General features: G+C 28.6%; 1 protein-coding gene across 12 annotated transcripts; it reads right to left on the bottom strand.

The window, feature by feature from the left end:
* Nucleotides 1-16,903: 16,903 nt before the first annotated feature.
* Nucleotides 16,904-84,201, bottom strand: LOC114125413 (plasma membrane calcium-transporting ATPase 3). 12 transcript variants are annotated; one of them, XM_027989044.2, is made up of 17 exons: nucleotides 83,854-84,201; nucleotides 52,776-53,034; nucleotides 46,152-46,445; nucleotides 45,863-46,054; nucleotides 45,554-45,783; nucleotides 45,341-45,476; nucleotides 45,141-45,275; nucleotides 44,461-44,688; nucleotides 44,197-44,399; nucleotides 43,370-44,125; nucleotides 43,123-43,302; nucleotides 42,866-43,060; nucleotides 41,560-41,766; nucleotides 40,356-40,918; nucleotides 39,342-39,480; nucleotides 33,633-33,701; nucleotides 16,904-20,431 (listed from the first exon to the last, which is right to left on the bottom strand). In XM_027989044.2, exons 3-17 carry the CDS (start codon nucleotides 46,306-46,308, stop codon nucleotides 20,165-20,167), a joined length of 3,657 nt encoding a protein of 1,218 aa, XP_027844845.1. In that variant the 5' UTR covers nucleotides 46,309-46,445; nucleotides 52,776-53,034; nucleotides 83,854-84,201; the 3' UTR covers nucleotides 16,904-20,164. The 12 variants fall into 12 exon arrangements, with proteins under 12 accessions (XP_027844845.1, XP_027844843.1, XP_027844846.1 ...); XM_027989042.2 differs by lacking the exon at nucleotides 83,854-84,201 and adding an exon at nucleotides 71,817-71,982; XM_027989045.2 differs by lacking the exon at nucleotides 83,854-84,201 and adding an exon at nucleotides 70,623-71,033.
* Between the last annotated feature and the right edge of the window lie 44,652 nt (nucleotides 84,202-128,853).

Here is a 128,853-nt window from a genome sequence, read left to right as displayed (position 1 = left end):
ATCACGATACGTACTACGTAGGTATGATAAAATAAGAGCAGTATTACAAATGTTTACAATAATAAATTATAATTTTGTGTATTTTGGTTATTTACTTCGTATTTAATTGGTTTATATTTTTTATTATACAGAATTATTGTATGAAAAATATTTTACGATATAATATATTAATATTATATACAATGCCTATTTATATTTTATCGTAATACATTTAGGTACTACTTTCTTTTACTAATGAGGTATCGGATATGCATGCGTACAATTTATAGTATAACAATGTATTATTGTATTTATAGTGTTATGAAAGTGACAGTTAAATTCAACCAAAGCTTTAAGCAAGTGCAACGTTAAGTTTGACATTGGTCTTTGTAAACACAACAATAAAAGCCTTGTTGTTGTCCGCCAAAAAATATATGAAACCTTTTACACTTTTTATAGTATTTTTTTTTCTTTCATACAGCGATGTTTATAATATAAATAACCTAAATCGTACTGAGTCAAAGAACCATAAAAAAAACCAATTAAATATAATATAAGCACAATATGATATACATATTATTTTACCTTATTACCTATACTATAGTACCTATTTAAGGCTGGATTTTACGGGGAATATGGGCACTTGTCCTATGCAGCTATGTCACACATACAAATGCATTTATTATATAAGTAAATGTATTATGGATACTCAATGTGTAATTAAGGAAAACAAATATTGTATATTATTTAAAAAAAATAAAGTTGGTCAGGTTAGGTCACGCAATTCCTGTATCAATAAAATTATTGCCGTTGTAAAGTTACGAGTTGTGTATACGTTTAACCATTCTACATTTTTGTGTATATTTGTGGACTATAAATTGCACTTTACAGTTCCAAATTTCTGTAATTAATATCACAGATTTGACTATTCGTTATTTTATTATAATCAGCCAATAGGACACGTTTGTAATTTTAACTTTAAAGCACCAAAATATTAATTATTTATTTGTTTTATCTTAAAGTTAAAATCCTAGCCTGTATCTTTCTACTCATAAATGCAACTGAAAAAATGATTCATGCCTATATATTTGATACTAGATACTTGAAATTACACAGTCATACACTGTTATTTTATGTTTCCCATCATTGCCCGTTACTGTTTCATGAAAAGTTATCCATAATAGTATAATGTAAATATCCGATCAAAAATATTTCGTAGTAGAATAATACAATTTAAAATATGGGCTTCTATTTCATGGATTGGATAAAATAATATAGAGGCATTTTTTGAACCTAAAAACAACTTACAAATTCTTGCTTGATTTTTTTTTCAATTTTTAATTTAAATAAATCAAATACTTATTAAATAATCTTATACATACTTTATGATTTATTTATCACTTACTCGTACGCAACGATTGACAATATATGTGTAGGAGAGTGAAAGTTTTACAAATGTAAACAAAATTATTATTTTAAATTAACATATATATAGAATTTACATGGATACACTGGAAACATAGATATTCAACTCACGAAAAGTACCTACAATTACATTATGCGAATGTGACATCTATATACGGTGTACATTGTATTTAAAATCAAATAATAACTGGCGAGTAGTTCATTTTTAACTCCAATTAAGAACTAAAAAAAATATACTGTAATTATTATTTTAAAGTTTTATAATAACATGTTGCCTAAATTTTGTATTAAAATAAACTTTAAAAACTCACTAGCTAAAAAAATTTTAAATGACAATAATAAATGTATAGCTTTCATCTAAAACTTATTTTTTTTTCTATATAGGAATTTGGTGGTCTTTTATTTCCTTAACTATTTATGCAGGTACTTGTTAATTTCAAAAATTATTATCTGTAGTGATAGAATGATAAGTAGGTACATATATATATATATTATATATATAATAATAACCGATCATCAAAAAAAAAACAAATTGTCTGTATATAAATATAATTTATTAATATAACAGTTTTAACATAACATTATATTGTTATAAAAAATATTGTTTATAATACTGAAGTTAATAACAATATTAGTTTAATAAATTAAAACGCGATACGCGAGATTATTGTTTGTACTGGTTATTTATATTGCTATTAAATTTCAGAAATAATTAACCTTATTTCAAAACTTATCATTTACACGTCCAGTGTTTCAAAAATAATTTTATAAAATATACTTTTTAAAATTGTATTATTATATTATTTTATTTTAAAACTGTATGTAAATAACTAGAAAAATAAATTAAAAATATATAGGTAATATGGTAAAAAAATTACATGTTAACTGTATCCAAAACTATTTTAGAAATTAAGATAAATTGTTTATATTCCTTCTCAAAAATTCTCAAATGTAAGATAATAAAAATAATAATATTATGGTAATATTTATTGAGCTACAAATTCATAATAATTTTTTGTCTAAGGGGGGGCTAGGTTAGGTAGGTACCCAATTGGGTTAGGCCCCAATATGGGCGCCCATGGTTACTATACTTACTTGTTATAAGTATTTTTATAATAAATTATATAATTGTTGTTTAAATTTGCACTTATACAAAGGTATTATTGAGCATAATAAGAATTGTATTTTCCTAATTCCTGTATACACACGTATTTGACCAAATCAATAATGTATTATTATATTAGGTAATTAGATTTCAATTCTAAGAAATCGATAAAGCTCGCTTTGTCATGTAGTACAAGTTTCAAATATATTTAGTTAAATTTATGAGGCCAAATAACATTTTCAGAAACAAAATTATGATCAATAATTTTTGATTTATAACAAAGTATCATAAATAAATCGTTATTTATTACTTATTTTCTAAAATGTTTTTATCTTGTGCAAAATGTATATAAAAAATACATTTCACCATCATAATTTGATTACTTTACTAAATAAACTATACATTTTTAATCAGATTTCAGAGTCAAGTATAATATATATATATATATATATATATATATATATGTATATAAATATTAAAAAAATTTGCAGGTAATCCGAGTTCTATAATATTTTAGTGTATTATAACAATAATAAGTTAGACGATATCCATTCACTTATGAGCTGCGGTTGGATTAATTTTTTTCACGGTCCTATTGATCTTTGGATATTTCTATTTTTTTTACCGATTACCAAATTGTCTTATCACTAATTAGTACGTGCAGCGCAAATACATCACACTAATAAAAGTAATAAACTATACTTGGGCAATTAATGGGTGCAGCTATGTGAGATAGGTAAGGTACCTAATAACCGAAAAGGCGCATGTAATGTCACATGTTATTTCGGTTTTGTTTAGCGTGTTGCAATCTCTTTAATTATAAATATTATATTATATAATATTATATATAGCTATAGAGTATAGATAGTATAGATTTAAACCTAGCAATTGAGTTTCGTGGTTTATTTTCGCATTTGTATATACAGGCAGTATGTTCTATCTAACTTGTTTCGTTACAATAAATTACGATCGTCATAGGCAGCGGATTCACTCGTTTACTGTACACGCGATATTGCGTAGAAGGTATAATATCTCTTACCATGCATTTTACAATTTTACAGCATAGTCTCGTGTGTAGACTAATAAAGTTCGCGTTGTGTAATATGTAAAGAGAGTGACATAGCAAAAAAAAATATTTCGTGGTCACCACGTTGTTAAGTAGAAATATGTTTCAATCTTTAACGTATTGAGGGTGGCTTTTGGTAACATAAATAATATAACTAGTAATTTGGGTAGTTGAAGATGGAAAATTGTCAATGTTTTATTTAATAATTTGAAAAAAAAGAATTAAAAGTGTAACGGAAACATTTACGGTAGTATCAGTTTTTGATTTTGTTTTTGTTATTATTGTAATTCAAAAAAAAATAATCGTAGACGTTTTAAATTTTCAGCAATAATAACATATTAATCATTTTTTGGAAACGATATTAAAATTATTTATGTCTTTGATGAGTTATTTGAGACATGGACAATTAAAATATTGATTTTTTTTTATTTATGTACAACATTTTTGTTTATTATTAACAAATTTTGAAGTTGTATTGTAAAGTTCTCTATAAGTTGTTTTTGTAGTAACTTACAGTAATTTAAAAATAACAATCATAAATGTGCAATCAAGATTTTTTTACTAGCTTTTTTTTTTCTATACACAATGAAACGTTCGAAATATTTAAATTTATTTTAAGCAATTTATTCACATTTTCATATGTATTGGATATAATTACATATTGGTACTTATCGACCTTTCACTTAGTTGTGATGTTTTTGGTTAAAAATTAGTTCAAACCTTTATTGAATTAATAAATCAAATGAACGTAATTAAAACAGTCTTTAAAGATATAACTATGTAAACCCATCCATCTTTGTTCTAAATCGTTTTTCTTTTACAATAATAATTAATCAATGAATTATAATTTAAAACTTCCATATAGTGACTTACTCATTGACGTGGTACGCTTGAAACGTGTTATACGATAAAAACGAGTTCTTCGTATCCTTCCAATAATGCAATAATAATATTTTTTAATGTCTAATTTGAGGTAGCTAACTATAATGATCTAACCTTAATAACGATGAATAACCAAATATAGGATACCTAGGTATATATACATTGTATGATATATATAATATTATGTACATTAAAAAGATTTATTTGAATTTAAATTCTATCGTTAATAATTAATAACCAACCACTAACAATTCTAGTAAAGTTAATAATACATTTTTTTACTGAATTAAGTTGCATACAGAGAACAATTTTTTAAAAGTTTAAAGTTAATATTAAATTATTTTTTTTTAATTCAGCTGAAATAAGAGTTATATAGAAACAACGAATATATAGAATCGTTTTTATTAAACGACAGATAACAATATTTTTTTAAGTATGCAATAAAAATATTGTTCTTTTGAGAATTGTACCTAATACCTAGGTAATTATTGTTTATTTTAATGGAAACAAAAATAAATTAAATTAAATTATTAATTTTCCATCATTATAGTATAAGTACTATACGTAATATCCATTATCAATAATACAATTATTGTATTTATTATTTGGTTATTTATAATTAAATGTAATTTGGATTTCATTAAGACTATAACTCTCGATATTTATTAATAAAAATCAATTAGATTAAAAGTTGAGTTGATATAAATTAAATTTTAAAAAGTTTAAACCACTGAACTTTAAATTTTTAACTTTTTTATACCCAGGCTTCGCAACAAACAAGAAAACAAGATAAATAGTTATTGCGGTAATTTATTTAAATTATTCAAATAAAGATTTATCAGTATTTATCATGAGTTTTATCTTTGACCTATATATTTATTTTAAGTGTTTGATAGAAAACATAGGTAATAATTACAAAATTGGATTACGTTGTATGCGCATTTTTAATGATTTTATAAAGACGATTTTTAAAAAATTTAAATTATAGTTAGATTCACTATTGGTTATTAAAAATTAACTATGAAATTATATATATATTTATAATTTTTTTTTTATGATTTACTAAACCACTATTTAATAATATATATATATTATATATGTATAGAATAACAATATTTTAGTTGTAATATAATATTATAATTTATGACTTATAAATGATAAACTATATAAACTGAATTACCTGTATACAGTTTTGAAACAAATTTAATTCATCTAATTATAATTATAAGTGAAACAATTATTTACATATTTTTTTGATTACTTCATACGGTTGTTAAGTTTGCAATTAACATGTAATTTTATATTGTAGAAAATAAAACGTTTGTTTCCGGAACAATGTTTGGTTTAAAACCTTGTTTTGTTCCTAAATAAAATATTGAACATAATTTGTTATCTTATATGCCATATTATATCTATCATATAATTATAATAGTAAGTTATAATCTGTAATCAATGGCAACCATTTAAATAAATAAAATAATTATACATTTTCCAGATTCAAAATTAAATCGTATAACAACAGCTATAAAAGATGAAAAAATAAGCAGCAAACATATTCAGAGTCATAAAAAATCTATTGATGCAACTTTTAAGACGATTCAATAATTTGCTAGTATATGGAAGACAAAGAAATAAACATAGGTTCTTATCATGTATAGATTAGTAGATTTTCGTATACCTATACAAAGCGTTTTTATTTTTTATTACTTCATTAACTTACATGCGCTTGTAGTAAATTAATTATTTAAAATTCATCTACGTTATCGGACAATTATTTAACGCTAAACATCACAATTAAGTTTTCTTCTTTTATCACATACATGTTTTTTTATAAATATGTGATAACCGATCAATATTAAGTTTGTACGTGTTGAATTTTTATATTCAAATGAATTCCTCTTAATTTATTATTGCATCAATAAATAAAATAAAAAATATGTAATAAGATTAAATTATACTAATAAATTAAAGTTAAAAGTTAAGGTACTACTTAGTTATATTTAAATACAGATAAATTAGGATGTATGCACGAATATGAATGTAATACTTCAAAGTATTTTGTAAACGTAAATGCTCGGTTAAGACGTCAAGTAGGTTTATAGATTGAAGATAAAATTAATTTATTGAAATAATTAATTTCTCAACCGATATTATATGCACAAAAAGACCTGACGTATATTATGAATTATGATGAATGATGATATAACATGTGCTTGTTCTCGAAAAATTCTTAGCGATCGATCGGCCTTCGTGTACAGGCAATTTGATTGAATAATATATAGAACTATTATATTATGTAATAGGTAACAATATTTATTAATTATTTAGGTGTGCACAACGGCACATATAGTATTATGGTTGATTGATCTATATATTTTATGATTGCGACGTACAAATAGAAGATTATTATATGGGTAGGTACTCATGTGTGCATGCATATAAATACGGCAATTAATATAAAAAAAATAGCTCATAAATGATAATAATTAATTTCATTCGATCATTTATACACTATTTTGTTATTGTTTTTATCACATTCCATTCAAGAAAAGTTACTTTTACTATACGCCTGTGCTTTTATTTTTTATACGATCCGATCCGTATGGAATATAATAATGATTGTTCTATTATAAATGTTTGCAGAGTTGCAACACAATTTATAATTTACAACATATTCAGGTAGAGAATTTACCACGGGTATCTCTCCCTCGCACAGCGCTATAACTTATAAATCATAAATGTATATCGCGTGTGTGGTTTTAAGGGGACAACGCGCGTCAGTCGCCAAGGTCAGTTATTTGTTTCTCACAAGTGTTACATTTCAAAAACAAGTTCAAATCTATCAGCGTAAATAATTGGAAAGTGATTCGAGTCTCGAGATCTAAAACACCTAGGTATTACGAAAATGAAATTTCGAGGGCATCTAATACATAATATATACAATATACATATTATATTAGATTATTATTTTTTAAATAATTATTGAATTAAATATAAACAGTAATCTATAATAATCTAAATTAAAATTTTGTACTTTTACTATCTGTATTACCCGACTTCACCTGAGTTAAAATTTATCTTCCTGTCATTTTCAATTTGGTTTTGGTTGAAATATAAAATACAAAAAAAATTCCAATGATAAATTTTATTATTTTCCACTTTTTGAATCTGGACATATTGTTGTTGTACTTATTCCATTAAACAGATTTAACAAATTAAGAAAGCAAACCATAACAATAATCATTGTAATTGTGTTCACAAGAAAAAGTTATTAATATTTATTTTTATAAAAATAAATATATATTTAAAAAAAAAAAAAAAAAATTTAATCTTTAAATACTTTCTGAGTCTTTCTTGTATTGGACAATTTCCAATACCTTTTAAGTTTACAGGGAAAATTAAAGAAACATTCATTTTTACATATATAAATAAGCTAGGGTCTATTAAAAAATTAATATAAATACATGACATTAAGTTTTAACATAGGAATCAGCTATACCTAAATTTTTTCAATAATATAAAATAAATATATCTCTGGGTTGGCCATCAACAAATTATTTTAGATTCTAACCGGAATAACATAAAATGATTAATTATTGAATATTTGATTTATTTTCTATATATGTAATATGTATACCTACCATAAATCATAATTAATCGATAAAATGCTTCGATTTGAAACTTTGAAGGTGGTTTTGGCAGGAAAATTGGATTAAGTTTATACCCAATAAAAGTTAAATTAAAAAAATCTTAGTGTTTTTAAAAATAATAAGGTAATACAAAAAATAAAATAAAACTAAAAAAAAAGGTAATTTTCACACAAATCCAGTTTTTGAGAAAATCAATTTTATTTTTTAGCGTAACCCAAAAACGATCAACTGAGTGTAAGTACCTACTTGAATTTTTCCTTAAAATTTAACATGATGAATTTCTATACAGAGTATAATTTAAAAAATATTTTAACTATTTTTGATTTATTTATAGAAATTGGAAATTTGAATTTTTTTCAATTAATTGTGATAAAAAATATTCATTGGGTAAAAATGATTGAAAATTTAATACAACGTCTCTCATTAGTAGTTCATTAATTTATTAAAATACATCGAAAATTTATAGTCGTAATATTTTATAAGCGTCTAAATTTAGAATTCCGATGAAATTTATAAAATATCAAAAAATGTCTAATATTTACAATACAAATTATTTTGTAATTAGAAATTCTTAAATTTTTTTTTTATTTCTATGGATAAAAATCTATTACAAATTGTTTAAAATCTACACTAAGAAATAATTGTTATCAAAAAAATGAAATAAATTTTCTTAAAATGATTTTTGATGGTATTAAAAACATTAATAATAATAATAATAATAATAATAATAATAATAATAATAATAATAATAATAATAATAATAATAATATAATAATAATAATAATAATAATAATAATTACAATAATCGTAAATATTTGGAATTTTCACCAATTGTTTGTAAAATCATTTTCTTTACAAAATAAAATTTTTAAAATATATTGAATTTTTTTGTGTTATTTATAGACACCAGAAATAATAATTTTGTTTTAGTTTTATGTCAATAAATTTTGATAAAAATATTTTTTAATAGCCAAACATCTTGAATATTTAGTACAAAATCAAACATAGGTTTTAAAAATATTAGAGTATAAAATATGTACAATATTTTATAAGCATTTGAAGTTCAAATTTTGAAAATAATTCATCAAATCATGGAAATTTGCAATTGTTTTGTAGTTATACATAGTGTATAACTTGTACAGCTTTAAACTTTGATAACTAAATATTGAAAAATTAAATTTTTATTAAGTACCATAATGAATTTCATTTCCGGTTGCAAAACATTTTAAATTCTATACTTGAATAAATATGAACAAAAAATTATATTATATAGGTACTATTTGTATTATGATATTAAATGTACATACGAAAATTTCAACAAAAGTTTTATGTTATTATCATTAATACAAATGATCCGTGGAAATATTATTATAAACCGACAATTTGTGTGTAAATTATATTCTGTTAATAAGACATTTCGTCTGTAACCCGTTGTCTTACTATGTTATACAAAATCATTACTTTAAAATTATTAAAATTAACCAACATTTAATCAACTAACAAAATGTATGAACCTTTAAAATCATTCGATTGTAGGACAGGAGCATATTCGAGTTGCGTGCAAAACTTTAAAGCCCGGGTTTCCTACAACCAGTGCTGAAGAATGACGTCCCACTATTTAATTAAAAAAAAGTAATATAACATGAATTTTGTCCAGAGTTGTATTTTAATGTTTTTTTTTTTTTTGTTAATTGGCTTATAATTTTAACTTATGATTTAAATTTAATATCAAATTAATTATGTATTTATAATAATAAAAGTTAATATTACAAAATAATTATTGAATATAAGTCATGAGATTTAACCTTCCTATACTCGTACATATAGATGATAATATACACTGAAAGATACATCGGCCATCGAATCAATTGCTTATTTCACGATTGACATTATATTCAAGTATCATAAATATTCAAAAAGAAATCTAAATTTTTATTGCTAGTGCAAGGGTAATCTTATCATTAACAGTATATCTTTATCGTTTTCAAATAACTGTGTTGACATTATTGTCAATCAGTTGAAATTATTTACATTATGCGTAAAAAAGTTATAAAATGGATGCGTGTTTCTAAACGTTTAAAAATTATCATTAAATAATAAAGTTTTGGAGTGTATTTCTTACACGTAGTAAAATAAGTCCACATCCAATTATGGTCACCTTGAAGGTCTTATACCCGGACCCGTATTTTGATATGTATTTTTGGAATAAAAAGACAATATATATACGCATATTTTACTACATAGTTGTTACATAAAATCAATTGCTTTCTAAAATAAATTAATTCGTTGTATAACAACAGTTGAACGTCATAATATAGAACATACCTATTTAGTATTTAGTGTCAAGTATAGGTATATATTATATTTATAGGTATTTTAATATTACTGCAGGTTTTATAAAGCTAAAAATAAAAAAACGGTGTTCTTTAGTAAACATAGGAATAGTTTACAATTAAATAATGAGAAAATATACATAAACATTAATAGGTAATAAACTAATATACATATAGTCATTACTCATTATAGTTGGATGAAAGTATATATTATTGGAAAAAATTGTTTTGCTCCATTTCGGCATATTGTTTATTACTTATTATAAGCTTCGTGTTTCATCATAATAAATTATATTCGAGTTGTATAATACTATGAATCACAACATAACATAATAATACGGAATGGACGAATACGTTACACGTACCTATCTATTTATGTTATGTTTTCGACAACTGATGTGTACAAGTCTGTGATTGTGACCGCAGACAATATACCTATACGATAGCGTTCGTCTGTCGGCTTTTCGAAACTGGTTACAGATACCGGTCCATTTAATTTATATTTTGTACCCACCGGCTGAAATTTTTTTGAAATTATTAATTGAACTAGAAAATACAGCTCTATATGATTATATGATTACATAGGTGTAACGATTATGTTTCTTATTGGTAAAAACTAAATGGAATCAATAAAAAATCCAATGCTAAATCGTTTAAAATGGTATATTAGAACGAAATGCGTAACAATAAACTATTATGCAAATGTAAATTTTAAGAGGACGTACACATCCACATGACCACATTGCCACATTGGTTGTCATCGTTTTACAAGTGCGTAGTATAGCACATATTTACGTTCAGAAGTTCATTTTAGCTTCGATAGCTTGTGAAATTCGACCTATTATAAAACTTAATGGTAAAAATTTACGGGTTTTTTACATTCGAGTTTTAAGCTAGTTATATTAAAATACGTAAAAATTGATTGAAAATTGAATAATTGTAAAATAACTTGGCTCTAGTTAAAATCGTTTTATTAACTTATGTACTTTTGCGTAAGTATAATATTAAAAAAGCTATTAAAAAGTTGGTAACTTAGTAGAGCGTATAGTGACAATAGTGACAATAGACGAAACTAAAGAGTACAGAGACTTAGAATCTTATCTATGGAGTGACGCATTTAACATAAGACTCGCTATTTTAGAAAATATTTATAGAATGTTTACTTGTTATAAAATAACATTTTTAGGAATTTTTTTGAGTTTTTACGCTTATGAAAGAAAATGAAAATACATAGGTACATTTTAAATTTCTTACTCTGAAGCATAATATTTTTCATAGTATTTTTATCTATAAAAATCATATTAAACCCTACAATTGAAGAAACCTGAGAAATAGAATTAAAATGTTTAATTTCAATAATTTTTATGTAAAATATTTTTATTGACGTCCCATTATGCTTTATAAATGTGGCTGAATCCAAATTCAGTCTTGTGATTAAAATTCAAAATAAGCTAGGATACCTAAGTATGATATTTTTTATTATGTGGTTGAAACATAAAATTATTTTTATTGTTGCTAGATTTAAGTATTATATCTATAATCTATATATATATATATATACATGTATTAATAAAGTCATATTACGCTATATACCTGATTATAAAAAAATTGCTGTAAATGGTATTCAAATAAATTAGGTACTTAGTACCTACGTTATTTTTTAAAAGAACGCCACCAGCTGTAGCACATGTCTCATCTGTTTTTCAAACGTACAATACATGGAGAACTTTCATCCGGCTATTACAATTTTATATTGTTTAATTTTAATATTAGAGTGAGTTTACCAAACAAAAAATAAAAATAATAATACCAATCAAATATTGTATTTAAGTTAATAATCTATTTTTGACATCATCGATATATATTTTTTTTTTATCTATACATATATTTTAATTTTAAATCAAATTTTGAACATTTTTAAATTGTAATATTTCACTAACTATATACTATACCTATAAACTATAACTCACTTTAAAATTAAAACATCGAAAAAAAACAGATTATGTTATTGCCTTTAAATGTAATAAAAAGTCAATTCATTCTAGTATTTAAACTAACGACACTGCAGCTGTGTAAAACTTTGCAAGACTTAACACATGCGAATGTTGGTGTTCTTTTTACGATATTAATTTGGTAAACTACGTGTGTTTGTTTGACAAAATTAACAACAAGAATTGTTAGATTTTTTTGTAGTCATTCAATTTTTTTTCTTTAGGTAGATGTAAAAAGAAAAAGTACCCATTAGAATTGATTTTTTTTTTGTTTTGTACATTAATTTACGATATTGACGCACTGCTATTGAAAGTGTATGACATTACGACACGCGCTACAACGGTAATATTTCTTAATCCCAAAATGTATATGCGTGCTGCAATATATACAGGGTGATTCATTAAATACATTATGCTCGCCCTTAATTTTTAATTTAATAAGTAATATTCAATTTAATCAAGTTTTGGTTTTTTGAATTTTTAAGTATACTAAAGAAGCATATTTTCAATTATTTAGATTTTTTATACCACTTAGGGGAGTATCCTAGGATAATACAAAGTTATTTTTTATTAAAGCGAGAACCAACTTTTTTTATTGTAATAAAGTATTTTTTTTTTTTAAAAAAAAAAGATAGGTAGTGTATTCAAATCAAAATTAAAATTAAAACGATGGGTTTTTGAGTTTTTAATTTTGCGTCCTAAGGTTCAAAAATAATAAGCTTTGATGATTTTAAAATTAAAGTACTTACTCATCTAATTGAAATATTAATTTATTAACATTTTATATTTTGTAAAAATCGTCTTGAATAAAATAAACACCAGATTAAATACAACAATTATTATTATTAAACTATTAAATAGTTTTGTAGAACATTAATAAATAGTATTACATTTATAATATATTCTTATACATTTTAATAACTCAGAAACTACTCTCTTGAGTTTTTATTTAAATAGAAAGGTATTTTAAAATTTTTAAAATAGTTATTAAATAGTTATTCGTGACTTATAGTAAAAAAAGTCGGTTCTTATTTGAAAAAAAAATGTGTATCGTTACCAGATACTTTATGGAGTAAACTAAAGTATTTTAAAACAAAAGTCCTTAAATCACTCTGTATATTATATTGATGCTGAACGATAACGAACTATAATAATAATTAAACGGCGATACTTATAACAAAAGTAATGTTTTTTTTTTCAATGACGTAAAAAACAATACTACTTTACCGAATAATTTCAGCCGACATGATATAATGTCGCGTGTAGTAATAAACTTTTTGATACATATAATATACCTGTATATTACATTTATATTGGTCTATTAGTAGACTGTGTATGATATTCCACTATAATGTGCTGCGATCGTATAAGGACTTTAGAAGGTTATACGCAGTCGTTAAAAGGTCAATATATAGCTCGAGCAATTTATTAGCACCATGATATTAGGTATACGAGTGTATTAAACATAGGTACTTGCGAAACGACCGCCAAGGAGGTATTCAAAACGGACCGGCTGAAAGGGCGGATAAAATAGGAGGTCGGTTTTTCGAGAGGAGGCCGCGTTATTCCGCCTGCACACATAAAATGTGTACACATCATAATATGCAACTTATAGCACGGTTGCCGAACAATCAGGCGCTCCATTAATAATATGCACGCCGCGGGTATAATTCATTACCGACGTCGTCGGTCACACGAAGGACAACGCGCTAAATCGTTTCAAAAATATAATCTACACATCGCAATACGCTCGATTTTATAAGGGGTTTTGAATAGGCAATTTTAATGATAAGACTGAAAAAATTAAAACTTAACAATATTGAATTAAAACTATTTTTGGCACCAAATCAATATAATTTCTGGTTTAATGTTTAATTAACTGAATTCGATCGTGTCTGTGTTTTCTAATTTTCTATCAAAATAAACCTATATATTATGGCAATAATTGTACCAAGACATCAGAAAACATTTAAATTCACCGTGATGTTAACTTGTAAATGACTTTTCTACTTTTTTTGAAATTAAACTTTTAAATCCTTCCGAAGTAGATTTTTAAGTTTTGATTAGGTATTAAGAATCTTAAAATGGTAATAATAATGAAATAGATAAAATAATTTAAGACTTAAAAGTGTAAGAAAGTTGTTTTAAATATTTTCAAAATTTTTATCGGATAAATTGGTCAGTTTAATACGATTGAAAAAAAGATTACATTTTTTACTAAAAACAAATTAATAATAATAATAACAAATTAATGTACGTTAGTGCATAATCATCATTTGGATACAATACGTATAGGAAAACCCTCAATTTCTTTTACACACAAGTCATTACAGTCATAGATTAAATATTAAAATATAATATTATTAGTATATTTAATCTATGTTAAAATATATAATAATCATTTGCTACTCTTAAATTTATATGACCCGCTCACATAAAATATAGCCTATTCTTATTAAACTCTTTAGATGGCTGATATCGTAGATATTATATTAAATAGTATAACTAATGTTTTTACACATCTTAGAACTTTATCTTTTAACTTATTTTTTTTTTTTTTTTTTTATAGAATGTTGTTATGATATTTTGACGAAGTAAAATGAATCTAATTATTTCAAATTTTAGTAAGTTTGATTATTAATACATTTATTCATAAGTTTAAATTTTTAAGAATAATTATGACTTTATTACTTCAGATTTTCAAAGAGTATACGTTTGGTCAGAAGGTTTCAATCATAATATATAAAAATATCTTTAGGCTTTTGTTTCAATAAACAAAAGAGGAAAAACCTTCTTTTTTACACGTTATTTGTATAGTCAAAATTCATCTCGTGTAAAAAAACAAAGAGAAGAAACTTAGCCCGCCCTCTGCTTCACCACATTGCAATAATTTTTTCTAATATCTTCTGACTATACATGAGTGAATTGTTCAATTATCAAATTATTTAAAGTTAAGAATATTATCTGTTTGTATTTTGGTTTCATTATAGTATTTTAATTTTTATGCAAATTACGAAAAAAGTATGTAAAATGTAATATTTTAAAAACGCTTATACCTACACAGTGGAATAAAAAATTATTATATAAATTATAATAGTATTTAAAATATTATTGCGTATAATAAAATGCATAATATTATGACATTTATGTACATATAAGTTTAAGCCCTCTAAATTTAAATTAAAATTATATATTTATAAAAATAATTTTGATGGTACATTTTATTAAATTGTCAAATATTATACTTTAAATATTGAACTTATAATTTATATATTTTTTTGATCTTGAAGGATATTATACAAGCAACTTCAAATGCATAAAAAAAAAATTGTACTATGTTTATTTATTTAAATAATTTTACATAGATACAAGAACAATGTATAAGAGATCTTGTATTAAATTTTCAAACAAATTCACCCAGTGAATAATTATTTGTCATTTATAAAAAAAAAAAAAAAACTAAAAAAATGAAAAATTTCAAATGTCTATAAATAGTTCAAAATACTTGGAAAACTATTTATATTTGGTGAGTATTGCATATAATAAGCATCTAAGGTTAATTTATTCGTGTTTGAATTCCAAAAAAAAAATAAAAACAAAATACGATGGAAAAGAAAAATGTTAAAATTTAATATTGTTCAATGTACCTACACTTTACACATTTGAATTTCAAACGGTCTCAGGCTTTAGTGGCTAAATCCTGACGTGATTCATAACAATTGTAATTACAAAATACAAGCATTACAAATTTACAACGCATCACTACCGTTAGTAAGTTAGTTCCTACATCAATTCAGAGCACTAACAGTGTGACTTGATCAATTCTTCCGCCTTACACGTTCACGGGAGAGCCGAGAGGTGAGACTGCAGGGGACCAAGCTGGCTCTATTTATGTATGTACGACGGACGCAAAGGCTACAACTAATCTAGGTAACGTCTTTCGACTAACCAAATTCCACAATGACCACCATCAATCATTAAGAGTTATAGAACGTGTAATTAATAATAGTATTTTTATCTAATAAAATTCACATATTATTATATTGTATTTACACCCAATTTTGCATTTAATGTTCAATTTAACGAACGAAGTCAACAATGCGATATATTATTATGATTTACACGTAAGCCGTTGTAATGTAGTACTATAATTTATAACATTATTAAGTTTGTAATCGTGTACGATGATAATCGGTAAAATAATAAATAACAACAATTGTGATCATTTTATAACGTAATGCTGCATATATATTGTCGATCGAATGCTTTTTTAAACTTCTATGAAGTGTCACTAGGTATATAATTTAATAATTATATATTGTATATGTATCTATTATATAATATGCATATATACACACATATTATTAATATGTATATTATTATAATATCGTACATTGCTACGCATATGTACGTTAAAATTTCTACACTGCTAACATTTTGAATTGTTTTATCGCCAGAAAAAAAAAATTAAATACAAAATTTAAATTGCATTTTATTTTGACATTTTGACATCCATTTGGGCCGTCTACAAAGTACATATTATATATTTTGGCGCACTTAAATATATATACTTATTATAGCTTCCAACGAGTACGTTGCTACTGCATAATAATAAATATTTACTTATATATAATATACGATATTAAATTAATTAATTAATTATTAAAACCATACGTGTAATTAATATTGTATTTAAGTATAATAAGGCGAACGCAATACTCCAGAATGTTCCAGCAGTATAATAGTATTATCATGGATATGCGAAAACAAAAAAAAAACAAAATTAATAGTAATTAAACTACGGTTATAACAATACATAAGGTAATATTAAGTATATATATAATATATGTATATTGTGTATATATATATATAGTTACGGACCCGAAACAATTAACATGGCACCAACAACGGTAAAACGTTGACGTTGTGTGTGTATATATTGTATATTATATAATATCGGTATACCTAGATCTGTTCAACACAGTAGCCGATGGCTGGTAAGTTCTAACAATTGCGTTATAATTTTGTTAATAGCCCGAGACTCAAACGCGACACGATCGACAGTCGTCGGTTTAAATATTTTTGGTAAATCTATCAAAATCAAGCAGTGCAAAACACAGTATAATAATATGATGGATATTATCGTAGAAATGGTAATAATAATTCCAGCATTTTTTTCAAACGGTTTTTCTCAATTTATGAATCCGTAAATCGAAAATTAATGACTTGCCAACTCGGATGACATTGTCATTGTTTAAGTATATTACTTTCATTTTCTCACCCGGTTACTCCATGCTCCCCCCAAACCCAACCACTAATGTCGATAATTTATTATTTGTTATAGGGAAGCGATGGCGAATAAACTGAATTCGAATGTGTATATTATAATATAATATAATAGTCATGCATAAATAAAAAAGTCTTCTCATCGACCGTAAAATACGTAACAACAGGACGGGACAGCTACACTTTAAGATGTATCCATAATCAATAATCATATATGATTATCTGAATCGATACGTTCTAGGGCTATCTCCTCCCATCCCCATAACAAACACGAAGATGAAATTATTTCGTTTTGGCGACCTTGGAAACGCAAAAAAAAATTAGCGGGAAGATGAGAAAAATTAGATCGGACCGTCGACGGCACACAAGTAAAATATATCTATTATATATATCTATTTATACGTTATATATCTAAATATTAATATAATATAATATAATATGAGAACCACGTGGGTAAAAGTTGAGCCGATTAATTTCAATACTTACTACTTAACACTATACATATACGCTATATACACACACAACTATACATATATATATATATATATATATATTTATGACGAGACACCTATAACATTATATATTATTATAATATTAGAGTACATTATGTAATGTTATTGTGTATACACGCCTATACATTAAATTTACATTATCATTCTGGAGTATTTTTTTAAATTTTTTTATTATTATTAATACGAAAAGCGTCGTATGGCTCGTTTCCGACTCCGTGTTGCTAATAAAATAAACTACACGTGAAATAACAATAATATATCATATCAAAAGTATTAATATATACATATTACGCTTAACGAAAACATAGGTATAATAATATTTTAATCGAATATTAATTAAAATGATTTTGAAAAAAAAATAAAGTAAAAACTATATTATTATATATATGTACACAAAACAAATAATATTACGTTAAGTATATAAAAAAAAAATTAAATTAAAACTACAAAACTAATTTTTTTAAACTTTTTTTTATGTTTGATCGAAACACGTCTAAAATATTATTGTTTTATTTTTATTATTACCAACGAAATAAATTTATTGATAGGTATAATATAATATTATGTATACAAGTTTTCGGTATTATATAAGTATATGCGATAAATTTGCGTATTAACAGTATAATATAGTAGTAGGTTTATTTATGGATTTAAGAGAACACATTCCGAGAGTTCCTACAATGCGTTGACAATAAAAAATGTTTAGTATTTATGATAAATGCAACGTCGGCGGCAGTATAATATATATATATAGCATTTATATTATATAAATCGTATTCCGAAGTCAGTTATTATTGATATCATTATTACTGTTATTATTATTATTATTAATTTTTTTTTTTAACGATGCTTAGGTAATGCTATTTACGAAAATTAGCGAAAGGAACACACACAACACACTTATCGTAATATATATTATCATATAGAGTAGAATTTAGTCAAGAAGGGTGCGGAGAAAAAAGAGTAAAATATTAAAATTACATCACCGTATACGGCATTTGGTTCATTTTTTGTAATATTTTGTACTTTGGGATGTACACACGGGAGAGCTCAAAAACGCTTGACAATAATAATAGAATAAACAGAATTAATAATAACGATGAACGGACAAGTCGGAATGGTTAAAATAATTGGTTTGATTAAATTAAATTGTTTATTATTCACGCTCACGATAAAAGCTAACCCTCCCACGCCGGTCCAATATTTTAACGACGCGCGGCAAATATAATATATAACGTGACAATAATAATAATATAATACGTGTATATAATAATAAATGTACGTAGTACGTTCAATATTTCAATAATATTATAAACTATTGTTGTTTGTATAAGGCACGTAACGAGTTTTTAGTTGAAATTAAAATATTAGCAATACGTATTATTTCATAATGAATATACATTATACAGCACGCATATTACTATACTATCGTATTATATAAATATAGGTGACGTGAATATTAAACAACGTTGATGTTTGTTGGCGTACTCGGTTCGGGGGGGAGGGGGATTCGCTTTTTTTTGTCTATTGCTATTATTATTTGTAATATTTGGGAGTGAAACGAAAAAAATTTATGGTGAGTTGGTCTACCGCGCGCGACAGGACGAGGAAGGCTAGTCAATCATAAAATTATTTAGATAAAAATAAAAAATAATGATAACGAGAGTTAATTGTTGAACGGTAAATACACATATACACGTATATACATATATATGATATTATGTACCGAATTTTGAATAATGAAAAACGAATAACTCACTACATGAAACGATAAAAAGCTCGTGTGTGATTTGGTACGAAAGGGGGGTAAACGAACGAATCGATATATAACGTTTATATATAAAGTATAAATGTCGTATTTTTCGCACGACGAAAAGAAAATGTAAAATAATAATAATAATAATGATAATAATAATAATTAGTAATAAAAATGATTTACACGGCCGTTTCCGTGTGGCTGTGTGACGACAGACGTTCGACGTCGATGTGGGGCACGCTGATCGCGTTGTCGCTGTCGGCGTATTCGATGGATCCACCTGTGCCGGTGCCGCCGCCTCCGCCGCCGGTGTTGGACGACGAACCGCCGCCGCCTGTCGCCGCGGACAGTCTCTTGCTGAAGCACGGTTGTTTGCGCAAAACTTCGGCCAGCGACTCGCCGTAACGTGCGTCCAGACCCTGCCGGAAAGCGTTAACCACTCGTATCTGTGGAAATTGTCGGAAAAAACAGCATTTATATAAATATATATATCTATGTACTATACTATATGTAATAATTTGTATTACATATGTACGGTTTTTTTTTTTTTTTTTTAATAATAACGATGGTTAGAAAATAAAAAAAAAAAAACTATATAATTTTTTTAAAAAGATGATCGCAAGCGTCGTTATTCACATACTTGCGCATTATATCGATATCAAAACAGAACAGTGCTTTAGTTTTTTGAAAGCGATTTGTAGCGTGGAATTTTGAGTTTTTAATTTTTTTTTTTTTTTTTATTGCACGCATGAACCCCGAAGAGAGGAGAGGTATTGAATATGTATTTTTAATAAAATGAAAGTTAATTAATTATGCGCGGTTAAACAGAATAACGACGCACGCGTGTGCGTAAGTATTAATTATATGATTAATGTTTAAAAGAACAAAAATTCTAAAAAAAAAACAAAACAAAAAAAAAACAAACAAACTATAAAAATTGACCGAGCTCTATTATAATGGCATATAATGTAATATATATGGTACGAGTATATATGATACATTATACAAATGCGCCTACGCAGGTACACAAAAAATTAATTAATCAGCGCGTGCTCATATATGTATAATATATAGGCACGAATAATAAAATGTCACGGTGATTAGATGATGTACACACAGTATCTACAGGGCGCATAGTTGTGGTCCCCCGAAGATAGGACCGGATATGAAATTAAAACAGCAAAAAGCGGTGACCGGTCGAAACGGGGGACCATTTACGTCGCTTTTAAAAAAAGTACGACAGCCGGCCGGTTCCCGTCGTCGAGAGAACGTACGCCCTGTACACACTCGGAGCACCGGTGACAATATTTAACGTATTATATTAAAATATACACATACTATATATCGTACCCACTATGTACATTATATTACGTAGCGAGGCCGTGATGAATGATAATAATATTTGCACATTCGCGACGATAATATAATATCATAATATGTACCCTATATAATATTATAATAATAATAATACGACTGGAATGATGCAGGCGTGTGCGTAATACGCAAAAACATATAATATAATGTTAACAAAATATATTATGTTAACCATCATCACTACATTTAATACAAAAACAGTAATCGTTATAATAATAATATATTAAGTACGTTATATAGGTATATTAATGATGATGATTATGATGATGTATGATAGATGGATAACAAACGATTACGTAATAATGTTAGTTGTAATAAAAAATAAACCAAAACTCAATAACAGCATCAGCGGCGGCGGCGGCGTCGGCGTCGGCAGCGGCAGTACGTACGAGTATGTTAAATTGTATATTATAATAATATTACGATATAATACTACTATAATATCGTGGCGATGATATTGCATATGTAATGCGTGTTATGAGAGTAAATATAAAAAAATCAAATAGTATAACACGAACAATGACAATGACTAGTTGCGGGCTATGTTGTGAGCCGATTAGAAAAACTTTTGCTGTGATTACACTCGTATATGAGTATTGGTATGTACATGGCGTACATGGATATACAAGTAATGTAATGTCGTACGTGTTGTAAGTGTGTATACGATGATGACAATTATCGAATAATAGAGCAGTTAGTGTGTGTATAGTGTGTATGTGTGACATATATATGTACATCGTGACCTATTGATGATGATGATGATGATGATGGAAAACTTTGGCGAAAACCGGCACTAAAATTAGCTGCAAATGATGCTCCCGGGGTGTGACGGTGGGGGTTTCTTCCACTACACGTAATTTTTTCATGAATTTTTTTCGCCCTTAACCCGTATAGCCACAACAGTTTTTTCAACAGAACGTTACTACCGACTTATATCTGCTCTGCCGGGAGGAATACAATATCGTTCGTGTTACCCCCTCCTCCCATTACACGACGATAGGTGTGTATATATCTTATATTCGCGCGTAGACGATACTCTACGTACACTGTTACATCATTAAAATATGCATATTATTATACGATCGAAGGGTACGTGAACCATAGGTATTGTTATACCTGACGAATTATACTGACGGGGAGCTGGACGTGTGATTACTGATTAGCATGCAAAAACGGTATTAGATGTGTAGGGTGTAGTATCTGTAGGATTCGACAATATTAAAATAACTTCATACCCCAGATACGCGCATCAAGCGTCGTGTAATGTTGTACATCACGACACGACACAACGCCTTAATGCAAAATGCGGCGACGACTTTAATCTCCCTCGAGGCTACTACGTAAGTATATATACTATATTATATAATACATGATATACTCGGATAAGTGTTATTCATGCAACAAAAGCAATAAGTTCAAAGCGACAGCTACACACACCATATAATAATATTATATTAAGTACGGGTAACACAATGATTAACGGTTATCAACAGTATATAGTAAAATATAATATTAAGTAGTTGTACACATATGATCCTATATATGTATATAATATATAGTAGCAGTGATATACAGTAATGATAGTAGTAGTGCGAATGGATGGTATATATATATATATATATGTATATAAAGGTTTTGATAATAGTGTTTCTATAAATAAGGAGTAAAACCAATTATACGCGCGCATGTGTGAATTCATTATCTCTGTATAATATTATTCACAGGTGGGCGGCGGCAGTGGTGGATGGGGTTGGAAACTTTCGGACCCCGGCCACACGCAAAACGATAATATTCTAAAATAATATACCGTCACATTAAAGGCGTATTGACATTGCGTGAGTGTACGAGGAAACGAATATACCTTAGGTTATAACAGAGATTGTATTGTGAGGGGGTTAGGGAGGGATAGGGTGTTCCGAACGCGTATTACCTGTGTACGCGTTCATAATCGAGAAACCATACTAAACACCAGCGTCTATGAAAAATAAATTAATCATACACGCCGTGCGCCATGAATACAAAAAAATATACATGTATATATTATAATGTCGTAAAATAGTATTATTTTGTACGCCCGACGAGCGGGCCCTATGATGAACGATGACATATCGTCGTGTTCGATGACAGGTCATAGATCAGAGGAGGGCGCAATGATATACATCATATTATTATATAAACATTAAAAGTGAATTCCGCGATGGGTTTTATATTCGTCGTGGGTGATTTAAGAATGCGGTGTTTGTACCTACTGGCAACAGCGCAGTCGTTTAAAATAAAATAAAAAAATTATTTGTTTCTATATAATTATACATACTATAATTATTTTAATATAGTAATCGCAATAATTTTTATAATAAAAATATGAGTCTTGTAAATGTGTGACGTGTGTAAATTAAATTTTTAAAAAAAAGGTATTGAACATCGGCAACAACACTATACAAAATAAACACCGTCGTCAACATTATTAAATATTATCCTACTTCATAGGTATTATAGGTAACAATATTCTCAACAACAACAATGATTCTATTATAACACTAAAAACTATATAAATATAATATATTAAATGTAATATATCCGTATACGTACAACTATGTTATAAATTAGTAATACTAAATAACAATATCAGTAACGATTCTAAAAAAAAAAAATAAATAAATAAACAATAATGAAAAATGCTTTCATTATTTATGAGATAATGACGTGTCGTATGACTGACTGATGACGATGAGCAAAAATCTTATTTAAACTTTGAAAATATACGATACGCGTACTTGGCGTATACTTGTACAAGTCAAAAATACACGCATAATAATACCTGCCTTACTATAATACTAACCTAGAATATTGAATACACATAATAATAATATTATATATTATATCCTAATCGTATCATATTATTTAACAAAATTAAAAAGTATAATGTATTCAATAAACATATTATAGCATCTACGCGCATTAAATATAATATATAATATATGTATACATATATATATATATTATTATAATATACGAGAATAATGATTGTAATGACGTTACATGTAACAATTAAAATAAATTCGACGACGACAAAATAATAAGAAAAAAAATATCATCGGCGAGAACACGTGACACTATATTATAATAATATTGTATATTATACTATATTGTACAAATATAAATGTCGTATTCTTTGCTGATTTATTGCACACTCGACTCCACTATAATACACGCGCAAAAACTAATCTCGTCTTTAAGTCTAATAATAATAATGATAGTAATAATAATATTATATGTATTACACGGTACAACAGTTATAATAAATAATGTAATAATACATATTGTCGCCGAGGAAAGATTTTTACCTACTACAAAACTAGATAAATAATAGTAGTAATAATAATAATAATAATAATAACCTTAATTAAACTGTAATAATCATATTAATATGTTAAAATTAGACGATCACACCTATTTTATTGTTATACTGTAGTAAAAAAAGCAGCAGCCACAGCACGGACGTGTGTACATGGGGCGTTAGCTACTGCGGGACACACACACATGCGGGCGCGCGCTCGCGGTTTTATCGGTATGTATCGGAATCCTGAGGTGACGTCGAGCGCGTGTGTCAAGTCGGCAGTTGTCTTGTTCAAACTTGTATTTTATTATTCTTCACGGCCACCTTTGAACAAAATCAATAATCGCCACAAAAAAAAAAAAAAATTGGATTTGTGTAAATTATTATTGAAAGTGAACAATAGAAAAAGTGTTATGCATAGTATTATTGTATTATTGATATATAGTAATCAACAACACTATGCAGTTAAAACGGGAGGAAAGAGCAACTGCAGCGGAGACTCAGTTTAGAGCAGCATCACCACCATACGTTTTATTTTGTGTCGTGCATACACGAGAATGCAATGAATCCAAGTAATATATTAAATTTTTTGTTATAGAGCATCGTAAAAATATTTTGATATGTTAATCGACGAAATCGTATTACAATAAACGTAAATACACTAAACTGTATCATCAAATACAGGCGCATGTAACACGTATAACCATAATAATATTATGCTACCGTCATAAGACATTATATAACATAATATTATGTATAGAACGTGGTGCAACCGCACACTGCATTATGACGTGTATGCGTGTATGGTATCTGTATACTGCAGTGATTTGTAGTACGGGAGTATTGATGAAATAATGTCATTTTATACAAGACACGATGACGTGTCGAAATGAACTTATAATGGATTTAAAAATAAGAGTATTATCGAGTGTCCATGATTGTAATAAAATAATGCATGTATACAATTAATATTATAAAATAATAATAAAATAATGGATTATATATAGTTAAAAATATTTAACAAATACAATATTCACATACTACACGTTACACATGCGCACACATACCACACTCGCCCATCACTACGCTCGTCCTCACAGTATACTATATTATATTATACCTACTGCTATTCTTTTTTCAAACCATTTTGGTTACGTATAAAACGTATAAGTTCGACAGAGGAATTTAAAAAGTCAAAAACAGTTTCTTTTGGTAATGATTAATAATTAATAAGGTATAAATTATGTAGAAGAAGAAATAAAAACAACGACAAATCGCCTAGTATATAATATATTATACACATACATAGTATGTACAGTGTACACGTATAGCGACAGTGGAAATTAAGTAAAGAATATTAACAAATATAATATATATAGTAAATGTAAAATTAAAGGCATCAGTAGCAGCAGCAACACCGAAAAATCAGAGCAACAAAAATGATTAAAAATAATATGGTAATATAAAATATCACCACACAGAATTTATGATCAATATTATGTTTGAAAGGTACTTAAAAAAATAATACGGTCAAATACAATGAAGTTACGAAGATATTAAGAAGAAATATATTATCAATATAGACAACTGAGCATAAAAATTTGTTTATGACAAACTATTATAAATATATGTATATATATCAGTATAAAACAACTCTATATAATATATACTACTATTATGATGATTATTATATCATCAGTTATATGACAATAAATTACTTATTAAAAAATAAATTGCCGAAACCAATCACACCAAATACAACGAAAGATATAGATCGTAAATTATACGCTTAATAAAAAAAACAAACAAAGCTTTTCACGCAATATTATACTACTCTGTACATTTGATAGGATTTGTTATTAAATTATTATATAAACATATAATAATAACTATAACGCATCAACGGAGATTTAATAAGTTAATATTTTATTAGTATTTAATGTTATTATATAATATTATACGAACAATTCTTATATTGTATTGTAATATAATATTGGTAATAATCGGATATATTACGTTTTTTTAGACCAAATAATTTATTGAACGGATCAATATAAGTAATGGAAGCCGAACGACAGGTATAACAACAACGGGATTTGTAATAAAAATCGTTTGATTTAAAGTAAAAAAAAAAAAAATACGACTACGGTATATAGAAAAAGCGGGGATGGGAAGAAAACAAATTACGGTATGGAAAAAATATATCAAATGAGCTCTACCAACAAGTATATTATTATTATATAGCCATAATATTACTTTTAAAGAAAAAACACGAAAGTTTAAATACATAATATACTACAGTAAAATATATTCTAGTGCTGCTGCGGCGGCGGTTGGATAGTGTGTATAAATGAATAATATATATAATATATATTTTATGTATAAATATAATATATTATATAATGATGATTGATGATGATGATGATGATGATATAATAGTAATATATGCATGCACGAAAATACGAGAAAACAAAAATTAAGACAACACAATAAGTATTTCTTATGTTTCATGATTTTGTTTAAAAAAACAACTAAATAATTGTTTTGTACAGAACAATTTAAAAGGTATACCTATTTTATTTTACAATTATTATCGTGCAGTAATGTTCCGTAATATAATATACCTAATATGATCGATGCGCGCGTGTGTTATTTTAGTAATTAATCTCCGATCAATTAAAACCCTCGAAGTCTATAATATTATATAGTAGTAGGTAATATGATCAAAATTTGTTTTTACTCTGACTTATACACAATAACCTAAAAAAAAATCATGAAATAAATTGAGTTGTTTCTCGGATTTAATATATAGGTAAGTAACTGTATTATAATCATTTACTAGCAGATTACGTTAATTTATTAAAATAATTATAAGTTTTAGGGGCACAATATTTAAGTGTAGTTAAGTACCTACCTAAAACGATCTTTAAGCGCCACTCCAGTAATGAATTGTTGGAGTAGCGTACTCAAACTTAAAAATTTAAACCAGAATGCGAGCGTATGACACGCATTCGTTTGAAACAGGCCTTAAAAGGATTGGATTTTTAATATTTTGTCTGTGTTGCAGCGAAAAAATCTGGTCATTTATAATATACACACATATATGTGTTAATATTTAAATCAAAATAAACAATGCGTGTCATGTAGACACGCATATTAAACGAATTAATAATAATTATTATAATAATAAGTAACCTGAAACACGCACACAAACAAAATATGTCTAAACAGTATATTAATTATTATGTTAAAAAAAACACTAATTATAATTAACCGCCGTCTCACGCGCTCACATACACGACACACACATTATACAACACAACGATGATGTTAATAAATAAACGTAATTATAGAATATTTTGTTCTATTGTTGTTTTCCTTGCATATACATATAAAACAAAAATATTAGTTTATGCAAATTTTTAAGTCTATTAACAAACTAAACCAAGAATTTAATGTGGTAACTATTTAATTTGCACGGCCTATTGGCTACAAAATAAGTCCACGATAAAGTTTGAAGAATAAAAATATTAAAGATAGATTATTAAATTACTTTTTACCATTTTCAAGTATTACATTATTACAAGTAAGTGAGCTGCTGTAAACTAGATAGAAACAAAACACATTTAACATACTTGGGAGTGTATACGTGTAATATAGTTGCTGTTTTTAATACATGCGATGGACATTTCCTTCGACACTCATTGCAGTTGACGCTGCTCTTGCAGTTTTAAATTATCTGTATTATCCGTGTGTGACATACTTCATTTCGTCTGTATCCACGTGTTGCCGATATACCAATAAATTGTTGGTGTATGTGTATAATTGTATAAATATATTGTAAAATCAAATGGTGTATAAATTTAAAATAATATCATTTAAATAAACTTAACGATAATAATATCGCTGTGCACTTTTATTTTTTTTTTCAATATAAAACAGAAACATAGTTTCATTAATTATTCACGGAATCCACCTATAATATAATAATCAACTATATTATATAATAGCAAGCGTTTATCTACACTATATAATTATAATTAATTTAAAAATCGGTATAAGTAAACACTAAATAAAGAAGAGTACTATATAATGCTCTGCAGTGGTGACTAGATCGACAAACAATAAAAACTATTCAATAATATAATATAATGTAATAATAATAATAATAAATAATTAATAATAATAAGTATAATAAATACTATCATTTGAAGACAAGTAATAGTAAATTGTACATAAAATCTAAACAGCCATTTATTCCCCTTCCTCACCATCATTACTCATTATAATCATTGTTATAATTAATAATATTTGTTGGCAGCGAGAACATATTATAATCTCTTAATTTTTAAAACATTTGTTATTAATATAATTAATAAAGCGTTAGTTAAGTATATATTAATTGTTTTATTACTAAAATAATAGTTAAATGGATTTGAGCCCACGTTAGTTACAACTTACACCAATTAAATATTTTTAACATCTAGAAGTAGTTGGAACGTTCATTAAATCGAATTTTGCGGAAAATGTCAATTACAGATTAGTATGTTTTAGGTATTATATTATACGCACAATAGAATAAAAATATCGAATAGCAATATCTATTGTGTATGATTTTGTTAGGTACCTATTATTTAAATAGTGGCACTAAATTGGTCAAATGGTTCACGATTATCATTAAATCTATCAATAGGGAACGAACGGTCTGATTATTAGAATATCGGAACAGAAATATTGCCAAGATGTATCCTTATATACGAATCGTCTAATATAATAATACTTCGTTACGTTATTCGAACAAGTGAACGATCATTTCAGCCGCAGAATAATTCCAAAAATTCATAATATTATACCTACAATAATATATTCGCACAAGCAATATATGTATTAAGTGCACATCGATGTGCGTACAGTCTTAAAGTCCCGGTTAAGGATCGAGGACGACTTTAAATCTAATGCGATTGGACCCGAGACTTTCGAAATAAATTTACGGTAAGTACCTCTAAATTTTTATACTTGATTCGATCGTTATTATATCGAAACAAGGTAAACGTGCAAGTGGTTAAGTACTAAGCTTAGGTTGCGGAGCAGGTGGTCTCAGATTTTGTCGATATTTTCATCTCCCGGTGAGATAGTTGTATACGCGAATTATGTTCAAATATTTCGTTAATATTCGCCTCATCACGCTGGCAAATATGATATTGCGATCACGAAATATGTCTATTAAAACGGTAATGAGGTCTAATGTTTTTTTGTTGCTGCCGATTGTCATATTATTTAATGGTGTGTTGTATTTAACGACAGTTTGGAAATTTCAAGAATAAAAAAAATTAATCCAACGCATCTTTGCGTGTAAAAAGATGAAGAATAAGAAGAGCAATCGAAAGAATTTTACCGATTTTTTCCTGACGACGTTGCAGCAAAATCACTACTAAAATTAAACACGTCGTCAAAGAAGGGTAGTTAAAGTTTGCTGTGATACTATCAACGCAATAACGATGATGACATAATAATATTAATAATAACCATACATAACTACTATTACAAGTATAACAAGAACAAGAACAAGAAGAACAACAAAAACCACCAACAGCGGCGGCTTTAGACCGAGTGAAAAAAATATTAACAATAATCAATAAATGTAAAGTATAATAATAATAATAATAATAATAATAATGATAATAATAATAATAATAATAATATTATCGCGTTTGAGTTTCAAGAGAGATGTTTCGCGTCTATTATTATGTATTATAAAATTAATTATAATAATAATTTTACATTTAAATAATAATAATAATAATAATAATAATAATAATATCGCGGTATTTATCGATTAACGTGTGTGTGGTGCCTTGTGTCCGAGACGAACAACAACAACCGGTCAAACCATTTGACCTTGCCACATTCTCTGAAAAGAAATACGTGTGCGTTACAATATTTTAAATCCAACGTAATCGAAAAAAAAATTAAGTGCAAACCAAAAGAAAAAATCAATATATATAATATATATATAAAAAAAAAAATTATCCACACACATTATTCGCATTACTCATCGCATAAGCTGCAGTAAAATTTGTTTTCCACCGAAAAACAAATAGTCCCTCGAGGAAACCTCAAAATCGAGCAGCCAAATGTTAAACAATACGTATATTGATCATCTCGATTACAATAATTATTATATGAAAGCATGATATCACGCGTGTAATCTTAAAAAAAAAATTCACACCCATACATCATACAAACACACGCAAAACATACACACACGACACACACACGCAAAACTTACACACACATAAATACCGAACAAAAATCAAAATCCAAACAACGTTATTATTATTATTATTATTATTATTATTAAACGTATACCTAATTAATAATAGGTATATAATAGTATGTATTATTATTATTATCATTATTATTACTATTAACGACGTGGCTGATTCCTTAGACGGAATATTACAAAATAAATTATTGTGTTAAGTAATTTGGAGTAGATATAAGATTAAGCGGCGACACCAGCGATAATAATTACAAAATATAATCATTATACATTATACTATATATATATTAGATTTACTAATATATACCCTTACCTCGAGTGCGGGTGGCGTTTGTTGCAATGCCCCTTAAATACAGCGGCATCTGGATTTTTTTTTTATCAACTATTATATTTATATCGTAACCCAGAATATTGTACTAAACAATAATATGTGTAAATTTATTTTATATATTATTATCATTACATATTGAAATATAAAACCATTATAATTATATGTGTATAACGCAAAACGACGACGAAAAACGTCGTTCAATTCCTATCACATTACCATCAATAAGTATATATATATATATATATCATCACACACGCGCGCGTACGCGCTTTCGCGTTATATATACCTGAACACTACTACTATATATATTTTGATTTAATAATAATAATAATAATAACGAAAATAATTGTAAATTATTTTGTTGAGTAATAAATATATATGTATTATATAGGTAATAATATGTCAAGAAGATATTAAAAGGCAGTAAACGCACACGCATACACACATACACACACGCACACACAACAATTTCCGCACACACACTTTAACGTAACGGCGATCGACAATGTATGAAAATTCCGTTTAGCACGAAAGAAATTATTAACGATTCATTGTCTCCGACGTAAAGTGCACGTGGGAAAATAAGAATTTAGTATACATAGAGTATTAAAAATAAAAAAGCCGAGCAAGCCACTTATCAAGTACAATAATGATAACAACCGATACCAAAAGCTGTATAAAGATAAAACAAAAACAACACACCGTGCAAAAATAAAATAAAATTTCAAAAATAAATCTAAAGGGAATCAAGGATCGGGTCAGCAGTAGCAGCAGCATTAGTATATAATATAGTCATTATTGTTAAACATAATAATGATATATATTGTATATATGTATTACATTTTCTCGACTACTACTAATGCCACTACTATTATTAATAATACTACTACTACTATTACTACTACTACCACTACTACTATTACTTATTTGAATGGTAGTTATTATTAACATATTAAATTGTACTCAAATATATCAGAGATAGGACATTATCAGTACATTTTTAAATTCTTGAATATTTAAAACAAAACTATATGGTTACACATGCCAATCCACGCTCCTGATTTTTGGTTCTCCTATCGTCTGTCATGCGCTCAACAATATGAACTTAACACAATATTGTTATTTAACTTTTAAGCGAATTACTTGAAATGAAATAGTCGAATGGTCATTGACTATATAGCAAGTGGATTTATGCACACGCGCGTTAATCCTTGCCAAATCCACGTTCAGTTTTGATTTTAAAATGATACATTTTATATTTCACGCATAGACGATATTTTTAGTAAGAACAAATCAGTGTGTGTGGCATTAGCTAGTAAAGATTTCAGAGAAAAATTTTGATATTGAAAATTAATTTTAAATTATTTTAAATTTTTAATGAACGCTCGAATAGTCCCATCACAAATAATATCATGAATACAATTGAATTTTATTTTAAGTATTTTTTAAAATTAATTTTAACACCAAAGGTTAACCAATTGACCCGTCTACTATGGAGTGAGAACACGACCAAGATTGCACACAAAAATACCAGACAAAATATAAATCAACTCTTTTTCACGCACGCGCACACAAACATACACACACAGGAGCACTCGCACGCCAGCCTTATAATACTTAAGTTAATGTAATAATATTGACAGGAACATATTAATTATTAAATCGTTAAATTATTAGATTATTAAACATGCATCAACTCCGAACTCCCCGAACTTCGTACACTATCTTTAATATTTGATTAGTACGCGGGTGATATTATAATTACTACTTTATTCGTGACAATTATACAGATGTGAATATGAATTAGTACATCCATCTACTTTTACATTTTTATATATAAACAGCCATTTGGCACAAAAACCAGTGTAATGAACCATCTTGATCTTGTGTATAATATATAGTATACATTTTTAAAAATGTATAATAATATCATATTATAGGTACCGTGATCATTAATAACCCTTATAAAATACGAAATTGCAATTATCTGGTAGGTAGTTAGTAAATATAAACATAATAGGTTTTTATAGTAACGGCTATACAACAAATGTGTAAAGTTTTGACTTGTATATTCACCCTGTACAATCATGGCCGCGTTACTCTTAGTTTAAATATTTCAACAACAAAATCGACGAAGACAAATGTGCCAACCATGGCGTAAAACATTATTCGTAATGGTAATAGTGGTGGTAGTAGTAGTATTAGTAGTAATAGTAGCATTAGTAGAAAAAGTAATAGCAGACCAAAATGTAGTAATAACAAACAAACCAAATGAAAACAAGAAAATAAAACAAAATCAGTTTAAGGAAGAAAGCGGCTTACAGCTTGGTCAGTGGAGCTCTTGCTGTATGGGACCGGAATCAAACGTTCTTGCAATTCACCGCCTATCACCTTTAACGTTTAATATTAATTGTATTAGATTAACGAATAATTTTCATCAAAACCACGTTAAATATGTTTTTCTACCATTGCATTAATAATGTTTACATTATCATAGTAATTATATATTATTATAATTAAACTGACTATTTTCCTGTTAGGAATAAAAACATGATATTAAATGTTTCAATTTGATCCATAACAATAACAATTTCATTCTCTGCATATTACACATACCATCACAATGCTATATGATCCATGTTAAAACTGGCAGTATAAATTAAAAAATATGTTATTATAGACTATACTAAGGATGAATTAAATGTATGTAGCATATAGGTTGAAAAAAATGCGATAGAAAGAATGAAGATAACCACCAAGTGCGCGTGTACGCATATCAAACCAAATAAATATTACCGCCGCATCACCAATAAAAAAAAAATTAAATTAAAAAAGCCCTATTTTCAAAAACATCGTATACAGACAATACACAGAGATCAAAAACCCAAAGCAGCCACCAGTTTGACATTGTCGTCAGCATTAAACTACAACCTAAAGATTAAGCTGGTTATGAAATTATTTTGTATTTTGTATGTGCAAACCGTTTGTTATCTCGTAGACATTATATGAGCAATCCATTTTTCATCCAATATCCGTACACCATAGTTTAAAAAACAAAATCTATATCCCACAAGAGAGATATGCAATAGTCGACGCGGTAGATGTACAAAAATTAAAAAATACCGAAGAAGTATATAATATAATGATTATTGTGACATACAGTACGTGACATGATAAGCGTGTCCCTTTTCAAATCATTCGAATCACGCCCAAACAAGCCATACGTTTTGAGCTATTATTGGCGTTATATTTCCCTTGCGAAGCTACACCGCTTATTTCGCAATATTGAAATAATTTTGACACCTCACGTCGAGGTCCAAATAGAAATAATTATCATATAATATAATATATTATATAGTATTGGTGTGCAAGTATTAACGTATAATGCCCGGTATTCGGCAAGAGCAAAACAACAACAACAACAAGTAACAACAACAATAATAATAATAATATAAGTATCATAATCACGAATGTGCGCTAAAGTTTGTGATTATAAGTAAGTATACATTATATATAGTGTGTAAATAGATAATAAATAAGGTATAGACATACGGAGACAGAGAAATAAGAGTGACAGAGTGAAAGAGAGTGAGTGAGCGAGAGAGCCAGACATCAAACAATATATAATATATAATAATACATTAAACGATAGCTATTAGCGCAGGCGAATTTACCTAAATAAATATACGGCACATTATTAAATAATAATAATAAAAACAAAATAATAACATGAGTATAAGAATAATAGTAATAATATAAATATAATATAATATGTAAATAATATTATGTATGATATGAGTATATAATCTTGTCTTTGCAACCTACTCACATATTATTATATTGACATGATGTGAATGAATTTATTGTTAATTGTGTTAGTAAAACCCGATTGCCGTTTTTTGTTAGTAGCATGATATTATTAAATGTGTGAAATAAAAATAATGTATGTTAGCGTTAATGTATCACTAAATAGGCATCGTGGATCGTCAACGTTAGAAAGCAGTCGCATATTTGATGATTAGATAACACGGATTTAGTATTGCCTTTTCGTAAAAAACAATCTAACGTCGAGTTGCATAAAAAAATCACTAAAAATTTAGTGAATCAATGGTAAGTTAATGGTACTTTAAAAAAAAACATTAAATTGTGTATATAACTTAATAGTAGCCATAACAACACAATAAATACGTATTTTATGTTTTAATTTGACAATTCAAGCACTGAAATATAATCAAACGACAGCTTAGAATAGTATTACATCGATCGACGTTTTCTCGCGATGCCCATTTAGTATTATAATATATACAACACGATTTAAGCACAGTCCGCGCACGGAATAAGCCTTAAACGATGCTCAGCCGACACCACGTACAAATTCCCGAGTTAACCGGTAGACCCATAGTCTACAGGGAGGCACGCGCAAAGGCAGAGTGTGTGTGTGTGAGAGAGAGAGAGAGAGAGAGAGAATGTGAGAGAGATATTGAGAGAATATAATATAATTAATATATATATATATATATATATATATATATATAGGTTTAATAACCACCGAGTATGTTTATAAAAAAAATGTTCTATCCAGAAAAATAACGAAAACAAAAAATACCCAAGCTCGAAAATTCATATAATTTGTACGTAAGTATAATAATAATAATAATAATAATAAGTCGATAAAAAAATGTGACGTTAGTAAAATAAAAATAAATATATTAATATATATGTATTATGTAGTTAAATAAAAAATAACGATGACAATAATAATTATCGTTATATAATGTATACACATATATATTATATTTATAGTATTATATGTAAATAAATAAATTATTATGAAATTGCTCGTTTGTTTGTTTGTTGTTTTTTTTTTTTTTTTTGATATTTATTTTCCTATTCAAACGTGACGTTCACACACGTCCGTTATAGGACAATTATTCGTTATTATGTATATTATTTTTGTTTTTTGTTTTATCCCTCACTGAGTGGTGTCTTGTTGTTAGTAGGAGGGGCAGCTTGGTGGTGGTGGTTGTGTTCCTCGTCTATGTACGTGATGTTGTCGGACAGAGGACGGCCCCGTGAGCTGGTAGTGGTGCGGAAACTATGTATGGAACGCCGTTCTTCCAGGTCTTCTAGTGTGGACTTGAAAGCCCGAATGACACGCAGCTGCAAACACACAAACACAACACGCGTGTCATGCGAAGTGTGTTTTTATCTTGTTTTAGGTGATGTGTACAACAACTTTTTTTTTATTTTTTCAATAAATTATTAATTACGATATATATGTTATATTATGTATATACTTTTTTATTATTATTATTATTCAATCCATATAATTAAAGATATTGTTTGATATGGTCGGGGTTTAGAAGTGGTGAGGAAACTGGTCAACAACAGAATTATTGGAAAATCGTGAACATGGAATATGTGTTATCACGTTTATACCTACTACCGAACTCATTGATTATGATTCGTAAATTATGATGAAAATAATAAAACCATTTATACACTCGCCTAATCGTTGAAGTATAAATTCTTTTATCAGTTATTTTAAAAACTCAAAATTTACTTCGCGCAGTGACTTTTAACTATCTACCACTTAAAATTAAAAGATAAAAATATACCTATGTTATTAACTCCAGAAACGTGTAGTATACCAAACATATTGTTAGTAATTAAAACGCGGACTATCTACTTATTAGATATCTATGTAAATTCTACTAGAACCTACAAAAAATAATAAAATGGGCAATAATGATAATGAAAATATGTTATATACAGTGAGTGCCGTTTCAAGTGATCACTAAGTTGTAAATCCATTGTCGGAATTGAAAAAATAAAAACCTTGGTCAAATAATATATTTTAAAATAACCATTAATTAGAATCACTATGGACCAAATACATGAATCAGATATGTATGGCTTTTAAAATAGAGAATTTTTATTGTGATCATATAATATAATTATTAATTATGTGACGTGCCAAACGAATGTCACACATTTTCAGTTACTCCATAAATAAAAGAAGGACCATTATTTAATTTCATCTTAAGATAAAAGTAATAAATGGATGTTTTAATCTTAAGCCAAAATGAAAAAAAAATAATAATAATGAGTAAACGAGTAATAAATTACTCAATTTAAATCAACTAAATAAAAAGGATAATTTAAAAAATATGTTTTTTGATACCTAAAAGGTTAATAGGATCAAAATGACAAGCACTTATATAATCACAAAAAACGGAACTTACTGTATACATACATAATGTATCTAATATAATGAATCGTTTTAGTGAAAGCAAAAAAACAAATGAAACTAGCACATAAAATATATACACTTATTAATAATATGTATATTACATGTACCTACTATTATGTAGTACCTAGAGTATTCGATTATTATCCGGAAAAAAAAAATAATAACAGAACTAGTATTTTACAACACATTAGTTATTAGGTTTTCCCGAATAACATGTAAGGAACTATATTTTTTGTAGATTTTATCTGGCTCGCTCGCTCGGCTATTGATGGGCAGGAGAGTTACATGCGTTTTCAACCGACCGAGATAAAATTTGTTATTTATACACTTATGTTTTCGTGTAATACCGAAATAATTAAATCTATAAAATAAAATAGTTTATTTAAACGATATAGATCGCATGAATATAAGAATTACTAGAATAAGTATAATGTAGGACGTAGGTACTACCGATGGAAACCACTAGAAGCATAAAAATGGACCCATCACTAATATTATACATTGGACGTAAAGACACATATATATTATGTACTTAATATGTACAAAAATCTACCCTAATGAATTAAAATAAGTCTTTGTCAATACAATGATGTGCACAATGTTTAAGTAAGATATACTTACAATATCCCCCGCAGCGTATAAGAGGAAGGTATTTACGAAAATACAACAATATAATGCTGTACAATCGTCACAGATAATATTATATTGGGACGAACATAATATATTACCTATATTCACAGGGCGTGTGATAAAATTAAATTTAAATAATATGGTAACAAGATACCTAGCTACGCAATCTTACTTACATCTGTTATACTATTCCGTGGTTAATTATTACAGTCCACAATAAGAATTCTACAAAACATAATAGGAAAAAAATATCGACAATTTTCAATACTGTACACGGATATCATTGATGTCGTTTTTAATTCATAATTATTCCTTTTTTTGTTTGTTTGATTATATTTGTATATATTGTTGTATAATATAACGTATTATACACATTTATTAGAAATATATGATAACTGATGAGTATAAATATTAGTATAAAATAATTTCATAGACCCAAGGTAGGACTAAAATTACTTTTAATACCCTTTCATACTGTCCTAATTTATAATTCGTTAATAGTTTAAAATATGACGTGTGTCGTATAAAACGCGATAACGAAAACGCATCATAAAAATATGTATAATAATATATAGGTATACACATACAATAATGTTACATTTTGGTAACGATATGTATGAATCACGATTTTTAGTAATTAAAATAAAATAAAAACAAAACTATAAAATTGAATGTAATAATATACTAGCTAAGAGAGAAAAGAGAAAAATGGCGAAATTGATAGTAAGACAAAGTGTATAGTAACAATATAATACGACTGAAAGAACGATGTATGTAAAAATAACTTGCACACAAATTTTAGAAAAACGAACAACAAACGACAAAAGAAAAAAAATGTCGTATTCATGAAGAATATATCGTATTATATTTAAATATATAATACGGTCGCACTGCAAGAAGATATATACGCGAAATAACTATTAAAGATACGACGATAAGACATTAATTAAAAATAAATTATATGTAACGTATATATCGATTGGCAAGAAGAAATAAAATAATCTATAAAAACAAAAATTAAGGACAATTTAAAGTAATAAGAATGGACATTGACAACAAGAAAAACGACGCGAACAAAAGACAAAAAAATCAACATTTATCCGCCCTATTTTGGCGACAATCAGTGATGCAGCCAATGATGCTCTAACCTGAGTCTGTAGCCTGGTCAGTCCACGGATCCACAGGATCTGGCCGGCCCGCGGCTTTTGCCCGGAATCGGGATCATATCTGTTGTCTTCACCTAGGTTTATAGCGTTGGTGTACTCCTCTGGATGGCCACGTCCCCATCTGCGAATGATAAAAATCACAAGGCGACAAGGTTGTTAATAGATGCGATTCGTCTCGCAATCGGTATAATAATGCTACAACAATTTAATAATTAGGATGGAATTTCGTCTATATTTAAAAATATTGGTAGTGGAATAGCTTAAATGTACTTATCAATATATGATCTGAGGTCATGATATTATGAGGGTTCGTCTCGAATATGAAATCTAATGAAAGTCGCAAGATCAACTATAACCATTAATGCGCGAACCATGACGTTCAAAAATAATAAACATTTAGTTGTTTGACCTAAGGTCGTAAAGTTAATCAGCCAATTGTATGATTTAATATAAGGGGGTCCAACCTTTTGTAGTTGGTGGGCCACTTTACACTCTTATAACACTGGGAGCCGCAAAAAAAAAATAATAATGTGATGATTGGCATTGTTTTTAGAAGCCGATTTTTCAATATCAATTGAACATCCTGTGGTGGTTAATCTGATGCACGATTTTACAAACGAATTGTGAATACGTTTTTTTTTAATTATAGACTTGGTTAAATCCATTGTTGAAAATGCCGATTCACAAATATTCATACTTCCGAATAATGACGAAAATTCCGTTATGTATATGGGGAGGGAAAAAAACTCCGAGGGTTGGCCCACCCTAATCTAATAATAGGCCGAGAGCGATAAATTAATTTCAAGACGAAAAATATAAATTTAAACTACAACGAAGTGGACAATACGAATAAATATTAAATTTTAGTTATAATTCATACTATGCAACGAACATTGTTTCATTAATTATCATCATAATATTATATTTTTGGCATGTCCCTAGGAGGTACCACTGAGCTGCTGCGGCCAGCCCGACGTTTACAAGCATTCTACTTACGATAGAAGTTTCGGGATTTTGCGGGTAGGCACGGTGGTGACTATCTGACCCCACAGTAAGGTGCCAAACCCGAACAATAAGCACCACATCCACTGTTCCAGAGTGAGGCTCTTAGTGCTGAACGCGTCTTTTCCGTATTGGATGATGAACACTTGCGACAACACGGTGCCGATCCATATGCTGTAGAATATCGGGTTGGTGAAGAATCCCTGGAAAACGTTGCGTTGGCCGTGGATCTTACGCGCGTTGATCTCGTTGAAAAGTGTCATCATGACGAATGTGTTGAAGATGACAGTGAAATGTTGTGTTGGCTCCGAACCGAATTCGGCTCCTCGACCGGTTGGTATGTCTAGCATTTTGTCGCCGGCAAACAATAATGAGAAGATAACGGTCAGTTGGTAGATGGCCTGGCCGATGATGTTCTTCATCATGGTGCGCGATATCAAAGGCTTCGTACGCCCATACGGTTTACGCAACAGCAAGTCGGACGTGGGCAATTCCGTAGCTAACGCCAATGAGGCTAGAGTGTCCATAATCAAGTTCACCCACAACATTTGAACGGCCTGAGTAACAGTGCATAAACAAAACTCAACTTCAACAAACAGTACACATTTTAATACAGTTCGTAATTTTGTAAAAAATAATAATTTCCCCCGGTTGCATGATATAAAAACATTCATGTTGAATTTGATGTTGTCATTAAGATTTTCCAAGAATCCATATAACTATAATGCTATTAATATTTTATAAATTAATTAACAATTAATTTTAAACTATCGTTCATAATACTCTGTTTTGTTTAAAAGTAACCCAGGCGGCCACCAATTTTCTTCTGGTTCAGTCGGACTGTATTCCTCAATCAATCGGTTTTCTTTAACTTAAGTTGTCAGGTTTCATTACAGACATCAAATTAACAATCACCTTACCACATATTAATCTTAGTAAATACAAAGTAGGCAATTGCTAGAATAATAAAGTAATATGCTTTAGGTCGCGGTAACATCCAGTATGTATTAGCTACACCCATTGTCACCGCCACTGAGGGCAATAGTTCGCCCCTGAGGTTACTCTTACATAACGACATAGAGTTTAAACATTATTTACTTTTTACAAAGTTTAGATTCACGAGTGAATTGATCGATTTTGTGATAAACTCGTGGGAAAATATCTTATACTACTAATTTGTGTTTGCCATTACACTAACCTTTAGCGGACTGTCTTGGACGGCACATGCTCCAATAAATGCTACAATAACGGCTACCACATTCACAGTCAACTGGAACTGTAAAAATTTAGCAATACTGTCGTACACATTACGACCCCACATCACTGCTTTAACAATACTACTGAAGTTGTCATCTGTCAATATAATATCTGAAGCTTCTTTAGCTACATCTGTTCCGGCAATACCCTATTTATTCACAAAAAGACACGATTATATTAATCGAAAATTAAAAATTTAATTTAAAAGCACTAAATCTCTAATTTTACAATTTATTATTATTATTATTTTTACATTTTTTTTTTTTTATTAGTTAAAATTAACATAATACTAAAAATAATTAGTTACTTATATGATTTGTTGATTTTATATTAATAGATGCTTACGTATAAATTATGTGTCATTAAGTTATTAAAAAAAACCCATTCAGTTATATTTCAGAATTTGGTAAATTGTACAATTGAACAATGTAGACAATAGAGAATAGATATTTATTATAAAAATATATTGTAATTAAATTATTAATTATATTAAAGGTGATAGTAAGGAAATTTAATAAACAATTCCATAATTTAAAAAAAAGCATTTTGCACTAAAATAAAAACATTTCAATTTTTTCATATAAATTTACAAAAATCAAATGAGAATTGAACGGTCTTTTCTCAAGTATGAATGTGAAATACGGGATGTGAATTGTAATTTTTAAGAAAGTATTTAAATCATATAAATTAAATTTTTTTTACAAGAAAGAATTCGTAAATTACTTTTTAATAAATGCATTCAAATAAAAATCATGCGTTAATAGAGTTTCACCTGTGTGAATTGTTGTTTTCATTAAAAGCAATAATCTTTAGATAGATACATCACAAGTGTATTACTTTGAAGTGTGAATTTTAATATATTTTTTAATATTTAAATTTTGAGAATTGATTTGACCAAACATTTTACAAACAATACACGCAATAATGGATATCTTATATTGGGTCTCATATGATAAGATTCAAACGGAATTTGATAAAATTGCATTTAATGTAAATACAGAATTATACGCTATATTGATACATTTTTTATGTTTATAATTCATAATAGTGCATTTATATTAAATAAAAATAAATAATAGTTACCTACTTATTAAGATCAATCCCACTTACTTTTTTTAGATAATTTATTTAAAAACTGTTACAAATCATACAAGTAACAGAAACTGTTCAGAACAAAATATATATAGTTGAAAAATATAATAATTATTATTTTTAAGTATTATTTCATAAATATCTATATTAAATACCATGGCAAATCCAACGTCAGCTTTTTTCAATGCAGGACCATCATTGGTACCGTCACCAGTTACTGCTACTACCTCACGACTTTCACTCACTTTACTGTCAATTATACCCTTAACCAGTGTGTACTTATCAGTTGGTGAAGACCTAGCCAATACCCTCAATTTTGGCCACACTTTATCCAATAAATGCTGTTGAACCTGTAAGAACAAAAAAATGTAGTACAAATTGTATTAAAATTAAAATAACAAAGTAAACTAACCTCGCCATTAGCATCACGAATTCGTTGATTAAATTCTTTGCCTTCTAATACAAGCCAATCTTCACCAGGTTTAAATATACCACACTTGGTGGCAATTGATCGGGCTGTGTTCACATTATCTCCGGTAACCATACGTACAGTAATACCAGCTCGCTGACATTTTCTGATAGCTTCAGGCACCTAAAATTTAATACCAAGTGAACAACAAATTTTCTTAAAATTACCATAAAATAAGCGTAAAATTTACCTCCGGTCGGACGGGATCTTCAATTCCTACTACACACAATGCAGTGAGGTCGCATACTATACTATCTTCAGAATCCCAATCTGGTTCGCCTTCATAATGCACTTGGTTAGGTGAATCGGTTTTTCCTGGTATGAAATCTTTGTATGCTACAGAAATGGTACGCAGACCATCAGAAGCCATTGGTTCAATAACATTTCTCACTAAACGATCTTGCATTTCACGTGTAAATTTCTCTAATCGCCCATCGCGACCGTAGATATATGAACATTTTTTTAGTACAATTTCAGATGCGCCTTTAGTAAATAATCTGTAGCCACCGCCTTCTCTTGGAATGACAGTACTCATGGACTTCCGTACAGAATTAAATGTATACACACGTGTCAACATTTCTTCAGGGATATCGTCACGCCATGTTTGATAATTTTTTCCAAGAGCAAGAATAAAGCCTAGAAGTGCACACTCAGTTTTGTTACCGACTTGTTTAGGTAGTTCACTGGTAGGATCGTCGGGTGGCATAATTTTAGACGTATACGCTGAATTAATAGATATTGCTTGTACTAATAGATTTCCAACATTCGATGGTATTGATGCAAATTGAGGCATTGTTTTACTGAGAACTTCACAGATATAAGACTGGACAACTGTCATTCGGTTGGTGGTTAGAGTACCGGTCTTATCAGAACAAATGGCAGTGGCATTACCCATAGTTTCGCAAGCATCCAAATGTCTTACCAAATTGTTATCTTTCATCATTTTCTATATAGTTTACAAACAAATGTTTGTTAATGATGATAGATATTACACGATATATCAATAGTATAAATTACCTTGACTGAGTATGCTAAAGACAAAGTAACAGCAAGAGGAAGTCCTTCAGGAACTGCTACTACAAGGACTGTGACACCAATAATGAGGTGGCGAACAAATTCGCCAGCATAATGATTTTTCCACTGTTTTTGTTGTATAACAAATGTATGGATACAAAATTGAATTACTAATATAAGCACGGTGAGTACGGCAATTGTTGATCCTATTATTAAAAATGAAATATATGTAATAACAAATCTATAGTAAGCAATTAGTTTACTTACCAGCATATCCAATTTGAATAGCCAACTTTGTGAGTTTAGCTTGCAATACGGACTTATCTTTTTTTGCTGGTTCTTCTGATTCACCAGATTGTCCTCCACCTCCAGCAGCGTCATCATCTGTTTCACCTCCCTTATCCATTTGTTTCATACCGATATCAGTGGCATGGCTATTAATGGTAGGTGGAACTTCATCAGTTAAACTCTTCTTTGTCTTAAGTTTTTTGGCTTCTGTTTATAAACCGTTTAGTTTTTATTAAAACTCTAATGTTGTAATATATTTATTTGATTGAAAAATTAAATTAATAAAAACAATAAACATAATTAAATTATTTATCAGTATAATACTAGGTAGGTTAATAATAAACAAGTAATAATTAAATTGAATCTAATAAAATAAAATAATTCCAGAGAGAATATCCCATATACTGATTGATTACTAAGATCGCAAGAGAAATTTAAATGTTGAAAAATGAATACAAAAAACTAAATAAAAGTTGTTCAAGTCATAAAGAACATTTTAAATATTATAAATATTTAAAATTAATCATATGATATAACATAGATAATTTCCCCAGAAATTTTAGTTTTATATTTTATGAACAACGATTTAATGAAATAAATTACATATGAAAATATATTTTTATAACTATATCCAGTAATTACAAAATTAAAAACTTTACCTTTCCGTTGTTTCTTAATTTCTTCCTCCTGTTGATCTACTGCTGCTCCCAAGAGAGTGAATATTATTCCAGCTTGAGAATTTATACCAACCGCAGTGACTAACATTTTTCCACTGCCTTCCATTACATGGGTTCCTTAAATTAGAAAAATATATATTATTGAGGGTTCTATACTAAATTAAAAATCAAATTATTCATACCTGACAGGACCATGGGATCGAATGCTTCTCCTTTTTTTACATGGTCTGACTCGCCAGTTAAAGAAGATTCATCAACTTTCAAATCATTACTTTGAATTAGCACACCATCAGCTGGTAGCAAATCTCCATATTTAATCTGCATAATAATGTCAACGTTTGGTTACTATTTATAATGATTCGCCATTGTTAAGTCATTAATCAAGGTATAATTACCTGGCAAATGTCACCAACTACTATTTCTCCTACGGAAATTTGTCGCAGTTCGCCCTGCCTAATGACATTAAATCTATGTTCACCTTCGATACGATTTTGAAGACCACGGAACTGTCTTTCTTTCGTATAATCATTAAACGCTGTTACAATAACGACCACTATAACGGATATTAATATAGCTAATCCTTCAATCCACCCGTGTTTTGCTTCGTCGTCTTCTGCACTCATTGCTATAATAATAAAAATTTAATTTTAGTAAAAATAAAACTAAAATAACTTTATACAAAGAAAGTCTAAAATAAAATTTACATTCTTCGTCTGCAGGTTTGTAAAGTGATAATCCCAATGACACAAGAGCAGCAATTTCTAAAATAATTAAGGTAACATCCTGCAAAGCTTCCCAGACAAGTTGCATGAACGTCTTAGGGGGTTTAGGAGGTATAGTATTTGAGGAGAACGTCTCTTTTCTGTGCTCCAGATCGGCTGTAGAGCCACTTAATCCTACAAAAATTAAATTAATTACATAACGGTTACAAAACTTTAATATTATATCAATTAAAAACACACAATAAAATAATGTTTAAAACTGAATAATTACCTTCACTGGGTGATGTATACAGCTTTTTACAAACATCCTGAACGCCACCCAGTTCGTTCAGTTTAGCGATACCTTCACGGCCTCTATGTTCCATAAGTTCACGTAACTGCTTCAATGTAACCCCATATTGGGCAGGTCGCCCGTCTATTGTGGCCATTTTATCTGTTTTGAGGTAGTTGTGTGATTAGACAACTAACTTTGGATCAAAAAGCGTAAAAAATTGAAGATGAGGACTGTCTATCGTCCGACTAAATTGCGTCACGTTCGCCTTTTTTTGTCCGTTTCGAGTCTAGTCTGCAATTAATAATTAAAAAAAAAAATAACAACAAAATAATTATTATTTGTTTTAATAAATGCTGTCATCACCATACTGTACGTATTTCACTCTAACGCATCATTATCCTATATGAGCTATCATCATTAATTTTTTACTGTATTTTTCATCATAAAATTAACATTACCATTAAGTTTTCATTCGAATTTTAGTTTTTTTTTTTTTTTTAATTACCACAATAACAGTAACAATTAATTTAGAAATTTATAAAACGAAACTAAGTCGCGATAGCATACTGGTATGAGCAACAAGCACATGCACATCTATATAATCAACACCACCAAATACCCATCGTTGTTGGCCACATTTACCACCGTACTCACATCAACACAAACTAAATACATTTATTAACATAAACATATACGTATACGACCACCGTTGTACTCATCATCACCGGACGTTACTAATTTACACCTACTGTCCGTCCGTTGGCGTCAGCGAATGTATATTATACAATATAATATTATACTAATATAATACGAGAACGCTTACGCTTTCCGCCGTCAGATGATCCCAGATAGCGATGACGCACGAACTGTACACAAGCGTATTATATTAATTTAGAATTCGTTAGCCACTATATTATAATAACATAGCCGAACCCAAATATGATAGTTGTCTCAAAAGAGTAATGACAACCCGAATAACACAGTACAGCCAGTACACGTTATTTAATTATACGTCGCGAACTTAAGTACCTAAAACTTAATTGTTAATAAGAAATCTATCCAGAAGCATATGAAAAGATAAAATGGTTATCACAGGAAATAAAAACTATTAGAAAATACATAAAAAAATGCCGAACTGTTAGGGTACTTAAAAAAAAAATGCTTCTCAATACATCGTATATGGAAATGATTAATTACTTATTTTGCTTGTAATTAAAAATATCAATAATATAATTATTAATTATACTGTTGCGGTTTACATTTCATTTTTAGATTTATATAGTTACAATTTTTGTAAGTGGTATCTTTTTAGTTAATTATTTTTTCTAGTCCTTGCAGTAAATTGCTTTAAAATTTAAACTAATATTGCGAATTACAGATATGTACCTAATTAAATACTAAATAAAAAAATAGCTGTACCTATTACAAGGAAAATATGTGAGTTTATCAAAGTTCAACTATTAATGTATTCAGCTATGACATAATTGATCCGTTATTTTAATAACATACAAAACTCAATGTTATCCCGCGATTAATTTTTAATATTTAACTTTTTCTTCTTTTTTTCCACAGCAAGAATATACATTTTACCAATTCCATTACAGTGAATCTAATTTCTTATTGTTATTATTAATTTCAAATTTTCAAACAACGGCCATAAAAACCACTAGTTACAATTTAATTTATTACAATGTCAATTAAATAATTACAATACTAAATCCAATTTGATTGTGAAGGAAAAAACGGCATTTTGAAAAATTTTTTTATTATTTATATTATATTTAATTGGTGCATTTTGTTTTTACATGATATTAAATGCTGTTAAATAAATTGGTGATTTTTAAAAATTGTTTAATTTTTCTCGTTGATCATTGAGTTAGGACCAATAGAGATGTTGAGGTTTTTGAATATCTTAAAGTTTAGTCTTTCTGTTTAGTATTTTTGTAATTCAGTTAGTATACATTTAGTTAAAAGGATAACTTCACAGAATTCATATTGGAGAGGTTATTAATTGGTTATAAGAAATCTGTGGGACCTATTTAAATATTTTGTTTTTGATTTGAATTTTTGATATATATATATTTTCCATCATTTTTGCCATTTCTGTTTAATGTTTATTTTTATCCAGTTTATATTTGGTTTGGGTTAGATATCGCTATTTTGGCTTGTTTAGTTGCCTTCTGTACCAATTGTATAAAATGTATGAGTTATTTATTTATTTTTTATGGTGACTTCTTCTAGCGTTTACTTTGTTTTAGATGAGTAGAGACAATATGACCTGGATTTAAATTTTAAACGCTATTAGTTGTGCTTAATGAATCACTGAATATAATATTTTTAATTGGTAATCATAGTTTATTAAAAGTTTAGCTTCTGCTGTAAAAATAGAGCATTTATTAGATAATTTGTAAAATTTTAATTTATTTTAAATATTAACCCCTTATTCTTACTGTAAATCTATCAAATAAGTTAACATATATGATCCATACTCATTTTTTTTTTTTTTAATTAACAAAAGATAAATAGTTAATATATAACTAATAATTTCCATTAAGTACAACCGTGCATTCAAATAATATTATTTTTATGAAAGTGCTAAAATTGAGGTGTGTTTATTATCAGTTACTGTAATTTATGTAATAGAATCACCAAACAATTATATATTGATTTTATAGTGCTCCGCATTATATAAAGATAAAATATTATTCTTGAAATTATTTTCTACTAGTAAAAATTATTACATTAAGTAACAAGATTAACACGTAAACCACAGTATTAATTACGAAATACAATATTAAAATATTTTTATGTACTTCAATATAATTAATATTTATCAATATATTTAATTTGTTATTTATTTATTATAACAGTATATACATTTGATTCTATAAATGTTAATTATTTTTAATTATTAAAAATTGAATAATAATAATATTATGATGATCTACAATTTTAGTTTATAATTACGAAGATACACATCGGTTATTTTTCTTTTTAACTGAAATTTAATAGTTCAATTCTTATTTATTTAAAAATGATAACATTTTAATTTTTAATCATCGAAATAACTATAAAATCACCCATGATTATCGAAGTTTTCAAACCATACTTTAAATTAAAAATATAATTATATTGATAAAAAAAAAGCTATAATACATGCGGGATATTTAAAAAAGCTTTAATAGGTACTTTAGACTAAAAGTTTTATTAATAATTGAAGAAAATAAATTTTTATAAAAGGAACCGAAATAAAAATGTAAAACTTTAAATAATAAAATAAATACTTTTCGGTGTTGTAGAATAAGTTAAAAATCAATAACTATAGAAAAACCAAAGTAAATAAAACCGATAAAAAATTTAACAAGTATTTATATATTTTAGTTAACAACATGAAAAAGTAAATTTTTATACGATATTTCGATATTAAACTATTATTATTAAGACATGTTTTATTATAGAAGAAGTTATTATTGTTCGTAATAAAAAAAAAATACAGAGATAGAAAAAAAAATATTACATTATAAACATATTAAATTTCAAAGAACTAAATAAAAATAAACTACCTTAGTATCTAGTTTTAAGTATACTTCTTTTTTTTTTTTTTAATTGTTTATTTAAATAACTGGTACGTACCTAGGTAATGTTTTTTGCTTATTTTAAATTTTAATAGATTTTTATTAGATTTTAGAGTTAATAATTATTTGATTTTTGTACTCTGCTGTTTTAAAAAAAAATAATTAAAAAATAATATTTAATAATATATTTATTTTATTCAAAACTGTGTACAAATTTCCACGTATTATAGAATTAGTTACTTAGATGTTATAATTGAAGTAGTGAGATTTGTATATCGTTAGTAAATCATTTTCTTTTCTTTTGTTCAAATTACTGTTGTAAATGTTCCCAACCTTTAATAAAATAAAATAAAACTGCGGAGGTGCTTGGAAAATTACATCACAGATGCGTCACCCAAATAGCCATTTCATGTAATTCCCATGTCACTTTAAATCATGGTTCAAGTGATACAAAAACAAGAATTATTGGCCAATAGGACCCATCGAATTCGGCATTATTGTACATTTACAACGTACAAACATTGTATATAACACAGTAATTATATATTATTTTGCTTATCTAAAAAATAATTAGAGCCAATCAATATTAATTATTTTTATATGACAATATACAATATACCTTACGGTATTCCTTTATATATATTAATGAACGCATAAATTACGCAATTCCATCTATTCATAAAACATATTTGCCAACGCGTATTTTTTTTGATTTTTTTTCCTACGGTAATTTGTCTGTGGGAATTATACAATGATCACGTACTCTGTAAATATTGTTATCTAACAATGCCATCTGAATTACTTTATATTATGATAATATGTCCTATTAATATTAATAGCAATTCCTTTAGAAATATAGCATATATTCTATTCTTAAAGGCAGTGACAAATACATTCATAAATTGCAATAAAAGTATAGTATCATTTATTTTTAAAGTGTATACATCAAAAAGATATAATTTCATGAATATCAAGGTACCTATTTATTTTTATATTCTATGTTTTTCAACAAAATATGTATTTTAATTAATGCGTTATTTTTAAATTAAACATCGTTAATCCTGATTAGGATGCATTAGTTTTTAATTTATAATCGGTTGCTCAAAATGTTATACACATATCATATAATTTAATAAAATAAATGTAATTTAGCATGGGTGATACAATACAATAAATTTGTAAAATGAATATGTATAAAAGTAATTTTTAGTTTTATGTTAGCAATGTAAGTGATAAGTACACCAATAAAAAAACGAAGGTATACACAAACATCTCGACAAACATTTTGAAACTCTTGATAATTTAATTACTAATACAAAAATTACATTATTTATTTATTTCAATAGTGAGTTATTGTGAAATATTGTTTTAAAATTGAATTACATTGAAATTAATTTATCTTACACAAATATGATCAACATAAAGATGTTAGATTAAATATATAGTTAAATATAAACTTTATCACAATACATGATACTTTTTATAATTTTATAAATGAACATTCACCAAAAGATTCTTTTGCATTTTTTCTTAATTATAATGATATGATTAGCAAGGCCTAAATTTGTAGTATTAAGAGTTAACGGTATAATAATAGACAATTTAATTAAGTCGTTGGCACACAGTCATTAGTAATTTTATTTTATTTCATATTTTAACAACTAAAAGTACACTAAAACAAAAATATCACTTTATGTACAAATGTAGAACAATAAATTGAAATGACTTTTTTACATAATCCCTAACTTGACAACTTCTTATACTTTTTAGACAAAATGGTTTAATGGGCGTATAAAGATCTTATATTTATATAACAAAAAACATAGCTTTATTTTAGTCACTTCTTGGAATACCAATATTAAAATTATACACTTCATAAAACTTTCAAACCATAAATTATATTTTTACAAGGTAATTTAATATTCCATGGCCAACTTTAATCTATTCCGTGTTTCAAAAGTTTCCAACTTCTTTAAAGGTTTTTTAGGTACAAACGAGTTGAATATTACATTATAGTTTATTGGGTTTAAATTTGCTTTAAAAACAAAAATATATCATAAAAATTATTTGACTTTTGTCAATTTCAAAAAATAACACGTTTGCTTTTATATAATTAATATTTAATTAACTTCTTTATTAAAAATATAGTTTTCAAAATTAATGAAAGGCATTATAACTCCCGTTGAAAATTTTAATCTTACGTTTATCAGATAAATAAAAAATAAATTGGGCCAAGTTGAATTTTAATTAAATAAAGTTAATATCTATACTACGTTACCATAATATAACTAATAATTTTTAACTGATAATATTGTTTTATCATAAACAAAATTGTACTTAAGAGATAAATTAAAGTTATAAAAGTCCTAGGTAATAAAAAACATAAGTAGTATTACAATATAATTCATGATAAAAGAACAAAAATATGAATTTTTGAGAAAATAAAAAGTAATAAGATAGATGACCTCTGTTTATGGACTTATTCGTTTGAGCTATGAGTTATGACCTATTAATAAAATACATACAAAATTTGATTTAATTACAACAATAAAGTTATATCTTCAAAATAAGAGTTTGAGAAAATAAAAAAAAATCAGCTAAAAAAAATAAGAAAGTACAGGCATTAATATAGACGTGCTATTGAAAAACGGGTTTTAATGTATTGTCCTAATAAATCAAAAAGTAAAATGCGCTATAAAAAACTGTATTACAGCAGAATTGTTAACACAAAAACCTCAAAATCTTTATGTTTAAAATCTTCAAACAAGTCGACTGACTTAATCGTTTAGGACTGTTTTGCGTTGTAAATTGTAACTTATTATAACTTTTTATTTATTTCATTATTATACACACATAAAAAATGTAAATAATAGTTGCGATTAATAAATGACATTTTACCAATGTATCGATAAAATACTTTCAAATACTCGACGAGAACGAATACACAATACAGTATTGATTTTGTCTATCTAATCGAAATTAAACTTGACGCGTACTAATGTAACTATGCCAACATTTACATTCCACACGTAATAAATTTACTTACCACAAAATCATTTGAAGTATAACAATGAACTTCGTGGTCGTCTACGTTTTGATAGAATGGTGTTGATGGAGGCGGCGGTCGTCTTAGCGGCGACCGTCGTTTTGATAATGGTAATGGCGGCCGTCGTGGTTGCTTTTGTCGTTAACGACACGACAGACAAACGACGTCGGCAAACTTACCGCCAGTGGCGGCAGTAGCTCCTACTGCTTCCGCTGCAGTGGTGCTTAGTGATAACTTATGAACCGATAGCAATATTTTTCTGTTAACATAGACGAATACAATATATTATTATAAAATTATTATTAAAAGCACAATAGTCAAAATATTTGCAGTATTAAATCAACAAATATAATTCTCGTCGGAATTCTAACTAAGTTCTATGATTCTGTATCAAAAATCCGTTTAAATTATACTATATTTAGAATTGTTTGCTATTTAAATATATAATATCGATTCATAATACCTACATAATTATGAATGATTTTATAATTTATACATTATTAATTAGAATAATAAACCATAAATATTTTTAATTATTTAGATTCTGAATACCTTAAACAAAATCATACTCATACACACGTAAGTCCAAAAAAACTATAGTTAAATTTTTATAAAATTATAATTACCTAAATACTACTTATTACTTTATTTACTTAAATAATGTAAATATGACGTGTGTGTCGTTTTAATTTATTATCATACTAAATAAGCAATAATTAACTTCAGACTTCAGAGTCACCTCTAGTAAGTACATTTACATTTGATTAATTTTCTTAAACGATTAGCATAAATTCCGTCTGGACAGTCTATTAACACTTAACAGTTAACACCATTTATCAATTATCCAAAAGCTTATTATTAATTTTTTGACATACGCCAAACAGTTAACTCAAAGTAATTATTTAATTGAAACTATGAATATATTTATACACTACATTTGCATCTAGAGTCAATTATTCAATTTACGCAAAAATACTTCATAGTGAAATTTAAATTATGTTCAAAACAAATTACAATTATTATTTACTTTTCATGTTTTGTAAATAAATGTATTTTCAATTAATGGACAATTAAACCGATATTAATAATAACAATAATGACATTATTTTCATTCGAGAAAAGAAAATAGAAAAATACAAAATACGAATTTGTTATTAATAAGGTCAAGATTCAATGTGCAAACATATTAACAACATAGATGTAAGTAAAAAAAAAAAAGTGGGCAAGTGAGTACCGCTCTGCTGTACATTAGGTGCCGTATGGATCATTATTATATATTATAGGAGTGTTAAATTTGAATCCAATGATAGTTATCATTGTATACGAAAAACGATTCTGAACGAAGATGATTTGTCAGCCTAGGATATAATTTCTAGTGGTTGGTGAAAAAGGTGGTTTAAAAAAACCAGCTTATATTAAAAAATATTGTGAAAATTAAATCACGTAAAGAAAACGCGAATCTTAATAACTGGTAAAATTTTCAAGTATCTACGACTTATACTTTTTGAATAATAACAATATTTAAAATCGTTTGAGGATAAATCGTTATCGTTACGCTATTTCGTTAAAATTTAAAATTCAAACGCACTTAAAATTTTTCCTATAATGATGTTTCGAGTTTTCTCTATAGATACTTGAAGGTAAACTTATGGAAAACTTAGTGTTGTATTTTTAATCCTTAGTTATAAACACAAAAAATTTTATGATTTTTCAACTTCAAATAATTTGCAAATATTTATAATTTTAACGAATTTTCGTCAAAATTTGAACTTCAAGTGCTAATAAAAAAAAATTGTGCCTATGTATTCTTATAATTTTTTAATCACTATAAGAATAACTTATGAGGAACTTTGTATTAAATTTTCAAGTATTTTGATAGGGCCAAAAAAATTTTATCGACACTTCAAAAATATTTTTTCAGAAAAATTGAAAATTTCAGTTGTCTATAAATAGCTCAAAAAAAGTCAAAATATTTTGAAATTTAAATCACGTAAAGAAAACGCGAATCTTAATAACTGGTAAAATTTTCAAGTATCTACGACTTATACTTTTTGAATAATAACAAATATTTAAAATCGTTTGAGGATAAATCGTTATCGTTACGCAATTTCATAAAAATTAAAATTCAAACACTCATAAAAATTTTTTGTCTGAACCCGGTAGAGTTTTTTTTACAGATATTTGAAGAAAAATGTATGGAGAACCTTGTACCAAATTTTCAAATCTTAGTTATAAAAGGAAAAAATTTTATGATTTTTCAACTTCAAAAATACTTGCAAATTTTCGCGTTTTCGACAGATTTCGTAAAAATTTGAATATAAACGCTTATAAAAAAAAATTATGACTAACGATTTTTAATTTTTTTTTGCTACATTAAAAACAACTCATAAGGAACCTCGTATTAAATTTTCAAAACTTTTTGGTCATCCAAAAATTTTTTATCGACACTTTAAAAAAAATTTCTCAAAAAAATCGAAAATTTCAGTGGTCTATAAATAACTCAAAAAAAGTCAAAATTTTTTGAAAATTTAACTATATACGGATACCACTGACATTAACATTTGGTGAAAATTTCAAGTGTTTTCAGTGATTAGTTTTTGAATTACAACCATAAAAAAAAATCAATTTGGTCGAAAACTGGTTTTGCGTAAAAATTGCCGTTTTTCCGTCATTTTTTTTTTGTTTTTCTCGATTTTTTTGAAAACTGTTGGAAAATGTTAACTTTTTACCTCTATAATGCACCAAGGATATTCACTTTTACATCGGAAACCACCCCCATTGTTTGAAATTGGAGCATTATTTCGACTAGTTATGCTGTACACAGACACAAAAAAAAAAAAAAAAAAAAAAAAAAAAAAAAAAAAAAAAAAAACACACATCATTGTAAAATCAATACATTCATCACTTCGTTCAGAATCTAAAAAAAATGTGTTATTTGTGTATTGAGTCATGATTATGATATTTTTTTTATTCAATTAAATCTATAAAATGCATTTTCCCTTAGTAAAAAAAAAAAGTAGGATTATTTTAGGTTTACAAGTACTACCTATGTGTTTCTGCATTATAAATCAAATGAAATCCATTTGATCTCTATCATCGATGTTTTGAAGAATGTTAAATCTGTTACAAAACTTATACTTAAATTATATAATACGCTACATACATTTAAGTTTCACATTCATTGTTTATCTGAGAATTCGTATAAATAGGCACGTGACATTAAACCCGACATAAATGAGTATTTTAAACATCGATCAATACTTGAAACTAAAAACGCACTTGTAGTACTGTACTAATAATATTGTTAATGTTTAATTTGTAGATACAAGATTATTTATTAATTTACATTAAAGTAAAACAAAGATAATATTTCAATTTGCATAATTTAATATCAGTATATTATGCATATTTTAAATGAATTATATAACGTACTGTGTGAGTTAAATCACTAATAAGAATGTTTATCTTTATGTAACAGTTATAAACTCAATTTATAGTTGTAACTTATAGCAGATAGGTATACGAGGAAACCATACATTTTCGTATTGAGTAGTTTATTTTAATAATTTAAAATGAAATATTTTATCATAATAATTAATTTATCTTTAAGACATAATTACCTTAATGGATTCTAATCGATTTCTGATACTAATATTTGATGATTTTTTTTTTTTTTTGATTTATTTACAACAAATTAAAAACTATATTTATCTTATTGAAATACCTACGTGTGATAAACACGTCTTGTATTTAATGCTTACCCTATTTATACCTAATTTATTTACAATACGATTATTTTAATATTTATAGTATTTACATAAAGTGAAATTTATAATATATATTATACTTCCAAATGAAGATCACTGAATAACTAATAAGTTATAAACACTAATCAGCACATTAATAAATTATATTTGTATAATATAATCACTAAATTAGTTTACTGTTATCAAAGAGCGTCACTCAGAAACAAATATTATCAAATCAGTAACCTTCACACTGTCTTAAATCTGTCCCTAACGTTAATATGTTAATAATGTTTAATTTTAATAAATCAATAGTAATTTAGGGTACAATGAATTAGAACATAGGTAGGTATTTACGAAAATTGTTCTCAAATAGCATTTTCTTTGTTACAAAATTTAATAATCTTTGACACTATTTAAAACAAGAATTCAATTTACAATATTATAAATTTATAACAGTAATTGAAACTTTTTAGTTTTTTAAAAAGTATTTTAATTTCATTACTTAAGTTAGTAGACATTTCATTCACTGTTATTTAATTATATAAATACACATTTCGTTCTATTTTCGTCTATTCCGATAAAAAAAATCTCACAAATTTAATATACACAAATGTATAGACATAAATATTTATATAGCATTATAACACATACAAAAAAATAATAATAATTTTAACGAAATTGGATATTTTTATTATTATAAGTTATTTTTATTTTTAGTCGTATTAAGTTGTCAAACAAGGATACAATATGAAATAATATCAATTTTACTCGGAATTTTTTTTTCATATAAAAAAAAACACAGAAATACCTTTTATATATGATATAAATATATATATATGTAAATAATAATAATATAAATCTAGAATAATATGTTCTGCACAATATTATAGATAGAATTTTAATGCAAATTTATTTAAAACTCCATCACGAATATCTAAGGAAAATCTCGAGGATAACAATTAAGTTAAGAGGAAAAATTAAAGTATTAACCTTATACTTCATTTTACCCGAATAATAAGAAGAAAAATGTTTTAAATTTAAAAGATTACATTAGACAATTAGCAAAACGATAAAATAATAAATGCATTTATTAAGGGTAACAGTAAATAAAAGAGCAGATAAATATGCAGTATAAAAAAGTATAACAACACAGATGTTTTTATCGAGTGTAATTATTCAATGAATATTATTCATGTATAACACTCATAATATATTACATATATATAGGGCCCGATTATAATCTGATTACATGAATGGGATGAGGGTCTTTTCCCAAAACAATTTGGGTAAATTGGGCACACTGTGGCCCCTTTCAACTTGTGGCTCGGGGCTATGGTCCATTACCTAGCTCCCTTTGATCAGGCCCTGATTATAACACTGTGCTGCTATAACTACATAATGATATAATACATTAAGTTTAATTTAGCAAAATATCAAAATAAATAGCTGATAATTATTATATTTTATTTAAGATGTCGAGTGCTTAATTTGAAACCAATTGTTTTAATTATTTTATTATTACTCTGTAGTTCACGATATTTTTAATCAAGTGCGCCTACCTATAAAACGCAACATATTAAATAAAATGACCATGGAAATTTGATTTTAAAATCGTCTGCGAATAAGAACGGTTGTGAATTGGCTGGGCGATGAAACTTCATTAACGTACCCAAACTCATACGAACCCGTTAACTAAACGGGTACCGTCTATGGTCATTATCTACTGTGTGCACACGTGGAATCTACATTGATTAAGCACCGCATAAGGCATAACCTATTCTATACAGTTTAAAATAGGTAGGTAGATAGGTATTACACGAATAATAATCACCAAGAACGGTTGAAATACGAAATTGCCAGACCAATACAACAATATAATAAAATAAAATATTAAAACCAGTCTTTAAACTATTCAAATATTACTATTTTATTATTTTAATACTTTTGTATTCGAATAAAATTTCCAATCCATAGTTGAGATGAGCTACTCGAATTTAATTTAACATTGATATTTTAAACACTGTTTTTGTTATTTTAATTTATAAGAATAGTATTTAACAACTAAACACGAATTATAAAAACACATCTTCCAATATTTAATATTTAACATCTTAACAAAAAAAAGTTTAAATAAAAAAAAATCTTGTATAATTTTCAAAAAATAATATGTCTATATAGAGCCATTAATTTAAATATAAATTGGATTTGTATAGAATAGTGAATAGTGAATGCTAAATATCTGATGGGCTAAGTGCAACAACCAAACAACCCCTCTTTTCCAACTTTTCAAGATAAGTAAATATTAATTAATATTAATAAATAATAATTTAAAAATTAACTCATATGGTTATAGTAGAAGTATATTAACAGTGAGCATAACATATTGAAGAAAATTAAAAGTTTCACAAAGTCACAGGAATGGATAAAAAAAAATAATATCATTATTACTTATATTAAATATGAAATATAAAAAAAGATAATATTTGAATAATCTTTTAAATATTCTTTATTCGAAGTTATTCTGAGCACAAAACCAAATAGCAAGCTTAACGAAACTGAAAATTATAGTTAGTACTTCTAATGTCGGTTGTAAAAGTAAAATAATAATATAGTAACTATACTACTTAGTCAATACTATATATAGTACCTATAGCGTCTACCTAACCGCCAAACGCGCGTGCTGGCAGTTGATCAAATCGATAGAATACAATTCTCCCAGCCACTAGATTCGGTGCTACAACAAGCTTATTCGCGTTTCCGGACCCTTACTTTGAAATTTTAAGACCAAAGTCTGTGTAGTAAGCAATCCTACTCTTTAAATCTTGAATTATAATACAAAATTATTAATTGATAGATATTAACTATTAATACATATTATTTCGTAAATATAGATAGAAAACTTCGAACTGGCATTTTTTAAAATGTTAAACATCGCTGACGATTAAACGTTGTTATCTTCCGTTTACTGTCACGGGAATATTAAGTAGAGAAATCACACCAACGACTTTATTAAGAAATACATAAACTTATATGTGTACACGCATTACGGTAATCTAGTCGCACAACCGACTACTGACTAGTTTATTACTATTATTATTATTGTTATTATCATTATTATTATTATTTTACGTTCAAATCACGTATATAAATTTAGGTCTAGGGAAAGCTACTCCGTTGTACAAAACTTGGTCTATACATAAAACAAAATCTCGTACTCAACACGACTATATACGTAAGTTACTGCAGTCATAGAGCGGAGAGGACGCACATATAGAGAATTACATGACAATTATACACATATTATTGTGTTTTTAATATAATGCGCACACATTCAAATTGTTTTCTTATTACTGCTGAAATCTTTAAAACTTGTATGGTGACTACTTTAATATTTGGTGGTGGAAAATAGGAAGTTAAACTTATTATTATATTTACACACATATTTCTATACAGTGGTTATCAGTTTATAACTATAATAATTAAAAAAAACACAAACAAGCAATTTAAATTGTATTATTTTGAGTTCAGGTAGACTAAAATTATTAAAAATTTTAATAATTGTAGATCCTTAAAGGAGTTTTCTCATAATTTTATTTTAAAAATATGTAACAAAAAAGCAATTATTAATGACTAACACTGTGAAGACCCATATAAATACCCACATAAACAATAAACATATATATATATAAATTATTAGAGTGTAGGTACTATAGGTAGTATTATAATATATATTTATTCGTAATTAAGTATTTATGAGTATATACAATAAAATATATTTATATTATTTTAATTTAAACGTTTTGTTGTAAACGAATTTATAAATGTTTTATGTACTAATATATATACTTAATATTTTATTATTATGTATTAATTAAATTTTGGCGTGAATATGTTTGAAACAACTATACGAAAATATAAATAGTAGGTGCTTGAAATTTGTATGTACTGTATAATTATTCACAATGACAATGCGAAATAATAGTATGAGATACAATACATATAAAAATAATACTTACAAAGTTATGTAATGAATTCAACTAAATGAACAACCTTGGAAATATTTTGAATTTGGGTTTATTTTGTATTCTAACCGATGTCCGATCATTGTAAAGGTCAAAAATATTTAAGCATAAATACTGCGATAAAAAACCAATTTTCCATATTATATAGGTACGAATATAAAAAATTTGACCAGATCACCATCTTAGTTTCAGAAGAGAAAAAAAGGGAAGTAGGTATACTATTCAATTAAATATGTATAGATATTTACGTAGTATAATGACTTATTTTACGCCCAGTATTTACAATTTAAATAAGACCTAATTTGAATAAAAGGATATAAAATGACTTTTTTGAATATTGTTTTCCTTTTTTTTTATTATTATATTAAAAAAAACTAGCGCATACGACACTGAATGGGCTTAACTATATATATAAAATAATGTTTAACTTCCGTCTACACATAGGTATTTTAAAATATCAATGCAAGTTTATAATGCTATTACGATTTATTATAGTGTTCTTGGAAAATGAAAATCAATATCGTACTACCGTAACTTTGAATCGAATGGTTAACAGACAAGAGGGTGTTAAAAAAATACACCCGAGTTTTCGTTTAACTCCAACTGTGTTATTATGTCCATTCAACCTATTCACCATATAGAATTTAGCGGTTAGCGATATTATTTACACACAATTTGTTCGCCTAAACGAAATGTTTTTCGACTTCATATTATAATCTCAAACCGTTATTGTAACAATCGAAACTATACAAAAATATATTCATGTTTATACGAAACTTACCATAACTACATACATAAGTAGAAAGAAACGTTTGAATAAATTGACAGCTAGACGTGATTTCGTTATTCGTATAATTTCGCAGATGGTTTTATAAGTACATTCAATTTATTTATTTTGATATTGACCCGTATACATATTATAGATACCTATTAAAAATTATAATGGTATATACCCACATAGGTGTACAATGTGTACGTCAGAATTGATGAAAAATAAATACTGAAGATAAAATAAATTGATGTAACACGACACATTCGCTATAGACTTAATGATGCTTTAAATATTTGGCAGTACCTATATTTTTTTATAAAATGTTCAAGATACAAAATTTAGTAAAAATACGGGTAAAAATATTATGTTAATAATAATACTATGTAACAAGCCAAATATCAGGTTTTCTTTTGAAAGCGAAATGATTAGAATGGGTAAGCCAAATTTTCCGAGCTGGTAAAAATCTCATACGAAGTTCTTGATCAGAAATCCAATAAAAAAACGACCTAACTACAGCACCAGCATTGTTTATTAAAAGGATATTTCAGATACCGACAAGTCAAAGCGATTGGATGACGCAATGAACCGAAGTGGATGGAGAAGTTTGGTGGAAGCGTGCAAAAAGCCTTAATGGTTTGTATAACACAAAAAAAAAATTCTATGAAAGTATAATAACTTTACTAAATTTAAATTTAAGTTTTCTAATTAATTATTTAGGTAATACTTTGTTTTATAAGTATTCTTGATTACTTCTTCAAGAAATAAGTTCTTGAAAGGTATTGTCTAAAAAGTTGAACCTGCTTAGTTAAATCTGTATGAAAATAGTCATTTAACGAAAATGGCACACATAAATGACGTAATAAATGTATGATTTTTCTAACTTTAGATAACTGTTTTGACAATTTATACTAAATTAAAAAAATTCAAATTTGGTATAATGAAAATGTTATTTAAGTAGTCAAATATATCTTATCTATGTTAATATAGTAAATGGTAGTACGGTACGAACTATAAAAATTAGCACAGCATTTATATCACTATGCAGTTACGTCGACATACCTACAAGAGAAGGTCATTGAAGATAAATATGATTTTATAATTTTAGATTTTAATGTACTCAACTTATATTAAGCAAAAAAGGCAAATAAATACGAATATGAATCAAGTTATACAAGTACCTACATATCTCAAATATACCAACTAACCCTGAGGATGCTACCTATATGTAAACAGCCAACGATTTAGAAAAATGACGCAGAAAAGTTCTAAAAATGAGCGTTTCATACGATTTAACGACCTTAAAGTCATATAAATGTAATATGCCAAGAATTACATTACTATATACTATAGTTGTGCTTTCTACATTAATTCAGCTACTGTTGCCGTGCATTATAGTATTATCTATGGCCAATCTTTTAGGTCATATCAAAACTGACGAACCAAAATATTATGAATGTATCGGGTAGCACCAAAACCGTCACTAGCGCTAATACTCCAAGGTTCATAAAGGAAAATTGTTAGGGTTTTAACAAACGGTCATGATTTATGACCACACCAGCGCAATACTAATAATATAAGTTAATAGTCAGTATACTATATCTAATTTTTACATATTATGACCGATTCGCAGCAATACAGTATCAAACGTGACTAAAATACGTACGTCAAGGCAGGTCACGGTCGTAAGTCGTCGCCAATCACGGCACATATTTATAAATCATATTTTAAAGATCAAAATGTATTGGTGTATAATATACACAATTATAAATATATTTATAATTTACCCGCCTATGATGAGATCATAATACACATTAGGTTTTAAATTAATATAAATTTTTAGGTGTGTAAACCGACCATTATGATAAACGATATGGCGACGATAAGAGCGGCCGTAACCTATGCTCGCGATAATATTATAACTTTATTTTTGTAGTTTGCAAGAAATAGAACACATTAATAGGTACACAAATGGGGTTCGGTGGGGCGCGGGCGAGGACATAATCCGACTATGACCTTCAAAACTAAAAGATCTATACAACTGCCGCAGTTGAGGGCTTCAGCGTGTATATAACGTACTTATACCGTTCGGCGTTCACGAAACATCAGCTATAGTATTATATCATGGTCACGTAGACAGTTGTTCTATTTTTTTATTGACGTGACACCTCGTACATCATACATAGGCCCTACCTATTTATCAAGTCGACAGGGTGTATAATATTACTTAGAGATCGAGTAGAGGAAGGGAGTTTATGCACCATATACAACACATTAAGTTATTAAGTTATTGTAAATCGTTTATTATTGATATTGGCTGCTATGACCGTAATTTAAGTGATGTCGAATAAAATATATAACCATAGATACCCTAAATAATAATATCTAGTCTTGTACTCTTTTAGCTTGTTTACTGCAATATTAGGTAAAAACGAATTTTCCTAAATCTCGGATTTACCCCTGAAGAATTAAAATGATTTTAACAAATGCAAAGAATGCCTTCATCCGTCATTCTATCCAAAGTCCCAACAATCGCGGTATTACTACTCTATAATGGTGATAATCTAATTATTACGGTGCATGATTAGTAAACCGTTTCGAAAACGGATTGTTGATTAACAACCGTAGCCATTTTACACGTCAAATCGACGATATTCAAATCGCGTTATTGGATATGACGGCTGTTGTGCATAGCGGTTTAGTCAGTTTAGATAATTATATTATAATATAGTGTAATCGTATTCCCGATTGAAGACATTCCAAAGATGTAACGACAATAACTACATATACAGAGTGTTTCTAGGCGATGGTCTTCATAAATACCGCCCAGTCGCCCACTAAGACGAACAAAACTGTTTTACTCACTTCTCGCAAAAACTTAAAAAAATACCGACATATTAGTGTTTGAATATTTAAATACTTAATGAAAAAAATAATAATTTCACTGTTGAAATAATAAAGTGCGCTATATGATTATTTTATGCATTGACCATTTCCGATTATTAAGAAACCCGCAAATATATCAATTTAAGGTTTATTATTTTTTGAAATTGAGAAAACAAAATGTTATCTATCTATTGTACAACAAATTTGGGAAATACTTTTTTCTAAATTATGATATGACTGTACCTAAGACAACGAATCGTCAACTTTTAATTCCCTTATACGTGAATTTTACATCTTATAATGTAGTACAACATATAATATAAAGTCATAAATCATAATACAGCTGTTAATAATAATAATACAGTTACTTGGTAACTCGAATCTCGATGGAGGTAAAAATTGATTCGACTTGTGTATTATTCGGGTTGTCTATCTAAAATAAAACTTAAAAATACTTTAAAGGAGAACTAAAAATGAATTATTTAAGTGTTCGAGTTTTACGACTCGACCATGTTTTTACAGCCAAATGGAATCAGATACAATCAAAAACGAACCGTCGCGCGTCGCGCGGTCGAGCACATATCGACGATCATAAATTCATAACAAACAATAATGGCATAATACAGATGAAAGAAAACTATGGATTTCTGCAGGTACGTTTAAAATGATTTTGCGGAGATGGCAAACGTAATTTTTTTAGATGAACATTAATAGAAAACCTCCATAGATAATATATTTATGGATAGGATAACCCTATTTGTATGTACACAGTATAGGTACTTAAGTATAATCGAGGAGTATAGTTACCATTATGGATATAATATTATATGGTTGTGGATACAATTTATATTAGAAAAAAACATTTTATCAACTCGCTATCTGCCAAAGTTAAAAATTAATTATTTTTGTTATTATTGTATTATGGTAACTATAACATTATTTTTCATAGACACAAAGATATTATCACGTATTAATATAATTTTAAACAATCAACAGTGAGAATACACCACTACCTTAAAATTAATTGCATGTAACTGCTTTGATAACTACTTATGGTATAATTTTCGATCACAATTGAATACAAAACGTATCCAATCCGTGCATTTAATAAGTATATTATGAAAGCCTTTCGGATTCGAATCGTCGAATTGTACGTACAAGGAACGACGTAAAAGGAAAACGCATCGTGACGATTTGTTTTGATTCGGGCCGTATTTGTTTTGATTCCGAGAAAATTTTCACCATTACGACCGTCGGCCATATTATAATAATTATATTAATAATAAACGCGCGTATTCGTCGTGTACATCGTATACAGGCGCGAGCACCGCCGGCGGACCGGACGATCGCGGCGCATGGAACGAATACTACATTATATCGTACAAAAAACAATAATATGACGTATGCGCACCGGTGCACATGTAGAGCGTACTTATTTTATTTATTTTAGTGTTATTATTACAATATAATTCCAACAATCGTTAACGCCGATGTGTACACGGTCCAATGTGTTCGGTTATAAAATCATCATTGGTCGCCGTATACGCGTGTGGCTGACCCCGCCACGACCACTGTATCAATTATTACAGTGGTCCAACGTTAATGATGTTATCATCGGCCCCACGTTACAGGTGTTTCACTATCATATTATCATATTTATATGTATATATTTATGTATACAGGTTCAAAGCGGGCATTTTACACACCGCCGTTTTAGACATCGTAACGTAGTGACAACAACAGTACTACTATCAGATAAAAACAAAAAAAATCGTTTAAAGTCGTGTGCGGCCGAGGGCGGCGGTACGCCGGTTCAGTCGCGGTAAAGACGATGCCGAAAATGTGATAACGATATTATAATATTGTAAGGCGAGCCGTCGCGTAACAATACCCTCAAAATGATAAATGATGACGTACGGTAGTTTATCATAACGGGTACTCGCTGAGGATCGACAGGATTACGATTTAACGACGAATCGCGGAGGAAACGATTTTTTTTAAAACATTTCGTCGTCGACGACGATATTTGGTTTTTACGCGGGGCGATAGTTCGATAGATATCGATCTATTACACGGAGGACATACGACTGAAAATTATAATAATTATCCGTGTAAACGACTTATTGACTTGCGAACCGGATGTTCAAAACCGCTGTGGGTAATTAATGAGACGAAAATAAAGAAAAACAAGGACGGTGATTCGAGCGAGCGATAAGAGCTATATCCACGAACAAAAAAAAAAACGTACGGGAATCGTGCGTGCGATAAAAATAATATCACAAACCGCGGCGCTCGCGCGTTTCGGGTACGCGATATCGTGTTTTATTTTAAACGTTTGGCGTGTAACGATTTTTCCGCGCTCTCTTTCGCCATCGGAACGGAACGTACCTAAAAAGGAAAAAACGTAACGATCAAATAAACCGCGAACGGGTCGCGTGTCGTATCTACTCGTCGTTATCATTATTGTCGTTACACCGAAGTACCCGCCGATAAAACCGCATCACCCGGGGGCGGGGGGGAATGTTACTTGGAATATACCTACGTTAATCGGGCCGGAAAATCCTACGAGCTTTTGAAAAGTCGGAATGAAACGGTCGCGGGAAAACGGCAGAGGTACAAAAAAAAAAAACACACAGTTTACACAATTTTAACAACCGCCTACGGCGCGTCGGATTTGTTTTTTGGTCTCACCTCTGGGTCGTGTCGCAGTCGTCGCGGATGCCGGTTAAGTACACGTACGTCCTGCGCGTGTATTCGTCTTATATAATGTTGGAACGCGATCTAATATAGAATCTCCGTAGCGGCCGATCGGACGGGTACCCCGAGTCGGTATACGAATTTTCGTTGTCAACACGCAAAACGCCGGTCCACACACACACACACACACACGGTCGTCAGAAGTCAGCCGGCAGCAGCGACACGTCTGAACGCCGTCGCGCGAATATCTCGTTTGCGAAAACCGTAACGCGTCGTTGTCGTGCGCGCACACCACACATAGACTCGCTCAGAGCCCAACACGCTCACACACGCTCACGCACGCGCGCGACGAGAAAAAATCGTACACACGCACAGCGACGACCGTGCGGCGGTAAGCGGTTAATGAGCGAAAATGCGAAAAAAAATAAATAAAAAAAAAAAAAAAACAAATGCGGGATCGCGGCGCGGTGGCGGGTGTCGTCCTCCTCTCCACGTCCAACTCTTACTGCCACCGCCGCGTTTGCCGACGTCCGTCCGTTCCCGGTGCGCGCGGAATGCGTGCGTTGCGTACGCGACGACCGCTTACGAGCGCGTACGACGACCGTCGGAAAACGGCGCAAACCAAAACGTTTCGGCTGTAATGACGGTATTACGTGTATAATGTATATATATAAAAAACTATTATTATCTTCCTAGTATAAACGTTTAATATTTTATTCCTCGTTTTAATAACATTTTTTTAATTATAATTCGATGGATCCCCGTTCGCCCGTGACCGCTTACAATATTATTATTATTATTTTATTATTTTTTCTTCATTGTTATTACGACTATCCGACAACTTCTCCGACCAGCACCTACCATTTTAATAACCAAATACACTCCGATAATAACTATTGGCCGCTGCCGTTCGCCGGCGGCCGGTCCGCCGCCGGACGGCTCGGCCGTACAGCTCGTACGACCGCCCGCCCGGCCACCACGGCGGCCGCGCCCTACCGCACGTCGTTCCGTTCACCCACTCGCCGGCCGGCCTATCACACCTCTCTCCACCGCCCGTCGCCCATGACTTGTGCGTGTGTGAGCGCGCGGGCGCGTTCCACCGGAGGCGGCGGCGGCGGCAGCGACGACGACAACGTTCCCACATTCTACCCACCCGCTAGTCCGTTCGTATCTGCCACCGCGGCAAATCATTGCAGCCGGGCCGTGCTGGCACCGTAGAACCAGTACTGCCAACCTAGTGCACGCGGCAACCGTAGACGTGTGTTGTAAATTTTAATCGTGTTTTCAGCAGCAGCAGCAGCTGCAGCAGCGGCAGCGGCAACGGCAGTTGCAGTTGTAGTAGTAGTAGTTGTAGGAATAGTTGTGTGGTAGTAATAGACATTAGTCGTAGTTAAGGTAGAAGAAATAGTAGTACACGAGTCCTCTTGGTAGAGGAGCAAAAAAATATTAGGTTTAAATGGTTTAATAATAATAACATCCACTCTCGACGCACGCGTGTGATTATTGCGTCCAAACGAATAATTTATAACAATTAGACCTAATCTTTTGTCATTCCTGGGCCTAATAATACTAATATAGCGTCACGAGTAAAAAATGGGTCATTGAAACGTTTAAAATCCTCGGTGACAATACGAGAAACCAGTACAAAATATTAATATGTACAAATGTACAATACAACAATAACAAAAACACAATAATATAATAGGCAGTATATGTGTACCACGGTAGGTATGTTTCTTGAGTACGACCACTATTGTTAGAACTTAAAACCGTCCGGCCCGTCCGGCGTGGCTTTTGGTTTGGTAGACAGTAATTGATTTGGACGTAACGAGTTAAACGATGTATTATATTATAGCACGCTGTCGAGTAGTATCGCGCCACCGCAATATTACGATACATTGCTGCGGGTGGTTCGGATTTTCGCAATAACTAATTAATAATAAAAATAATCGTATCTTCGCCTTTTGAGTCTTAACAATCGCACAGAAGTGCGAACGCGCTGTCACGCTCGCTGCCCGTGACATTTATCGATATGTAAATGGCCAACAACAAAGTGGACGTCAAGTCGTTGACGATCGCAATCGTAATCGAACGTTTTGGTTTCACGAGAAGTCCGTAGATTACTTTGGGACTGTATTACGCATAATACACGCGAGTGTTTTTACGAAGGGGCTGTGTGTTACAGTGGTATAACGAACTAATGAATAATAAATAAACAGTAAATGTCAGTGATATTATGTCTCTATTGTCTACCGGTGGTTTTTTGCTCGATTCCGAATCTGTGGAGTGTGAAATAATCCACGAGATGATAATACTATTATTGTATTAATACTCGAACAGTTATGGTGTTATGGATAATAATGAGATTATGTCAATATTATTAAATAAATCGACTTAACGCGCCGCCGGTTGTATGCGTTTCAGTTGACTGTCTCGAAACACACTAAATCTGTTCGATCTATCGTTGACTCATCCCGGATGACTCCGCCACGCCTGAGAGTATATATACGAGTATTTACTATTTGTACGCTCGCAGCAAATATATAAAACGGTCTTAAAAGCTCTGTATAACAATAATACCAACAATAATATTGTATTGTGTTGATCCTGTCTGAGACGAAAATGCTCGCACGTACTACTTTAACAATACACGTGGACAATATAATTGCATTAGGAGCAATGGGCAAACACGAAATGTATTATAATAATTATTATTGTTATTATTATGTCAGCGTGGACAATATAATATATTACAATATTGTGGTAATTTGAGCGAATGGTCTATAGATATATATATATACGCCTATACCTAACTCATTCCTATATAGAGTGCATAATGCTCGATTAACGTGTAAAATGTCTTAACACAATAATGCGTATACCTCTTAATTATTGTCGTGCAGATTGTTATCTTTTGTTGCGTTAAAGTTTTTTTAAAAAAAAATAATTGCTTTTAAAAACATACTCTTAAACATACATTTCGGTATATTATATTATATTAGTATAATACGACACCATTAAATCTATAATAATAAAAAAAATATTGTTTTGTATGTATAATGTATATGTATGAAGAGTATTAATTAGATAGGTTCTAGCTTTATATACGGTGTGAAGAGGGAAAAGCAATCTTAATAAAACATCAAAGAGGACGTAAAAAATAAAAAATAAAAATAAAAATTGTTATATTTAATTAAAAATAATTATGATATTATTATATATATATATATATATATTATATTTACATATATTATATATATATAACTAATAAAAAATAAAAATAATGTTAAAAAAAAAACCAAACCCTTTGCTCGGCCAAAGCGCTTTTTGAAAACAAAATAATATGTATTCGAACAAAGAGCAGACGTTATATTATTTTATACAATGTTATCGTATTAATATTTTATTATATATGGCAAAAAAAAAAAAAAACGTTAAAAACTACGTTGACTAAGTATATGTAGTGTATGTGAGTGTGTGTGTGTGTTAACTATATTATAAATTATAATATAATATATCAAAAAAAAAATAAAAAAATCGTCGATCATTAAAGTGTACCCGTAAAAAAAAAATGTCGTTAGGAAGATCTGGTATCTATACGACGTGTCGTTATAATATCGTGTTATGACGTTATAATATGGTGTTAATGTAACAATATGTGCCCTATATATTATATTTAATATAAAATTTTAATAATTTGGCTACAATCTATATTATGATGTACCGTTGCTCGTCGTGCAGTTTTCCTCTTATACCGGTAACAAACGCTGACCAGTAGTGTTATAGGGCAATGTCGACGATCTATCGCTTTTACACGGTGCAACGATATCGGTTCGGCGTACGTGCGACCGGCGGCGAAATACACGCGCTGCAAACGGTGTGGCGGAGGTGTGGTCGGCGGCACGGGGTCGCGGCGTTTTTACATACCTACAACGATTTCGTATACTCCGCGATGTGGTGAAAAACGAGTTAAAAAATGATTACGTCACGTTCGACGGTATTTTTTCGGGAAACTCGCGAGAAAATACGCGGAAAATCGGGAAAATTTGCAGAGAATATTAATTAAGCACGACGACTGTATCACGACTGCGACGACTGCGACGGGCGCACGTGCGACGACCGCGTTGAAGCACTAGGGCACTGGGGAACTTTCAATTTCCAATAATCGCGTACCCGCTTCGGCTTCGGTGACCGGTCTCGCGCTATGCCCCCCACTCCCACGCTCGTTCTCCCCCCCACTGAATTCGTTTCGTATAATATAATAATAATAATAATGATAATAATATAATGATAAACCTATACATATAAATACGATGATAATATGCCATGGCAGACGACCACCTCTGCGGACAGCTTATCGCCGTCCGGACGATCGTCACGACTCCCGTCACGCATAACAATAACAATAATAATAATAATAATAATATCACTATCCGCATACACAACGTACGTTACAATAATATTAGCATTCGAAAATTATGTATAATTATAATTATTATACTGTATAATATTATCCCTATATATTATATTTATAGATATTTATAATATTGTAGAACAAATTACTCAATGATAAATAATACATTATGTGTACTTTAAACAATAGTTAATATTCCTATAATATATCGTTTTACTAAATTAAATTAAAAAAAAAAAAAAAAAATCGGATCTCATATGATATTTCTATCGTTTCGTACTCGACTTCGCGGTCCCGGCGCGTTTATATAATATAATAATTGTATTATATCACAGCGTATAAAAAAAAAATTTATTATTTTTAAAAATATTATATCTACCATATAAATTATTGCGACCGTACAGCGAGGTAGTTTCGAGTACCCGCATATTATATTATATTATGCAAAATATCGTGTAGTGAAAAATTTTTTAAAAAATCACGTTTGAAAATTCGTATACTTACGCGACTGCAGGCGGCGGTCTCGTGGCGGCGGCCGGGAGGAGCACGACGGCGACGGCAGCGCGAACGAAAAGGCACCGATCGGACGACTACGACAACGGCGGTTGCGGGCTTGCGGCCGCAGCGACGATCGTTATATTCGTCGTCGTCGTCGTCGTCGCCGCCGTAGTACGATCGCAAACGTACGCCGCCACCGCGCACCGCTCGCAGCGCTGCTGCCCCCCCGTGTACGCCGCGCGTACATTGTCGCGCCCCGTCATCGTCGGTCAACCACCGCCGCCGCCGCCCGCCCGCCAGCCCGTCCGCCCGCCCCACCCTCCCCCCGCCCGTTCAGTCGGCCCGCCGAAGTTTTCGCGGCGGCGGGCGAGCGGGTTCGCGCGATAGCGGAAAAGCCGCTTTCCGCTCGCCGCTTCTCCACGGCAACAACAATATTATGCAGTGCGCGCGACTATGTACAGATATATAATATTATTATAATAATACGCACTCGCGCACAGGCCTGCTGCGATCGCGCGTTCAACCCTCTCCTCGTCGTGTACAGTCAAAGTGGCGCTATACGTGCATGATATAATACGACGGCGGCGGCGACGACGACGACGACGACCAAGGCAAAACCCGAGTCGTAGAAAATATATTCATGCGGGGGAGGTGTAGGATACGACGTGACGGCGGCGGCGGGGCGACCGGACGATTATCCACGCCAGTTTGGCCGGTCCGGCACTTGCTCGATGACGAACCCGGCAGACGCGCCCCATTGACCCCTTTGGCCCTTCGCTGATTTAATTATTTGTCCCTCTCCGCGGCGCGCGCGCCCGCGGGCACGGATAGTAGCAGTAATAATTATTATATACATATTATATTATTATAAGTGTGTGTGCGTGTAGCTTATTGCTACAGCTCGCTAACTAATTGATATTAACGTTATGATTGGATTTGAACCGTCTCGGCCGCCGCCGCCGGCACCGATGACTCGATTAGAATTGATCGTATGATATTATGATGATGATAATAATATTATACGCTCACATGAGTCGCCGTCAAATAGACTTCCCGACGACGACGACGACGACGGTAATTTGTTTTCGGGTCATTCGGGATATTAATTGATGGGGGTCACAAAATAAGACGGACGACGACGACGGCGACCGCCACTATATACAGTAATTTCGCCCGTCGGCTCGGCCTCACGCTATTTTCTATATACGCCGCTGTCGACCTCCCGTTTTTATAATATATATGATATACGTATTATATTTTTATTTATCACGTTATTACCGTATAATACCTATTATTATATAATATTTACACGATTATTATACGGACAAATTTCAACGGGAGCAGTACGTTATTGTCGTACGAGTGCTAGACGGCCGTTTACGCGCGCGCGCCCCCCCGACAGTGCTCACACATCGCACGTCGCCGTCGCGCAGTAAGTTAACGGTGACGTCCGTGACGATAATAATATTATTCTACGTGCGTATATACAATCATATACGGAGAGGGGGAGGCTCACCGGACACGAACAAGACGGTGACTATGATTTTTTTTTTTTTTTTTACTGTCCCCCTACGCTCACGTCATTACATTATTATTATAATAATATTGGTCTGCTACCGCTTGCCCACAACATTTACGACGGTATATTGTGAATCAAATAAAATAATGATTGTATTGCGCTCGCGTGTGAGTGTGTACTAGTGCGTGTGTGCAGTACGTACATCATAAAGTTTATGTATATATATATATACATACATATATATGGGAAGCTATTGGTGCACACACAATGGAAAAAGTGAGTCATCTTCGATGAAGCTGGTCCCCACACGACCCCCCTCACTATACCGCTAAGTCGTGGCAATCGTTTCCGTTCTCCACTGGTTCCCCCTTTCCATCCACCACTCCATTATAAGCAAAATATCGTAGTCACCTTGTCGTTTTAAATACGATGCAGCAGCGTCACCAACTAGTGGTAGATCTAAGACTGTTTTTTTGGTTTAGGGGTGTCCAAAACATAAATTTTTTAAAACAATATACTATCTAATACTTTTTGATAAAAAAAAATAAGATATTTTATTTTGAATAGTGAAGAATTTATTTGATAGTGTTTAATTTTAATGGAGATATCTTGTCATTTCAATATTTATGGCATTAAAATATTATAACATATTATCTACACTAAAAACCACTCGATTAAAAATATTGGTAAAGTTTGCCGTTCTTATCTTTTATTTTTAAGAACAATCAATAAAATTGTTATCATTACACGCTGTAGGTGGTAAAATACTCATAAGCTATACACCACAACTATTACAAAGTTGTCTAGTTTATTAACGTATATATAATATAATAGGATATGCGTTAAACTGATGGCCCAGGCCCCTTTGCCTTCCCCTCAAATCTGCTACCGCAGCTGCTGCAGTCATAATGCAATTGATAGTTGTTTCGAAGTAGATTATGCAATTTAAATTGTTACAGATCGTGTAATAATATGCATATTAAAATACACGCGGGGCCGCGTACGTCATCGCTCATTCGCTGTGGCAGTCAACCGCGGCTGACATCGCGGTCGCACCGTCGTCATGTATATTATTAATAATTATAATGTTTAAATATCGTATTAATATATTATGATGGTGAGGCGAACGAAAAGCGCACGGCTGAGCTGCGATCACGCTGCTACCACCCCCATCAGGAGGTGACGACGAAGAGTGGCGGCGCGGGTGTGGTTCGTCTTTCGAACAACCAATTTCGCATAACACATCACATTGTTTAGTAGAAAAGACAGAAAGGTTGTATTACATTTTTTGGAATCAATTTTTACGAGCACGAGGTGGGCGGTGACAGATGCTCGTGTATGTATAACACAAAATATTCAATACAACGTGAAATACCACGTATAAATAACCTACACAAATGAACACTTTATTTACTGGAACAAATAATAATATACACTATACTATACAGAGGTAAAGCCGGTGGATTCACGCGAATATCGTATTATTCATACACATATACCTACCTATATACGACAAACTGTGACTGAACGTTATTTTTTAATTTAAATAAAACATGACGTAGATAGGTATGCAAATCGTGTGCTGAAAATACCGATTTGGAATATTATATTGTTGACTGCTTTTGGTAATCCAGAATTTTTTAATATTCGTATCAGAGTTTTATAAGTGAAGTATAAATATAAGTCCATCATTGGATTGTTCAGACTGAGTGGGCGATCACAGCCAATGGATAATTTTCGTTCGAGTCGTCATTATAAAAATTACACACATATATATATATTATTTATAATACGGCTGTCGGATTTGGACAAAATTTAAATAATCAATAGGTACTTATAACGCTGTGGTTTCGAATTGAATTCGTGATACTCAGTACAACAGCAGTATAATAATAGAATTAATTAAACAAAACGAATACAAATTGAATATACATTTCGTTTGCCGACGGCAACAGTAATATTTTTATTTAAGCAACCAGTAAAATATATCATGATGTACAATTTAAATAATTTAACAATATATTATACTCGTAATAACACAGTTATGCAACGATCAAACGTCCAAAATGAGACAATCACAAATTAGTGTATAATAATATTATTGTATATTTTATATGGCGATCAATTCTAGCCCAGATAATATCCACCACATACGCGCATAAATGTATACGTATATATTTTTGCTTGTTTAACGACTGTACAGCGACTATGCATACACATAATATCCACTCGCCACAAACATGTAATACGCATTGTTACACGACTGCTGCAGCAGTATATAATATAACGATATATTATATATTATAGCTGAAAGATATAAATAATGTCGTATTTTTTTGCATTAAATTGTTTATGACTTTTCGTCTGATGCTCTATATACGCGTATAATATACTATATAATACTTATTATACATATATACTATCCCTGGGTATAAAAAGTGGGTGTTGGGCGGGAATGGCCGCGCTGGCGGTGTGTGGTGAGGTGGAAGAGTTAGTTGCAGGATTCGCTATCCCGGCCAATTTTTCTAGAAGTCTGAAACCGCTCAAACCGTCGCATACAGCTGCTGCCGTATCGCCGCACCGTCCGCGTCCGTGGGGACCACGACAGGAACGAGCAGAGCACTGATACGCGAGAGGAACGACTCCCGGTAGTGGCACAACAACGATTCACAATGGGGTGGTCGTGCTTCAGTGCTTCAGTGTCGGTTTTATGACGTTTTATAATATTATATACTTTAATACCTATAAACATGAAATAAATGTGTACGACTGACACACGTCACGTGAAGTGGTTTCATCTATTGCTTTCAGCTTATTACTCGCACACAGTCACACACCTACCTATATATACCTATATATATAGGTACTATTACTATATTATAGCTAGATGCCTCATATTATTATGGTGTTTAATCATTAATTGTGATATTATAAAATATACCGTAGCCATATAGCCGGATTATGGCCATAATATAGGAGGGCTTTGCATTTGCAGATGAGGCCCTTTCATTCGAAACAATTTCAATTTTTTTTATTCAGATTTAGTAATTTATAATAAATATTAATTAAAATAAGTTTAGTATATTTTTATATTGTAGTATAATATTTATAAATTTTAATAATGTTTTATTTATTTTATGCCATTTTTATATTTAAAAATAAAAAAAGAGTTGATCTGAGCTGAGCCTTTTTCAACTTGCGGCCCGAGGCTATATAGCCCCCTAGCCCTTCCTCTCGATACATCTCTGACCGTAATATAAAACCTTTTGAAAATATTGTTTTTAAAATCATTATAGAAAATTAATTAAAAAACCTTAAAAATAACAAGTATAAAACCCAGTGTTAAAAATGTCAATGTATTTTATATACATTATACGTTTTAATACACATATAATTTGATTATACTTATATTATTATATTTTATGTTTAATCCATAATCCCGTTACATGACCGTAATTTACTATTAAAATTTAAAAGACAATTATTTAAAAATACATATTTGAATACTTAAATAATTCGGGAATAATTTTTTTTCCGACTGCAACCTAAGTATTATCATATTTTACAATCAATCAAATTGTATTTATGTATATTATAGAATACTAATATGTATAATGCGATAAGTTATTATATGATTGTGTAGACTCCAGTTAAAAAATATATTTATTTCTACAACGTTTTATAGTTAAGCAATTCTACTTATTATTTGTCCTAATACATTTTCAGTAAATACAATTATACATTATAACTTTAAGATTAAAATTAAAAAAAATATGTGATAAGATACTAAGTTGCGTGAAAAAAAATGTATACTTAGAAACACTAAAGACAAAAGTTGTTAGTAATATCATCATCAGTCGTGGAGACGAGATGACATTGAAGCATATTTGCACTTATAAATATTATACATCTAAACAATACCTATATAAAGTTTTTATAAGTTTACTATCATAATGAAACAATTTTAACCAGTAATTCTCAATTTTGTTAAAAACACAAACGATGTTTCGTAGAATTCACTAACATAAATGTAATAATTCGGGCACGGCCACTTGATCGTTCGCCTTGACTGCTTAAAATAAAATGCCAGTCGACTATTGTTTTAAAAATCGGTGTCGCTGATAAATCAAAAGGGCCAAGTAGAAAAAGTCAAGTTATTTTTTACATAGAAAGTTTTGTCGAAAAGTGTATTTTAAATCGGTAAAAATTTTGCTACATTCATTATATTATTATTATTTTATTGTCGGTAGAAATTAGTTTATTGCAAATTCCCACGCACTCGACGCCTTATTGTCGTATATTATACTAAAGCAAACCAAGTATTCGTTCAGATGTAGATATGTTAAAAGCCACAAAACAGAACTTGTCATTATTATTATTATCATTATTGTTTTAGGACTGCCGATATTCGATATAGGACATGTCGAGCGACACACACAATATACATAATATTAGAGATTATAGAGTTGAGATAAAAAAAAAAAACCAGAAGCCCAACTGTTTACATAATAATATAACCTTCTATATAGGAATGTGTTGGTGTGCGTGTGTTTAGTGTGATATGAGACACATAATACATCGTTATTTATTATATTATTTATATTACATTGTCTGTGGAGCGATTGTATTTGACAACTATATACCTACTATATTATAAGGCTGTATTATGCATTGTATACGTAGATATCTGTTCTGTGTTTTACTGCTGCGCACACCAAGCGTTCAAACACAGTTAAGTAAATTTTATCATTTTATGTATAAACAGGATTTTCTCACTTTCTTTATACACGACAATTTTAAAATTATAAATTATTATACTGAATTCTGAAGCGTTAAACTTGAACAAACGTTTAAAATGAAACATTAAACAAGACTTTCTGCATCATAGACTTATTGTTATCTGATGTAATTTTTTTTCAAATGCCTCTAAGGAAAAGAAAAATTAGCTTACCTACCTTAAATATAAACTTGGCATACTTTTAAAACAATTTTAATCGATGCCCTATTACCCTTGTGGTACTTACAAACTTCTTTTTTTCAAACGAGAACAAACATTATTTACTACATAAATAATAAATTAAACATCGATGTGTTTTAAAAAACCAATCAGTATAGTTTCTGAATTACATACAATTTTACCTATACTATAAGGGACAAGGGTAATAATGCATAATGAATATTTAAACATGTTGGGCTATGGTGATTTCAAAATAATTTAGTAATTTATTTAATTTTAGCATTTTTATTTTATATATCATATTATAGTAAATAAAAATTGTCTGAAAAAGTACCTACGTATACTAGATTAAGTATACTTAACTTATATATTTTTGATATAAAACCGTAAAAAAAAAATCATTGGTTTAACAATTGATTGAAAAAAGGCAATTCTAATAAATTGGATAAAACTAACTAGGTAATAAAAATCTGTGTATTAAAATCGTATGCATTTGTAATTACAAATTTTCGTGTTTTTAACGAATTAAGTATACATTTGAACTTACAAAACAATTTTTATTTTTATTTTCAATATTTTTTTATTATTGTATGAACTTTTTATGCTTTTTACTTATAAATAACAACTTAAATTTTATTTTAAATCAAAAAACCAAAAGAAGTTAAAAATTTAAAAATGTTTTTACAAAATACGAAAAACAAAAATATTATCAGTTTATCACGTATAAAAATGTCGTTTATAATATTATTCTAGAAAATTTCAAGTCACAGTTATTATTTTTAAAATTACAACAATAAATTAACCGATTATTATGAAAAATATGTAATGATATTTATTTTAATTTATTAATATAATTCCTCAGCTTCTCCTTAAGTACTTCTAGACCCAATTACTACTAGAGAAAACTCTCAAAGTGGGATGTTTAAGTATTTTTATTGTTCCTAAAGGTGACGTTAGAAATAAAAAATAAAACACATCATTATAAAACCAATAAATGTAAATTGCTTTGTTCTGAATCTGAAGTCGACATAAAAGTACAAGACTCTTCTTAAATAGTACATAAGTATTTGACTCTTTAAGTATTAATAAACTAAAAAAGTTTATAAACCATCTTAGTTTAAGTAATTGTACTATTTAAGGATAAAACATGGGGTGGGCACGATGCTAGATAAATCCCTATAGAGTTTATTTTTTGAAATTTGACATACGCGTTGAGTACTAATGACAAAAATACTCTAAATCACTCAAAACAATACGTTTTCCAGTTCAGCTATAAAATGTAAAAATTCTTAATGGGCAAAACAACGTTTGCTAGGTCAACTAGTATATTGTATATAGTTGAAGTCTTGAAGGGTTGGCGTGCAGAATATAAGATTTCGTGACGACAAGATATCGAACATGGCAAATGAGTGTTAAAATACTGAAATTGCGTACCTATCTAATAACTATCTGTTAAGCTGTATGTTTGTATATTATGTTTAAAGTGCCCTAAGGATAGGTGGGTCTTTATATAGACTATATAATTGTATGTGTTTAATGTTAAAGGCACGTCCAAGTTGTTGCTCAAACAGTTACTACTAGGGTTGCGGTTCGTGGGAAGTACAAACGACTGTCTGCGATACCGAAAATAAACGTACATCAGTCGTAATAAGTTTAATAAAATAGATAACCAGACGAAAACAAAAACGAAAGCAGTAATATAGTAGAAGCAGAATTGTCAAAAACACATTTGGATTTGGTGTTTAATCGATAACAGTGGTAAACTAACAATAATAAATACGCATAATAAACGTAACGCATGAAAATCAAAAGTTCAAAAATAGTCCACTCCAATCGTCCATGGGCATTTCGTCGTGTATTTCGGTGCCAGCCAAACGCATATAATATACGCTTCACGGTGATATATGTCGTATTTTTACCGATCCAACAACAACACACGCGGACGTGTACCTCCCGTCGAAATGTATACACCTCACCGTCATCGTCGTATGCATTATATATAGGTATATATGTAAATATATATTATTATATGGGTTATACGGTTCGATAATAATAATAATAATAATAGTATAGACGACGGTAAATCACGAAACAACCAGCAACGCCGCCACCCGAGTGTAATTGCGTGCAGTGGTGTGTTGGGTTGGGCACTGATACTGAGGTACTCACGCGCTTAACCGTTTGTAATGGTAATTCGCATCTTTTACATGGCAACGTCATTGTTTTCAAACTTTTAGAACGTCATAAGTTAATGTGCCAACGCGTACCTATAGAAAATTAATAATATTGTACGTTTCTTGATGCACTCTGAGTCTCTTCTAAGTATAGTATAATAGGTATTATATATTACATCATTTCCATACATAACATTTCCGGTCGATTTTTGATTGATCGAAGTCGTGTGAAAATAATATTACCTATAATTATTGAGAAACAAAGCCGCGTTATAAAATTATGATTTATGTTCACCTGTAAATAAATTCTATTAACCGATTGTCGGTATTTTCATTTTTCATTTTCTCTTGTGTACACTCTAGTTTATATTCAGCGATAACGCTTTTGGGAAACCTCAGTTTCGATTAATTCAACAACGAGTATTATATTCCAATACAATTATTTAAAAAAAATACCTTTAAAAGTATTCGAATTATTATATGAACCTTACGGATTTTTCTTTCGTGTGGCTTCACTTTATAAAGTTCTTTCTTCTTTGTTTACGAAACAGAAAAAATCGTATATATAAGTCAGGTATTATGTTAGATATACTAACATTTTCTTTCAATTGTTATCGATTTAGTTAAAACTACTGACGGTTTTGATTTTTAGTTTTATCTTTAAATTTGGTATAAAAGTCGGGCAGACAGCTAGCGACATAAACATTTTAGTATTTAATAAGTTACAGTTTTGAATTCATCAGCGTGTACTAAACTCGGGACTAGTGATTGGAAGAATAACAATAAAAAAAAAAAAATACTAACGTTTTCGAGCGTCTCGCCCAGGCGCCCAGCCCTAGCTGGCGTGGCGCCGTCACGGCGCACGTACATATATATATATTTATTATATAATATTGCAATTCGTAAGCGCGTCCGCTCGGGAAAATCGAGTGTCGATGGCGGTAGTCGCGTTTGCATAGATATAGCGTGTTTGAATTTCGTAAAGATAATAATAATAATAATAAAATAAATATAAAAAAACCGTACGAATCTGAAAATCGGCGGTGACGACTCCGCCGGCGTACTATAGTGCACGCAAGTCGCCGCCACCGAATGATAAAAATAACAATCGCCACAGAGTTATTTTCGTATCCGCGACGATCCCTCTGCCTTACACCGCCGCTGCCGTTCGTCCGCCATGAAACATACCCATTGGAAGTAGTGTTGGCGGCCGACGAGTAAACTTTGCAAAACAAACGAAAAACCTCCCTTTACCGACAATAGTTTCCATTTCGACGCGTGTCTCGAGGTCGTTACACGCATGCGGCGGTCACGACACGGTGGCGACAACGTATCACCGGCGGCGGTATATATGATATTATATTATGTGTCGTAAATTTATAGTATAATATATGCCATACGATCGAGATAATATAATATATGGAGCTCTGTGTACAGTTATGGAGGTTTAATAATACATAATTATAGTTTGGCGGACTTTTGGACGACTCGGGTGGTTAGCGGTAACCATAGGCACCCGAAAGTGGGGCAAGCTTGGGCATTTGCTCCCCCCTGGCTTTTCAAAAATATGTTTTAAATTGAATGTTTTAAGATAAATTACTATATATTGCGTATAACAAATCCTAACATTGCCCCTCCTAGAAAAATTTCTACGGTCGCCTATGGTGGTGATAACCGGCCTCACGAATAGGGTTGATTTTGCGATCTACGCGGTCTATAGATGCGGCGGCGGCGGCGGCGGTCGAACGCGCGCCGCGAATAAAGAGAGCGAGAGAGACGGGAGACGGTAAATCAAAAGGAGGAATGAGAAAAATAGGCGATCGGTCGGCAGTGATGATGACGGTGGCGGCCGACATACGAAATGTGTGTCTGTCTCTAAATTTAGAGACGACGGCGCTGCCGCCGCAGCCGCCGGTGCTGGACCATTATATTATTGCTGCGACGGCGGCCAGACCCTCGGAAACGGTTAAAAATAGTCGTACGCCGCTGTCTCCGGTACGCCGCGTTACGATTATACAGTCGGCGGCGGCGGCGGCGGTGTAATGGGCAAAACAAGAGCGCGTTGTAACGACGATATATTATAATATGGGTTTTCTTTCTGACAATGGCTGGTCGCACACGCGCCGCCGCCGCCGCCGTACGGTATTATTGCGAAAATTGCATATTATAACGACCTCCCGGGTTGGCGTGGACGCCAAAAACACCACCGCCACCTCAGCCGCCGCCGCCGCCGCTACTTGTACGCACGCACACACACATACACGTCGGCGACACGCACGCACACGTTTTTACTTATTTGCTTGCACGTCTTGTACGATGTGTATTATAATATGTACGGCACATCTGCAGCAGCAGCATGCGCCGTAGTACGGACCGCGGCCCGCCAAAACCGTGAACGCGCACACACACACACACACACAATATAATAATATCATAATAATGTGAATCGCGGGCGGACGTTTCGCGGTTGTTACGTTTTTTATTCGAAAATCCGTCAAACCCGGGCGAGGTCACGCTCGGATCCGATTCGGCATGGATCGAAAGGAGTATGGCTAAAAATAATGTGCGCTTGTATATACGCACAGCGGGGCGATATAATAATAATAATAATAATATTATTTGATGTAGTAGAATATTTTGGCGGTCCCGGCGGAAAAAAAAAGAAGAAAAATTTTACGCGGTGTCCGAAAAACGTACATGAAATTATAATATATTGTACGCACTCCTGCGACATCGCAGCGCCTGTATACGCGCAGTTATTGTTTCGATTTTTGATTTCACCGGTGGATGTATAATGTATATAGTATATAGTACGTAAAGTGTACGCGTAAAATATGACGTGGTTATTAGTAATGTGTGAATACGTTTAAGTGACCTATAGCTTACATAATATTATATACTATTATAATAAGTATATAATAGGTAGGTGGTAATAACGTGTACGGGAAAAATCGCTAATCGCACTCGTCCGACGTCACGACGATAATATATATATACCTGCAGCCTTAAACGGCTTATATTTATTATACAATACACTATATATACTGCAATATTCTACTTATCGATCAACGATACGCCACCTATGCGCGCCGCGGTTTATCGCGCCGAGGCGATGACCCGTCTTCCGCGATAATAATATATAGTATAAAACATGTATAATATATACTTTAAATAAGTATAATTTATATATATAGTGCCTAACTACGATACCGTTATACCTATAATATGGAAAAAAGGAAACGAAAATATAAATTCAAAAATATATTGCAGAAACGCGGTCGCGATGCACCGTGATGTGCATCCCCGACGATCGATTAGAATAATAATAGTATATAGGTAATAATAGTAATAATAAAAAAAAAAAAAATCGAATAAATCGAATAAAAAACTCACCTCTGTCGTCTCTCGGTAGAGTCGGATGGCCGGCGAAGGCTGAAGTCTGAAGACGGTGTTATATATCCACCCCGACGCGGTGACTCTATAGGCGTGCTGCGGCGCTGCGGGTACGATATTATTCGGGGCAGGTACACCCGCGCGCGCGTGTGGGTTCGTGCATGTACACACGCACGGAGAAGAGTCTGCCGCTAGGTCACCGGGCGGCGTGGTGGCCGATCGATAGTGGGTGGCGGCGGCGGTGTCGGTGACGGAAGACCTCGGGCGGCGGCTGGTCTTACTGGTTACGCGCGGTTGCGGCCCGGCAGCGTTCGCGCTTACCACACGCACCACGCACACACACACACACACACACACACACAAATACAAATGAATAGTACGCACACACGCGGTCGCGGACGCGCGCGCACCGATCACCGGGTAATACACGCACACGCACACGTACGCCTATGTAAGTGCGTCGAGGGCTTTTGAGTTTTATCGGCGACGGCGAAGAGAGAGCAGAAAAAAAAAATTAAAAAAAAAAAAAAAAAAATTCCAGAAAACGTCGCCTTTTGGTCGTGAGAAACGATGCACCCGCCGCGGTCTGCTAAACTATATTATTGCCGCAGTAATAATAATAGTACGGCGACAAACAATAATAATATTACAATATACGTGGAGCGTGTAAGCGTATAATATTTTCTCGGTCCCGGTCCGCCTTACGTCACGTTAGGTAAAATAAATATAAATAAATAAACGACAAGCGCGTACCGGCACGGCTTCGCGCTGTTCTCGGAGACCCGCCGCGAGAGACATACAGTCACACGGCCATTGCTGCGGTGTGAAAAACAAGGAGTGGGAGAACCGCGAGTTTAAATACTATCACATATTTACATTCCGATAAGCTTTTTTAAAACCATTGCGTAACGCGAAACACGGACACGAAATACCTACGTGTTATATTATTATAATATACTATAACACGACGCTGAGTATAAAGCGTATAAAAAAAAAAAAAAAAAATGTATTAATTTAACTGTTCGCTAAAATGTGATTGACGACCAATCGTGGCCGCGCCAATTCGCGTGATGTCTAAGATGAGATCGTTTTATATGTACCTATTATGATATTATAGCCGTTCGGCGAGTTGTACACAAAACGTGATGCTGCAACTCGGCGCACACGACTATCATATATAGGTGCTTTTCAGTTCATAATATATTTTGTTATATATGGATTGACGCGCGAGCGGTACAATATGTAGAAAAACGTAAGAGATTATTAATAAATGATATTTTATGTATATTGCGATAACGACTGCGACGTGCGTATATTATCCGCGACGAATTCCTCTATATAGCCCGCGCGTATCTCGACGAACGCGGACGCCCGAAAACCATCGTCGCTCGTCCGCTCGCCGCCTCCGCCATCACATTACACCGTGCAGAAAAGCGCAAATCCGCCCTGGCGCCGAAACGGGCCAATCCGACGAGTTTCCACTTGCCCCGCCGCCGGTGCGGTTTAGGTGCTCTAATGACAGACGATGAGACGAAGGGCGTTATAATAATAATATAAAAGTTGGCGCGCCCGTTGTCTCCGCCTGTACAAAAATCGAATTTAATCACTTAAAACCGAATACTTATACATATACTATATTGCAGGGTGTCCCGGGAAAACGGAAATAAAATTATAGTAATTCTCAAAGAATTTTCCGCCTTGTGGTCATTAATTTAAATACATTATGCGATTTTTAACCTTTAAACGCTCTAAATGACACGCGTCTTGTAATAGTTTCTAATGAAAAAAAATGCCGTAAATTTCTTCTTTTTTTTTTAAGTTATTTATCATATTTTCTTATTTCGACAAGAAATACCCTGTATAGTATATATATATTATTATAAATAAACTATACGTGTTTGATATTTTAGTATAATTACAGTCGTGGGTTTGTAAAAGGAATTAAATCGGCGATGGCTGGAGACCAAACATTTTCTAATGCGGAGAGCTTTGCCCTGCAGCGTGCCAGCCCCCTCATCTCCCACGATCGATCCAGAATGTAGTTATACGATTTTACAATAACTATTATATTAATATTAAATACATTTTCTCGTTAGACGCTACAAAATCATTTAAGACAATAATAAATAGAAATGACGCATCACTATAAACATCCCTAACCCTATACTAAATCGGTCTTACAAACATCGTTGACCTAATTTTATCGCAGATTATATATTACAGAGTCGATCGATAATATTATTTGAACTTGATTTTATTATATGTTTATTTTCATAAAATGCGGCACTAAATATTAAAACATTGCAAGCCGCAGGACATTTAAGCTATGCGAGATTAGTTCTCGGAAGTCGGAGATACGCGCATTTTATTGTTGTTTACACGGATATCAAATATAATACGAATAACAATTTAGAAAATCCGAACATTTTGTAAGTGCAAAGCAAACTCGGAATTTTCGTGCAATATACATTTAAACATTTTTTACATTTTATATTTTAAAATACTACTCGAAAAATCGGGGCAATGTGAACTTTTAACAATAAAATTAAATGTTAATTTTATGGTACTTAATTATGTTGTACAGTTGGGTGAAAATTTAAATTTGAATTAAAAACTATCTAACTGAAAACAAAGTGTTGAGTACAATCTTTGTCTAATATCCAATATTTATTAATTATTATTACTTATTAGTTATTGACTAATAGAAAGTTCTGTGCCCATAGGGCGAGAGGCTGAAAACGCTCCAGCAACTCCCAATTATTATTTTTTTATTAACCACGTTAAAAGATAAAAAAATTTAAACTATTCAGTTATTCAAAACAGTTGTTAAGTGTATTACCTATAAGATTAATTAAACATAATATTATTATCATATATTAAATGTGATAATAGCTTATGGTTAGTTAAATTTTAATTATATCAACGCATAAAACTTCAAACTGTGTTTGTAAATATACTGTATATACTGTGTTTACCTAAACACATTAACCACTGTAATTGAATCAACTACTAGTTAGAAACTTATTCCCTATGTATAAAAATACTCTAGAGAATATTTAGCTTTGAAATCTAAAACTATTAATGTTTATTTATGTTTTAATTAATTATTACAAATTTTCATCATTATTACATTAGTTTCCAAAACGGTACCGGGAAGAATATAACTAGATGATTGAACCAAATTAAATGTTTTAAAAGTTTTAAATAAAAAATAAAATGTAATGATATGTAATTTAATATATCACATACCTACTAATATATGACATAAAATAGTAACTACTATTTATTTTATACTACTTACCTGTATATAATATTTGTCATATTATATAAGTAGTATACAATTAGTTATTATACATATATATAATAATAATTAATAACTGCAGTTATTATGGTGAAAAATTGTTACTATACCTTTAATTTTTATTTGTCCTCCTCTCCCTTCAATTTACGCATCCTTGGTTTGTCATTGCTAATAGCTTTTATCATTTATGGGTAATACGATTTATAGTATAAAAAAATATATTACTGAAAATGATCACCTGTCAAATAATAATTAATTAATAATCAAACGTTGAGGTGATTGTGAACGGCCTATGCCATATAGTTTGTGATTATTATTGATTTTTTTTTTTATTTCAATATGTATAGTTTATTACTTTCGTTCGTATTCTATATACGATAGAATAATATACTTCTACGTTGATACTGAAACATATAGTTAGTATATATAACGAGTGTTTTATAATTACGTAGGTAGTATAAAGGTTTCTATGGTTACCAAATATTTCTTTGTTTTAATTTAGTTAATTTAATGATACATTAATTAAAAAAAGGTCAAATAATATACCCATTCAATTATTAGTTAACGACTACTCAATATACAATATTAATATACGCAATATATACATAATATAATTTCATATTTTACACATTACCCGTCTTTAATGTACATTCTATAATTTAGCATTCAAGTTAGAATATTTTGATTATCTTCATTACCTGTTTGCATAAAATATATTATATAGGTTGGTAAATGCGCATATTATATGAATCGTGTACCTATACGTATTATGTTTATAGTATATATGATGTGAATACATATTATGCAGTAGCCATTAGCCGGTGCTCAATAATACTTACGAAATTGTCGGTGTAACCTTAAAGTTTTGTAAAAAGTGTATTACTTATACAAAGGGATGATGGTGCAATTCAGAAATGTATAATGTGCATGTTTATATTCTCTGATGGTAGTATATTTGCGTTTCCGGAGACGGTGAAAACTTGATCGATGACTTAAACGTAATTAACATAAAAAGGTATACAATACCTGCTCACCGATCCTGCAGTTTGAGTTTGTATATACAGAGTGATTGATCAAGAATGCGAACACCCTTTTCCCTTAAGTACGAGTAGCTACAAAAAATCTGATTTTTGGAATTCGTTCATACATAGTAATACTATATTTTAAAATATTTGATATTTTTATACTAGAATATTTTAAGAAACGTTCTGTCGTGATATAAACATCATAAAAACATTTTTAAATGAGTAACACACTTTTTATTTAAAGTCATTCTGTGGTTATATTTTTTGAAAATTTTAAATTATGAATTTTAAAGTATCTTAATCGAAATTTAAATAAGTAGGTAATAGGTATCTATACTATGTTATCCTTATAAAATATAATGTTTGATATTCAGAAACTAATTTTTCGAATTTTGGTTTACATATACGTTTAAAGAAAAAAATCAATTAATAAATAACGCATTTTAAAAATTCGTTTCTATATAAAAAAAAAATTCTTGTATAAATAATGAGTGAAAACTTCAAGATTAAAATTATTTGTTTCTTGATTAAAACAAAAAATATGTTGATTATTTTATTTTCTAAAAAATAAAAATTAATATTATATTAAAAAAAATCAAAAATGTATGTATAATAATAATAATATTTTATTGTCCAAAAGAAATAATGCTAGTTTTTTATTATATTTCATATAAAAATTATAATGTTTAATGTATAAAGTTGCTATACTTTTTTATCTAGGTATATACTTGAGAAAAATAATAATACATAGATAAGAATTAAGAATAAAGTTTATCATAAGTATGAATGTTTAATTTTTACATAATATGTACATATACGAATTATATAATAATATAAATGTAATTATTTACATTTACATAATATAAATTATAATAAGTATATTATGACAATGAGGAATTCTTTTATGTAACTACATATGAATAATTCAGGTTAAGCTTATTAAAACGACAATATAATAATATATAGGTACGTCCAATCTAGGATGTTGCAATAGGCATAACTTACAATATATATATTGTAACATAATATTGTATAGATGTGCAGTCTTATTTTGTCTATAAATTAACAACGACAGAGTGGCAGAGTAGACTGTCCAGAGATTTTGGAGAGTGTCTGGTTCCAAGTGCCTCGTTTAAATGCCAACTGTTTGCCCTTTATAACGCATATATGTAATATGCTGCAGGAAGTGTGACTGGTAGTGGAACGTTTTAAATAGTCCAAAGTACTGCATTGTATTATCACCGCGGCGTTAACATCGATTTCTTTCGTGACAGTTCTCCGTTGTTGTTCTCTACTGACATTTTGCGATTTCAACACACATGTTTTACAATTAATTGATGTAACTTGCAAGGATTCGCTGTGCTTTTATCTGCATGTATAGTATATATGCGGGCAATGGGTATTGTTGATAAATAATGTATGAATATATAATATATACACATTTCACGAATTGCTGCAGACACCCTGGATGTTGGGTGAAAAGAGGGGTCACTCGTTTCAATGAGCTTACCGCAGCGCTGCACAGCGGTGTGCTAGCACAAACAATTTGAATGTAATAATAAATCATCGCATTCGAAATGATACGATAAATTAAATCAAACATAAATCACAATAAATAATATTATCGTATATTATTTGTGGGGATGCGCCAAAACTAGAAACTCGATATCGGCGATATCAATCGGTGCAAACGTTTAAAATACAAAATTTTACGGAATCCATAAAAATCACTAAAATATTTTAATAATTGTGTAGTAAAACTCGAGTATATTTTAATTTTAATATACAATGCTTGAAAATTCAGTACAGGATTCCTTATAAGTTTTTTTCATTGGAATTTAATAAAAAAAAGTTTAGTGTAAAGCAATAAAAGCGATTGAACTTTAAATTTAATGACATTGGATATTCAAGTATACAATACAACGACTCACCAGTAAATTTTTTTATTTATTCAAAATATATATATCATGAAGTCGTGAAACCTTTCGGATTACGCATATTCGTAGAAATTGTGAAGGTATTGTAGACTTAAATCATTTCACTATTATTTAAATTATCAATTTCTGTGTTATACACAATGGCATTTTCAAAGTATTTAGATTAATTTTAAACTATTAATAGGCGTTTGAAATGTTTGAATTTTATTTCGAATAAACGTCGATAAAAATAATGACTCAACCAACTTGAAAATATTATGCAAAATTAAACATAAATATTTTTTATAGCAGTTTAAAAATTAAAATATTAAAATATATTTGCACTATTTTTTTAATGAGTGATTGAAATTCACATTTTGACACAATTAGACAAAATGACTAAAATTTATAAACCTATTTAATATTTAATCTAAACTGACTTGAACAATTGATTAAATGTAAGTTTAAATTTAAGGTTCTTCTTAATTTTGTTTTAAAGCGTTCTAAAAAAAAAAAAATACATATATACGCATAAAAAAAAATTGTACAATTATTTAAGTATAAATTTTGGTCAAATTTGAATATTTAAATAAAAAAATAAAAATTTTAGATATTTTGTTACAATTGAAAAATATTACTCTCTGAAACTTGAAACTTTTCATTATTACCTAAAATATTATTTAAGTACACAATTAAATTTTCGAAATATTTAGATTTATTTAGATATCATGATGAAGAAATAAACGCTGTTCTACGATTTATATACATGCATTGATACTTACTTATAAGTTAATATTAGTTATTACCCAATTAATACTTTTATAATTATCACCATTTACATAGGTACAAGATGATAAATAATGAGTTTTCTACCATATTGCTAATAGAAAAATTAATTATTAATAACAATATCTGTATAAAAATAAATTATAAAATATCCTTCGTAATATTATGGACTAACATAATATACTGTCTGCTCAAAATTATTTTTCTTATGTATCTACCTATCTTATGATTTATCGTTAAATTGATTTGAAATATTCGTTGCTACAGTGAATAAAGACCTAAATGTTGAATGAAAAGAACGCTATTAAATGAAGCAATGTGAGTTGTTCCTTTGTAGGTTATATGGCACGTCGCAGGATGTTCCCGTAAATACACCGCTGTCCACTACAAGTTAATAAATGGTTTTTAGTTGAAAAGAAAAAATGGCCAAAAATGAAAATGGAAACCTTCCAAAGATACAAATAATATCCTATTGGTATCATCCCTTCAATTTAACATTCTATAGAAAATAGAACTTTTGAACTTATATAATTTAATATATCAAATACAGATATTAATGTATATACAGCTTTTTAAATTAAAAACTTTAAATTTGTGATGAATTGTTTTACGTTTTTTATGAATATTCAATTACATTTTTTAATTAATTTCAGTATTATTTTCATATGATATCATCATTATAAGGTTTTCCAATCAGACATATTTTGTCGCTGTTGACATAAGACAATTCTTGAATAATTGGAAATTGTCTTTTTGATCTCAAAATGGTATCTTTCAGTTGATACACTTTCCGTGGAATTTCTAAGACCCGTTTTATAAATTGTAATAAATATTAAAAAAAGAGATTTTATATGAATAAATTATAATAAATATATATTTATGTATCAATAATTAAGTGTACTTACTTTAGTTACTTATACATTAAATTTGATAACCTAAATATTAAGATTGTAGTTGCACTTAATTGGTCACTGCTTTTTAATAGCAACAGCAAAATATTTTTATTAATATAAACTGATAGTTGACAGATCATCTTCGCTCAGAATCGTTTTTCATAACTCATAAGCAATAATTTATCATTAAATTCAAATTTATCTTATTCATTACAATGACCTATTCAATAATAATACAGCAGAACGACTTCCCAGTTTTTAGTTTTAGGATTTTACTTGTGTTGATTTTCTTTTTAATTTATATATATATATATTTTTTTTGTATACATTTATTGTGTTATATTTATTATTTTAGAAAAACATACGAGAGATATTATATTATAGCTATCACTTATATTTATTATTATTATTTATTTTAGGATTTTAAGGATTTTAAGTATTTACATTTCATTTACATCTCTAAAATATTTATTTTTAATATTTCTATATTATGTTTATTATTTAATTAGTCAACAATTTGTATATTGTTTAAAAGGAAATAATGATTTTTATTTTTTGTTTTAATTAAATAAAATGGATTTTATTAGGTACTTTCACGTTCATGGTTATGACTTATAGCCAAAACTTTCTTTTTTAAATATTTTAGTCGGGTTTCTAGAAAAATTCGTAATTTCACCAAACTTTAAACTATTTTTAGCAACATATTGACATTGATTTTAATTACTACGGATAACATAAGTGCAAATAACGTATAGACGTATGGTCAACCAAGTATTATGACATTATTGGGTTTAATAGTCTTATAAGTAATTAAAATCAAAAATTCTATAATAATATATACATAACACATATAAAATCCTAAACTTAGTGACTTAAAAATAATTAGATTTTCTGGAAGAATGTATCAATGTCAAATTTTCAAATTCTACGAATGCTTGAATAAATAATTGTTAAAAATGTATTTATCTATATGGTTTTTATTTTTTGAAAACCAATAACATTACGAAAGTTGCAAAATCGATTTCCTTCCATAAAAAACGGGATACGTTGTAAATGTCTCCATCCATTATTTGTTGGTATAGTTTTTAATTTTTAAACTCATGCCAATCGCTAATGTAATTAACTATATTCTCCAGCTAACCAACTAGATGGGGATGGTCGAATTCACTTATATTACCTAAATCAAAATGTTTGAATTCCACTCGACTGATCATTAGATTATAAGTCATAATTATAATTAAAGATGCATGTGTGTGCGTATACGGTATACTGATTTAGTATTAATAATGGTGTTAGTACACGACACAACTAATTTAGAAATACACATATATAATAATATAATTATAATACATAATAGTATATTATTTTTTAAATGTTATTCTAAATACCTGTGTAATTATTATAATAAAAAGAATTGACTTACAAATAATCACTAAATACTTGTTATTAAATACAAATAATTATTCAAACCGTCGACTGTTATTCGTTAATAAATATAAGTTTTTACCTGTATGTATAATGATCAGAACGAGTGGAAAAAATTTGATAACAAATGAAATTCGACAAAAATAAGCGTGATTTGACCTTAACCGACGACTAGATTATGCGCCCAACGAAAAGATAATACTAATTTTATTACAGAAAGAATGATAACAGACAGGGCCAACTGTATAACTATTTACGTAGGTTACGAGAAAAATAAAAATCTCGACATTCTTCGCTTCGCTCATTATCTTAAGCTAAGAAAATTAAAAAACGTAATAAAAATATAATATAAACGTGTGTGTATAGTACCGACACTACCCATATAATATATTACAAGCACGTCTAACATAATATATTATATAACGTTGTAAGTTATAACTACGTACGATATCTTTTACGTTACATGTACCAATTGATGTGCGTGTGTATGTGTTAAACGTTTTTACTTTGCTGTACGAAATTTTAAATTCTCCAACGCGTACCACATACCTATAAATATAAATATATATATATGTATTATTAAATGCCCGGGAAACGCGTTCCCATAAATATGCATGAATCGACATTGCGTCGTTACTGCTGTTCTAATACGAATATATGATGTATATTATATAAGAGCCCGTCGATCCGGGCAACTTTTCAACCCCGTCTCCGTCGTGTGCCACCACCCTTGTTACTCACCGACTCGATACCGTTAGTTATACGCTCTATTACCTGCATCGTGCTACTCACATATACATATTACAATTACATAATATTATATATCTAAGTAATATAAGTCGTGGTATATAGTATATATACTACATATTTTATACACAATTTGGTATTATATATACTCACATAAACATGTAGGTATATAATTTATACGCTCAATACTCATGTATATTATCGTATTAGATCGTATATTATGTATAGTATTTTTTTTTTTTGCCGAGGGTAAAAATATCGAGAAATAAGAGACGAAAATAAACATATATTTGCAAATAAATAAATATTGAAAAGTCGAAAATAATATGATATACCTACAATTTGTGACGTTATGATATATTATACGTCTGCTACTGACAAAGTTCACACATCTGTATAGCGGGTCCCAACGGAATTACAAAATTTATATTTATAGTATAACATACATAAAATACATAAAAATAAGTTGCCAATCGTAGTATACATTATATATATGTACACAATTATTATTATTATTATTATTTTGTCGATTGTAAAATGATTTAAATGCTTATTGAACTATAAGTACACTAATTTCGAAGACTAGATATTTTGGCAAGGTTGTATAGGTAGTCTAAAAGCTAGTTATAACCAGAGATGGACAGTATTTGAAATACAATTACATTTTGGATTTAAAAATTCAAATACTATTTATACTCGACTTATTTATAATTTATAGTAATGTAGTATTTTCAATGACACAATAAATCTAAGTAAATACTAAACACTTTACATTTGTATGCGACTACAATATTATTAATTAATCATTTTATACACGGGTTAACTATGCACAATTGTAGTGTTTGCGGTATTTATAATGTCTGAAGAACTAGTTAACATTCTACCCATTTTGAATAGATTATTTAAATGAGCGACTAGGGAAAATCCCCAAGAATAATAATTTAGAGGTGGGAAAAATGTACTTACTTAGTGATATTTTTTGGTGAGGCATCCTATCGATAAATACGGGATCAAAAATTAAATACATTTGCCTACTTATTTTTTTTTCGTACGACACAATAACCTATTACAAACTATTGTTAACGATACAAAACAGAAATATGTTCTATACTATCTGATAGAAAAAATGTCTTAAATGGTAAATAAATAATCAATTAATTTAACTATTAAGTGTAATACATCAAATAATAATTATTAGTTAATAACCTATTCGATCAATAGGTTTACTGTTGATGCACGATTAAACAATTTTTATTTTTATAAAAATCAGTCATTCGTCGGAAAACGTATAAAAATACGCCACTCAATCTGATAATAATAAGTATATAAGCTGTAAAGCAAATACCAAGCTCAAAGGGTTATTGAAAAACTCCCGTTTCTTGTAAATCGATTTTGAAAACATCGCATAATATTATTATTGATAATTAAAAATATAAACCAACGTAATACGCTTATGTTTTCGTTCTATTTATATATTACAGTTTTGACGCTGCGGGGAGTACTCCTAGAATTTGTAAAACGAATCGTAATGGCTTTTAGCGACTACAGCGGTATAATAGTTTATCGATTTTGCGTTTATGCTTGACGAAAATACACGTTGGACGTTGTATAGTAATAATAATATGTATTGCTACAATAAACAGCTAATAAAGCTGCAGCTAACTATGAATATTTTGATACATACTATCGCTGTTGACCATGAGATTAGATGAATTAAATAGTGATATTATAATATATAAATATAAAATAGCGATTGCCGCGTGCGTGGAACCGACTTATGCAGCCGTAGAGCAAACCGACTATATAACCGCGATAACCACTAACCTACATACTGTAATATACATTCCTATAGGTACCTACTACTTATTTATATTTTTTAAAGTCGACTACATATAAACGATAAACTTATGAATAAAATGTTACTTTCTTCTTACACGTTCTAATAAACGGTTGAAAATGTTGCCAAAAGTTGTAACTATAGAAATGCCGTGTTCGTTTACGCCGTACTACCGCTACGGCGTATAACAGCCATAACATAATATACGTAGTACTGTTAAATATTTTAGTATTCTAAAATTGCATATGCGAATTCGTTTTGCACTAAAAACTAAACATGGACGTACGACTTTTATTATAACGGCTCTTTAACGTACCACGATCGGCTACTGAATATTAAATATAAATCATATATTATTATGTAATAACTTTTAACAGTGGAATTTATTACGAATTTAAGGATTTTTTTTTTTAATTTCTCTTACGCCATTCAAAATGAATTCAAAAATGTTTGAATATTTAAATGTTCAATACCTTGTATACTATATAATATAAGTAGGTTATTTCTATTAAGGGTTAGCGACTTTTTGAACTTCAAAGACGGTAGTGAATTCATTTATCATGTAGCCAATAGCCATATAGGTTCATGGAACGGTTTTTGTAAATTTACTGTGTACCTACCGTATAACGTTTATTGTCATAGGCGTAAGGAGTTTGGGTGTAAGTATAGAATTTACAACCCTTCCCCGCTATAAAAAAAATGTGAGATTTTTCCTCGAAAATATTATAAAAATTATTAAAAAATAATTTGTACTTATACTATTTAAATACATTTCAAAAAAAAAAAAAAAATTAAATTATTATAGAGTATAGTAAGTCATAGATAAATAAATTTAATGCTCATAATTTGAATGTATTTTTTGTGTTTTTTTTTTTTTTTGTACAATGACATTATGATATCAATAACAAGATAATTAAATTATTTCAATATTAGTAATAGTTTTTCAATAATATTATGTTCGACATAAGTCATGATATAAAATCAATGATTAATTAAGCATCAGTAATAAGGTGATTCGTGTTATACGTCATATCAATTTTTATTCGATTTAAAACAGTCGAGTCAGTCGACTCTCGATAACTCGAAATTCTCGATAGGTATCTCGAATAATAAAAATTCCCCTTCAAATAACACTTAATGTTAAAATAATCTTGTTAGGTAAGTAGGTACTAAGGTATATAATTTTTTTTTACTTTTTAATATTAATTACTAAATTAAAACTTTTTTTTTTAATAAATTTTTTGATAACTCGAAGTTTTTAGTAAATCGAATTTTTTCCCCTGTGAACTTCGAATTATATATATGTATGCATTAATTAGGTATTTTAATTTTTAATAGGTACCGAAGTAATAATAAACACTTACAGAAACCGAAAGAAGAACTAATACTTCTTGTTATAATGTATTAACTTTATCCATTGGTACATAAATATTTAAACCTATACTTTATGTATTGTTTTCAATTGTAATCCGGAATTTTCGGAACTTTTTTTTTTTTAAAGTGACTAACTGTAACTTTTTTATATATTGATATGAATGATATAGGTATGAACACAGCCCTTTCCCATTAATTTGAAACGATATTTGAGTCAGCGGTTTTACCACAAGTATACATTTATGAGTATATAGTACTATAGTATAATTATATGCATATATACCGTGTACATTTCAACGGAAAACTTGAGCATGGCAGTGACAATTTTCGTATATCAATTATAATAATTGTCGTCAACCCAGTAAATTCGTCGGCAATACATTTTTGTATAATATATAGTTAGGTGTATACGAATTGCAGCGTATAAGCGGCATTCTTTCGTCCGTGATTTTTAATCTCACGCGATTTGTATTGCCACGCCCACGCATAATATAATATTATTATCATTATCATCGTTGTATTATAATATTCACTATTCTCATCATTTTGGAGCGCCTAATTAAGTATATTGGCTATCTATGTATCGGCTGTAACCACGGACACGTATACTTCGTGAGCGCTCTGATTATCATAATCAACTAAGTAGATATCTGACCTGATGTGTGCAAGGCAATGTGGTATGTGGTATGTGGTATGTGTGTATATGGTCACATAATATCAATATAATAGTATACAGTTCGTTGGCAAAATAAAATAGCGAGTCGCCTACGGTCGTCCGCATCACCACTCCCGTTGTGGCATTTCGCGTTTTATCTACCGCATGTAGGTACACTGATGCACGAACCTCTGCAGTGTGTACAGGGTGATCATCTTTACAGTTTACATCGATTGAAATTCTCAGTTTTTTCCTCGTCAATATCGGCATTGACGTAACTTCATAGCCCTCACAACAAATAACTTCATCGCTATTAAATTGCATTCAAATTTACATAAAATCATACTTATTATTATTGTATAATTCTTCATTCTATTCATTTAATAAATAATAATCTTTTATCAGTTATTTATTTCGATTCTTAGGAATAGTATTATATGATAGAAGCTACAAGGCAAATAGTTATAGGCATATTATAGTTGAGTAACAGGCTGCAACTGCTGCAGTGATAATATATCACCATTATTATGAAAAATAATATATAACATAATTGCGTGTTTTTTATATTTTGTTCCCGATCAATTTTAAGAAAAATATCACAATCGAGTTGAATAATATAACTTTGACCCGTAATAATTTTTTATCAATAGACGTTATTTCCGTAAAATATTATGCACTAAAACTTAACTACTGTTTCAAAAATATCAAAATATTCGTAACAAAATTTGTTGTGTATTTTACACTACTTCGTACGTGTTTATTAGCATGCAATAAAAGATCCCAGAGAAAAAATATGTAGATTCACGAAAGTTTCTACAGCTTTATCTATACAGATCACGAATTTTGAAACTTTGGGTTTCTATAAATATAGGTATAAAATATCATTTTAGTCATTTTCACCATTCAATAAAATAAATAATATTTTTCGCATTCCATTTCAAAAAACAAATATACGACCTATACTAAACCTTTAACATAATAAAAACATCACATACATTCTAAATAGTTTAGTTGAATTTTTTGTTTTGGTCATTTTTTTTAGTTTAATTTTACGTATTTACAGCAGGAAGAGTACTTGTATTTTATTTACAACAATCGCATGAACATTGGAAGATGTGAGTCACAATCGTATACGTAAGTATATTTCCTAACGCACAGTGAATAATGAATAGGTAGGTATATTTTTATTATTTATAAATGATTAATTTAATTTTAGTAATTGCTTGTAATGATAATTATATGATATATTTTAAATATGTGTTGTAACTGGTATTTTAATCTTAATATATATACATAGGTACTTTATAATTAATGCCAATTCTACGGTACCTGCGTATATTATGTAACTATACAACTATAACCCACGAACCGCAGTACCATTATATTATATTATTATAGATCACAGTAAAATGTAAGTACAATATTTAATAGTCTACCATGAATGCGCGCCGACATACCGACCGTACCGTGTTGTATATTATGTCACATCCACTTAGTGAAGTGAAGTGTAAAATATGTTTATTTCATGAAGTGTATCCATATCACGAAAATGACGTTTATTTACGGTGTATATATTAAAACGTTATAGCCAATTTTTGATGAAATAGATGAGACTAATTTTATCCACGATCTAATCTTTATACTTAACAATAATATTATACTCGGGTCTACAGTTTTATGTAAATGTTGAAAAAAAAAATACCAAAATAAATATTTCAACTTTCAGTATAATATGACTTATACTTTATACTATCTATATAATTTACATTTTTTAATTACTTAGCAGAGACTTTTTCATATAATATATATTTAAATTTTTTCTTGTGATTTACATAATTAGTAATTTACATAAAAATTAATCAAACCGAGGTGTACGTATTATGAAAAATCGTGTTGCTACTATGCAGTATGAAAATTCGACAGTCGAATAGAGGTCTACTTGCAATTTAATATTATTATATTATGTACCTTATAATTGCAAAAAAATATATATATAAAATTTATTGTAGGAACCAAAATGAATTTTTAAAGCGATATGAATTGTATGAAAATGTGTCAAACTTTGGCAGAAAAAATGTTTATCATTTGTCACAATAATATATGAATCACATCTGGTGACCAGTGCTTATCTTCTTGTTTTGGCAAATAACAAAAAAAACGTATTGTCAAAAAATAAAACTGTCGTAAATTCGTAGCTATGATTAAATAACATCATATTACTATAAAAATATAAAATGAAATAAAATTATAACTTTATGCGCCACTTTTATTAATACAAATCTTTATTACTTGTACACTATTGATTCTATATAATAGCTCAGTAACGAATCAACTGTTAAGTATATAAAAGTAATAGCAAACATATAAACATTAACCATTAAAATATAATACTGAGGACAACATTATATTCAGTAAAGTATGTTTATCGAGGAAAACATTGAAGTATTAAAAGTCTAAAGGTTTTCTAAAGTCAGTGTGGATAAAAGCTTTCGTACGTTTTGCGAAAAGATAAAAACACCTTAGTTCATATATATAGTGTACCTATATAATATTACAGTTAAACGAAATTTTCACAATATATACCGTTTCGATGTCATTTCATAAGGCGGATGTCTTCTGATGAAAATATCGATTTCAGTCAAGTGGACGTGACACGTAGGTGTACATGCTATTACTTGTAATTATACACACACACACACACATATTATATATATTATACAATGTCTTTCGGTCACTTTACTGCGTCGTCTACAATGAATTATATAATACACAATAATATGTTATAGTTGTGTGTGCACTACTATGCAGACTTTAAAAATAATTTTATATTAGTGAATGGAATCTAAAATCTATTTAGCATTCTTAAAATGTGAATTTTTTAAGATTACCTATATATGTATTAGGAAAGAACTATAATTCAGGTCTTTGCGCTTGAATTCATTAGAACTATGGAAAAACAATACAGGTACCAATTAAAAACCCTTGTGTTTTTTTTTATTACAAAAACATAATGTGTAAGATGTCTTTTGTGTGTAATTTTTTTCCCGTTAATTCGATTTTATAGTGATTTTTTTTTTTTTTAATAGTAATATATTATAATTAACAGGCATTGAAAATGTAGGTACGTCTAAATATAAAGAGAAATTTTTAAGAGCAAAAAATTGGTTTTCTTCTATAAAACTATCTAAAAGAATAATTTATAATAATTACCATAATTATAGTAGTACCATAGTTATATTTTAAATTTTTTTCGTTGATTTATAATTACGAGTATGCTAATACATTAAAATGTAAAATCCCACTTTAATTACTTTATAATTATAAAAATTTTATCAGTTATTAATTTATTATATTTTTTGATCGAATGATGAGTTACAAGATTTTTCATTCCCTAGGATCCCTTATTCAACGGACTACACAATACTTTGACAATTAAATGATATAACAAAATGGGGATTTTGGAGGATGATAATCTTTACGGCGTATTTGGTATTAGGTACAATATCAATATGCACATATTTAGATAAGTTAGCTATATTTGTATTCACTCTTAAACGCCCTTTATATGCTAAACACAAAATAGCTATTAGACTCAAAAAATTATTAGAAATCATTCTTAGTTGTACTGAAACATCCATCTTTTAACATTATGTACAATGTTATATACCTAACTGTATTTATCAAATAAAAACATTGCTGAGATTACGTTTCGACTGAATCTCAGACAATTGAGCGACTCTGTCGATATTGAAGCGGATCAATGGTGCAAACGCAAACGGTGCATTTGTACTAAAGCGTACGACGCAGGTATTAGATTTTAAGATTTAAAATGTATCAAAATATCACTTATATTATTGCTATAAGCTGTAATGATATATATGATTTCTGTGTAATTTCTTTGTATTTAAAATTCACGAATATAATTTTATAATTAATCTTATATATATATATTTAATATATCTAGATTAACATTATACGTTGTTTTATTTATTTATTTTTCAAGAAAATAAATAGACTCATTGAATATCTTTATAATACAATCTTCAATAACACATCGAAAGCTCCATAGACCTATTATGACTATTATAGTTAAAACACAATATAATATTATATAATAATTTTAATAATATAATATCTTCTTTTCACCTTTCTCTCCCAACTTTATGGGGTCGGCAACTCTTGTGCTAACCTCCACAGGACTCAACTTTCCAATACTCATATTCATACTTCTCTTTATTTACACCAAATATTTTCGTGTCGTTCTTTAATTCTTTTACTTTTTTTTTCGGTTTTTCTCTTTCTTCTTTTCTTTTTATATGCATTTATATATAATCATTTTCAATGCCACAGAGTTACCTATTCTCAAAACGTGACCAAATCATACCATGCCCTCCACCTCCATTTTGCTCACATTTGGTGTCATGTATACAAAGAAAACCTAAAAATTTAAAAACAGATAAATATTTTAATACAAGAGTGATTTTGTAATAAGTTGAGATACTTTTATAATTTTTATAATTTAATTATTCCATGAAATTAATTATTGACTCTCGGCTATTGTAATATTGAATGTGAATCGAGAATTAAATTCATTAAATGTTAAATTATATTCAAGTTACGAAAATGAAACATCTACTACCCTATAGACTATAGCTATAGTTGGATTAAATCAAGTTTAAATTTAGATATATTGCGTCCCCGGACAGATGTTTCTCCTGCCTTTTAAATATAAATGGTAATTTATATAGGTACAATTTTATAATAAACGAACATAAGTAATAAGTATACATATTAAAAATTCATCTGTGGACAGATGACCTTATATCGTCTCTCCTGAGTTTAGGTTAATATTAACAATATTTAATGTAGTCCATTATTTTTTTTTTTATAATTTAGCTGATTTTTAGGCTTAATGCATAATATTTTAATATGAAATTATTATATTAATGGTATCTGTGGTCTATTAAGAAAAATAATTATAGAATATATTATATCATTATAACAGACGACCAGAATGGTGTCAGATTTGATAGTCTGCAGTAATGTTTGTTTATAAACTAATAGTTTGATTATACTGTAAAAGCTGTCGTAGTCGATGATTTATTATGCTTGTAGCTGGCAGGCATTAAGGGAGAATTTTTATAGAAGGGTTTCATCGAGAAAAAACATTTTTATGCCATCTTAATAAAAATAATAAGAAATCCATACAAAAAACTACTATATTTTATATTTATAATAGAAGTAATAACCTATAGCTACCTAAAAAATTCATGTATTTAACCATAAATAAATTAAAGTCATTAAATATTAAAAATGGATTTAATAAAAATATTTTAAGGCTTTAAATATATTTTTTTATGTAACTGGAATAAGGTTTTGAATTATTATCAGTCGATTTATAAACCCGATTTGTAAGCAGAATTTCTAAAAGAATTTTGTCAAACATTATCTCAAAGGTCATTGGCTGTCCAATATTTGAAATTTAGAGTACATGGATTACCGAAAACTTTCAGTCTACTGAAATCGTCTTCGTATTAACCACATACTGTATGTATAATGGTACCGTACTTGGCATTAGCGATGGCCATTGACTTAAGCCCGGTCGGATCCTTAAGCCCATTTAAATGACCCAAGAGAGATCGAACGTATGTAGGTACGGTACTCACACAAACACACTGATATACATATATAATTTACATAAAGTATCTAACTCACATGCGTTTGCGAACAAATTACCTTTTAACATCATATTGTTTTTACTTTTATAATACACAAAAAGCCAAAAGGACACCATAATATAACCTCCTCTGATATAATATATATACACCATTTATAATGTCACCAGCCTGCACGAAAATTCATTAAAATATTATTATGTTCGCCAGTATACCTATCCGAAAGTAACTTTAATATTATATACTATGTAGTAGTAGTACTTAAATATCATCATCTTGTTCTCTTGTTCAACATATTTTATAGCCCATAAAATCGTAGGAAAATGTATAGGGGATTGTCGTCGCACAAATCATATAATAGTATGATGATGATACTATTTTAATACTGTACTTAGGATTATGAATAATTAAGACCTTTAGCTGTTAAATATTGGCAATATTCTTTATTTTTTGTGAAAATACAAAATTAATGTTTAATAACAGTTATGACTTATACTTGTAACTTGTAAATCCTATACATAAACAATTTTAATAAAACTAATTAACATTTTATTAGAAAGTATAAAATGCATTTACTTTTAATGTGTAATTACGCAGTACGTATACAGTAAGTAAGTATCTAATACAAATGTTACACATTATATATTTTATTAATATAAAATATGAAACTACTAAGGAGTATGGTATTGTATATCTATGAAGACAGAAGATAATATACATATAAAGTATAATAAAATATATTATACCAGTATACCACAATAGTTAGGAGGGTATAATTAGTAGATATAAATTTAAAAGAATATATCTCTTTGTTGACGATGGTAATTACATTTTTTTATCAATTTTTTTTTTTTTTATTTGTTTTTTTAGATAGTTAGATGTACTGCTTTTTATTAATACATTGAAATTAAATATGATGGTCTTTTTATTATTCATTTGTGTTACATGCATGGCATTATAACATAAATAAACTATTTTAGACTGAAAATTAGGTACCTGTATAATTAATGTCAATATTGAGCACCTAGTTATGACAGTGTTTTTACCGTTGAATACTTTATTTACTTTTGCACGAAAATTGTTGAATATTTTTTATTTATTTGTATACATATTATATTTACATAATATATACAATGTTTGTTTACTATTTGTTGTTAAAGTTTCTAAGAATGTTTTTAATTTAATTTTAATATAAATATTAATATACAAAAGTGCCAAGTTAAATTAACTTGAGTTATTTATTTATATATTGAGATATTTGTTTATTTATTTAAGAAGATAATAGTAGTTACTAGTTAAATTATGAAATTAATTAAATGTTAAATATCTTAAATTATAAATTAATAGTTAATAAATAATGTATTTTAATTCAAAAAGTTTAAAGTTTGTAAGGAGAAAATGATTTAATTAATCCAGTTACAAGGAGAAGTTAATTAATTGATTTTAATTACCACTTACATCAAACATACGATTTTTTTTTATCTTTTAATGCAATTAAAGTACTTCCATTTTTATTTTTAAGGATAGGTTTTTCTAAAAAAAATTGATCTTTATAGTGAGAGGAAGGGGGGTAAAAGTAAAAAAAAATACACATAAGTAAAAATGATGTGGTAAAATCAACGAAAAACTTTCAAAAATTTGGAATATTCTGCTACATTAGTTTCTAATAAAATAAATTTAATTTATTTTTGTAATTCAAAAATGATGTCCTTATTTTAAATTAGAATTTTAAGTTTATAAAATATTGTAACTATTTTTAAGCTACTTAGGTATAGATAATTTATATTTTCAATTTTTTTTATTTTTTTAGTTTTTGTTGATACAAATTTTTGCTCATAAATCAACAATTTTACCCTTACATTTTTCTTACAACTCTTAAAATATACGAAAGTGCATCATAACACTTTTTTATAATCATTTGAATTTCAAACTCTAACGAAATTAGTTCAACCCACCAAAATTTTAAATTTTACTTAAAATACTTATAGAAAAATAAGTTATTTATAGTTGTATAAATATACTATTACCTACCTAATTACATCTAGCAACAGATAGGTAGGAAAACACAGTCTTCACAAAGATTTATATTTTGTTGGTCATCTTTTACGCTTCGTCTGTTTAAGTGTGCAAAAATATTGTATATCAACGTATCGAACTATAAAAAGGTTCGAAGTACATAAGTTGTATTAAAACAAATTTAAATTTTCAAATATTGATTGAACTTGAAAATGCAATAATTGTTACGTGTGTATAATATAATATAATTACACATATAGAATATACAGCACAATTAAATTATTTTTAATTATACCTAATAGTTAAGTTTATAATATTACATACTAAGATAAAAGTCTATGAATATTTATCATAGTAAGTATACTGAATTTGTTTAATATTGTCATAACATAGATAAATATTTTTAAATATACCGATAGAATATTTGTAGATAGAATATTACAAACGTCAAATTTTAAGCACATACCTATAGTAAGCAACTTGTGCTTTTGGTTTCTTTCAATTTATTCCAGAACTATTGTAAATTCACTAGTGCGCAAATTTTGCGCGATAATTTGACGTAAAATAAACTTGCGATGTGTAAAAAGTGTAGGTAGTAAAAATTTATGTTGCCTAACAAAAAAGGTCAAAATGTACAACAATGGTATTTATCTTCATATACCTATATACAATTTTTAACTCCTACAATGGAAAGGTTTCCAGTATATAGTAGGTACTATACAGCTGGACTTCTCTCCAGATTTCCTTTTTAAATAGTTAAAGATGTTCTATATAGGTGCATACTTTTATAAATATGTACCTAATGTTATTTTCAATATATTTTATGTTGAAAAATATTATTGACTCGACAACTTGAATAAAAATCAGGTGACTCGATGATGTAATTTTAAATTTAAATTATTTATTTTTTAGTCTTTATAAAAATATAATTTTTAAATAAAATAAATTGCATTCAATTTTAAAACACTATAATTTTATTACAGTGTACAGGTCGTCGTAATGGATACATCATACATATAATTATTTTCGCGGAATAGGTGTATAACATACTCCTGACTTATAACTTACAAGTAATTATAGCTATGTATACTTAACATAATATAATATATGACATTTTTAAATAATCCTACCTGTATAATATTTTTAATATTATTTTTATAAAACGTCGTGTGTGCATGTATTGTACACGCCAATAATATATTATAATTTTTATAATAAATTTTAAATCGTCTATAGAACTTTTAATAGGTATGTCATACAACGTATTTTATTTTTTTATTTGTTCCTATTCTATTACCGGAGTGAACACAGCTTATAATGACATTGACATAATAATTTGCATAGGCGTGTTTACGGGAGGGGCCGGGAGGGTACTAACCCCACCTGGCAGACTGTGTCACCAACATGGGCGCCTATAGGTAACATTTTAGGGGGGTAAAAATAAAAAAATTCTCAAATATAAGATAATAAAGATAATAATAATATTATGGTAATATTTATTGAGCTACAAGTTCATAATATTTTTTGTCCAGGGGGGGGCAAGTGCCCTATCTTGCCCTCCCCAATGAGCGTCCATGGCCTCCAACAAACCCATGCTAAGATAAAAAAAAAAGTCGTGTGGTGTGTACCCTGCAGTACCTATAGATTTTGATTAATTGTAATTATTTTAGTGATGCATTTATAATAAAAAATATTCCTAACGTTGTGAATTTTGTAACATAAAAAATGAATGTTTCTTCATGTCTAAAAAAAAAATAGGTCTCATCATTTAAAAATTTGTTGTGCCCCTTCGGTCACCAAAGTCTGAACACGCCTATGGTTTTATTGTTCATTAATTTAATTTGGTTCAATGATCGACTAATGCTAAAACAAATATAGAACAATAAGAAAGACAACACAGAAAAAAATAATTACAATAATATTTTAGTTAAGTAAAATATAGTTGAAGCAATTATATTTATAAATAAACCAACTATTAAATATTGTAAAAGAAACTATTGTATATATAGTTGAACGATAAAACAATATTTATTGTTTAATTAGATACATTTATTGTTGGTATAACTGTGAAAAATAGTTGAAATTATGTTAACGAAATAATATAAATTTAAAAATTTATTATATTTAAATATATAGCCATATAGGTAATCGTAGATGTGTATTAAGTCCGGTATTTTTTTCCTATGCGCAATTAAAAAAGTTCACAAAGTTTTCAAGTATATTTTTTTGTCGTTAATATTGTGAAATCGACTTTAATACTTAGTAAATATTTTAAACAAAAACTAATTATTAGATAGCAAATTAATGAATGGTAAATGATAAGTAGGCAGCAGCACTTATAAATTGTAATCTGAAAATATCCAAAGGTATAATATTGAGAGTACTAACTACAAAAGTATCGATTTTTACCCGTGTCCGATATAATTGTTGTATCTACATTTTTCCATCCACAAAACAACGTTAAGCAAGTCTTATTTATCCATTAAAACTATACCATTTAGAATTAAATACTTGAATATTCAACAATAAAAATAAAATAAATATTATAAATATTATACATTTATGGTTTCTATATAAATATACATATACAGTTAAAATAAGGATTAAAGTGATTTTAAGGAATAAAGTAGGATAATGGTATATTGTTAATAAATTAAATACATAGAGGTACTACATAATAATTATAATTTACTATGTTTGCTGAATTACTTGGCTTTACTCAAGTTGATCCTGGATTGATTTTGTTTTTTATTAATTTCCATTTTACCAATTTATATGAAAATCACATACTCCTCCCTATTTTTGATCGATCACAAGAAACTATTTTTCTTTATACATATATCATTTCATATATATTTTATTTAATTGCTGAATATCACGTACGTCAAACAAAATAATACAATCTTAAGTAAGAATCTGGTATTTATATGTTGATAATTAAAAAAAGAAAAAAACATTTTTATTAAAAGATTAAGATTTTTTATTATAAAATTTACCTATAACACCAATAGGTACTTTTGATGATCCACGATATTTTTTACTTCAATGGATAACTAAAATATAACGGCTGTCAGATGATCCTTCAAGGAAATGTAATATCACATACAAGCATAGATAAAATAAAGAGACAGTAGGTTGATACCAACATACCACAATACTTAGCCAACTGCCCTTGCAGTGAATTATTAATAGTGATTTAGGATACCAGTCGTAACTATAGTAACTATATATAGGCAAATGTTTGATATCAAAATCATATCTGTTGAAATTAACAAGATACAAGCAATAAATATTTTCCCTTGCCAGTCAATAAAATTCTCTCTAATGCAAGAGATAATGCTTTCTTAACTCAACATCAGAGTTCCTTAGACTGTTTTGGTGAATCCAAATTTTACAACATTGCTTGAGCTGGAGTAGTATTAGAGAGTGTTGAGAAACTCTAATGAATAATTGACAGCTTTATCCATTATATGAATGTCGATAGAACGATTTTTCTATGCTATGTGATAAAATCTGGTATCATATAAGTACCACAATATTGATCGAATTCGCATCTTCGTTCTTTGTAAAAAAGATTTCTTTTTCACATAGATACGTCAGTAACTTTGGAAAAAATATAGATTATCTAAATAATAGTAATTATACTCATTACTCATTCAAAGATACCAAGATTTTAAAAATTATTATTTTTGTATAGATTTTATGTAAAATTTTCAATAGTTAAAATCTTAAAAATAATAATAAATGTATTAACACTTAAAGTTTAATTAGTAATTCAGATCTATCAAAAATCACAATTTGGATGAATTACAATTAAAGGATAAAATGGGGTTGATCATGCTCGCTGAACTAATATGTTTAAATTAATATTTTATTCTTAGTAATTTATAATTATTACTATGTAAAGTTACCTTTGAGTGTTCTTTTTTATTGTACTTAAAAATTATTAAGGGGCTTAGATACTTTTAGAACAATTGGATAAAGTTATTTGATTATTATTCATTATCTTGGTACGTTTATAATGCTTCACATTGTTTTTTTAGTAGTTTTTTTGTGGTACAATATCAATTTTCACATGAAATTGAAAGTTTTATGTTCTTCAGATTAGATTTATACAAAAAGCTATTATTGCCCGAATCGGATTTTATTTTATTTTACATTTTTTTTATAAATCAACGTTGCGTGAAGCACTTTTGTGATAGGAGTAGAAGACTAGAACAATCGATATATTTCAGTTGGTAGTTATAGGTAACGTTTATTGGTTTCTTTTTGATGAAAATATTTAGTTATGGCTTTCAGAATTGTATCTTCTTTATTTTTAGGTTAAATTCTCGAGAATAGTAATTTGATAGCTTTCGTCGATGTACCAAATAACAATTTAGTTTGATTGAATTTGCAGGTCATGAATACAAAACAGTAATTACGACCTTATTGACAGATTTATTAGTGGAAATTAACCTGAACGTTTACTATTTAGAATGAATTATGAACTGTGTGAGATAGTGTTTTGAATTTATTAGTCAGTAGTTTATTAGATGTTATCAGATTAATCAGGTTTAACTATATGGGTGTTTATTTGAACATTTAAAGGGATGAATCTTGTTACTATAGTGGTTGGAATGGTATTTGTGTGACGAATTCAGGAATGTTCTATAATTGATGATTAAATAACTTATCAATTATCAAATAAAACCCAGAGTTCTATGTATCTAGGTAATATTAATCATATATACTAAGAAGGATAGTGTTTATTTAGGTTCATTAAACATACATGATGGAATTTACTATTTAAAATATTTAAAATATTAGTATTTTGGTATAGTTTATTCATATTATAAATTCTGACGAATTTTTTGAAACCAAAGTCAATCAGCTTTTAGTTCTAATAAAACTTAAAATAAATTTGATCAAAACATAAAAATATCAAAATAATTGCTAATTATTAGAAATATTGAATTTATTGAAATTAACTTAGGTATTACTTATTTATACATGATGTTATTTATTGCATAAATTATTTAAAAAAAAACTTTATCATAGTCAGTTTTTGGGAAACTTTGGAGAATATATTCAAGAAATATTCTCTATTATTACAAAATTAACAATGTCCATCATATTCAAATATTTGTTTTTAGTAAAAATAATAATTTTTCTATCTTCATATAATATTGCGAACATGTAAGTTTTCAATACGATTTTTTTCAGTAAATAAAAATTATTTCATGGAATAATATATTTTAGTTTTACTGTATAATGCTTTAATTAATATTGTATACATCACCTAACCTGTTTACTGTTTTCTACCACACTAGTGGCTCGAGGGTTGATAGATCAATAAACTACCAACTTTGTTCAAGTTTCATCGTATAGATAGGGCTGCATGAAACTTTTGGAACTTAAATTAAATAACTAAATAATATGAACAACATATCACGGTGAAACAAAATATATTATCTTAAAACTTAAACTTCAACAAATATGTATATAATTTTTAGTTTTATACTTTTATGTATAAAATAGGTATAAAACTATTGTTTGTTTAAATTTTCGATGAATTGTAAGTCTCTTATAGCTACCATATGCTATTATAAACTCATAAAATATAAATTCAGACATTTTAAAAGAAAAAATGTTTTAATACAGCCAAATTCGTGAAAATAATTATTTTCCTATGTAATTTAAACTGTTAACTCACATACAAATATATATTGAAAAATTGTGTTTTTAAAGGTTTTAAAAATTTCCTATAATAATAGTTTGAAAATCAAAACATATAAATAATCAATTCAATTTACCATTTTTAGACGATTTTGTTCGATTTATTATAAATTCGTGACGTGTTTAGATAAATTGATCAACCATAAAAGTATCATTATCTATTATCTTTAGCAAATTAATTTGAATTGAATACGATTGTGAGTTGTGATCATTAATAACAAAACAATTCATTTTTTTTTTTTTTTTTGTTAATTTATAGAATTAGGTTATCTCAATTAATCAAACAATAAAAAAAATTATAAAATATAAATATATAATACATAGTTCGAATTTTTATTATTTTATACCTTAAAATATTTTCAAGTGTGTAAAAAGTTAACGATTTTATTTTATAGTTTATTCACACTTAAAACCTAGCCCTTAACCTATGAGTTAAAAATAAATAACCAATCCTCAATTATGGTTTTATAGCTCTTATACCTATATTTAATTATTCAACTTATTAAGTAGTTGTTTGTCATACATTTATACATTTAGCTATATATTATTAAATCAACTTATTTACTTATCAATGCTGGTTTAAAATATTTAGATACACCAAATTAATTTCTGAGGTTACTTGTTTGCACTTAGTTGTATAAAAATAATTTGTCAATATTCTTTGATGACAACGTTTTTGAAACGTTATTGCATTCCTTCTCATTTTGACATTTTGTCATCAATTCTCAAATTAATTTGCCAATTCTCTCCAATAGTTTCTGTCGTCTATTTTTGTTTTCAACTTTAATTACTAGTCACACATTCAATTCTTTATGATTTGTTGTATATATACTCTACCTTAGATCTTTCTGATTAGTTCTTCCTTTCAAAACTCAGTTTTATAATCAGTTTTAACGATCCTCAATTGATAAGGTCAATCTAAAAATGTCTTCTTCTTATAAAACTTTTCATAAGGTTCTTCTTGGTATTTTATTAAAAACTTCTTCATTTGTTATTTTCTCACTCCAACTTATTTATACAATTCATTTGTAACACAACATTTCAAATGCCCTTAGTTTTTTTGTTCTTTTGTTGATATAGTCTAGATTTCAATTCCATATAAATATATTTCTAACTGTTTTAGACAATTGTTTTTAATAAATTCATTTTTAAATTGATATTATGATATTATTGATATTTGATTAGAATACAAAGAACAAATTAAAAAAAAAAAAAATAGATAATAACTAAACGGCATTATACCTATGTAGCTTATTAAATATTTCATTAAACATTCACAATATAATTTTAGATTCTGAATGAAGTGATGAATGTATTGATTTTACAATGATGTGTGTTTTTATTTTTGTTTTTGTGTCTGTGTATACAGCATAACTTGTCGAAATAATGCTACAATTTCAAACTTCGGGGATGGTTGGCAAAGTTATAATGTTGGTTCATTATAAAGGTCAAAAATAAACATTTTCCTACAGTTTTCAAAAAAAATGGAGTAAAACAAAAAAAAGTGACGGAAAACAGGAATTTTTACGCAAAACCAATTTTCGACCAAATCGAATTTTTATATGGTTGTAACTCAAAAACTAATCACGGCAAGGAATTGAAATTTTCACCAAAGTTTTATATAAGTGTTATCTATATACAGTTAAATTTTCAAAAATTTTTGACTTTTTTTGAGTTATTTATAGACAATTACAATTTTCATTTTTTCTGAGAATATTTTTTTTGAAGTATCGATAAAAAATAAATTGGATTACCAAAAAAACTTGAAAATTTAATACAAAGTTCTTTACGTATTGTTTTTATTCTAGTTAAAAAAAATTAAAAATCGTTTGTTACAATTTTTTTTTATAACCGTTTATAGTTCAAATTTTTACAAAGTATGTCAAAATCGTGAACATTTACGAGTAATTTTGTAGTTGTTGATAAATCATAAAATTTTTTGTATTTATATCTAAGGTTAAAAAATTCTATACTTAATTTTTCATAAGTTTTCCTTCAAATAGCTATAGAGAAAATTCAAAACATCATTACAGGAAACATTTTATGTGCGTTTGAATTTTAAATTTTTACTAAATTGAATAACGATAACGATTTATCCTCTAACGATTTTAAATATCTGTTATTATTCAAAAGGGGAAGTCGTAGATACTTGAAAATTTAACCAGTTATATAGATTGGCAATTTCTTATATAATTTAATTTTCAAAATATTTTGCTTATTTTAATGCTATTTTTTATTGCATTTTAAATATTCGTTTTTGTTTAGTTTTTTTTTTTAAAAAAATATCTATAAAAAAATTTTAGCTGAGTCAAAATACTTGAAAATTTAATATGAAATTCCTCATAAGTTAGTCTTATAGTGATACAAAAATTGTAAGAATACATAGGCAACATTTTTTTTATTTGTGTTTAAAAAGTTAAAATAATGACAAAAATTCGTCAAAATCATGAATAAAAATGTTTGTATAAGTAGTTAAGAGTTGAAAATTTATTACAAGATTTTCCATAAGTTTGGCTTTTCAATAATCATAAAAAAACTTAAATTTTGTTTTATTAACCACCTTTTTCACTAACTACTGGAAATTATATGCTATAGGCGCCTAGGCTGATAAATCATCTCCGATCAGAATCGTTTTTCGTATACACTATACATTGATATCTAAACAGCATTGGATTCAAATTTAATTCATCCATTATACTATAAATGGATCACTATAATGATTATAGTGACCTGCTATACAGCAGAGCGTTACTCACTTGACCACTCTTTTTTTACACTTGATCTTAATTTATTTAATACCTATTATAAAAAATAAGAACTGTTTTAAATCTATTTTGTTATAGTTGATATTTGAATACTGAACATTATGTATAATATAGTGTAATAGTGTATAGTGTATGGAGTAATAGGGTTTTATAAATAAATGAATGTATCCCTTTATAACTTTATTAAATAAATAATAAAAAACATAGTCCATAATATAAAAACAAATCCAGATCATTAGTCAAACACGGCCAGGGGATATTAAATGTTCTAAATTAACTAAGAATAAATCTTGAACGACTGATTTAAAAAAAAAATACAGTAAAATAAAATGTCTTCAGCATACGACTTAATGTTAACATAAAAGATAAAGGTTAGTAGAAGTTTCTTTTTCATTTAAAAATGCGAGTAATATTCAGAATGTGTATGTTCACTGTAAAAAAATTGTTTTGGTAAACGTATTAGACTATTTTTTTTATGTTCCAAAAAAAAAGCTCATTTCTATATGAGATCAACAATGAAAAAGGATTTTAGAACTTTTAAACTCACTAAATAATCAACATATAGATATAACATAGATGATATTATAAATAATTTTTTCTATGAAAAAGATCAAACAGTTTTTTGTTTATTTCGGTATATAAGGGGTTATGAATTATAATCAATTAGGTATTACAACAATTAAACTATTAATAAATATATATTATATTTAATAAATTTTAATGATTATTTTGTTTTTTAAATAAATATAAAATACATATTTAACTTATGTAAGTATAAGTATATAAATAATGTGCTAAAATAAATAAAATTTATAAGCTAACAGCTGTTGTGTACGGAGACAGTAATGGTGCCTAGAGAATCTACCTAGATTAATATTTCGCCTTAATTGGGGCTAATAGCTCATAGTTGTTTGCTTTTAATTACAGATTTTTTGTGTATCGCCAAAATATTTTATCCTGGAATTTCCATAATCATTTTATGTTTTTCATAAATATTTAATTTTATGATTAGTTTATTTATTTTATTTCAATTTATAAATATCAAGTATGAGATTTCTATTTTATTTGACACGATCAATATGATTGTATTAAAACATTTTTTTTTTTTCCAAATGTTATATATATTTATATTTTATATATAATATATATATTTTTGTAGATGAAAAGTTTATCCTCTTCTGTAAACAGTATTGCTTTTGATACAAAATAAACGAACGTAACTACGTAACATATAAAATCCAACCGCATTATCTTTGACAAAGTTTTCGAGGAATTAGATTACTACAAAGTGTTTACAGACAACTAAAAAAAAGAGAGACGTCATTATAAAATCATTAAATTCTCGTATATATTCGATAAGAATCGTATAATATTTTCACGAACGTATATTGCTATATTTTATAAGATAACGATTTTTATATTTTTATTTTTACCAGACTAAAAATATTTCGTATCGGTGTGTACACTGTACAACATATATAATATTTTCCCAGTTATAAATTGTAATTTCGATATATTATATGAGCAAATAAATTAGTAGTGGAAGTTATATTTTATCATTTTATAATATGACAGTGTACAATGACATTATTATTTCAAACTACTTAAATTTAAATAAAACTTCAGTGTAATATTATTATATGATTGAGCTATATTTTTCTGTTTTATAAAATTGATTAATATCTATTAGTGTAACTATTTAAATTGTACCTATATTATTGTATGTATTATTATTTATTTTTCATATATTATATGTCATATGGAATTGTCAATTTCTCACTTATGACTGTATGAGTCATTATAACCAGCTTACTCACATAATAACATTTTAAAAGATACAATGGTACAGGAAATCAGTTTTTATTCAATGATTTGTGATCTACTTATATAAGATATTATGATAAAACACTTAATCATAATTTATTAATAACAAAATAGTAGTTTATTTGTTATTTATAAACATTACAACTGATTTTCAATAACGTTAAACTCAATAATGAACATTGACATAAATCAAGTTATGATAATCAAATATTTAAGTTTCTGTATTTAAAACGAGAAATGTATATTTTACTATAATTTATTATTTAGTACAGAGGACTATAGCTCTAAAAAATCACTAAATATGGACTTAAAACCAAAAATTTCCAATTAAAATCGAGAATTTTTTTAAAAACAATTGTAATAGATATTTTAGAGGTATTTCAACTTAAGGTATTTTTAGAGAAAAATTAATAACCGCAAACAGAATGCGTAGGTATTATTACGTATTATAGTCGACCGTTAAAAAGTTTGAAAACACTGATTGTGAAATGTGAATAAATTGGAGTATAGCACTATAGCCACTTATCTCCACACTATCAATCAATATTTTGTGCTGTGAACAATTTATATTCTATCTACCTATAAATAAAATTAACAAACAGAAAATTAATCTAATCGGCGATCCTCAAACGCTTCTAAGAAAAAAAATGCATCCATAAACCCACAACAATATTGATGTGAATATGATATTGGTTGTGTATAAGTTAAACAAAAATGTCGATAGTAAAATCACTATTTTGAATAAATGTTAACTAAGAATAAACTCCATTAATATTGAAAATGATTTTTGTTGACAACTTAATCTAGTTTGTATTATAGGTATGTACCTAATTCAAAAATAAAATACCGCAAGAACTTTTAACTAAATATTTAACCTAACTTACTATTTTATCAAATTAATTATATAATTTTCAAACTATTTCATGTTTCCAAATAGAAAACTATATTTTTCGTGTGAGCCGTCGTTAATTAATTTATTTATTTTGTAGTCCCCTTGGACTCTGACTAGTATAAAATATTAAACGGTAGCTACTTTATGTATTTGTTTTATTTAGTAACACGTAATTATAAAATACACTTATAAAATAGCTTAGTACCTGTCCTACATAAAAAACAATATATAAAAAATATATACATAGATATTTTTATTAAAATTTTAAATCCATAAATAACTAATATAATATAACTACCTACGCTTTTTTTTATTATTTTGATTTAATAGCAAAAAAATAACTGGTTCACTCTTCAATGAATACCACTTGCAATTTAAACATACTTTAATAAACCCATTAATGGAAATCGATTTCAAGTCTAAACTGCTAATGGTATCGAAAATCACTGTTTAATACATCCTTTATAGATTTATTTAGTATTTTTATTATTATTGTGGAGAAGGAGAAAAACACAAGACCCAATGAAAAATTCTAATTTATTGACCATATCAAAATAATTATATGTTTGAAAAATTAAAATTCTCAAAGAGTGAAATATGTATATAGAAAAACTACCTACCGAAAATCGCCTACAAATTTATTGTAGAATTTAATGCATGTTATACTCGTTTTAAATTTTAATGAAATAATCTTTTATCATTTTTATTTGGTATACTGTGTATAGAATATTGATACACAAAGATATGTATTTTTCATAATGATACATAATAATACACGTTTAAAATCCCTAATATTAATTTTTACTTCATAATGATTATAAAACAATTCTATGCCACTATCTGTTTTTTGGCTGGCCGTATTTCATTTTATTATTAGGTAGGAATATTAATAATATTTTATTTGAGTAAAACATATTATATATGTAATATACATAAATTCTATATGGCTATATATATATTTATTGTATAATACATATTTAATAATTATATTTTCATGTTAGTTAATACCATTAATAAAAATGATAATGATTTTTAAGCATTTTAAAATCGGTAGGTAATATATGTTTAATAAACATTGTTTATTAATTATTAGCGTTTGTTACATATTCGGTTGGGTATATTATATTTATAGACTATGATAATAATATGTACACATCGATGTAAAAGCGCATATTAAACATTCCATATTAAGCACGGTGATGTCCTAGCTGTATAATTAATTAATTATAAACAATTTAAATTCCAATTATATTGGATTTACGATTCTATACTTTGTATCCCCTTTTCTATAGAAATGTATTCACTATGTAGTATATAAATGACAAACATATCTACATTGACTACATTCTACAAACAATATAATTAAATTTACATTGTCTTACTGATATTTTCAAAGCGGTTATAATATTGTTATAGTTGTTAAAATAATTCTCTAGATCAAATCATAATTAAACTCATATTATAATATTTATTCCCTTGCTGTTTTTATTGTGTGCAAAATATAATTATGGTTTCAGCAGTATGAAGAGGAAGAAATCGCATTATTATTGATTTAACAATGATTCGTTATTTTTATTGAAAAATACTTTTCAGGACGTGCAATTCTGACAGGATTTTATAAATTTAAACGTGGTTTGCTTGTATAATATAAGAGTATAAAAAAAAAATCATTTTTTACAGATTTCTATTTAATAAAAAATGAGATGAGTTTCGCTCTGTAAATCTATTTTAAAAACTTTATTTAAATTTATATAAAAAATAATCCGGATACTAGATATAATAAAAATTATTATAATGCAAACGGGAAATAGCAATTTGCGCCATTTTTAAATTTGTAATTTCTGTTACGTGAATATAAAGGAGCTTATTTAGGTATTAAGCATTTTTGCGCTGTAAAATGAAAAAAGGTATAATATGGAATTTATATGCCACCTTCAAAAATCAATTTTGGTAACCTGCACACTATCGTCAATTTCTGCATTTTCTATTTATTTTATTTCTATACTTCAAATATCTTCAACGTTGATACGATAAAAATACCTACGAAGCAAGACAGGATGTTTTGTATTATATGTAGGTGAAGTCTTGTTTATATTGCGATTCTTAATTCACGAATAACAGGACAAAATATTATTTATGCATACCTATCAGTGGCTATCACAGTTTTTCAAACTGCTGTTTAAAACAAAAGTAGCGTACATTTATTCATTTATCTAACAATATTACTATCAATATATGTTTTTTCATGCGCTTTGATCAAGACTACTAAAGAGATAATAAAATCTTTTAAGTTTTAATTTATAATTTATTAAACCTACCTAGCTAGATTATAGGTATTATAGGTATAGGTTAACATATTATACGAAACGCCTTTATATGAGTAAATAAGTATACCTAGTCATATACGCACAAAACATACAACTATAACTTATAAGACCAATACATTTATACACTGCGGATCATGGTTAACGGTTTATATATTTGATATAGACTAAGAGATATATCATAATATTGGTACACTTATTTTACTTAGTTTGCTTCGACACAAAGTTAAAACTAATCTTTTTAATCGAAAAGTGATAACCATAAAAATCTATATTCCAGGCAGAGGTTCAGTTTGTTAAAAAAATATCAAGGTTTTGCAGTATAAAAAAGGTGTTTTTAGAAAAGTTTAATTCTTCAAGTAATATTTACATTTTTATTTTTAAATAACTAGCAGGAAATTCGTAATGTATTTTCAATTTACTATGTTTATATAATATGTGAGTACTAAAGTAGCTACCTATAATCACTGTATAATTTATTCTATTTTTCTATTACCCTGAAATTTTAGCACGTCATCCAGGCCATACATAAATAAAGCATGATAAAGCCAATGAATCTGCAAGACATTTTTTAGTATTAAAAATTTCAACCATACCCAATTTTAACTAAATAAGTTTAAGTTATATTTATAAAACGCTTGATTCGCATATCTTTGATAATCGTTTATTTTTATTTTATTTTTTCTCTGCATAATATTATATTTTAATATGAAATCAACAATCTAACGTATTAACTCAGTGTCTGAAAATTCAAAATGTTCATAAATTATTTTACGAAATATTCTAAAAACATTTTAAGTTTAAATCAGAAGTTCTCAAAATTTTAACGGTACTACCAATTTTGGAAAGTGTATACATCTTAGTAAATACTAAGAGCTTTTTTGTTTCGTTAGTATTACAACTAACTTAAGTTTGACAGCTTTCTGATGACACGTCACTGGTACACTTGTAATCTAGTATTCTAATTAAACACTTGATTTTTTGGTTTCAGATTTAAATTATGAATGAATAATAACTAGTACTAGTCCTAAAATTGTATATTTCTAACACTATTTGTATCAATGAATAACTAACATGAACAATAAAAACAAGTACATAATATTTAGGGCTCGGAAGTTGATGCATTTTTCATTGTTTTTTTGGAACTTTTTAGACGATGCTCTCCTGGCCACAAATCTGTTTCATTAGCATGTGAATCTGAATAACTAATTTTTATTTTGCATTTTTTGCATTTATTGTAGTTTATTATTTTTTAACTCATTTTTTGACATTTTTAGGTCATTTTCTCATATTTTAAGCCATTTTTACTGATTTCACACTAGTTCACTTCTTATCGTTTCTTGTCGACCATTGTGCCGATAACTTAAAACTTGGAAATTACGACAAACAAATATTTGTACATTTTTTATTTTCATATTTTAAGGTCATTTTTGTCATTTTTATGTCATATTTTGAGTAATTCGAATCTTTGATAAATTTGTATTGAATTTTACAGTAAAATAGAGTAAAATATTTAAAAAAAAGAATCTATTTTTATTAATTTAAAACTAATATTTGTAATTTTTTCAGGTCATTTTTTAAGGACATTTTTTTCCATTTTCATGTCATTTTTATATATATTTTTTGGGTCATTTTTTATTGTTTTTTAGGTCAACTTCCGAGCCCTAATAATATTTTATTACAATCAATAACTATACTTGTCCGAAATAACCACTCAATCAATCTTATCTTTATCTTAGATTTCAATATATTATGCAACTTTGAACTTAATATAGATGAGACCCAAATTTATGTTGTCCTATAAGATATAGATAACTACATACTAGTTATCTCACTACAAGCTCTGAATAAAACATAAGATAAAGTTGTCTAAACGATAGTACATCGACATTAGTATACAGGTAATATATGGTATACGAAAAACGTAATAAATATTTTTCGGACAACCTTGGTACTCATTTGGTACTAACGGATTCAGTTTAATGAATTCAGATGATTCTGAGTGAAGGAGCAGATAGATAACACCTTACTCTCAATTTTTAAGGAGCTTTAAATAGGCAATTTTAATAATTTAATAACAGATTTAAAATATATTAATAATTTAAAATATACATGTTTTCAAAATAATTGAAAAATAAAAACTTTTTCAATTATAATATTATGTTACTGAATAACCTAATTGTCGTTATCTTTATAAAATATAAAGTACAAAGATTTAAAAGTTAAAAATTGTTCCCATATTTTTTTAAAAATCTAATTATGCTATAGAAAAAGTTAAAACGCTATTTCGGAGTTAAATATTATTCAACCTTATTTATGGTACACAAATTTGACCATTGTATTAAATATGTTCCTATTGTATACATTAGTATTTTTTTTTTTTTTTTTTGTACTTCATTATTAAAGTGTCAAGCATATAGAATTTATTTTAATCACTCGTGTTCTCTTATAAGGATTAACTAAATGATAATGATCACGACTTACACATAAACAATGGAACCACTTAATTCTAATACCATTTAATTTTCATTGATCATTATGTTTAATCAGAGCTTGAATTGGGGAAAAATTTGAAGAGGAATGGAAAAGTATAAAAAATGTGCGTACCCTGAATACTGAATACTTGAAATACGTATTATTTATAATGATGTAATTAGAAGGGATGCGCATAAATATATTTTTTTTTTAATAAAAAGAATCCTCTCCATGTCTCCCCAAATTCAAGTATTCTATATAATTAACTATAGCTAATATATTTGCATTATTTATTTTAATTATTTAATACTGTTATAATGAAGTCTTATTAATTTTTGGTCTTAAAATCATTAATATTATAATACGATTATTACTTTCATAAATGCCAAACTTTTTAATTCTCAATATGCTTCAAAGTTAATAGTTTATAATATTATGCTCATTTATTCATTTTATAATAATAAAGACTTGTAGAAATACAAATATAAAGTATCTTTTCAATAAATACTAAGAATCAATTATTAAAAAATTTGTTTTAATTTTTATCTCTTTAATTTAATTTCTGATGATATATTGAAGTATTTCAAATACTTATTAATTATTAGTAGGTATTATAATAATACGCGTATAACGTTTACAAATTTTTAATAAATATTAAATATTCAAATAAATCATTTTTTTTTTCATTTGTAAAATAGTGATTTATAATAAATCTTATCAATGACAACACACAGAAAGGGAGATAACTCATATGAACTTTTTTTCGTATTAGTTATCAATTATAATATTATAATATTATAATGTATGTATCTAATATGCATATATTTTTATTACTTGTTATTGATAAACTATTTCAGAAAATGTATTGAGAAGTAATCAATTATTAATATTTATTACATAATTTAAGAAATGATTTAATTTTTATCTGTATAGGATAAGTATAAACCTAACATTTTTAAAATGATTTCATATTTTTATAGTACAAGTAAACAAGTTACAAGCGTATAATAATAGTATGCAAATCATTATTAAAATGAAATTTAACTAGTCAAGAGTTAATACTTTACTACATTCACATACCTATGCTATGAGAAAAATTCTAATAGATACCTACTTTAAGTTGAAATTTTCATAAAAATTAATATTATTAATATTATACTTAATGAAAATATTATCTTTTGTATTTTTTGTAATAAGTGATTTTAACTTGAAATTAATCATAAATCATAAAAAAAAATTTACTTGTGAGTATTTTATAATAATAAAGCACAGTTGCAGTTTTTAGGGGTGGCGATGGGGGCGATCGCCTCCTCCCATGGGTGATTTTTTTATATTATGTATTAATGTAACCCGTATCTTAAAACCTAGATAGTAATTTCAGTAATTTTTATAGTGGGGGGTTGACATTTTGACAACCTCCTTCTTTGAAATTAGATCAAGATCGCCACTGATAAAGTATATGGGTCTCAGAAGAAACATACATTGTGCTGATGTACAAATAGTTTCCTCCTCAACCAGGAGATACATTAGAAACCTACAATACATGCATACCACAGCATAATGAATTTTCTGACTTTTAATACGTATTAAATAATTCACAAAACCATTCACTTATGCCAAACATATGTACCTAATATTCTTTTAAAGAAAATATTATACCATTCATTTGATTAGACGAATGGAAATTTTAAAAATATAAACCTACTCTCTACGATTTTTCTCAAAAATTCATCCAATTAAAAATATCCATCTTGTTATACTTAAATAAGAGTACATACGTGCATAATACATGATTTCTTGTTTTTTATACATTACCAGACAAGTTATATGAAACCTATAGCATTTGCGCATCGATTAATATTATTAGGTAAAAATGTAATTTATTATTTTTTCTGAAAATTCCCAATTTAAAAAAGAGGATGACATTTAAATGTGTAATATTAACAATTTATGTAAATGTAATATGTATGTATACATTGGATTCATAAACACCGATATTTTAGAATATTAAAAGTTTATTCAATTTTATATTGTTAATCATAATAGTGTAATGGTCGAAAAGGTTTCCGCCCTTTGATAAATACCGGAGAAAAGCAAGGTTGGGTAAGTTAATTAATAATTTCAACTCAGTTAAGTTTAAAAAAATAATAATTAATTAACGTAATAACGTTTAAGCTTAGTAAAAATTGTTTACACACCATTTCTCCTAACGAATGCAGGGGTTTGACTTCCGGCAAACAAATTTGTTAGGGATGTCAACATAAATTAATATTTCTAAAACAATAATAAAATTAAAATAATTAAGCTTAATTGTATGTGATGGGTTGATAATAGGTTATTATTCATGAATCTAAAACTATAAAATTAAAATTAAATACTTTTAGTAGAATTTATAAAAAGCATTAGCTATATTAATAGGGTTCAATTCTTAGTTAACTTAATTATGATTTAAGTTAATATCTATCAAATTAAATTGATAGTGAATACCTACTAAAAATAACTAGTTTGGTTGAAAACTTAAAATAAACTTAATTTCAACTTACTAACTCATTTATGTTAAGTTTTGACTAAGAGTAATTTTTGGTAGTTACTTCAAATATTTGGTAAAATGTGTTCAATTATAGAATTCAAACTACGTAAAACTTATTTTACTATACTTTATAGTTTATACAATGTACAATATACATAAACATAATGTATAAATATATTAATATACATATAAATTAATAATATTTTTATGCTCAAAAATTTCAATAATTTATAGAAATTATATATTCATAAAATTTTGAGGAAGTTGTAAGAAAATAAATATCTATAATGGAACCGTGAAAGACACCTCGGGTATGGATTATTCATATTTTATGTTGTTCACTTGTACAATGGTGATAAGTTAACTTATTGCTTTTTATTAAAACATATAACATTTAAAAAATGATTCTTGGCTGAATTAACCCAAAGTTGTTAACGACATTTGTCCACAATTTTTGATGGTTATACTGTTGTAGTTTTTTCTTACGATTACAGTGAGAGTACACTGCGCATGGAAAATCGAAAAATGACCTCTCACAAATACCATCTAGACTGGATTTCCAATCGATAGGTAGGGTCACACAAAGCACTTATTCGAGAACTCCTCTTCTACCCGAAAAACTGTTCATAAAAAAACATCATTGTACTATTACATTGTCTACACTTCTCCCTCTTTTACTTAATAAGCCGAATAAATTGATACGATTTATATTTTATATGGTAATACGTAGCTTAGTCATTATTCATCGTTTTTTAATAGAGGTAAAATTGAAAAAGCTATGTATAGCCACCATCGCCCACGTTTGATTGTTCTACGAGTTATTCACGATATTGATTTCTCTCTCCAATAACTAATATACGAACGTCACATTTACAGAGAATGTAATTGTAACTTGCGAACACGAATAACTAATAAGTAATCTGCAGAAGTTAATAAACTAATTGCTACAACATTGTAACTTTTAGAGTTGTTAATCAACTATAAAGCTTTTTCCAAATAATTACGAGGATAAACTTAAAAACCCTTTATATAACGTTCAATAATTATTATTGTTTGTTCTTGACTGTTATGGTCTACTAAAAAAAAAATGTCAACTTTTAAATTCTGCCTATAACTATTTTAAATTGTATATTAAAAATTTAATATAAATATATATTTATTTAGATAAGTTTCGTTAAATTCATATCGTATTCCTTAACGTAAATCGTAATTTATCCATCAATGATACAATTTTCAACAATGTCTCTTCCTAATAATTGCTCATCAAATGTGATGATTTGCAATTTTGAAATTTAATTAAAACGACCACTCGCCTGTCCAAATTGCAGCCCCGCCCTAATCTGTGGCCTATTTTAAGCTTAAATATTATAATATATTACACAGATTACAAAATATTAATTAGTAATAATAATTATAGTTTGGATTTTTATAAATGTGAGTTTATCACAATTAAATTCAAACAGGGCGAATTTAATCACTCGATTATGTAAATATCTTATGACTTATGAGGCATTGCAATTAATAATTATATTTTTTTTCTCATTCTAATAAAAATATATACATAATAATAATAATGATTTATACAGATGCGGTTGAATACGTTATTCCGACAGAAGTTATAGCTAACCAATATTATATTTTAATCATTATTTCAACAGTTACAAATAAATCCACCCCGACAGAAGAATATTAAACGTAAAGACAGAGGGAAAGAATAAAAAATAAAAATAAAAGACAACGATAAAATGTTTGCTCTTTTAAAGTGTCTATGTACGTTATGTATTATAAATATATATATATCATATTTTCGAACACAATACCCTCAGAAAATTGTTTTATTGAACTTTAGAGTGTATTGTTTTTCTATATACGTTTATATTATAAAGCCGACTACAAAGGCTCTATAAAAGTGACAATAAAGAAATTATCGAAAACCATAAAAAAATCCTCGCCGTTTTCAATTACGAGATTAAGGTGGAAGCTGTTTGTTTGTGTGCGTACTATATACTTTTGTGTTTACGTATATATGTACATTGTACATAGAATAAATAATAATAATATATGTAATACTGTGACGCTCGTAGGCGGGGTACACGACAGTGATAGGAATGGGAAGTATAATAAAAGTTTTCTCGGAATGTGACGGAGGAACGGAATAAAAAAAAAATAGGGTCGTCGAGTTAAAAGAGGGGTGCGGTGTGAATGAGGGGGGGGAGGAGGCGGAGAGACGATAAAAAAATATTCAAACACTTATAGTTATTACGCATGCATGTATATAATATACAATAGATTAAACAGAGTGTTTCCCGTGTCGCGTATGGCGATTACAATTAAACCGTATCTGGAGAATCCGCGCGCGTAACATAAAATATTTTATTCCGGTCTTATACCCCAAAAAACTTATTTGGCGTCGGAAATATCGATTATCGACGAACCGACATATGTATATACAGTTATAACTTCTATTGTTGGCCGTTAGAGGTCAAAGTTCAGTATTAAGCGGTGGATTGAGGCGGAAGCACGTACGACCGCGTGGGAAATGTCCCGCTAAATGTCGACGCGCTACTCCACACACACACACACACACACACACACACACACACACACACACACACACACACACACACACACACACACACATACGTATATGTTGTGTATACCTAATATATTATATACTTTAAACGCTTCTGTACACCGCAGCCGAGTAACCGCAGTAACCGCGTTGCGGGTTCGACGTCCGATGTTTGAACTTTTAGACGAAAACCCGCCCGGCTCCGGCGCGCGTTGAAACGGCGGCGACGGAAAATCGCCTCGACGAACGATTCGGAAAACCGCGTTAACGCCTACCGTTACGATATTTCTGTTAGGATTGCAAATCGTCGTCATATAATCGTATATACCTATATCCCATACGCTGCAGTACGATAAGAAGACAATCAAACGATCGTCCTGTGTAAAAACAATAATATATTATTATTATTGTACAGGTACTCTGCGCCGGCGTATGTGCTCTCGTCCCGACGGCGGGTGCGTAGGTGCGTGGGTGTAATGGGTAGTACCTGTACATACCAAAGTATCCTGCGACTATCGCGTACACGTTAATATTATATATTACATAGGTACACAAACATAAATCTACTATGTATACGAGACCCCGGCAGCGCTGTAATTCGCCGCATAAACATTATAATGTGCACGACAAATATTACGCGCACCGCGCGCACCTACACGCTGCACCCGCACACCCACCCCATATAACCCTCGGTGTGGGTGATAGTATATATATGTATACGTGTACGCGGTGTACAGTAATACGTGTTATTATGTACCTAGCATGTATAATACGTACAATACGGTTTTATATATACCTACATAAAATAACATGTTATATGGTATACATATAATATATAGGTATATACCTATGTACGTGCGGGACCGGCGAACGAAAGTGCGCGGGCGCGCGAATGGGGTGTGCCTCCCGAGGCGGGGGCGACGGTGGCGGCACAGGGACGACGGGCAACGCTCATGATCCTCAGCCCCTAAAACCAGTAGTTCGCCCGTTTGGGTTTTCCCAACGCCCGAGCGATGCGTCGGCGTATATAATGCGTGTGGCGCGCACGCCCGGGCGACCGACCGCCGCAAAGAACTGCTATACGGCGGCCTTTGCTACGATGATGACGATATCCTTTATGAACACACGCACACACTGCAATGTATACACTGTACAATATATATATATATATATACATTAAACGATATTATATAAATGTGCGTGTGTGTGGGTGGATGGGTGTATGTGTAAATTTTTTTCATTTAAGTTTTTTTTACGCGCCGACCCCTCCGAGTGCGTTCGCGCCTCCGCCGCCGCTGACAAAGTCTATCGATCGGCCAACGCCGACACACTCGTATTATACACACACACACACACACACACAAACACACACACACACGCACATCACATATATATATAAGTATATATATAGTTGGATAAAGTACACCCATGTAGGTATATTATATTTTATACTTACGGGGTTACGATTATTATTACTATTATTTTATTATGTACAGCTGCGGCGCGCGCGTATCCCTCCGTCGATCCGGGTCGTAGTGCGGTAGGACCAAGGTCACCCCGTTTTATATATATAGTATACCTACCTATATACATAATACTGCAGTGATACAAGGGTCGAACCGCTCCCTCGCCACCGTCTCTTCTCTTGACATATATAAATGTATTATACCTATGTATGTATATTTATAAATAGTCTTACGATAATGTCATTATCGTCGTCGTTGTCATCGTAACGACAATCGAGAGATAGGTAAATCGTATACATAAACCTTTATATATATATAATATATATAATATTTGTAAGCGATTTTAATGATTTCGGACGACTTTCCTCTCCTACCATTCCGCATCACTCCAATCGTCCCTTCGCACGAGCTGCAATATCGTCCGTCGGGTTGCTGCTGCTGTTTTTAGTTTCCGATAAATACCATCACGGTGATGCACTTTTCGATATTACTTAATATGTAGATGTGCCGTAGAGGTAGGCGGTAAAATAATATTATTATACGTCATATTATTGTAGGTAAGTATACATCAAACGCGGCCATCGTAAGTACACCGTCCGCATCAAATGCCGCCGCGGCGTTCGTCCGCACCTCTTCGACAGAGCGTCGACAAAATATTATTATGTCATAACCGAGTTATCGGTGGACAATTTCGATAAACAGACTTACTATATCTAATAAAAACCCAATCGTATACACCATAATAACGTGTAATATACCTACCGAATATATATTATTATATATT

This window comes from Aphis gossypii, chromosome X (assembly GCF_020184175.1).
Source record: "Aphis gossypii isolate Hap1 chromosome X, ASM2018417v2, whole genome shotgun sequence".
NCBI lineage: Eukaryota > Metazoa > Arthropoda > Insecta > Hemiptera > Aphididae > Aphis > Aphis gossypii.
This window is presented reverse-complemented; position numbering and strand designations above follow the sequence as displayed.

Coding starts and splice junctions, on each gene's coding strand:
- LOC114125413 (XM_027989044.2), bottom strand. CDS start 46,308: ATGGCCACAATAGACGGGCGACCTGCCCAATATGGGGTTACATTGAAG. Junction 40,919..41,559: donor TCCAAGACAGTCCGCTAAAG/GTTAGTGTAATG, acceptor ACTGTTACTCAG/GCCGTTCAAATGTTGTGGGT. Junction 39,481..40,355: donor AAAATCCCGAAACTTCTATC/GTAAGTAGAATG, acceptor TATCATTCGCAG/ATGGGGACGTGGCCATCCAG.